The sequence below is a fragment of the Lissotriton vulgaris genome, chromosome 1_1, assembly GCF_964263255.1.
Source record: "Lissotriton vulgaris chromosome 1_1, aLisVul1.2, whole genome shotgun sequence".
NCBI lineage: Eukaryota > Metazoa > Chordata > Amphibia > Caudata > Salamandridae > Lissotriton > Lissotriton vulgaris.
In genome coordinates this window covers 2,051,495,691-2,051,639,869 of record NC_141685.1, presented here as the reverse complement: position 1 = coordinate 2,051,639,869, position 144,179 = coordinate 2,051,495,691, and positions in this window count along the sequence as shown.

Here is a 144,179-nt window from a genome sequence, read left to right as displayed (position 1 = left end):
GCTCTTCAAGTTGGATTTGCAATTCAATTAATTGATGCATAACACTTGAAGCATTTTTTATTCTTGCAAATTAACATAATTTAAGCATAAATGTTTAATTGAAACCTTCTGTGTGTATTGTTTTAAAAACTTGGATGTGGGATTACATTTGCATAAGCCGGGGCTGTGTAGCTCTACAATTTTTAACGCAAAGTAGCATGATAAATTGCATTTTAGCAGACTAGAATTTGAAGTTTTGCTAAAAATTAATTTATTTCCGAGCTTTTATCTATGCATGTGCAGAGAGAATGTTCTTCATTCATTGCAGACCACCCTTCTAAATTTCCACTGGCTGTACAGGGATTTATGATCATACATCGCGTACCATGACACCGGGCTTTAACCCCGCAGTGAATACATCGCAAAGTCCAACACTTTGCCATCTTTCACATCGCACGTATTTACAACAGCAATGCGTTGATTCCTATTGGCAAGAATGAAACATCGCAGGCGCTTAGATCGCACGTCAATACAACGCATGCTTTGCCTTTTTGTTATCCCAATACATGATCCTGCCTCTAACCCTTGGCCCCCTTTGCCCTCCCCAGTACTGCACTATATTTGAGCTCACCTGGTCCTGTAGTTAGAGTACATGTTTTGAGGTTTGAGCCTTGGTAGTGACTACAACATAATAAAAGAGGGGCGCGGTGTCCTTGGGGAAGTGGTATTTATTTGTAGTGCTAGGCTCTTACTTAGCTTGATGCTTTCTTACCTGTTTCCCTCGAGCTGTGTCTCGAAGCATGTGTATCGTCGCTCGCCCCTGTTTTCGATTTCAGTCTTATTTGGTAGGTGGCGCTACAGTTTAGTGCAGCAGGTTGCCGGCTGTGCCATTATCCACCTGTCGACAGTTGAACCGCTTCTTCAGCCTCTGTTCATCTGGCATCGATCTCTACATAGTGGAAACGCCAGGAAACTATTTGAAAATCTTCAAGATTCTACGCTTTTAAACCACACAATTCATTTTCTGTTGTCTTTTTGAGTATGTTATTGTTTTCGATGTAAGATGTTTTTATCAAGCTATGTGAAAACCTGTGTTTTATAAAACACTAGCTTACCCGTTGCTCGTTGCTGCGATCTCAGAAGAAAGGAAATTTAAGGAAACTTGTTATGATAACATTCAATTTACATTGTGTCATTTTTGTTGAAACGTATTCATTTTAATATGGAAACATTTCTAAAGTGTTGTTTTAAAGCTGTTTATTTATTCGAGTGCTTGTGGATACACAGTATTTTTTGTTTTTCCGACTGGTGCGTACACGAATAAATCAGAATGTTTTCCGACGCGTGAGATGGCCACATACAGTTGTCCATGTTAGAAGCATGGATTCTCCAAATCTAGTCCACACACTTGCAGCGATTGTCCTTGTACTTTGTTGATGGTTATTGCAAAAGCGAGCCGCACAGGAAACAGTAAACGTTCAGTATTGGAAAGATTATGAGGGCCCTGGGGGGCCGGGGGGGTGATATTTAACAAATGTTTCTTTTTTTTTGCCAGAAACCTTTGCGGGAGTGTACTCAACAACTTTTAACAATTTTCTTTTTTTTTGCCAGAAACCTTCGCTGAGTGTACTCAACAACTTCCCAAGTTTCATACCGATTGGATGAATGGTGTATAATGCATAAAAGACAAACATACATACTTTCGTTTTTATATATGTAGATATTGAGTGACTAATACTAGTCAAAAATTAATATAATTTGGAGGTAACTTTGGGAGTTTAGGTTTTGGGAAGCCTAACTCCAGTTGTGTACGAAACACATTTGGCAGCAGCCTTGATGAAAACTGGATCCAATTTAGGATCAACTGTACTGGGATGGGGCCTGGGGGTTGTGTGTGCCAGGGATGGCAGTACTATAAGGAGTGCAGTGATCATGCGCTTCATAGCACGTTGTACATTAGTAGTCAAAAGAGGATAAGATTACTACCAGCCACCCAACCACCCACCCATCCATCCATCCATCCATCCATCCATCCATCCATCCATCCATCCATCCATCCATCCATCCATCCATCCATCCATCCATCCATCCATCCATCCATCCATCCATCCATCCATCCAATCCATCCATCCACCCATCCATCCACCCATCCATCCACCCACCCATCCATCCACCCATCCCTCATGCATCCATCCACCCACCCATCCATCCACCCATCCATCATGCATACACAACCCAGCCACCCATCCCTCATGCATCCGCCACCCAGCCACCCATCCATCCACCCACCCATCCATCCACCCACCCATCCATTCACCCACCCATCCATCATGCACCCACCACCTAGCCACCCATCCATCCATCCATCCACCCACCAATCCATCCACCCACCCATCCATCCATCCATCCACCCACCCATCCATCTATCCACCCATCCAACATGCATCCATCCATCCACAATTTTGGTCATCCATGCTGCGCACTAACAACACCATATGAGCATAAGCAAACACAGGCGTCAGAGGCCATTTGCTGCAAGTCAGCCCAGTGTCAGAGAGAGCCTCTCCTGTGCAGCTTCAGCCAGACACAAATCAACTCCTATGCGTCACAAAATTTAAGAAGATGTCATCGGGGTCAGGCAGGCGATTCTGTGCAGCTTCAGGTCTTTCCTGCATTTTCCACGTGTTGTCATCGCTAGCGATGTAATTGCTAGCGATGTATATGTCATTGCGACGATGTAGCATGCATCCCGATAGCATGCATTGTGAAGCGGCCATGATGTAAAAGTCGCGTTGGATAGCATCGTAAAGCAATACATTACTTGTAATGGGTGTTTCCTGCTGTTCAGCACCTCAAGGAACATCAGCCAGTAGACTTTTCTCCTGCATGCAAAATAATATTCACCTCTCTCTGACCTAAAAGAAGTTAAAAAGAGACCTGCATTTATTGGGGCAAGCCCAAAATGAACAAAGTAGTCTGAAAACACTATAAAAAGTCGTATAAAGCACATCTGTGGGAGAAAAGATGTTCCTCTGAACAGGCATTTTGGACCAAGGATTTCTCAGCAGGAAATCAAACTTTTATGGACTTTTGGAGAATGATAAATGGCCTCAGTAGAGAATCAATAACTCAACCATCTTGGAATCAAACTGGGCACATTATTTAAATACCTTTTTCTGTCCAATTACAGACAATAAAAACAACTGGAGAGTGATAGAACAAACCACACTTACAAGGAAAACTTTTGACGTGATGAAAAAACAGACAGAAAGTGAAGGAGAACCAAAGAAAGCTTAAGTAAGAACCCTCACTCACCACCTAGTGGTGACTTGCTTCATCACTGGGTTCCCACTGGAAAGACCTAGCGTTTTTCCTGTGTGCTACGACGCCTGTTTTGCAGCGGAGCTGCTTGTTGTGAGTGTTAAGGGTGCCAACGGGAAGAAACCAAAAAGTGCTAAGTGAGTGCAAATTAATTAAAAAGTGCATAGTTGTGACAGTAAACTATTTTATTCAAGGTCCAACCAGCACTAGTTAAAAACAATTTTAAGTGGAAACTTAGGGTGGGTCTCAATAATTAAAGACACCTAGTCCACTGAGTGAAAAAAATGGTCGACATGTTTCTGCTATGGGTGAGCCCAAGTCGCTCAGCTTTCGTCAGGACCAAAGGACAGTGATCCTCCGGTGGTATGCACACACTAAGGTGCACCCAACCGTGAGGAATGTTGTGTGAAAAAGGTTTAAAATATCAGGAAAATTGTTCCAAAAATATTAACGGCTTAAAGCCGATTGTGACCCGGGCAGCCAGTTGCTGGGGTCTGTACCTGTAAGAAAAAATTTTATGTACCGTCAACACAACATCATTACAATATATCATTCATAATAGATGAGTAAATCATGATAATCCTTCACCACAAATGACCACCCGGGTGATGGAATTGGTATCAACGGGCAGTGTCAAAACATGTGCTTAGTAAGAAGTCCTGACAAGTCATGTTGTCAACTTATTGTTAAAGGATTCCTGAACAATTATTCACAAATATAAGGATCATGTGAGTTAAATCTTCTTTTTAATCATCATGAACGCCAATCTTTCCCATTACTTTTAATCAAATTCTAAAAGGTAATCGGGGTTTTATTGGAATTAAATGGCTATTTAGCCCAAGGTGCATTCAATTTCTAAAGAAACATAGTGTGTCCATATCTACTCCTACATAAGGAGATGAAAGAGTGGCTAGGGAATTGTTGCCAAGCGGTAGGATCAAATAAGGAGGCTGGGAATTAGACTCTGACTCACTTTCAGAGGATGACAGTCTCTCCTCATGGGCAAAACGCGGTGGAGGGAAAGCTTCACGTCGCGTATCTGAGGAGGGACAATCGTAGTGGTTTACATGATTATGGTAGTAGTTGACATCAAATGGTAGGGTGTCTAATATGTCAGTACCCTGCACATGTTGTTTCAGGTGTCTATAACTATGTGCACGAAATTGAAAGATAGTGAACAACACATAGCCTGATGTGGACAGCAATTTTTAACCGGTAACTCCGGTAATGAACAGCACATCGCCTAATGCCTTCTGCACAACGTTAGTCTTTTTAGAAAATAGAGACGGACGACTTAAATTTAAACTGGCATCGGTAGTTAGTTTTGTAATTATAGCGGTAATTGCCAGATATGTGTCCGTATACAATGTTGGGCTTAGAAACAATATTAAAAAGCACTTACGTTTACGCTGACGACTACCCACTCGGGACCTAAGTTCGTCAACACCGCGGCCCGGAAGAACGCCGAGTCTGCGCAGTGTAGGCTTACATTGTCTATGTCGGGGTCATGTGGTAATCACATGACCTGGTGTAGGCTCTGACAGTCTTTGTCAGTTAAAGGGGCCCCGTCATTGTCGCTTTAAGCTCAAAATGTGCTACAATAATATTTGAATCAATACAACGAATTGAAAACAAAACAAAACCCGAGTTGATACGAATCACTCGGCAGTATTTGCGATCATGTCACAAAAATAGTTGTTTCTCTTGCTGTGTTAGGAAAACGCCTGTTTTTGGCGAAGTGATAAATTATGCTTTTCTAGCAAAAGTATACTCTGTGTAGAAACCTGGCTTATTATTAGGCAGCTCGTCAGTAAACAATAATAATAAGGCGGTGTACTGCCTCATCTGAAATATACGCCGTGGAGGCTACGGCTGGTAGTGTGTCAAGCGGAGGAAAGCAATGGCAGGCTATTCTATTAGTGCAGGAGGTCATGCACATGACGTGACTAAGCACTGTCACTAGGTGTTCGCTATAAAGTGTTCACACTCAGTGTTAGATCAAAGACCTTTATCCTACTGTGAGTTGTATTATGTCCCTGTGCGGATGTTTCATGAATGTAAAAGAACAAGATTATGCATTTTGGGGGGTATTGATATGCAGATTGTTAACACATTTAGCTCCTCAGTACAGAACCCCATGGGATATTGTCGTTTAATCCATGTTTGTGACTTGATAAGCGGTGAATCCACCGTTGTTCTTTTTCAAACAGAAGTCTTTCATCACCCTGGATATGCTCCACCACCGTCCACCGCATATCATTCGGTGTGTGATTACTAGCGATGAAGTGGTTAGTGAGTTTCGTTGCATTGTGTTTGCACCGAATACTACTGCGGTGTTCGCAGATCCTTAACTTTACTCTTCTGGTCGTCATACCAACATACTTTAAACAACAAGTACAGATGATCAAGTATACCACATTACTGGTATTGCAGTTGGTATGACCACGTTGTTCCCATTGCTTGCCTGGTTCAAGATTCAGGAATTTCGAATGGGTGGTAAGATGACAAATACTGCAATCTCCACAAGGGAAATGTCCCTTCACTGCTGGGAGCCCCCAGGATGATAGGACAGTAGAAACAGAGTTGTTTTGTTTGTTGGCCGGGCGTGTATGGACTAGAGCGTCCTTCAAACTGCTCGCTCTTCTATAAGAAAAGAGCAGTTTTTCCCACTTCAATTTGTTGCTTGTTAGAATTTTCCAATTTTTCTGGATGTATCGGCTCACCTTGTTGGACATCGTGTTGTAAGTTGTTACACATGTTAGTGGGATTTCTTGCGCTTCATTTCTCGGGATGTTATCCAGCAGAGCATCTCTGTTTTGATTTTGGGCTCTCTTCCGACTCCTGTTAAGAATCCTTTTTGGGTAATTGCGTGCTGTCAGTTTCTCTGTCAGTTCGTCTGCTTGTTCTCTGAAATCAGACTGTTCACTGCAATTTCTTCTAATACGAAGATATTGTCCATAGGGGAGATTCTCCCGTAAGGGACGGGGATGAAAACTATTAAACAGCAACAAGTTGTTTTTCGTCGTCGGTTTATAATACGTCTTCGTATGAAGCAGATGCTCTTTCTTATTGATGGTGATGTCAAGAAAGGTGATGCTATCCCTGGCATACTCATGCGTGAACCTCAGATGGGGGTCGCAGGTATTGATCCATGTGAAAAAAGGAGTCAGAGAGGCTTCATCTCCCTTCCATACCAACAGGACATCGTCAATATAACGTTGCCATAAGATCATGTTGGAATTGAAAGGGTTCGTATGACTCAGAATGAACTTCTTTTCAAAACTGTACATATACAATCCGGCCACCGAAGGGGCAAAGGTGCTGCCCATAGAGGTCCCACAGGACGATACCATTAAGGTAGTGACAGAGATCCTAGAGCAAACAGATTGGAATTGCTCACTACCAAAAGGTTTTGTGGTGGATTGCGCCACTTTAGCACTCAAGAGAAATTATTTTGAGTACGAGAATCAAATCTATCTCCAAACTACAGGGACCTCTATGGGCAGCACCTTGACCCCCATCTGAGGTTCACGCATGAGTATGCCAGGGATAGCATCACCTTTCTTGACATCACCATCAATAAGAAAGAGCATCTGCTTCATACAAAGACGTATTATAAACCGACGACGAAAAACAACTTGTTGCTGTTTAATAGTTTTCATCCCTGTCCCTTACGGGAGAATCTCCCCTATGGACAATATCTTCGTATTAGAAGAAATTGCAGTGAACAGTCTGATTTCAGAGAACAAGCAGACGAACTGACAGAGAAACTGACAGCACGCAATTACCCAAAAAGGATTCTTAACAGGAGTCGGAAGAGAGCCCAAAATCAAAACAGAGATGCTCTGCTGGATAACATCCCGAGAAATGAAGCGCAAGAAATCCCACTAACGTGTGTAACAACTTAAAACACGATGTCCAACAAGGTGAGCCGATGCATCCAGAAAAATTGGAAAATTCTAACAAGCAACAAATTGAAGAGGGAAAAACCGCTCTTTTCTTATAGAAGAGCGAGCAGTTTGAAGGACGCTCTAGTCCATACATGCCCGGCCAAAAAACAAAACAACTCTGTTTCTACTGTCCTATCATCCTGGGGGCTCCCAGCAGTGAAGGGACATTTCCCTTGTGGAGATTGCAGTATTTGTCATCTTACCACCCATTCGAAATTCCTGAATCTTGAACCAGGCAAGCAATGGGAACAACGTGGTCATACAAACTGCAATACCAGTAATGTGGTATACTTGATCATCTGTACTTGTGGTTTAAAGTATGTTGGTATGACGACCAGAAGAGTAAAGTTAAGGATCTGCGAGCACCGCAGTAGTATTCGGTGCAAACGCAATGCAACAAAACTCACTAACCACATCTTTGCTAGTAATCACACACCGAATGATATGCGGTGGACGGTGGTGGAGCATATCCAGGGTGATGAAAGACTTCTGTTTGAAAAAGAACAACGGTGGATTCACCGTTTATCAAGTCACAAACATGGATTAAACGACAATATCCCATGGGGTTCTGTACTGAGGCGCTAAATGTGTTAACAATCTGCATATCAATACCCCCCAAAATGCATAATCTTGTTCTTTTACATTCATGAAACATCCGCACAGGGACATAATACAACTCACAGTAGGATAAAGGTCTTTGATCTAACACTGAGTGTGAACACTTGATAGCGAACACCTAGTGACAGTGCTTAGTCACGTCATGTGCATGACCTCCTGCACTAATAGAATAGCCTGCCATTGCTTTCCTCCGCTTGACACACTACCAGCCGTAGCCTCCACGGCGTATATTTCAGATGAGGCAGTACACCACCTTATTATTATTGTTTACTGACGAGCTGCCTAATAATAAGCCAGGTTTCTACACAGAGTATACTTTTGCTAGAAAAGCATAATTTATCACTTCGCCAAAAACGAGCGCTTTCCTAACACAGCAAGAGAAACAAATATTTTTGTGACATGATCGCAAATACTGCAGAGAGATTCGTATCAACTCGGGTTTTGTTTTGTTTTCAATTCGTTGTATTGATTCAAATATTATTGTAGCACATTTTGAGCTTAAAGCGACAATGACGGGGCCCCTTTAACTGACAAAGACTGTCAGAGCCTACACCAGGTCACGTGATTACCACGTGACCCCGACATAGACACTGTAAGCCTACACTGCGCAGACTCGGCGTTCTTCCGGGCCGCGGTGTTGACGAACTTAGGTCCCGAGTGCGTAGTCATCAGCGTAAACGTAAGTGCTTTTTAATATTGTTTCTAAGCCCAACATTGTATACGGACACATATCTGGCAATTACCGCTATAATTACAAAACTAACTACCGATGCCAGTTTAAATTTAAGTCGTCCGTCTCTATTTTCTAAAAAGACTAACGCTGTGCAGAAGGCATTAGGCGATGTGCTGTTCATTACCGGAGTTACCGGTTAAAAATTGCTGTCCACATCAGGCTATGTGTTGTTCACTATCGTTCAAATTCGTGCACATAGTTATAGACACCTGAAACAACGTGTGCAGGGTACTGACATATTAGACACCCTACCATTTGATGTCAACTACTACCATAATCATGTAAACCACTACGATTGTCTCTCCTCAGATACGCGACGTGAAGCTTTCCCTCCACTGCGTTTTGCCCATGAGGAGAGACTGTCATCCTCTGAAAGTGAGTCAGAGTCTAATTCCCAGCCTCCTTATTTGATCCTACCGCTTGGCAAAAATTCCCTAGCCACTCTTTCATCTCCTTATGTAGGAGTAGATATGGACACACTATGTTTCTTTAGAAATTGAATGCACCTTGGGCTAAATAGCCATTTAATTCCAATAAAACCCTGATTACCTTTTAGAATTTGATTAAAAGTAATGGGAAAGATTGGCGTCCATGATGATTTAAAAGAAGATTTAACTCACATGATCCTTATATTTGTGAATAATTGTTCAGGAATCCTTTAACAATAAGTTGACAACATGACTTGTCAGGACTCCTTACTAAGCACATGTTTTGACACTGCCCGTTGATACCAATTCCATCACCCGGGTGGTCATTTGTGGTGAAGGATTATCATGATTTACTCATCTATTATGAATGATATATTGTAATGATGTTGTGTTGACGGTACATAAAATTTTTTCTTACAGGTACAGACCCCAGCAACTGGCTGCCCGGGTCACAATCGGCTTTAAGCCGTTAATATTTTTGGAACAATTTTCCTAATATTTTAAACCTTTTTCACACAACATTCCTCACGGTTGGGTGCACCTTAGTGTGTGCATACCACCAGAGGATCACTGTCCTTTGGTCCTGACGAAAGCTGAGCGACTTGGGCTCACCCATAGCAGAAACATGTCGACCATTTTTTTCACTCAGTGGACTAGGTGTCTTTAATTATTGAGACCCACCCTAAGTTTCCACTTAAAATTGTTTTTAACTAGTGCTGGTTGGACCTTGAATAAAATAGTTTACTGTCACAACTACGCACTTTTTAATTAATTTGCACTCACTTAGCACTTTTTGGTTTCTTCCCGTTGGCACCCTCAACACTCACAACAACCAGCTCCGCTGCAAAACAAGCGTCGTAGCACACTGGAAAAACGCTAGGTCTTTCCAGTGGGAACCCAGTGATGAAGCATGTCACCACTAGGTGGTGAGTGAGGGTTCTTACTTAACCTTTCTTTGGTTCTCCTTCACTTTCTGTCTGTTTTTTCATCACGTCAAAAGTTTTCCTTGTAAGTGTGGTTTGTTCTATCACTCTCCAGTTGTTTTTGTAGTCATTCCTTTGGGGTAGGAGAGTGATCTGTTATACCCTTACTCTCTTTTTGTTTAGTAGCAATTACAGACAATAACCTATTGTTAAAAACTGGAAGACATGTAACTGGTGGGCTTTACCCGCAGTTTTTTCAACCTTTCAGCAACAGAACTATCCATCCTTTAATATTCGAAGTAGTAACCCAAAATGTAACTTATTAAGAAAAGTATGAACAAACAATATGCTTACAAGAACAGGAACTAACATTGATTGAGATATGTATAGGGGAAAAAAGCGAAAGAAATGAAGCAATTGTTTTAGAAAAATAGACTTGAGATTAAGGGATAAATACATATAATAAAAAAGAGGGGAAAGTGTAGAGGGAACCATGTGAGAAAAAAACGATAAAGAGAAAAGATGAAGAACAAAGAAAAAGTCAAAGTCACCGAAAAGATGGCTGAAAAACATACCTACAAATACAAAATGAAACAGGGAGTGACTCACCAGAAGATGACAGCGACAGTACCAGAGCTCCACCGAACTCCACAGAGACTACAATCAAAACCTCTATGTAAAAGTGAGACCTAATAGGTAACAAAGTTGTAGATATAAAACACCTGCATACGAAAGGAAGAAAAAACAACATTGTAAAGAGCAATAACATTAGAAAAAGATATAAAAGAGAAATATTAGAAACAAATAAATATTAGAACTTTACAAAAATAAAATACTAGCAAGATAGCATTCAATGTATATCCTGGACAAGAAAACATTTACACATGGTGAAACAGAAGTAACAATTCTGCAGGCTTTGAAGTGTCCAAGATATCAGCTCAACAGTGACAAAGGAATTCCTATAATGCCGCTGTATCCTCAAAAGTTGCAATATTCTCTTATAGATAGCCTTGAAGAGACAAGGATGAAGAAGTCCAAACCTAGCATTAATAGAATGGAAAATTCTTGTACAGCTTCCAACTTATACAAATCATTACAACATTCCCCTGATAGACACAAAACAAAGATTGAACTGGCATGGGAAAATGATCTATCACAATATCTCCCTATTACTATATGGGATAAATTATGGTCTAAACTCCACAAAACCTCTGAGGCTGCTAATATCACACAAATCCTTTTTTCATTTATCATCGAGTATTATTTTCCCCAATGACCCTAGCACTCTTTTTATCAGAAGTATCATCTACTTGCTGGTCCTGTCCTTGCCCTGCTGCAGATTTAAAACACGTGTTGTTTGAGTGTTCTCCAATCCACCTATTTTGGTAATTAGTCAAGTCCCAAATTAAGAAAATGTTAAAGTTCACATCCCTTTTTCTTTCACAAATATATTTCTATGCACTCTATCTCCCCAAAGGCCTATATCACGATTGAGTTTTAAACTTTTAGATGTATTACTAGCTATTGTATTTCATTTAATAAATTCAAACTGGAAACAAGCTGATAAAAAGTCACCTTCAGATCCTGGTGGAATGCTGGTTATTTTAATCATCAACTTGATACTAATTATGTATCTCCCATATCTCTAGCAATCAAAAGGGATAATTTATGGCTTCCTTTAACCACTTGTTTATCTTTAACTGCCTCCTCAATTGTTACATCTGAAAATGTATCAGATGATGTACAGAAACCACCTTTATTTCTCCCTTTGCCTCTCCTCTTCCAGATGAGTTGTTAGTTTTTTATTATCGAATGTTCATTATCCTTTTTTTCAACCTCATTTATTGTTGTGCTTACAAGCTAAATAATCTACATAGTATGTTTCTTACCTTCAATTGTTATACATTAATTACACTTAGATTCAATTCCCCTCCCCTTTTTTCTTTATTGTTTTATATGATGTTTTTTTTTCTTATGTATACAGCTTGATGGTCTTATCATTTTATATTCTCATTTATTTACTCATCTTTATCTCAAATAGGTTTTGTTATGCCATTTTATTGCTGTTCTCTTTCTTGTTATTCTTTAATAAAATCAAACTTTAAAAAAAGAGATGGTTGTCACTGTAGTATAAAGAGCAGGCCAAGTATCACGGATAATGGTTGCTGTAGTGCGAAGATCTTGTCAAGCAACGCAGACATTTATTGCAAGAGCTTCACCTTGGCAGTCACTGAAGACTGTTGATGCTGTAGCACGAAGGAGACATCTCACTCTGTCAGTTGTCTCTGGCAGTTGCTGAGATTCTGGGTCACTGGAGTTTCTTGTTGGCAGGCAGAGTGGGAGGTAAGATCTTTGTGTGAACAGGCCTGTTCGGGGTCCCAAAAACAAAAAACGTAATGATTTCTCCTTATCTTCCAGAACTAGCTCAACTGATGACACACAAAGTGTCTAAGAGCTGGGAGGCATCTCTTAGGGACCAGTAACTCACCTCAACAGAGGCCAGGAGGGCTCAAACAGGTAAAGGTGCAGGTACAGGCAACTCAATTGCAACAGGTCAGCTAGGCAGTTGCAGGGAGGCCTCTGGAGCTTGTTATGTCCCTGTGGATCTGAAAAGGAGGTCAGTCAGCTGACCCTTGGAGGTAATTAAGATGGCTGGAATGAAGGGAGCAGATCCAGTCTTCCTTCTCTGACAACAGGGTAGACCTCTGGCAGCAGTTCAGTCCTTCTGTAGTATCCACTGATACAGGAGTCTATAGAAGAGTGGGTCTGAGGGACCTAATTTTGTACTTGGTGACAGCTTTATAATAGAGGAATTTCTGGAGTTTTCCACCTACAGAGGTATCTGGAATTTCCTGCCTCCCTGCCGTGGTCTCATGATGTCTGGAGTCACAAAAGGCAACTTTTGTAAAACAAACAACTGCTTGAATTTGGGCTGTAAATTACGTTTGGGGCAGACAGGGGCACAAGCTTCCTCTACACCACTTCCCCTTTGAGCCTTGGTCTAGTGGTTGGGAGGGCAGTCAGCTGGGCTGATTGACGAGGTGGGGCGAGACACGCAAGGCGCACAAAAATGCACGCTTTAGTGGTCGTGCAGCCCTGAGAAGTGCTACAGTACTCCGGTGCACTGCGCTCGCTATTTACTTTTAAAACCTTTTAAACTGTGATGATTTTAGTATGTGTAAAAATTGTATGATGCTGCGACTTTTTAAAAACAAATAACAGCTTGAATTTGGGCTGTAACTTACGTTTGGGGCAGATGGGGGGGCACAAGCTTCCTCTACACCACTTCCGGTTTGAGCCTCAGTTTAGTGGTTGCGAGGGCAGTCAGCTGGGCTGAATGACGGGGTGAGGCGAGACACGTAAGGCACACAAAAATGCACGCTGGAGCGATTGTGCAGCCCTGAGAAGTGCTACAGTACTCCGGTGCACTGCGCTCGCTATTCACTTTTAAAACCTTTTAAAGTATGATGATTTTAGAATGTGTAAAAATTGTGTGCTGCTGCGACTTTTTTAAAACAAACAACAGCTTGAATTTGGGATTTAACTTACGTATGGGGCAGATGGGGGGGCCAGAGCTTCCTCTACGCCACTTCCGGTTTGAGCCTCAGTCTAGTGGTTGCGAGGGCAGTCATCTGGGCTGATTGACGGGGTGAGGCAAGACACGCAAGGCGCACAACACTGCCCGCTGGAGCCGCAAATAAAGAACCATACCTTAGCAGAGGGTATCCTCACCACACACCTGAGTGAGGACTCGAGGGCCTTAGCCCACCATACTTGTAAAGACAATAACTCCAACCGGAATAAGCCTTTGAACGTCATGATGTTGAATACGCTGTCACTTCAGAAGCACTGCCTCGAAATATTCACCTGTAAGATGACTCGCCCGATATTGTGGCAGTTACTGAAACTTGGCTGGACTATAATTCTGATATAAATATAGCTGCAGCATTGCCTGCAGGATATGATGCCTTATGGCCTAATAGGCCTGCTGGGAAAAGAGGTGGGGGAGGTGCAATTCTTTATAAAAAACAGATAAAAATGGTGAAATTAACAAGGGAAAACCTTGAAGGAGCTGAGATACTAATTGCTAAAGCTTACACCGAGACTATGAGTGTGGCAATAGTGGTGGTGTACCAACCCCCTAGAGTGCCCCCCAAGTTTATTGACCATCTTACTGAAATCATCACCAATTTTCGCACATGGTTCCAACAGCTTTTGGTGGTATGGGGATTTCAACTATCACTGGGACCAGCTACCCGGTGAAGCACGAGTCCAACAGCTGGATGAAATCATGGTCACATTGGGACTGTATCATTGGGTTGACACCCCCACCCATGAAAAAGGTCATATATTAAACCTAGTATGGTCAACCCAGTCACTATTTAACCTAGTAGAGACATCTCGCTGTGTATGGTCTGATCATTATTTGATCAGTTTCCAAGTGACCCGAACTAATTGGTCTCCCCGTCCTCGGCCCAGATGGAAAATGGTGCGGAGTTAGAATAAAATCGAGGCCACATGTTTGGGAGAGACTTTACGAGCCATGGCTCCCGGGAAAACATGGTCTGAGGACCATGAAATCAGGTGCGAATCCGTTTGCAATCAAGTGACTATGGCCATTAATATATTGGCACCTACTCACAGAATAAAAATAGAAAACAAGGGAAAGGGCTCCCCTTGGTTCACTGAGACGCTTAGGGGGTTGAAGCGGATCCTCCGCCACTATGAAAGACACCGGCGACAAACCTATGAGTCACAGACACACTTGGAATATAGGCTTAAACTTCATAGCTATAACAAAGCTGTACTTAAAAGGAAGGCCAAATGTTATGAGTCCAGGATTCTGGCCGCTGACAACAAACAAATAGAGACTTTTAAAATTTTAAAAGAGCTCAGCCAAAAGCAGATGCAAGAACCTCCCACCAGTGTGGAACTTTTTAATAGGTACCTGGCTTTCTTTTCAGATAAAGTCAAAAATATTCTTATTGACATTCACGAAACCCCCACCAATCCACAGGTCCATGCTGCGGCAAAACCGTACAAGGATATAATGGAACCTTTACTAAATTGGACCAAGACACCTTGCTCAACATTGCATCGAAGATTAAGTCAGTCTCACCTGCAGATCCCTGCCCCCCCCCAAAGATTTTTTAATTAACCCTGCCAGCGATCAAGGTAGAAGTCCTCTCACTGCTTAACATCTCTCTGGAAACAGGAATAGTCCCCAGAAAACTTAAGGAAGATAGAGTCACTCCATTACTCAAAAAAAGTGGGAGCAGACACCACCATAATGAAAAACTTCAGGCCCATCTCACAACTTCCTTTCATAGCTAAAATCCTGGAACAACATGTTCTTAATACCCTATCTGGGATTATGGAAGATCATCACCTATTTGGGAATAGGGAGGCTGGCTTCCGAGCCCACCACAGCACGGAGATGGTGATGCTGTCCATACTGGACGAAATCAGGCTCACGGCAGACAAGAAAAAGCTGTGTGCCCTGGTCCTCTTAGACCTGTTGGTGGCATCAACCACGCTCAACTTTTGACAGGAATGCAGGACATGGGTATTAATGGGACAATACACCAATAGATCAAGGGCCCATAATCTGTGGAGTTCCCCAGGGGTGTGCCCTATCACCACTGCTGTTTAATATTTATTTGCGCGCTTTGGTGATGGACTTGGCCTGGAGGGATTTTCAAGTGTTCTATTACGCCGACGAGACCCAAATCATCCTACAAATTGAAAATACTCCTCAGGACCATGCATGGGTACAAGACATTCTGAGATTTGTAGTAAGCTGGATGACTCCCAATTCATTAAAGGTCAACCCGGATAAAACTGAGGTGTTGGCCATTACTACGGATAATAATCCATGGTCTTATCAATTCTGGCCACAAGAGCTGGGAGACACTCCGTCTCCGGCACCAGTGATAAAATCCCTGGGTAGAAAAATTGATGCCAATCTCTCTTTGTCTAACCAAGTTTCCACTTTCTTTGGGACATGTGTGGGTCTACTAAGGCAACCGAGGAAACTCTCACCCATCCTCTCTCTTCCCACCGTGCGAACGATCGTGCCAGCAATGATCTTGTCTCGTTTAGATTATGGCAATGCGCTTTACATTGGGTTGCAGGAGAATTTGTTAAATAAACTTCAGGTGGTAATGAAAGATGCCGCTAGGCTGATTTCTAAACTCCCCAGACATACAAGAGCTGCCCCCCTATTGAAAAAACTCCACTGGCTTCCTATTAAACAAAAGACCAAGTTTAAGGGACTCTGTATTACCCATAAGGCCCTATATGGACATGCCCCAAGTTACATCAAAGAGCGCCTTGCGAAATATATTCCAAGGTCCTCGGCAAAGAACCAACTATCCTACCCGCGGTTTAACCTCACAAAAAAAGGAGGACGGGCCTTTTCCATCTACATTCCACAATTATGGAATAAGCTCCCATCTCATCTTCATCCGAGAATGCCCTCCTACCATTCAGAAAGTATCTGAAAACCCTCCTCTTCATTGAAGCCTGGGCTTAGTGCCATGTCGCTTTAGGGCCATATTCAACTGAAGGTACTGTAGTTCTCTTCTCATAGCGCTTAGAGACCTGTCGGTATTAAGCGCTTTATAAATTTCAATGAACATTAACATTAATGTGAAGCTCTTTGTGTGTGTGCTAAGACAGTTTCTTTAAAGTGCAAGAGCACAGCTTCGCCATTCCCATCTTGCTAGGGTGACCCAACCTACCCAGTCCCTCGATTGTGTGGCTGTCTGGGAGGAATACACAAAAGTCCAACTGCCAACTATACCTGGTCATGGGACCCAGGGAACAGGCGGCAGGCACCAAAGGGTGAGGACAAGAAAACAGCAGTTTTCTAAAAGTTTAATTTTCTGAATTGTGACTGTTAGAAATAGGGGTCTCTAGTTGGCAGGTTGTTACCCTGTCCAAGTAGGGACCCTTCTTCCTAGTCAGGATAAGGGGATACACTTCTAAAATAATCCCTGTCACTCCCTTGGTAGATTGGCATGAGCAGTCAGGCTTATCTCAGAGGCATTGTGTAAAGTATTTGCATATAACCAGCAGTAATACAGTGAAAATACTACAAAAGGACACCACACCAGTTTTAGAAAAATATCCAATATTTTATCTGTGCATAACAAGACTAAAAATGAAATAAATCTACCATACCGTTCTCAGAATTATCACTAAGCAAAAATAGAGTTAAAACACAGTTCCTTGAAATCAATTGCTCCATCTGCGGCTATCACAGCATCATGAACAACAAATCCAAATAGTTCTGGCTGACTGCGGCGTCGCAGGCCAGCTACGGTGTCAGAAGACCACAAACAAACTGTACCTGTAGAAATGCAGGACATTGGTGACCTCAGAATGAGCCTCGAAGAGCCAGCATCAGCAGGTGTCAGTTCTGGAGGTCGGTGCATGAGTTTTCGGGCTCTTGAAGTCACACCCCTAGTAGATCAAACTTTGTGCGATTGAAATCAGATGTTCTGGCATTGGTGGGCACTGAGACTTCGATGTGAAGTGCAGCATAGCAGTGTGTATTGCCCCAAGGTCACGGTGCAGGCAGCTGCTTGGTAACGGTCATCCAGAGGCATCAGTGAAACCAGGGCTGCGGTGCAAAGTGGTGCAGTGCTTGACACGGTGCTGGCAGGTCACGGTAAAAGCAACAGCATCATTGGCTGACCAACCGGAGTCGATGGCACTGGTGTCGGTAGGCCAAGGTTGTGGTGTGGGCCCCTAGATTCTTTCAAAAGGTTGCAGCATTGGTATCTAACCTCCTATGGGGAAACCTCCCCGCACGCATCGCACAATCCAAATTGCATAGAGGTTGGTTTGACGGTGGTATTGCATTACCTAATCTAAAACTGTATTACTGGGCGGCACACCTTAAACCCATCAACCAATGGATACACACTTCACAAACCGAGCCAGCATTCCAGGCCGACAGGGCGCATCTAGGCACTAATAGCTTACTGGCTCCATTATATGACCAACACAAAATTTGCGCTTTAGTGGGACCCACCAAACTAACGGTGACGCTCTGGCATACAGCGACGGCTGCTCTGGGTTGGAAGGGGAGGATCACCAAGCTGACTCCACTGTGGGACTCTCGAGTCCTAGGCAACATGAGGAACAGCAAGGGGTTCTCTCACTGGGACACTATAGGGATCTCTACGGTGGGCGATCTCTGGGAGAGGGGCGGGGTGATACCCTTCAATAGACTGAGAGAACTATACGAATTCAGCGAAAGAGAGCTCTATAGGTACATCCAGATACAACATGCATTGCTCGCAGCTCTGCCCCCTGACACAGACCTGCCCGAGTCTTCCCCGCTGGAAGACCGCCTCCTCACTGACTTTATGACTGAACGCGCAACATCGCATACCTATCGTAAATTACTCAACAACTTACCAGACCCAACACTGTCCTTAAAGGCGAAATGGGAGGGAGACACTAGTGAAATGGACGAGCATGAATGGAATGAGGCACTAGCGTCGCCTAAGGAAGTGGGCGGCTCTGCACGACTACAACTAGTGCAATTGAAAATACTACATAGGATGTACTACACAAGGAATATGCTACATCGTATTAACAGGATACAACACCCTTACTGCCTTCACGGGTGCGGGGAGGAGGGCACGTTTTTTCAAACCATATGGGAATGTCCCCGGATTCAGGAATATTGGAGACAAATATTGTGAACAATCTCGCAAACACTAGAAATATCACTGTTGCCTGAACCGAAGAGGTGCCTTCTAAACGTGTGGGAGCCTACTGATCTCTCTAGACATGGGCAACTTAGGGTTACAATGGGACTGATGGTAGCAAAACGAGATATCGCACAATGCTGGGGAGCGGCAGAAGTGCCAACCAAGTCACAATGGTGTTTAAACATGGATAAGGTAATGATAACGGAAAGGGCGGTATACTCTAACCGAACCTGCCCGGGGAAGTGGAATAAAATCTGGACCAAATGGAATGTATACAGAAGGGAGATTTGTGATCCCTTGCTGGACGAAGACCAGGATGTATCAGATGAGGAAGAGGAAGAGGGCTAGTATTGCTGGCGATTTGTGAGGGGGTGGAGGCCAGGGACAATGGGAATGGCTTCTTTACTACGTTACCACGCAGGTTTGAAAGGGGGGGGATTACATGGAGCACCAGTTAAGCAGGATATATACTCGAGCACAAACATGGCCCTCAGGGGCTGCTAGTGGGACCGGGAGGGAGACTGCAGTGGGACATTTTAGTAAGGTAATTACATACGATCAGTATTGCTCTACGCACGACCACATTGTTATTCCTAACGTTTACTTTGGTTTGTTGTTGTTCATGAAAAATGGAAAATCAAAAACCACTAATGTCTGGGACACTGATGCATGTACTGCACCTCTTCACCGCAGCAGCTATGTTGCTGTTTACTGTGACAGCTACTCTACCAAGGACTTTGTGATGCTGCAACGTGATTAACAGATTGCTATAGCGGCCAGCCAGATGGGTTGTAGGCATTCCGCTGTGTAACTTGAAGGTGCAATAAAGGTTTTGGGAAAAAAAAATGGGGGGGTTGGGCCTGGAAAGGGTTTTTTTGCCAGGTCAATTCAGCAGTTTAAAACTGCACACAAGCTGCAACAGCAGGCCTGAGACACATCTAACAAGGCAACTTAAGTCACTGGCACAATAAGTGCTGAAGGCCCACTAATAGCATTTAATATTCAGTCCTAATTATCTTCTCAAACATGCTGGTATTAAATTAATGCAGAGGTCTGCTTCCTTTGCAAGCTCCCTGGGGTCAGAGCGCTTGTTGACAATCAGGTGTTGGCGCAACTCAGTGGAACAGTTACTGAGCATGTGCTCTCTCAAAATGAAATTATAGACCCCCTCATGGCTACTTACTTGTCTGCTCTTTAAACAAACTTTCAGTGCCTTACTGGAAAAGTCCAGAAAATCTACCTAAGATGGGTCAGTCAGTTTGTGACTGTCCCTAAAACTTAAGTTATATCCCACTGGATCAAGACCAAACTTTGTGATAAGGGCTGCTTTTATGGGGGTGTAGGAAATCTGGTCATCTACCTCTAAAGCTAACAGGGCATCCCTCTCAATAGCTGGCACATGCCTCCACAAACTAGGCCCCCAAAACTCTTCTGGGACAGTATGCATTCTTAGGCCGAACTCATAGTCTGGGACCCACCTATCAATATCATCCCCACTTGAAAGTTGGGCACCAGGGGCCAGATGTAGGTAATTTGTATTTTCCGATTCTTAAATACCGACTCATACCGAATCGGTATTTCAGAATCGGAAAATGGTATGTAGGTAAAAAATCGGTAAAATTTACCGATTCGGAATGACTCGGTATCTGAATTCGGTATTTTCCGAATCTGTAAATTCCGAATCGGTAAATTCCGAATAGGTAAAACCCATTCATACCTATGGACCAGGAGGCCCATAGGAATGAATGGGTTTTAACAAATCAGAATTTACCGATTCGGAATTTACAGATTCGGAAAATACAGAATCGGAAAATACCGAAACGGCAGTTTGAAATTTGACATGTGAGCCTGCCAACCAATCAGGAACACCCTACACTCCCCACAACCAAAGCCCAGAGAATCCAACCAATCAGAATAAAGCACCCCACCCCAGTACCTGGGAGTGGCCATACCCATGCAGGTGCACAGCAACTGAACAAACAATTGAGTTGAGGTGAGAGGAGCTGAGCTTCCGGAGCCAAGCAGTGCTACAGAATGGAGTCTCAGGAAGGGCAAAAGGATGGTGGGGAGTACAAAAGAAAGATAAAGTTCAGCCCAGCAGAACTGCAGGTGGCTGTAGAAGAAATTGTAAGTCACTACAACCAAATATTTGGAAGACAGTCTCTGCATGTTGCAGAGTCTGTGAAGAGGAACATATGGCTTGGCATACAGGGCAAAGTCAATGCCATTGGTGTGACGCACAGGGAGATCGAGGACATTAAAAAGCGATGGTATGACCTGCGCATCATAACCAAAAAGATGATTGCTGCCCAAAAAAAGGATGCTGGTGGGACAGGAGGTGGCAGGAGCAAAGCACCAAAACTGTCTGAGATGGAGGAGCTTGTTGAAACAACCCTGGAGCCAGAATGCATCCATGGGATTGGAGACCTGGATAGTACAGCCAGAGCATCAAAGAAACAAGGTAAGATGCATGTACCCTAGTCCACAACCATTACCCTGAACCCGTACCCCACTGTGTAGAACAGCTCATACTTGGGGCCAGCAATGCATCATGGTAGACGTAGTCATGAGTACATACATGTAATGCATACACCACAAGACTCAGCAAGGCATGCCACACACATCTCCAAACACACAATGTACACTGGGCAAAGGTGTGTAAAGTATTTATTTAAGAAGTACACACAGGTGAACAACAACATTGACCCTATGTCAATTTCATTCCACAGGAGAGTCCTCATGCAGTTCAGCACCAGCAAGGGAGGAGAGGGCACCAGCAACTAAGAGAAGTGAGAAGGAGAAACAAAGCACAAGGTCACAGCACTGTAGAAGGAGGCAACAACACAACCCAGGAAGCCTCAACACCAGAGCGAGCCTCAACACCTGTCCCTCTATCACCTCCATTGTTTGGATCTCCTGAGTTGGAAAGTACACCGCTTACACCCAAACCAACTTCCAGGTCGTCCATGCAGGGAAGGTTAAGTAGGGCTGATGTGCCCCCTCAGAGGATCTTGCAAACCTCTGATGAGGAGGATGAGGATGTTGTAAATCAGACAATTGCACCTGTGGCTGACAAGGCCATATCACAGACTACTGCTGGCGCTGCGCTCACCAGTGTCCTTGGCAAGAGAGAGCACGTGAGGCTGGCGATGGGCAGGAAGGTGGGAGGGTATTCTGTGGCCTGGAGGCCACAATGGTCAAAGTACAGCACATGCAGGCCAAGGCACTGATGGCCGTGCATAGGCAGGTTTGCAGCATGAACAACAAAATGACAAACATAGACAAGGGAATAGGCCACATGGCCTGTAGTTTGGAGGCAATTTCCAAGGGGATGTCAGAATCACTACCTACATGGGTGTACTGTCTGATAAGTTGGACAGGGATCAACTTGAGTGTCGCAGGGAGTGGCAGTATATGCGGCAGCAGTCCAAGGCACTGAACGGATTTGCAACATCCACATCCCTACTGTGCCGCCGCTCAATATCTATGCAGGATGCAATTGTGCACTCCTGCACAGACTTGACACAGGGCATGGGAAGAGTGACCTCAGCGATAGAGCAGATGCTCACAACTCAAACAGGCAATGCTGGTGACACAGGTGTGGAGGACACAGAGGGGTCCACCAGCAGGAGTGGCTCCAGCACACCTGTACCAGAGGTACGCAGGAGCGTCAGGCGCAGAAATGCTGAGTCAGGCCCCAGCCAAGATTTGGAATCCCTGTCACGTCAATCCCGCAATGTAGTGCGTGGGCATAAGCATTGAACATTGCCTGAAATTCACCGGACTGCTCACTGTCACGGCAACTGAGAACACAAAGTTGTGGACATGGACATTAAAGGACAATGGCTTTTCTGTTTTGATCCTGATGTAGTGATTATTAAACAACACTTGTCAAACACTATACCTGTCTGTGTGTCATACATTACCTAGAAATATCGACGTGTAATCTCTGTCCGTCTCAATCCATCATCTGTCGCTGCTGCTCCTGCTGCTTGGGGGTCTACATGTTCTTGGTCATCATCAATGTCCTCGTGATGTGTCACCTCCACCTCTGTGCCTTCTTTGGTGGCAAGATTGTGCAACATGGCACAGGTCACTATAATCTTGCAACACATGATGGGGGTGTGCTGTCGTGCTCCTCCACTCTTGTGGAGGCAGCGGAACCTGCTGTTGAGGAGTCCAAATGTGCGCTCCACTACGTTGCGAGTTGACCTGTGTGCCACATTGTAACGCCTTTCGCCTCTGTTAGTTGGATTGAGGTATGGTGTGAGCACAAAGGAACGCAGGGCATATGCACTATCGCCTAGGAGAGAATGAGAGGTCCATGAGTTACATACAAATGACACATACATCTGCTATTCCTATCAGGGTGTGTTACACTTATTTACCTAGCAGATATCCATCACCAAAATCTCCAGAAACAAGCTGTGTGTATATTCCGCTGTTCTGGAATATGTAGGAGTTGTGCGTGCTCCCAGGAAATTTGGCCACTATGTCAATGATGATGTTGGCAGCATTGCATATCACCTGCACATTGATGGAGTGTGTCGACTTACGATTTATTTCTGTAGATGTGTTCAGTGGCTGCAGGTGGGCATAGTGGAATGTGGGTGCCATCTATGCAGCCTATCACATGCGGGAAGTGTGCCAGTCCATAGAAATCAGTTTTAGTTTTTGCAAGTTCCGCAGGTGTGTCAGCGAACTGGATGTAATGTTCCATTCTCTGCGTCATGGCATCCAGGAACTTCCTGAAAAACGGGACAGGTAGCTCTGGGATACACCACCAACTGCAGCAATCACACTCTGGTTGCTCCCAGAGGCAAGCAGGTGTAGGCTACACAGATTAGATTGTGAGTTAGATACTGTTCGTATGTAAATACCATTCAACTACTCAAATATTCAGCATGCAACCAAGGTAGGAATTTTTCCCATCAGTTGCCGTTCTGTACCACCACTATCACATCATTACATAAACAATTTATACTGGGATTTTAGTGTTACACAAAATCACTGAATGGCACCACACAAACACAAGAACTGAATACCAGTGTGAGAAATTGGGTTGATGATTGAGGGAGTTTAATCCCTACACAGGCAACAGCCACAGTCCTTGTCAGGGTAAACCAAAATAAGTCACTATACTATCCTGTGTCTAATCCTCTGATTGTTCGGCACAAAAGCAGTCAGGCTTAACTTAGAGACAATATGTAAAGTATTTAGGCAGCATACAAACAATAATAAAGTGAAAACACCACACAAGAAAGTAAAATGTAATAAATATATTTGCCACAAAAATGATAAATATCCAATTAGTAGAACTGGATATATGCAGCATCAAAGATTTAAGGTAGGTATAGCACCTAAAAACCCATAGCTCTACACACCGGTATCAAGTCGTTCGAGACTGGGGAAAGTCACATATTTAGGGCAACCGGGATGGAGGGTGGGTCAGATAGAAGTACCGGGTAAGTCATGCTGAAAAGTTACCTTTTCAAAGGAGGCTATGAGGAGGCTGTGGGGAGCAGGGAGAACATCATGGGTGGTCATTATTATAGCGCAAAGTACAAGCTAAGCATCATGGATGTTATAGCATGAAGATCCTGTTGGGCTTCGCAGACAGATGTTGCTGAAATTTTGCACTGGTGGTTACCATAAGCTGTCAATGATGTAGGGATGTATGGCAAACTGCAGATCTTGCACTGCCAGTCATCTCTGGTGCTCACGGTACAGCAAAGAGTGTAGTTCACCAGAGTTTCACCTTGGTGTGCAGTGCAGGCGGAAAGATTTTGGTGCGAATGGGCCCATTCGAAGTGGCAAAGAGCCCAAAACTTCAGGATTTCTCCTTTTCTTCCAGGAGGAGTTCAACTGATGACAAAGTAAGGGTACTGGACCTGGGAGGCACCCCTTGGGGAACAGGAATTCAATCAAGCAGAAGTCAGCAGGGCTGATGCAGGTCCAGATGCAGATGCAGGTAGGTCCAGTGCGGACTGTAATCTGGGCAGTTGCAGGGAGGCCTCTGTAGCTTAATATGTCCCAGTAGCTTTGAAACAGTGGTCAGTCAGCAAACCCTAGGAGTCACTTCAGGTGGCCTGGGTCTGAGGTTCCTAATTTTATATATGGTGCCAGCTTTGAAGTGGAAGAAACTTCTGGAGTTTCCCCCCCCCCACAGAGGAGTTTGGAATGTCCTGCCTCCCCTGTCCCAGGATGTCTGGTGTCACAAAAGGATAGTGTGAAGTTCCTTGTGTCTGTGGTGAGGCAGTGTCTTTGAAGTGCAAGTACACAGCTCCGCCACATCCATCCTGTCAGGATGGCCCATCCTGCCAAAACTCAGGCCCCCGATTGTGTGGCTGTCTGGGAGGAAAAGACAAAGGCCAACTGACAACTACACCTAGTCATGTGACCCAGGAAACAGGCTGCACGCAACAAATGATTAGGAAATGAAAATGGTGACTTTCTAAAATTGTACAAAAAAAATGGAGGAATGGAATGCTCGAATTAATCTCAGCCATTGGTAATTATTCAGGGCCACTCCTCAATCCATTGCTATTTTGCACACCATATCACCTCAGCTGACTCAGATTAATTCAAGCATTTCATCCATCACCTTGTTGTTTTTGAATTGCTGCCCTAAGTGCACCTGATATGCCCAGATGTGGGTCCAGGGATCACTGTTCCACTGGAACCAACCTCTACCTGGCAGAAGAGCGCTAACTAGGGCAAAACTGGCCCTATGTTGCTTGTGTTCTGGTTCAGGGAGGACGTGGTCTGGCAGTTTGGATTTGACTGTTCCCATGAGGAGCAGGGTCAGGACTGATTTGCATATGGCTGGGTCCAAACTGAGGTGGCATGGTGGGCACAAAATGATGGACTGGGATGCAGTCCGAGTGATTGCACTTGGCTGAGATTAATTCAAACATTCCATCCATCATCTTGTTGTTTTTGCATTTGCTGCCCTGCGTGTGCCAGGTATGCCCAGACAAGGGTCCTTGGCTCACTGTTTCACTGGAACCAAGCTATAGCAAACTGAAGAGCCCTAAGTAGGGCAAAACTGATTCTAGGTTGATTGTGTTCCGATTTAAGGAGGACCTGGCCTGGCAGCTTGGGCACGACTGTTCCTATGAGGAGCAGAGTAAAAACTGATTTGCATATGGCTCGATTCTAACTGAGGTGGCATGGTGGTCAGAAATGTGATGGATTGGGATATGGCCGAGCGATTGCCAGTGGCTGAGATTAATTCAAGCATTCCATCCATCACTTTGTTGGAACTTTCTAAAAGTGGAACTTTCAGAATTGTGGCTATGGGTGGGCAGAGCTCACGATATTTTATTCTGCGGAATTCCGTGGAGTTACACAAAAATTCTGTGTGATTCCACGGAGTTCTGCAACAGGCGGAAATAGGCACATCACACTGTTTGCGGTTGATTTAGCACCGGTAACGTGTTCTGCTCTGTAAAATCTTGGCAAACGAGCTGCACCAGAGGACGCAGCAACTTGAGTTGAGTTTGCTGCCGCTTGTAGATTTCTACTCAAGCCCCAGCCTTCTGAGCGCGACCGCTTGTGAATTTTTTATTTCATGTTTCTAACTGGCAAATTTCGCATAGAATGGAATAAGGCCTCTATTCTGCCACTTCTAAAGAAACCCAACCTGGACGCCATGGATACTCTTAATTACAGGCCAATATCTAGACTCCTGTTTCCGGCAAAGGTCGTTGAAAGGGCTAGGTGATGAATATCAAACTCTCTGGCTTTATCAATAATGACACAATACTTGATTCCTCCTAGTTTGGCTTCCCGGCTGGCCCTTATTCCTGCCATGGAGGAACTCAGAATGATACTTGATGGCGGGGGGGAATGCTGCTCTGATCCTTTTGGACCTGTCAGAAACCTTTGATACGGTTAATCATGGGCTGCTGCAGGAGCATCTCACTTCCATTGGGATCAGGGAAAAGCACGGTCTCTGCTGGGTTCTTTCTTGTAGGAACGTTCCCAAGAGGTAGCCCTGGGTCCCATCGTATCACCTCCCTTCACGCTGCCCTGTTGAGAACCACAGGGCTCTTCTTTGAGCCCTACCCTTTTCAATTTGTATGTCAACCCTTTGGCTAGACTGGTAAGAAGCTATGGATTTATTACGGTTTCATATGCAGACGACACGCAGATTATCGTCTCTCTAATTAGTCCAGACATCCATTAGGTTCCATGATTGTATGAGCCACATTTCCAACTGGATGTCAGATAATTGCCTAAAGCTGAACTCAGCTAAGACCGAGGTTCTGCTGTTAGGGAATAATCCAACTTTTTGGTCAAATAGTTGGTGGCCAGATCAAATTGGCCACCAACTATTTGACCAAAAACCTTGGAGTAATTTTTGACACCAAGTTGTCTTTTGAGGCACAGATCAATGCAACCACCTCAGCATGTTTTTTCATTCTAAAAATGCTGAGGAAAATCTACCCGGTAATACCTTTAGAATTAAGAAAGACCGTGGTAACAGTGCTTATAGCCTAAAAACTGGATTACTGTTCACTAGCACCCCCAAGCACAACATTAACAAGCTACAAACAGTACAGAATGCGGCAGCTAAAGTACTGCTGGGTATCCCTAAATTTGACTCAATTTCCCCTTCCCTGCCCGACTCCATTGGCTACCTGTAGCTAAGAGGATTCAATGTAAATCTCTTTGCTTTGCACATAAATCTCCTAATAACAGGGGGCCAACTCAGCTGGCAACATTTTTAAAGCCCTACACATTGGCCAGAGCCCTCAGGTCCACAAGCCTGGGAAATGTATTTGTTCCTAGAGTCAGTAGGACCAGATGGGGCTGTAAGAACTTTACGGCTACAACTGCTTGCCTATGGAACTCTCTTCCCATCCTTCTGAAAAAAGTCTCCTCAAAATTAGGAAGGGACTTAAAACGTGGCTGTTCTCATATTAATTGTACTTCAGTGTGTGCCCCACACAACCCATACCAAAGGAAGCGCATAGACACCTCCGGGTATATGTCGCGCTATATAAATGATTCATCATCATCGTCAAATTGTAGTAAAAAATGAGTTTTAGACCTGGAAAGGGGTTTACTATGCAAGGTTGATTTGGCAGCTTTAAACTGCACACTAGCTGCACGGACAGGCCTGTGACTTCTTAAGTGGGTGGCATAATAAATGTTGTAGGCCCACTAGCATTTAATTCACAGGACCAGGGCACCTGTAGTACCACTTTACAAAGAAGTAAATGAAATGTGCCAATAGGGTGTAAGCTAATTTTACTGTGTCAGTGATGTCATTTGAAATTTCATCAGTGATGTCACTGACCATTTCATGAGTGATGTAATATGTGACGTCATCGGCAGTGTATTGCGGGGGCGTTAGTTATACTTAGCTGAACTAACTATAACAGGGGAATTTCTCTGGTTTTGCACGAGTGAAACGTCCAACTAACTATAACTTTCCTTAAAACCTATGGTTTTTTCAGTGAATTTCTAAAGTTTTTTAAATGCTAATTTCTACCTATAACGTGCCTGAAACCTATGGTTTTTTCAGTGAATTTCAAAGGTTTTTTAAATGCTAATTTCTAACTATAACGTGCCTGAAACATACGGTTTTTAAGTGAATTTCAAAGGTTTTTCAAATGCTAGTTACTAATTATGCCTACAGAGGTAGGACATGTGAAGAAAGAAGAAAAAACGCACAAAAAGAAGCAAAAGAAAGGCAGAAAGAAGCAACAGAAGTCCACTAAGATGAAGAAAAGTGCAGAAGAAGCAAGACATGTGCAGAAAGAACCAACAGAGGAGCAGAAAGAGGCCTTGTTGCAAAATCATCCTGTGTCCACAACTTTTTCAGATGGGTACTGGTTGTAACTGACTCTGACTAACCAGGCCTAGAGCCAATGCTATGTTAAAAGACACTTAGAATACAGTAAAACACCTACATACACTAGGGAGCATTATGCGTTAGGGTACCCCTGTGATTAGCATGACCTCCTCTGTAAGGCCCTAGCACATAATAGGGCAGGGGGATTAAAACTACCTCTAAGTCAGAGGTGCAGAAATATGTTACTTTAACTAGTAGTCGTGTTTTCAGAGTGGTGGAGAAAGGGTGCTGGGCGTCCAACCAATGCTCAGTAATTCCGCTGTGTAAGACTTATAGGAGGTACCAGGAGGGATTATTTGCCCCCAAACTCCCTCAGAACTAAATTGGACTTCATCCCCCATACCGTAGTCTGCTACGAGGCACGTTTGCAGAGTGGTAGAGAAAGGGGGCCATGGCCTCTGAAGACGTCTTAGCAATCCCACTTGGCCCTCAAGGCCATCCTTGGGGGCCAACTTCCCAAACTATTACCTCCGGTCAGCCCCACACAGCAGCATTGATAAGTACTCGTATCAGGCCATGCCCAATTTGCCCACCACTCTACAAACACGCTCCCTGGCACGCACTTGGATGGTGATTGAAGTCCCCTTCACTCCAGTAAGATTGGTGAGAGGTATACAAAGGCCATGCCCCCTTTCTCCACCGCTCTGCAAACATGCCCCCTGATGCATTTTTAAGTTGAGGGATTAAATCCTGAGGGTCCCTGGGCTCCAACTAGCCCTCCAGGTACCTCCAGTAAGCGCCACAGTGCTGCATTGTACAGAGGTGTAAAAAGGGGCATGTCCTGGGCCACCTCTCTGCAACGCAGACCTGTGGCGCTTACTGGAGGTAACTGGTGGGCTAGTTGCCCCCAGGACCCCTCAGATTTGAAGTGGAATTAATTTCCCAACTTAAAAGGCACCACAGGGTGTATTTGCACATGTCACCTCAGGCCCGCCCCCTCCCATCACCACTGTGTAAGCAAGCCCAGTGGCACGTTTTCAGTTGGGAGATTAAATCCTCTTGAATCCTGAATATTCCTGGGGTCCACCTAGCCAACCAGATACCTCCAGGAAGCGCCACAGAGCTGTGCTGCTTAATGGACGTACTTGGTGGGCTAATTGGCCCCCAGGGGCCCTCAAGATTGGAGGGGAATTAATTCCCCAACTTAAAGCACGCCACGGGCCCTGTTTGCACACATGCACCTCAGGCCCGCTCCCTCCCTTTAACACTGTGCACAAGAAAAAACTGAAAAATACAAGAAAAAATATTTTTCAGTTTTATCATCATATTTCTTCTACATCATTGTTTCTCTCCTCGGTTGTAGAATCTTAACTCTTGGACATTCATTATTGTAACACTTTATTAGTTCTCTTGCGTAGACTAGCACATTACACTTCTGAGATCTGGGACTAAATTCATCGTTTTTGAGGCACAGGGTCAAGGCTGATTTGCATATGGCCATGTCTGAACTGGAGTGGTGTGGTGAGCAAAAAATCGATGGATTTGGACCAGATCTCTGTACTGGGGTGAATGTATGCTATTGTTCTGCATTCTGTCCATCAACTGTTGTTTTTGCTATTGTTATATGGAAGCCAAGCATTGGAACTAACTTTCTTCCACTTATCCAGCAATCTGCCAGTTCCTTGCAAGATTTAAAAAACAAAACTCAAAACCTGGCTTTTCTAATTTTTCTTGCTTCTTCTCACCTTCTCGCGTTAGTCCAGTAATCCTTCAGACCCAGGATACCCTAATCAGAGTGGTGTGTGTGATAAAAAAAATCCCAATAACGTAGTATAACACTCATTAATCCTAGGTGCATGTTACATTTGCTCCATTAACCAGTAACGTGAAAATGTGACCCACACACTCAGCATTCCATAGTGAGTATTTTCATTTGCATCATCATTTATCAATCATCAATGCATTTTCAGATTTGCTCTCCTAAATTTTAAGTGCCAGCCATGATTTGCACTATTACTTAAAAGTTGCGATTGCAAGTCTAAATTTGTACCATCATTCACTGGGAGTTGGTGCACCTTCACATTTGCGTCAGCATTCAGTAATCCTAGGGAAGGCTTCGATGTGTTCTCTTACTATAGATACGATACGATACGATAGAAGACATCAGTGCTTATTTTAGGCTGATGGTTGCAGGTGGGGCCCAATCATTTTGTGGATGGGCACTTATTTTTTCCTTAACAGGCTGATCAAGAGCAAGAGAGTGAAAAGCACGTAAAGGGGAATGAAAGGAGGGAGAGCAGGATGGAAAAACCGTGTCATAGGAATAAAGGAGGGAACAAATGAATCTGCTAGAGTAAAATAAAGAGGAAGGTAGTGTCTGGTGGTGGATTGTAAGAAGCATGAAGTAGAATTAGGACTTCACAACCATGGCATCTATCACCCGACCTTTGCTAGTGCTAGCTGCGGACTTCCGCATTATTCATTTGCAAATTAAGCACTGGAACAGATAACTGCTAGTTCTCACAACTAGCTCAGAGGTTTGGTTCCTGCATGGCGGGCATACGCCCATTATTATGTGAAGTTGGCTGTGGGTACAGTGAAGTGTGGAAACTTCCACCATCCCTGTTGCATCTGAATTGCAAAGTGCATCTTGATAGGTTGCTGTAGGACAAAGTTGTAGCAAATGTCTAACTTATAAACGCCCATGGCAGTTAAATCCTGGCCCTGCTCTCATGCATCATTTTTTACAGAAGCAAAAACAACAAGCATTTGCTATTCAATGGGTCGCGCCTTTGGGACCTTATATGTATTTAGCTATGTAGAACATTAGCCTGGATGCTGAAACCTCTACTGTTCTTTAACATGGAGAGAAATTAAGCATCAAACTTTGTGACGCTCCAGGTATGGGAACCCATGGAGACAAATATTGCCTTTCAGCTGGAAATGGTATAGTCCAAAGCTCTGTTTTTAATATAAAATCAGGGCCTTCGGAGGTCATATCAATGAAAATTCAGGATTTGAAAAAAATATCATTGTCTACGGGTGCTCGTGGAAGACAAGCAACAAGGAAGTGGCTAAGAACCTTGAGATTTCGCTCAGCAGACTCTCCGAATGGTACAGAGACTGGAAGATAATCCTGAACACATGCAAAACCACTGCAACATTATTCACCAGAAAGCTGAACAGGAAGCATCCCCATATCCTCCTCAATGGAGAGGAGATCAAATGTTAAAACAACAGCTCTTACCTTGGGGTGACTCTTGACTCCAAAGTCAGCTTGAGAAACCACATAGTGAAGACTTGGCAGAGAGCAACAACAAAACTGTTTGCATTGTATCCACTTTGAGGACCAAGTCAATGCCTATGCAGAGCAAGGTGCAGCTATCAATACAATAATTCAACTGACAATGACGTACGCTTCACCAGTTTGGAGTGGTTGCCACCCCCAGTATCGGAAGGACCTACAGAGACTACAAAAGAAGGCCGTATGGATTGCAGCGGGTGCTCCTATCTTCGCTATAACAGCAGACCTCCACAGAGACCTAGGCATTGAGATGTTGGATGACCATCTCTGCAAACTGAACAAGACATTCTACAATGGATTGGATCAAAAAGAAAACCAACTGATCAGGAAACTTGCTGACATTTATGTGAACCCATTTGACCACTACCCGTGGCCCATTACAGCGCTGACCTTGTGAAACCGAAACTGCGACTCAGCATGTAAAACTCATCACTGCCAGAAGGTTACTGCCTCAGCATTCAAAATTCATCACTGTCAGAAGGCTACCGCCTCAGTAGGCATCCAAACCTCATCAGTGTCAGAAGTCTAGAGCCTCAGCAGGCATTCAAAACTCATCCCTATCAGAAGGCAACCGCCTCAGCAGGCATCCAGACTTCATCACTGTCAGAAGGCTAGAGCCTAAGCAGGCATCCAAACCTCGTCACTGTCAGAAAGCTACCGCCTCGGCAGGCATCCAAACCTCATCACTGTCAGAAGGCTACCGCCTCTGCAGGCATCCAAACCTCATCACTGTCAGAAGGCATCTGACAGACAAAGACAGACTCTGCGATAAAACTTGCTGACATTTCTGCAAACCTAATCAACCGCTACCTGTGGCCCATCACAGAGCTGATCCTGTGAACCACCTTCAACTGTGACAAAGTGTCACATATCAATAGGAAAACTGAAACAGCAACTAAAAAACTCAAAATGATTGTGGCCAAATGAGGCTACTGCCTCGGTATTCAAAAACTCATCACTGCCAGAAGGCATCAGACAGACAAAGACAATACTCTCTCAATCCCCAGAAAATGAATGTGGTCACGGCCCGGGATGCCAGCACAGATGGAACAGAAGAATGTTCACCAAGGAGATAAGGTCCAATGGAAGAAGTCCTATTTGCGGTGCAGTGAGCCATGATTACACTCAGCGCCTACCAAAGAAGCGCCAACTTCACAGGGTAGTGATCATCAAGAAACAGGAGAACACGGTCAGGACATACCTGCAGCCAGAACAGAAGTCACCGGGTGAAGATGGTGGCAGAGTTCACGGGAACACCTCGAGTCAATATGGCAGTCCTCACAGGTGCAGGTTGATCTGACTGGAAGCTCCCAACTTGAGTGAAGAAGGCCGGCAGGTCAGCTCTCACACCGCGGTGGGTCGGTGTGGGCGGCAGTGCCCCCTGTTATGTCCTACAAGACAAGTTCTAGTGTATTGACAGGCATAGAGTTTAGAGCCACTGAGGAACCGGGCCTTATGGGCATGGCGGCGCAGGGTACGCCTTAAATCTCCGAGTTCACCTGCCTTGTCAGACAGAGACACGAGACACTCTGTTAGGCGTAGAAAACCAGGTTTATTAGCTGCAGCTAAGCACAGTTGTCCCAGAAGTACAGAGTAGGTTCTCAGGAGACTGCCACTTTATTCCGTGGCGCACAATCTTTTGTAGCACACATATTTACAACATATACTCACATACATACAAGGCTAGCCAATAGGAAAAGTTGGAAAACAAGCTATCAAGTGTCCCAAATACGCCCTTCTTTCAGACCCTGTGTTTCACCCCTACCCACAAGTTAATCAGTGCTAGTGCCTACAATCCAATTTGCAGGTTGCAGGACGTATTTGTGTGCCTCAAAGGATAGTTATGTAACAAGAGAATACAAGGAGAGAATAGCGAAGGCCAGTCGGATAACATAAAGTAAGGAAAGAATAGGGGAAGCCAAACAGTCAGTCGAGACAGGGATCAATCAACCTAGACATGGATTAGTGGACTCGGCCAGACCCCAACATCGGTTTCGTAAACAAGGGCAGGGGGTTACTTTTTAGCAGAAGAGACACGCAGCAGCTGGAAAAGGCAAAAACACTCCGTTCGCCGTGCTGCCTGAGTGAGGGCAACACAAAAATGGCGACGGGACACAAAATGGCGGCCAAATACGGGACGAAATCGAAAACCGAAGAACCTCAGACCCTCCTTTTGCCATTACTCAGGCAAAACACAAAGGACTCAAGTTAGTCTGAGTCGATGTCAATGGCCATGAGGTCGTCGAGCTGTTGTTGCAACATCATTTTAATGTTCTCTGTTTTCTGTGACACAGGCCTTGGGACAAACATGGTGGCACAAAGACCGCAGATGGCAGGGCCACACTGTAAACAAAGACAACAAAATAAAATGATGGCCAAAACCATTCCAAGGAAGGTTAATACCTTTCATCCCCATGTGGACAGTAGTCCCCAAAACCATCCCATCACAGACCAATCTCCTGTGTCCTGGTGAATAGACTCGGAAATTACGTGCAATTTAGAGATGGATTGGTATACCGTAGTGGCATTATCAGGAATGTAAATACAGCAACTAGACCCGATCAATTTACAGACTCCTCCACGATCTGCAAGAACAATATCTAAAACCCTCCTGTTCTGCAAACTCATAAGGCGGTCCACCTGAAGTTCGGCTGTTAGATTACTCAAGGCTCCAGAAGTCACATTTATGGTAGCCTCAACAACACGAACTAACTGTCTAATGTTTCTGCTATTGGCCATTGGGCCTCAGAAAGGAAGAAACCCTTTGATAAAGTCCCCTCCTTCCTGTCCTACTGTGTCTTTGGAATCGATAACCCCTCTCCCATATCTTTTTCTGTGATGACCTGAAGGAGCAGTGTATGTCGGAGGGAGAAGAAAAGCCACATAACACGTTCCTGAAAAGTAGGTGGGAAGCCTCGTGTAGGCTCTGTCGTGACAGACAAAATACGTGCCTTGAGCTGGCACTAATGGTGAAGAAATCTGGGGTAAATAGATGTATGTATGGGAACAAACACTCTTTTCCTGTTGGTTTTTAATATTTTGACCATTTATCTGTAGACATAAATCACCTCGATGAGGTACGGTCCAAATTTGTGGGGATCTCCTTCGTCTAGCCTTATCTGTGAGGCTAGTAACATAACGAATCACGTTCCAACCATCATACGCTCATTTTTTCATCCACGGGAATCTTACCAATTTCGGCAATTCTAGCCATTGCCACTATTCCCTTTATCAAAGAACTATGACTAAAATCTACTCCACCACCATATGGACCACCAGGAGGATATCGAAGTTGATTCTGGTATGCATTGGAAAACATGGCCAAATAGGCCCAAGCGGAACCTTCGTAAGAAAACGGAAGGACTAAATATGGCATCCCCCTCTCCGTGTTATGGGGCATGAGTCCACAAACCCAACAGTCAGTAGTATTGACTGCCAGTTGATGCTGATGCAACAGCTAGATGAATGAATTGTTAAAGTATTCTGTTCTCCTAATTTGCTCGTGCTCTGAGGGTGTATGGAACTGATGCGGGGAGGCATTAGTGGAAAAAGGCAAAGAAACAGAAGTAGGAACAGGTGCTTGCTGCATAGTGTGAACAACCCAACCCACACAAGCCAATAAAATACATGAACATATTAAAATACACAAGGTTATGCCACATGGACTAAACAACAGTTGCCAATATTTACTTTTCATTTCTTTCTTTTTATCATTCTTTTCCAATTTAATATCCATTCTCTAAAGCGTTGCTCATGGTAATCTTCCTATATCACTTAGTTGTGGTTATTAGCTGTCCTTTGACACTGCAAGTCCTGCAGACCTACTGTCACTACTCAGGTCACAGCCTAAGACTCCTACCGTGACCCTGCAACTTGATGGATAATGAAAGAATGTCTCTAAAAAGTGTAACCAGAAAAAGAAAAGAGAAAAAGTTCAATTGTTCTTCATCAGTCTAGGTCTCAGGTTGTACCGGGTCTTGTCAGGTACTGTTTGCTCTCGAAACAAAGTCTCTGAGTTTGTTGTGTTCAATCGCAAATGTGATGGTACAGCTTCTTGCAACACGTCGTCGTCTTCTTTTTCAGACCTCGGCCGATCCAGACGTGCACTACTGAAAGGTACCAACCGAGGGACCCTTTCACCCTCACTATCACCTACACCCTTGTGGACCCACTGGTCAAAGGGCAAAGGCAAAGGTACCCTTTTGCAGTGCACACCATGGATCCAATTCTTCTTTCCGACGACCTTTACTGCTGTACGTGTCACTAGACGGGCTCAGGGCATGTTACTCTGCATAACTCTGCTGCGCATGGGGATCCCACTCTGAGATACTCCAGGGAGTCTCTGCTGTCGGTACGTATGTCCAAACATTCCAGCTGCAGCTACTGCTGGGTAGAAGGTACCCCGTTTGCACATTGTAATGTGTGTTGTCCTGCTAGTATCGATAGGGACCGTCCTGTGTTCTCTATGGCTCTGCTTAACTGCAGGTCACTACCTCGCCATGCCACGGAAATTAACTCCCTCCTTTTAGACCACAGCTTGGATGCCTTGTTCCTTACGGAAACCTGGCTGACTTCTTGTTCTGGTCCTGACATCGTTCAAGCCCTCCCTTCAGGATACCTTATGCTTCATAGGGATAGGCCGGATGGGAGGGGGGGAGGAGTGGCCATTGTATACAGAGACACATATGTATGCAAAGCGGTAGACTGCGGCATTAACAACGCTGAAGGCTGTCAGTTTTCCCTATGCATATCTTCTACTGTCTCCATCTCTGGCCTTCTTGTGTATCGGCCTCCGGCAACGCTGGGCAATTTTGTAGACTCCTTCATCGAGGCAATGATTCCACTGGCGGCCGCATCCTCCAACTTTGTAATCCTCGGGGATCTCAACTTACACTTTGACGACCCCGATGATGCAGTAGCGAGAGATCTACTAGCCCCGCTGGGTGCACTTGATTTACATCTTGCTAACGTTGGTGTCACCCATAATAGGGGTCATCAGCTCGATGTTGCTTTCGCTAATTCAAAGAACCTGCAAGCGCTCCAGCCGTTGGCTCTCCCCTGGACGGACCACTACTTAGTCCCGCTTAGATGGCTGCTAGTGAAGTGGAGAAATCCTGTACCCAGACAGTATACAGTAGAGCGACTTTGGTTGAAGCTGCCAGTGGACAGTTGGGCGGCAGAGTTAGCAAGAACCTGTCCTCCCCTGGCCGCTGATCCCATTATTGCTGACCAACATATTGGAATTTGGCTGACTAATGCTTTGGACTCGTTGATTCCAAAGAAAAGAAGGCCTGTCAGGGAAAGGAGAATTGGCTCCGCTCCCTGGTATACTCCCGAACTTAGGGGCCTCAGAACCTCATGCAAAAGATTGGAACGTGCATGGAGGAGAGAGCGGTCGAAAGATAGTCGAGAAGATTACAAGAGAGAGATGAGGAAGTATAAAAACGCGCTGAAGGATGCCAAAAGGAACTTCTTCAACGATAGGATCGAGAGTGCTAGCAATTCACCAGGGGAATCCTTTAAAATTTTTAAGGAACTTCTAAAGGCCCCGGTCCCGCCGGTCGTATATGACAATCCTAAAGAAAAATGTGAAGAACTGGCTTACTTCTTTCATTCTAAAATAGAGAAGATCCTGTCCTCACTGCCTGCGACCCCTCAGATCCCGGAATCAGATGCTAGCCCTGTAATTTGTCCTGTGGAGCTCTCCTCCTTCGGCCCTTTTTCTGAGGAGGAGGTCACAAAAGCTCTGAAAGATATGAAGAGTGGATCTCCTAGTGACCCAGTCCTCATGAAATACCTTAAACTAGTTGCAGACACTCTGTCCACTCCGCTCACTGACCTTATCAATCTTTCACTCTCTCAGGGCATAGTGCCCCAGAGATGGAAAAAGGCAGTGGTGAAAGCACTTTTGAAAAAACCAGAATTGGATTCTTCGAATCTGGCCAACTTTAGGCCGATCTCACTGCTACCCGGCTTTTCAAAAGTCGCAGAGAAGTTGGTTAACCGTCAGCTCTCTTGTCTTCTAGAGTCACATCATCTGTTGGGAGACTCCCAGACTGGCTTCCGTCCCGGTCAAGGGACAGACACAGCCCTGCTGGCAGTAGTGAAGGAAGCTAGGAGCATTCTTGATACAGGAGGGTCAGTGGCAGTGATCCTCCTGGACTTGAGTGCTGCCTTTGAAACCGTAAGTCATCAGGTGCTCCTCCATCGCCTGTCAAAGGTGGGTGTGTCAGGGACGGCCCTAAAATGGCTGGAATCCTTTCTCTCTAATCGGTCATACCAAATCTGGGAAGTGGCAGAGCAGTCGACCCCGTTCCCTCTTCAATGTGGAGTCCCGCAGGGCTCATCTTTGAGCCCTACCTTATTTAATATATACATGACTCCGCTTAAAGGAGTGGTCGCCCCTTCGGGAGTGAAGATTATCAGCTATGCGGATGATACTCAGCTGGTGGTAGGTCTCACCCAGCTGGTGGAACAACCTGAAGTTCTGCACGACTGCCTGGCAAATGTCCATCGTTGGATGTCCCACTCTGCTCTAAAGCTCAATGGGGATAAAACTGAGCTGATGCTCCTAGGCAAATCCAGTCCTTCCAGTATGGCTAGCTGTTGGCCCCGGTCCCTGGGTGATCCACCATCTCCCAAGAAGGAGATCAAGACCTTGGGAGTTTGGTTGGAGGAAGACCTGTCCTTTAGGACCCACGCCAGGAAGACCGCTGGGATTTGTTTTGGTCTGCTGCGGTCAGCCCGCAAGGTGCTGCCACTGCTTCCTGATCCAGCAAGGAAGCTGCTGGTTCGCGGCTTAATCTTGTCGATCCTCGACTACGGGAACGCGTTGTTTCTCGGTGCTCCCGAAGCGACTTTTAAAACTCTCCAACAAGTACAAAATGCAGCCGCCAGACTGTTGTTGGATGTTCCTAGGAGGCATTCAGCTGCCCCAGCTTTGAAAACGCTGCACTGGCTCCTTGTTAAGGAGCGGGTGAAATTTAAGGCGTTATGCACTGCCCACAAAATTCTGCATGGTAAGGGCCCTCCCATTCTCTCCACTATGGCACGTCCTTATAAGCCCACACGTCCTCTGCGCTCGGATCAAGGACATCGTCTGCAGTCAACCAGAGTAAGGAAGGCTCGCTCTGGGGGCAGGCGTTTCTCAGTGCAAGTGGCGACTTTATGGAATTCCCTGCCCCTTAAGATCCGCTCAGAGCCCAGGATCTTACTCTTTAGGAAACTTCTGAAGACTCACTTGTTTCCAGTGTAGCGTGTGAACTCAGCTTTCCTCCTTGGTCTGTCTCGCGCCGGGATGCTCATGGGTAACTGAGCGCATTATAAATTTTGTATAATAATAATAATAATACTAAAAGAACTTGCTGAGGTGGCCCCCAACAAGGTTCCAGATTCTTCTTTCTCTTAAAATTCTTCAGGCAAACCCAGTCTCCGGGTTGGATGGAGTGACCTGGATCTGTGGAGACCTCCGGCAAAGCGTTTTGAACCTGTTGGTGAAGAACACGCAATTTAGTGGTGAGGTCATGTAAGTAGTCAATCAACATAGGATACGGAATATCGGAGTACTTTTTAGGTCAAGGGACTCCCCAGACCTTAGCTGGGCGCCCAAAAACGACCTTGTATGGGCTGAGTCCTAAACGGGAATGTACAGCTGTTCCCGGGGATAAGAGTGCCAAAGGTAAAGGATCGGGCCAGGCAAGACCTGTGCTGGCCTGAATTTTTGCCAGTTTGAGCTTGAGAGTGCCATTATAGCATTCTACCAAACCTGCTGACTGAGGGTGGTTTGCCACATGGAGTTTCTGCCTAATACCAAGCATAATTTGGCCTACAAATTCACTTCCATTGTCACTCCAGACAATTTGCGGCAAACCAAACCTCGGGAAGAATTCCTTCAAAAGGACTTTGGCAGTGGACAAAGCAGTATTATCCTTTAGGGGTTAAGCCTCTATCCATCTGGAAAAGGTAGACACCACCACCAGAACATACGTAAGGTTGTTAGAACGTTCCATATGAATGTAATTGATTTGTAATACCTCAAAAGGATACGTAGGGGGAGCAAAATGACCTGCTGAAGTTGGGGGTCCCTTTCCTGGATTATGCATCAAACAAACAATACAATGTTTCACCACATTTTCCTCACATTTAGGGATCCCTTCATTCTGCCATACTGGAGCCAGAAGTTTGCATATCCCTTTTGCACTGATGTGGGCTGGATCATGCGCCATAGTAACTACAGGCAGTACACAGGAGTCTGGTAACAGCCAACACTGGTGTTCTGACAATTCCGTCCAACACCCTGTCGCATCCAACATTCCCGTACTTTCTGTCCACTTACTCAATTCCTTCTCTGTAGCCTCTTCTTGAATCATTCTCACACTTTCTATTGTGTCCTCACACATTCCTCCTTGTCTGACCCATCTTGCAGGGCCTGCAACATGCAAGCGACTTGTAGCATCTCTCGCCGTTTCTTTCGCTACCTCATCTGCAAAAGCATTCCCGCGATCCACAGCATCAGTGATCCTTTTATGTGCACTACACTTCACTATTGCTATCTGGGTAGGCAAAGCAAGTGATTCAAGAAGGTCAGTTACCAACTGACCATGCTGTATCTTAGTCCCATGGGAAGTAAAGAATCCTCTTTCCTTCCACAAATGACCAAAACTATGAGCCACGCCAAAGGCGTATTGGCTATCGGTGCAAACATTCACTCTCTTTCCCTTAGCCAACACACATGCTCTTGTCAGGGCAATCAACTCAGCTGCTTGGGCTGAATTCTGTCTAATGTGTGCTCTCTCCACTACTGTATACAAGGTGGTAACAGCATAGGCTGAAGTCGTCTCGCCATTTGGAAGCTTGAAACAAGACCCATCCACCCATAGGATCCCATCCGGGTCCATGAGTGGTGTATCTTTTAAGTCTATTCTGCCTTTCATTTCCTCCTCTGTAAGGAGAAAACACTCATGTTGTTCTTGGGTGTCTTTCTCTTCTGGAATGGGTAACAGTGTTGCTGGATTTAAAGTATTACACCGCTTGATGTGTATATGACAAGCCAAGAGCGTCAGCTCGTACCCAGACAAGCGGGCACTCATGAGATGTTGTGTTTTCGTTCTGTTCAAGAGAGTATCCACTGCATGTGGTACCATACCAACAAGAGTCCAGAACCAATCCAGCAGATTGACGAATGGAGATCGCTGCTGCTGCTGTAGCTTTGAGACAACTAGGCAATGCCTTGGCTACTGGATCCAATGTAGCCAAAAAATAGGCACATGGCCACTGTTTGTCTCCAAATTGTTGCGTTAAAACTGACTACGCACAACCTTCTCTTTCATGAACCTAGAGTGTGAAAGGCTTACTGTAATCCGGAGTACCTAACACAGGGGCAGAACACAAGGCAGTACGTAAGTCAGAAAAACTCTTCGGACATTCGTTAGTCCAAGGAAGAGGTTGGGGTGTGTCTTTCAGAGTAAGTGCCAGCAGAGGTTTAGCCAACAAAGAAAAATTTGGAATCCACTGTCTACAATTAGAGGTACTGCCCAGAAAGGCACGCACCTCCCTTTGTGTGGATGGTACAGACATTTGTGCGATTGCTTGAATACGTTCTGGGGTCAATCGCCTTCCCTCCTTCGACAAGAGATGACCTAAGTAGGTAACCTCTTGTCGACAATATTGTAGTTTAGAGGGTGACACCTTGTGATGCGGGTCAGACAAATGATGCAACAACGAAACTGTCACATTCTTACAAACATCCTCTAAATCAGCAGCAACTAACAAATCGTCCATGTACTGAATAAGTGGGGCACCTGGGGGCAAAGTGAAAGCATCGAGCTGAGATTTCAAAGCCTGACTATAAATGGAGGGACTCTCACAATAGCCTTGAGGTGCACGTTTGAATCGGAAACTTTGGCCTCTGAGAGAGAAGCCAAAAATATCCCTACTCTCCTCAGCAATTGGAATGCTGAAAAAAGCATTTTTGAGGTCAATAACTGTGAACCAGGCAGCTGAAGCAGGTATCATTGTGAGCAAGGCAGTGATATCTGGGACGACAGGAAACTGGGGGACAACAATTTTGTTGACCTCCCGAAGATCGATCACAAAACGATATACAGGAGGCTAAGAAGGATCAGTGCGTTTAAGAACAGGTAGAACAGGACTATTGCAAACATTTCCTCTTGTTTCTTCAACCACACCCTTCTGAACTAGATCATAGATGATAACCAACAAAGCTCTTTCACCATCGCTAGAAATCTTATACTGAGGAATGCGTGGTAATTTAACATTAGGCTTGACAGTAACCACGTAAGGTGGAATTTGGAGCAGACCAACATCATTCGGACCCGTAGCCCAAAGCGTAGCAGGAAGGGAATGCAATTCGGGTGGGAGTTGGTCCTTAGACAAATACATAGGAGAAATTAATTTCTCACCTAGAGTAAGATGTACACCAGAGGGGGAACAATACAATGTTGCATGAAGACGTTTCAACAAGTCCAAACCCAACAAATTCTCGCCGCAACCAGTCATTAAAATGAGCGGGGCTTCCAAATCATAAGGACCAATGGAGATAGGCAAAGGGCAAGAAACCGGGTTACTAACTGGGGCGCCAGAGAATCCGACAGAAACGTTTGTTAAGCCAGACAAAGATGCCCCAGGGAGTTTGGAGTGAATGATAGAACTTCTCATTGCACCAGTATCCAAAAGAAATGGCTCTGAAACACCTATTGCAACAACCTCAACATAAGGCCCATTCTGATCCATTGGAACTGATACAACTCCCTTGCTTTGTTCATGGCTGTCCTAGCTAGTGTGAAAATCCTGATTCTCACTTTCAACACAATAGTTGTCATTGTAATATTGTGCAGACTGAGTATTTTGCTGGTCAAAACAATTCATAGAATTTTGAGAGGGAAAGGGACGCTGTCCTTGAGACAACGCACCTCGCCCTCTACCCCTAGGTGCTGATTGAAAACCACCACGGCCTCGCGGCCCTTGCAATCCACCATTACGCTGCAATAAAACCGGACAGTTGTTCTTAAAATGACCTTCCTCTTTACAATAGGCACATTGATTTGGACCAAGCAAAGGTCGCGGAACAAAGGGTTCAGGTTTCTGTAACAACCTCTGAAACTGGGGAGGCTGTTGAAATTGGTGCTGAGCAGAACGAGGGGGATAAGCCTGTTGCAAAAGAACCTTTGTTTTTAATTCTTTAGTATTTTTCTCGAGTTTATCCTTTTCCTCCTTATCCCTATTCTCGGAATACTGAGCAGTGGCTAATATCTGGGCAGACGGAGAAACAGTCCACGAACTTTCGGAGTCTTTCAATTTATGCAATCATTCTGGAAGTTAATTAAATACAAATGTATCCACGAATAATCGCTGTCCACTCTCAGTACTCATATCTTGACCACTGTGGTCGATGAACGTCTCCTCAAAACGGGTAAAGAAATCAGAGACACTCTCATCTTTCTTCTGTTTACACGCAGCTAACTTATTAACACGTAAGGCTTGCATCATCGTTTTCATTAAAGTGAAGATCCTATCAGGCAATTGTGCAAGCAAATCATCAGGTTTAGCACCACCTACTTGTGCTGCATCCGCGGCAGTTATAGCAGCCCAATTACCACCTAAAGCTTGGTCATGGTCCTCCCTACGAATCCGAGCCCATAACGCTTGTGGGACTACATTTCCCATCAGCATATCAATATCGGCCAAATTCATGATACATGCATCAACAGTCTGGGACAGCTCTTTATAATACCCAGCGGGATTTTTACGAGGGTCGGGTAAAGACTGTTTAAGCGCCAAAACTTCACATCGTTTCCAGGGGACATGTACCCATATACGCTGGAAATGATCAGGGACACGCGGAGCAGCGCCTACCTCTGGAACCTCTTCTCTCCATCCTGAAGGAACTTCTCTCATAGGATAATGTTTCACTTTCTGCCTAACTGCAGGATCAGGTTCAAGAAAAGCCTGAGAAGAAAATAAAGACCTGAAAGTGACAAGTGTCCTTACGGCGTCCTCAACTTCAGAACCCACAATAAGTCCTTTATCAAATTTAGCCTGTACGTCTAACAGACCCTGGTGTGGGAAATTAGGAAAAGTGATGTACATAAGCAGTGTTCATTTGCCCTTACCCATTCCCTTCCCTGTACGTTAACCACGCCACTCCGCCAGTAAAAGCCCGTGCCCACATATACCTGATAGCCATTTTAGGCACCATGGCCCTTTTTGCCCGCTCATCGGAATCCCCGACTTCCCTCCTGCGCGTATTTGAACCCCCCCCCGCCCCCTCTCACATGTATAGATCATGAAACCCTCTCCCTCTGCGCGACCCTGCTACGAAAAGCAACCCCCCCCCCCTGCTTGACCCACGCAAAGTTCCCCGTTCCTTCTTGAAGAAGCATCCGTTGCCTCAGCTGGCATAACCCCCCCCCAGCGGTATCTGACTGCCCTCGTTCTCTCATGTGCGGGTCATAAGATCTCTCTCTCTCTATGCGACTCTGTCCCTGTGCGCACCCTGGCTCTCCCCCTCCTCCCTCGCATGGACAAGTCATAACTCTTCTTCTTCTACAAGGCCCTGTCCTTGGGAGTCACGACCGCACCTGACCAGCACCTCCTTTCCTTTCATGAATAACCCCTCTGTTAGTAAACCCTCCCTCCGCGATGGACTGTCCACACATGTCCGAGGCCAACGCCTAAGCCAGAAGAAACTGTTTATTGCCCCTTATGGTATGGAGTCACTCCTCTTCAAAGAACCCACTATTGATCCTGGCTTCCCCACCCCTTGGGATACGATCAGGCGCACATACCCTAGTAATCAGCAGAACACTCAGCTGCGTCATTGCCCCTTCTCTTATCGACAGTTCAAGGGTCTCTATTGTAAGCATATGTGGGGTAGGATTGACACGAGGATTATGGAGATGTCTTTTCTTTGTGTCACAATGTCCTGATTGTAGTGCCAAGTGTTTTGTAAGGTATAAAAGACGATGTCTCAGCTCACTTGTTAGAGCACCTCCCGAAAGACACTGTGTTTCGTGTCCGAAATGACAGGCTCTCCTCATGAGTAATAAATCCTGTTCTTGTGATTCCTGCTTCCAGCGCCCGTCTCTTTATTTGGTAATTATTCAGAATGGGAACTAAGAGGCAACTTGCGCCAGCAGCCCGGGTATCGATAGTAATATGGGCTCACTTTCAACAATTGGCGTCCCAACGCGGGGCCCATCAGTGACATAAGGTCCGGTAAGAGAGATCCAGACGAAGAAGTGAACATCTAAATGATCGGAGTATACCTGCCTTGAGAGGGCCCTCGTCCGGCTGCCGATCGAATGAACTTCACCGATTCTGAACGGACCTCTCTCGAGTGACCTATTGTCCTGACTGGAATCCCACAGGAATGCTGCATGGAGTAAGAGAACGATCGGGCGCTGGAGGAGGAAGATAAAGAACTGTCCATATGGTCCGGTCCGGGTAAGATTAAGTAGGGCGTTTTTACGCCTGATTGGTAGGATGGTTTTATCCATCTGATTGTTTGATTGATTGTATTGGAATCGGTATTTGAATACTGATATTGTTTGGTTATTGGTTCATTTAGCTTTGGATGCTACTTGAAATATTGGTTCTCTTCTCGAGAATGAGACATTCTCTGTTTGCAAACAGCGGCGAATAGGAACGTTCGTCTCTCTTTGCAGATAGAGAAGGGTAGGTAATGCAGACCTTTTGTCCCCGTTGTAATCCGTCATGCCTACCTTTCTCCCCACTGATTGTTTGAAATCGATTAGAATAATCGATTGTTGCTCTTTGAGATCTTCCCTGTCCACAAACAGAGACGAATAGAAATATTCTGTCTCCCTTTGCAGATAGCGAAGGGCAGGTAATGCAGACGTTTGTCCCCGTTGTAATCCGTCATGCCTGTTTTTCTCCCCACTGATTGATTGATTGACTGGACATTGTTGTCCAAGGAATTGTTTGTTTGAGGTATTTTCTGTTTGCAAACAACGTGGAATAGAAATATTCTGTCTAGTCTTTGCAGGTAGAAAAGGGTAGGTGATGCAGACTTTTGTCCCCGTTGTAATCCGTCAGTCCTACCCACTCCCCACTGATTGACTATTATTTGGGGGGTAGCTCACCTGGTCCGCCCAGGAGGCTACCCTTATGGAGGACACATGCCCCCACTTGTTGGCCATTTATTGGAAGTAACCCATCTGGTCCGCCCAGGAGGCTACCCTAGTAAGTGGAGGTACATCACTTGGTCCGACCAGGATGATACCCTAACGAAGGATATGTGTTCCCCTCTGATCGATAATCTAGTTCCAACCCGGACCATTTATTGGAGGTAACTTACCTGGTCCGTCCAGGAGTACCCCTAGTGAAAGGACATATAAAAATGAAGTGATCACCGTACCCTACTAACAGAAAACTTTAGCTCGAAACACGCTAAGGAAAGGAAGGAAAAATAAAAGAAATCGGGCTAAGTCAGTAACCCCCTGATGAGCTTTCGACTTCACTAAAAATAAGAAACATTAGAAACAGTTCGTAATAAGAAATATAAAATGGCGAAAAGTTTGACAGCAGAAATAGCCACGAGGTAGCTAGGCTCCGCTGCCTATTCCTGCTCCCAACATGTCTGCCTCATTGTCTGCCACACCCAAATAACGGTAACATGAAATAGATACAAATCAATAAGACACCTACCCCCATTCCGGAAGCTCCCGAAGTGCAACAGGTCTGCGGTTACGCCCCTCCGGAAGGCGAGGCCTCGATGCGTGCAGGGCTCGGCTGGCCGCGGTCGGAGGGGGAGGCTGTAGGGCGGACGGCCCGAGGAATCATGGAGGTCTCCCCTTTCCCTCTTCTGCTGCCCTGCAGGCCACGGGGGGGGCTGTCTTGCCTCAGCCACCGACCACCCCCCACCCCCCTCTCTTGCCTGATCTGGCCATCGTCGAGGACCGGAGAAAAGGCGAGGTCGGACAACCCTGATAGTTGCAGGTAGTCCCGCCACATGGACAACCCTGATAGTTGCAGGTAGTCCCGCCACATGACCACGCCTGAGAGTTTCAGGTAGTTCCGCCACATGTCAAAAAGGGGGGGATGTCTTGCCTCAGCCACTGACCCCCCCCCCCATCTTCATCAGCCGGCACGGCCAATACCGAAGTTCTGGAGCCGAGGAACGGCGCAGGGTTGCTGGAAGGGGGAGGCGGCGCGAACGACCCTCCCCCACCTCCCTCCAGGTGGAGGCTTCCAGCGACACCCCAACGCTCTTGCTTAAAGAGGGTCAACATCGAAAAGCGGTCTTTTGCCCAGGACGGGCACACGCCCCATGCCTTCTCTCTTCAACTTTGAAGATTTTATGAGAGCCGGGGGGGCACCCCGGTCCCTCCGCATGGGCGCCCCCGTCCCCCTCACTGGGAACCGCGACATCGGCGCACTCCTGCCAGCGCCAGCCTCAGTTTGGAAATGGCTAAAATACAGCCAAGGCACAGACTTGTCCAGTTCCGGAGGAACACCCGAATGACCCGGTAGGAAAAATTGTTACCGCCCTCCCCACTCTTTGACTGATGGTCCATATTGCTAAACTGTTAACCCATTGGGAAAAACTTTTGAAACCACCAACGGAAGGTTCTGGTCCTACTACGAGTCAGTGGAGGCAATCTGACTATGCAGGGACTTGCCTGACCTCGCCCAAAATGGCGCCGACACAAAATGAGACTTTTTAAATAAACCTTGTTGCACCCTGATTGCGCAGCTTTGATGCCCCGAGATATGTATGCAGTTTTTGGACAATGAAAGTAGATAAGAAGGATATTGAGTATGTGCTTGGAAAAGAAAGCGATATAAGATGAACATTGATTATGTGTTGGGATGATGAACTGATTTAGAGTGGGTACTAATTATGTGGTTGCAGCTATGAATCGGTATGAAATAGGCACTGATTGAGCATTTAAACAATGAATTGATGTACATTAGATATTGAGCAAATAGTAGAATAATGAGATGATATTATTGAACGCTTGGCACGCATTATACTTGCCGCTTAAGAAAGTTCAATATGATTTTTCATTGCACTGCTGCACTTTATGAAATAAATGGCCACCGACTTCGCTCCTCATGCCCAGTTCCAGTCTGCTCCGTAGCCGGCCCACTGGGTTGTAGGCCCGTATTTGTGCGCCAACCTTTTCATTAAAGTTTTTGAACACGCAAATATTATTGTAACGTTTGTATTTATGAATGTTATTGAAATATATGGCTACTGTCACCGACATAAAATACGTGCAGTATGGCTAAGGTTGAAGGGTAAAGAGGCCCGGTGCGTAGCAACTACATTCTGCGTCATAGACCGCCGGAAAAGTGTTTCAGACGCCCTTAGATCGATACCGAAGAAATGCCACTTGACCACCACCCTTGCACATGATCTAAAAAGCCACGATCAGGTGATTCATGTAGATACGCAGACCATCAACAAATTATTTATCTAACACTGCTGGTCCCTCTGGGCTTAAACGCCGAAATGGTAGAGAATGCACCCCGTGGAGATAGGTCGAGTATGTGGTAGGTAAAAATATTCTCGGATTTATGCAAGTTGATGTATTTTGAATGCTGCCCCCACCCCCTTCTTCTCCTCCTTTCTGCAGGTCGCGTCGGAACGTCGGCTGAAGAATGGAAGAGCGATGATCGAACGACCGACGATAAAGGAAGGAGGAGCTTTGAGCATAGTACTGATGCTAGACTTAGATATGACTGTTCCTCCATTAGAGCATAGCGACTGGGAGAATGGACTGACATGGAAAATTGACGTGTACTGTATGACAGAAATTGACTCGAAATTAGCACGTTAGGACGACTGGGAGGATGGACTGACATAGAAACTTGACGGGTACTGTATGACGGAAATAAGATTCGAAAATTAGCACACTAGATAACGCGATTATGACGTTTAATTAGATAGGGAAAGGACTAGGAAAAGTTCTGAGGTAAGGGTACCCAGGCACCACCCGTCTGGGAACTTAGAAATATTGTTGATGTTCGAAATGTACCACCTCCTTCTCACCCTCTTATAGATATAACGAAGCTGCCCGACTGTTCTCCTGATCAATACCCTCTGTTGCCTCAGCCTGGAGAACCTCCAACCAAAGGAAGAAACTCAAAAGTGGTTTAAGATCCTCCTATGGGCAATAGCCCGACCAGGTTAATTTCTGACCGGCTGAACGAGGTGTAAGTATCGGCAATTGGGAGCGCTCGCAAAAGTAGGAAACGAGAAGAAGAGGAGGAAAGGTAAAAAGAGCTCAGCCCATGGATAAATAGGATATTAAAAAAAAAAAAAAAAAAAATGCGCAGCATGCGCAAGGAGATTTTTGTTTGGCCAACAACTGTTCTATGTTTTGTCGTGAATCTTTCTTTTTGTGTAAAACACGTACTGTTCTCCTCCCAACCCTTGTTTGAGTTTGTGTATGCGTAGTGTAGGGATTTATGTCTTCCCTCTGTTTTGTGTTTCCATGTTACCTGACCCTGCTGTGCTGTGTTGTGAGCGCACTAAATGACCTATTTTCGTACACGTCTCTCTCTCTCTCTTTCTCCCCCTCCATCTCTCTCTCTCTCTCTCTCTCTCTCTACATGTAGGCATGGGCGGAAAATCCGTTCCGCTCGCGGATTTTGCGGATTTTCGGGAAATCCGCAATCCGCGAGATTCGCGAATCTCCCGCAAAATCCGCAAATCCACGAGCAGCGGATTTTGCTCGCACTGCTCGCACTGTTCGCGTGAGTTCGCGTGAGTTCGCGCCCCGCGAATAAGTGCAAAATTGCAGGAATACGATCTTAGCAAAACTGAAAGTAACTACTTACCAGGTTCAAAAGTTCAGGCTCATCATTTGTAGCCATTTCCTGTAGTGCTTCCTGAGGGGCCCCTCCAGAGTTCAGTTGCCAGTTGAAACTATTATGTGACCCTGCTCTGAACCTCAGAATAGTTACACATATGCCACAAAGGTCCTGAATTACAGCTAAGGGAGACAAGCAGGAGCCAGGCTGGAAGTTAAAATCCATTAATCAGCCCCTAATTCATTATTGTCAGTTGGGGCAGGGCAGGTGTTGTAACTAATTTTGCAACAATGAAAGCACTTAGCAAGTGCAAAAGATCACTAATCAGGGCGCACTAAGGAAGCAGGTGCCAGCTAAAAAAATATTCTGTGACACACTAATCAGCCCCAAATTAATTCAGGTCACTTGAGGCAGGGAAGGTGTGCTTTGCTTTGCCGAAAATAATGTACACTGGACAACCAGAGGGTGTGGTGATGAAACAGAGGGTGGCATGGGTGGGCCAGAGGGTGGCATGAGTAGTCAGAGAGTGGCAGTGGTGACAGAGAGTGGCAGTGATGAAGAAGAGTGTCCCAAACAGGCTGGACACGTAGAAACAACAAGTTCGCGAAACTTGCGACCCGACAGGTAAGTTCGCAATTTGCGAAAGTGTACAAAACCCTCGCGAACTGGCAGAAACACGGGCGAACACAAAAAAAAAAAATCCGCAAATTCGCGGGAATTCGCGGATTTTGCGGATTGCGAATCCGCAAATCCGCAAAATTCGCGAACGCGAGATCCGCAAAATTCGCTCATGCTTATCTACATGTCATACGTGTACTGAATGGCTCGTTTAGGTTGCGGACTACTCTCACTCTCTACGAGAGTCCCCCTGTTCCATCTTCCTTTTTGTGATAAAAAATTGTGCCCCGCTGGCACCAGTCTGATTGGATACTCTGTGAACACAAAGGTGTTCAGTGAAATTGACAGAAAATAAAATGATTGTGATTTGCCATATTACTACCTCTCCTTTCTACAAAACGAATGAACTCGAATTGGCTAAGAAAGAAAGGACAGGTGAGACGACTAAGGTCCCCTAATCTGGCCCTCTTAAAAGGGGAACTATATGCCAATGGCACCCTATCTTTTGTTGTTGTTAGAGACAAGCGTCAATGTCCAGATTGGCCCCCAATGCCCAGATTGCCCCACCCCCTTTGCACCCAAGCGCGAATGCCCGAAGCATCCCCGCCCCACTTGATTGACCCCAGCTACTATCCCCGATACATACCTAGTGACCATGAGTAACCGTCGTCCCTCAGGAAAACGTTGTTTTTACCCTGACCCCCAACGATAGCGCCCCCACCCCAGTTTTGAAAAGGGATAGCCAGCTTTGGAGGGAAATGTTAGACTGTTAAGGCCCGGGTTTGAAAGACCAAAGTCCGCTGGAGGTTCCGGAAGGATGAATGTGACAAAATGCGCAGTTGATAGGAGTCTAATTTCTATCTATTTTAATGTCATGAATAGACGATGAATAAGCTTGGCATAAGCTCAGTAGGAATGCCGACATATGCACTGCTTGATAATAGACTTCTGACTGTGACCAATGAACGTGTCTGCGTAGGATTGAGGGAGGAATTCACATGTATAAATGTCTTCTCCTGCCAGTTCTCTAAAGCTTGTTTTGTACCTATTCAAAGATATACGACCACTGGAGGAGGAGGGTCGGACGTGACACACAGCTTGGCCGCCGATCATGGGATACAGGCGACCTCGACCAAAGATGGAGCCACAGCACAACAGGAATACGGGACGAGACAGCACTCTCCAATGTGGTAAAACGAAAGGATGAAAGGCTGTCCTGAAGCCTTTTGTCCACCTACCCACGCGTGCCTGAAGTCTCCGTCCCCCTTTTTCAAGCCCGATTGATGGGCCTGCTCGCTTGTTACCCTTTGCTCCCTTGGTCCCTTTGGTGTGTCCCAGGAAAATCTGCCCCCACTCCGCCCCCTCACTCCCATCGGCTATCGAAACCACACACCCTCTTTTCCACGTGACTTTTTGTCAAAAGGAAGAACAGCATCCAGGTGGAAATGGGGTATGCTGCAGGAATATGGGTGCCGAGCATAGGGCGCCACTAAAAGGACTGGTTAGGGAACAGGACTGTGGTCTAACAGCAGAGGACTGACCGCACCCTGCAACGCGTAAGGATGGATCCGAGCTGGACCTATAGCTCCACCGCCGGTGCTCAACAGCGCCAACATAAGGACACGGACTAGAGCCTACCAGTGATGGCTCACTGCTAAAAAGACACTGTGACGAAGAGATCTTATTTGAACTGGACTCCTCCCTCGACTATTTGATAAAATATTCATTGGTCACATTATTGAGAAAGTCAGAAGCATTTATGCTATGTAGTGTATTTAAATGTTAGGAACTTAACAAAATGCAATTTCCTATATGCCACATTCTGCCAATCACATCAACTGTCCATGAATATAGGCCATATGTTAGTACTGATAGATGCTAATTCTTTAACAGTGCCTGTTTATATGTACACCCCCCCCCACTAATTAAGAAAATGAACTCTGTTATGTAAAAAGCGGCGACTGTGGGAAATTAGGAAAAGTGATGTACATAAGCAGTGTTCATTTGCCCTTTCCCATTCCCTTCCCTGTACGTTAACCACGCCACTCCGCCAGTAAAAGCCCGTGCCCACATATACCTGATAGCCATTTTAGGCACCATGGCCCTTTTTGCCCGCTCATCGGAATCCCCGACTTCCCTCCTGCGCGTATTTGAACCCCCCCCCTCTCACATGTATAGATCATGAAACCCTCTCCCTCTGCGCGACCCTGCTACGAAAAGCAACCCCCCCCTGCTTGACCCACGCAAAGTTCCCCGTTCCTTCTTGAAGAAGCATCCGTTGCCTCAGCTGGCATAACCCCCCCCAGCGGTATCTGACTGCCCTCGTTCTCTCATGTGCGGGTCATAAGATCTCTCTCTCTCTATGCGACTCTGTCCCTGTGCGCACACTGGCTCTCCCCCTCCTCCCTCGCATGGACAAGTCATAACTCTTCTTCTTCTTCAAGGCCCTGTCCTTGGGAGTCACGACCGCACCTGACCAGCACCTCCTTTCCTTTCATGAATAACCCCTCTGTTAGTAAACCCTCCCTCCGCGATGGACTGTCCACACATGTCCGAGGCCAACGCCAAAGCCGGAAGAAACTGTTTATTGCCCCTTATGGTATGGAGTCACTCCTCTTCAAAGAACCCACTATTGATCCTGGCTTCCCCACCCCTTGGGATACGATCAGGCGCACATACCCTAGTAATCAGCAGAACACTCAGCTGCGTCACTGCCCCTTCTCTTATCGACAGTTCAAGGGTCTCTATTGTAAGCATATGTGGGGTAGGATTGACACGAGGATTATGGAGATGTCTTTTCTTTGTGTCACAATGTCCTGATTGTAGTGCCAAGTGTTTTGTAAGGTATAAAAGACGATGTCTCAGCTCACTTGTTAGAGCACCTCCCGAAAGACACTGTGTTTCGTGTCCGAAATGACAGGCTCTCCTCATGAGTAATAAATCCTGTTCTTGTGATTCCTGCTTCCAGCGCCCGTCTCTTTATTTGGTAATTATTCAGAATGGGAACTAAGAGGCGACTTGCGCCAGCAGCCCGGGTATCGATAGTAATATGGGCTCACTTTCAACACTGGGGAGCTAAACCCAAATCCATATCCTCCCATCCTTTGACAAGATTGTCACACATAACATTAAAAACATATCTCTGTGTGGGCGCATTCCACTGGAGAAAAGTGCTCAGGATACTAATACTGTGGACCACTCATGATCCATTTGTGAGCAAGGGAGTACAACACAATTCGCTCGTCGGAACCTGGGAGTTGACTACGGGATTGCCTTCGAGAAAGAGTAGGAGTCAGGTTAAAAGACCCAAAGAGGGGAGAGAAAAGGCCAGAAACAGTATCGACCAATCGTTTACGAGCTGTGGGAGAACCTGACAGTAGGAAGGGAGACAAAGTATTAAGCAAAGGAGGAGAGGGGCTGATAATTACAAGAGCAATACTGGAAGAGGCAATTGTGGAAGAGCCGGATCAACTGGCTGAACAACAGGTAGCTGGACAAGTGGTAACAATGGGGGTGCATTAGCACCTGGTACATAGGGCGGAGGCAATCTCAACAAATGGGACATTAAGGGATCTTCGTCAAGATCGTTACTCTGTGGGGAAGTAGACAACACAGGGTAACATCTATCTATTGCCATACGATGCTGTATTTCTGAGACTTCAATCGCCTGATCAATCTCATTATCGTGAACCTGCTGGGCAGCCTGTATAATCGTCATACCTTTCGCTTTCTCATCTCTTTTTGCCTGCTTAATTTCTCCCTGTTCGGCTTCCTTATGCCAGAGGTGGAAAGAGTCAAACATTGCCGGCCGGGCTTTTCTTTTGAACAAAATTGCTTCTAGATTATCAAATATGTCAGGCTCAAAGCTACCATTTTGTGGCCACTGCAGAACACCATCTTTCTTTGTGTATCGGATCCATGTCTCGTTAAAGGCAATGGGGCCAACACCATGTTTCGAATAAAGCTCGTAAGTGGGAGTTCCAACCGGAGGAATTGGACAAGAGTCCTCCAGCCGGGAATCCCTATTGCAACCAAAACAACAACACTTCCTAAACTTGCTGAGACCAGGCATCTTTAATGCACTGGTCTGCTTACAAACTTCAAGGGGTTAAAGCAAATAACACAGCACAAACATACTCACCCCTTGGCTTCGGCTATTGCAATGGTCGAATAACAAACCCAAAAACAAAACAAAGAAGTGGGCGCTACCCACGAATACTTAACTAAATGTTTTCTCACGCCAACAGAGGTCCGTCTAACATCTCGCAATACCAGTCATCACCAGAAGGGCTAAGGCAGGGCGGCAGTCAGGGCAGCAGTCGTCAACAGCCGTCGGAAAGGAGTAGCTGCGCTGCAAAAGACCTTCGGTCCACTTCGACATTCAGGGGTCGCTTGACGTGGTTCGCGAATCCTCCGGAATTTTCTTGCGAGGCTCCTCACGACCCTCGGGCAGAACCGCTACCACTGAAGCCGTGCCACGTTGGGCACCAGTTGAAGAACCGGGACTTATGGGCCTGGCGGTGCAGGGTACGCCTTAAATCTCCGAGTTCACCTGCCTTGTCGGACAGAGACGCAAGACACTCTGTTAGGCGTAGAAAACCAGGTTTATTAGCTGCAGCTAAGCACAGTTGTCCCAGAAGTACAGAGTAGGTTCTCAGGAGACTGCCACTTTATTCCGTGGTGCACAATCTTTTATAGCACACATATTTACAATGTATACTCCCAATACATACAAGGCTAGCCAATAGGAAAAGTTGGAAAACAAGCTATCAAGTGTCCCAAATACGCCCTTCTTTCAGACCCAGTGTTTCACCCCTCCCCACAAGTTAATCAGTGCTAGTGCCTACAATCCAATTTGTAGGTGGCAGGACGTATTTGTGTGCCTCAAAGGATAGTTATGTAACAAGAGAATACAAGGGGAAAATAGCGAAGGCCAGTCGGATAAGATAAAGTAAGGAAAGAATAGGGGAAGCCAAACAGTCAGTCGAGACAGGGATCAATCAACCTAGACATGGATTAGTGGACTCGGCCAGACCCTGACATCAGTTTTGTAAACAAGGGCAGGGGGTTACTTTTTAGCAGAAGAGACACGTAGCAGCCTGAGTGAGGGCAACACAAAAATGGCGACGGGACACAAAATGGCAGAAAAATACGGGACGAAGTCGAAAACCGAAGAACCTCACCACTCCCCTAGGAAAGTGGGAACACTGGCACCCCCACACGCATCCCTCACAGGTGTCACAAATGACGTGAGCCTGCTCATAAAAAGGCCCGGGTGCACGTACTCATGGCCAGTTACGAACACACTGGGCATGCCTCTGAGTGTGTTATTTATCTAGCATGTGGGCTGGGGACCCACAACACCACAATGGTAACGAAGCGGGCCTCACCCCGCATGCCCGCTGCAAGGTACTCCATAGTCCCTCGGGGGATGAAATAAGCAAGATGATGCAACATCCCCCACTGTGCTGCACTTCGGTTCCGTCAGAAATAGGAGTGGAGATGCACTCCCCATAAGGCACCAACCATAGCGCAACAACGATCAACTCCGGTGAGAGCGAGAGCCCCCCTGCAATGTGCTCGTTGTGGCGCATGGCTGCTAATGCCGCAATCGAGGAGCCCTACAACCCTCACTGTCGGGAGACAGGCGGAGTCATCCCACTACTTCGGAGCAGGGCGCTGCACAGCCTGCTGAGAACCCCTGCATTACTGGCTCTCACCTGGCTAACCAGAGACGTCAGCCAGATTAGTGAAGTACAGCGGCCCAGCACTACTCTGTCAGACAATGACCTCAAGTCTGCCCCCTGCAGCACCTGTGTGGGTGTGATGAACGGGTCCAACCTACTGAAGCGAATGATGTTGCTGCCCTCCAGGGCACCAAGCAGCGCAACAGAAGAGGCTCTACCACGAGGTGGAAAGCGCCTGAGGGCCTGACTCACCGCTTCGCACCACGTAGAAGAGCAAGGTACTTTGTCACCGCGAAGTAGGAGCGCCCCCTCGCACCGAGCGGAGAGCAAAAGCCTGTAGCAACCGACCAGAAAGTGCGCCGTGATGGCGTCTCAGCTCGAGGACCTACCTCCCTCCCCACCTGGAATGTGTACTGCCCATATCTTCAGCACCCCATGTAATTGGGCTGTACCTACCCTGGTACAGGCACTGAAAGTAGAGCACCCGCATGGCAATAGCTTTCCCCTCATTTGCTCCTGTGAGACCCGTGGGGGTGAAATGACGCATGGCATCCAGAAGGCCGCTCCGACTCCAGAGAACGGCTACACCGGCCTAACAACTTCACACAGCACCACACCTGAGTTCCTTGCGGTATCCTGCGAGGCCTGCAATTTCGAGACAACTGCCTGAGGCTGTGAACGGTGCTTCAGCACCGCCTGGCGGCCTCCTTGCTGTATCGCACCTTGGCTCTGGGGAAATAAAATCAGAAAGAAGGGAAGAACAGGCTACATTGTACCGGGGAAGAAGAGGTAGAGTGACGGTTTTTGTGTCCCTCAGCGAATGAAGCAAGTCATTGCCCAACAAGTTAGAACACTACCTGGCCCTCACAGAGACTGGCAGGTTTGCCCACACTCATCCTGTAGGGCCGGAGCATGTCAGGTGTCAGCGCTCCTCTGGACACTGCCAGGAACTGCCGCAAAGCATCATTCTTCCCCACAAATCCCGGACCATCAGTCGAGATGCAGGCAGAGGATACCGCATGTCTCCCGGCTGCCACTTCAGCTGAGAGCAGAAGTGCTTATGATACATCAGACACTCTGATGAGTGAACTCATCCCAGACAGCAAGCGCTGGGAACGTGAGAACGGCCTGCAACATGTGTTGCATGCTGAACCAGGGTGGTAGCTAAGTGTACCCGTGGCCCCCCTGGTGGCCACCTACCGCCACTACAGCACTGAAGAAGGATTTTGGCTAAGTGAGATGCCAGTTGTCCTGGGCCTTCAAGGAGTGAAGGGCAGAAACCCCTATAGGATAGCCTGCACTTGGGACTGCCAGGGCCTCAACAGAAAAGCACCCACAGCACCACTTAGTGGCCACAGTACCACATCACAGAAAAGCACAGCAAGTCAGAAGATACCCCTAACCTGTAGCAACATGTAACGTGGCATGAACAGTGCAACCACAGAACATGAACAGGCACTTGTGCCCTGTCGAGGCACAACAGTAGAGAGCACTCGAATTGCCACAAAGCTGCCGCAATTAAAAAGGATGGTGCCAAGAACCCCAGGGCTGCCCTAACTATGAGAAGCATCAAGGGCCCAATTAACGTCCAGTCAAGGTGATAGGACCCAAAAGCAATCAAGCCCATGAAGGCACAAGGAGAACATGCACCACTCAGGCAACCCCCAAGTGGCGGTCTGAAGCCACCACGAGCAAAGAGATTGTGCCACCCACCCTCAGTGGTGAATGGACAACACCGCAAGCCACAGAACGGGCACACCAGGTGCCAGAAGAGGGCACCCGGAAGTAGGACCAAGAGCGCGAAGTCCGAGGTATACGATGCACGGCGCCCAGGAGAGAGAGACCTTTCTACAGAGAACTGCACTGCAGAACACAGAAGGGAGATCCTCTACATCTCCACCATCCCAGTGAAGCCCCGCAGTGAGCCGAAGACAGCACAGTGTCCTTCCTCACACTGCCTCAAGCAGGAGTCGTCAGTGACCCGAGGCTGACGAGAGGAGAGTCGTACACTACAGTGCCACCACAACTCACCACTGCCCGTGGATCCATTCCATGGAGAGGGAACTCCCGCAGTAGGGGAGTAAAGAAGCTGCCAGAAGAAGGAGTTCCTGAAGTGAGTGGCTGCTCGTGGCGCAGCAGAGAAGAATGACAGAAGTCTCACTGCATGGTGTAGTGACCAGTAAAGTTCAACGGCCCCATTGGCCTTGTTAGAACATGGTGCATGTCATTGCACCAGGAGAAGAAGCAGAAGAAGAGTGCAAATCGTGTCACCCAAAAGAGCAGGACAAACGCAGGTGTGTCAAAGACAACGAGAGAAGAAGCACAATGTCTTGAAGCACCACAAGCCAAGAACCCCTCCAAAGACACCAGACAGCCACCAAGGCGGACCGACAGCACCAAGGGAGAACCACGTGTTAGCCACAGCAAGCGCAAACTGCATTGCTCCCATCGCTTCACAGTGAGACCGTCCAGCCCCAAGTGTCGGCAGTTGGAGTCAAATGGCATCCCTGCCCTTGACCGCAAATGCCAGAGGTACAAGAGAAGATTCAGTAGAGGCAGTCAAGTGGCTACGAAGTTCATTCAGAAACCTCCTCTCCTAGTTAATCATCGCCACCTGTCATCCAGGCCCACGGCCAGCTATGTCATCAGTACCAGGTGCATGACACCGCACTCAACTAGAGACGTGGAAGTGTAACCGGAGAGTCTAAACCAAGAATCGGACAACCAACTGAGGTCAAAAGGGGAAGTCGTGAGTGGCAGGGCCGGATGATGAAGAAAACCCAAGCTACACCAGGAGTGATTCCTGGCACAGCAACAGCAAGGGAAGAGGGGGATAACCCAAGAAGGAAATGGCAACCGCACAGCGGGAGTCTGAGAGTAAGCCGCAGAGCCTGCACAAACCGAGTCTCAAGTCTCCCGTTTCTCAGCATGTTCATCACTCCTCCGTCATCAAAGTCCCACCGGCCCAAGAAGTCTATATACACAAATCCAAGTACTTCCCAGAGAACATGGAGGTACCTGGACAATCGCTACCTCAGGTGATCGACTCTAGACTAGATACCTGCATCCATCAAGGCAAGTCGTCACCCGCCGTCATTCCGATTCACTACACAGCTGGCAATGCTCCCACACCAGTCCTCAATCACGTGCGTCTATTGATACTATCTTGAATACACATGGAGTGGAGTCCTGCACTATTGCCAAACTAGCCAACAAGAAAACTCAGAGGCTACCTGCTAACCTGGTCTGCACCTGAACTGCAGAAGCGAGAGCATGTCCTGACCAAGACCCATACACCCTTGAGGTTTGTGCGGGAGACTGGCTACTGGCTCCTTGGTGGTTTGCAGCTGCCGCCAGCCGGCACACACGGAGCCCCATCGCGGCCTACCAGCAGTCCTGTGGAAACCCAATGAATGGCCTCCCCAGGCGGGAGAGTGGGAAGAGACATTGCCCCACCGACAGGTCACTGGACACAGCAAGACAGCCTAATAGAAATTCAGGCAATACAGAAATAATCCAGTGAACTTTCAACATCGACTCCCACCATGATCTTGACGCACCCAGTTAATGAACTATTGTTATATGCCACATACCATCATCCAGGTCAGCGGACAGAAGTTATGTGGGGCTAAAGGACATGCTTACACTTGGGCGTTCCTAGTGCGCAGATGACATCTTCAAGCAAGGGTTCGTATCCTGAACTGATCAGGTTAAATGATGAATATCTGCTAAGAGTGTCCTTCCACAGTTGAACTCACCAGCCCTTTTCTGCAGTCTTCCTGATGCAGAACCTGAGAAACTGATGGACCCTGTGGTGTATACTTTCTTACTGTTTATCCCTGTTGGACTTTGGCCCTTAGGGCAGGTTCACCCCTAGACTTTTTGCGTGAAATGGTGACCTGGCAATGATGATTTTAGGGATTCTGCGCACTTTCACTGTGTCCCAGTGGAAAGTGCGTGCGCACTCTGAGTGCATGTGCGGAGCTAGGCCTGCCCGCCCATAGGAATGCATGGGGAATGTATGTGTCCCTGGTAGTTCCTGATGCGTGGGGTGTACAGGCTTGAGTCTGGTATGTGTGAACTCGTGAGAGTGAATGCTGCGAGATGGTGTATGCAGCATGGATGTGTCTAGTAGGGAAGCGCCATTTCTAGACATGGCTGTACGTGTGCTGTGAGGGTGCTGGCGTGTGATTGGCTGGAGCTGGCTGGCATGCCAGGCTCCAGGAAGTCTGGATGGGTCTGCCCGGTGGTGAGTGGGAGATTAGCATGAGTGATGTGTGGGAGGAGTGTACCTGTGTCCTGGAGGGGCTGGGTTTTCCCCACACAATGCTGGCTCCGCCCCCCTGTGGTGCGTCTAATGACCCAAGCCCTGCCAGTGAATAGAGAGGGTGGTTGAGGTAAACAGAGTACTCAAGAACCAGCTGCGACTGGTTCCGCCCCCACTCTGCACCCTCAGACAAAGGGAAATACTGTATAAAAATGGGGCTGTGTCCCCACTGAGGTTGTTCTTGTTCCAGGATCCTGAGGGGGGCTGCTGCTGCTGTTGCTGGGCCAGAGGACCGCCACTTGGACTGTCTCCCTGCCTGGAGACCCAGTGAGCTGGCTCTGGGCCCAGCCTTGCCCCCCCTGCCTTGCTGAAGTACTTTCTCTGGACTTGTGCTGTCTCGAGCGCTGAGATTGCCTCCTAGCGCTTGGAAGTGCTTCATTTCCTGCCCTAGCGCCTGGAAGCGCTTTTATTTGACTGACAGTGCTTGGGAGCGCTGTATCTCTCTGCCGGTGCCCACCCGGCATTTGGCTGTTTATTGCAGCCTCGAGGGATTCCCCGGCGTGGGGATCCCCCTGTTTTGCCCATTTGCGGCGCGGGAGCTCACCCCGCTTATTTGCCGCTTATTGCCGATTTTATTTGTCCCCTGGCAGGTGCCCACCCTGCCCGGGACATAGCCGCTGTTTTTGCCCAGGATCGAGTGCCCACCTCGACTTCGTGCCTGGGAGAATCACCGCCGCAGCCCAGGAGGGTTTGTACCGTTGCCGGGCCGCTGCCTAGTGCGACCCGGAAGTGTCCGCCTCCGTATCCCCCAGGCCGCGCTGCGATTGGGTCCTGCAGCCGCGACCCGGAAGTCAGGCAAGCTGTGGCGGGACAACAGGAAGCTGACGGGAGGCCACCCCGCGCTCCTGCAGGAGAAGAAGCCGGCGTCTGTCCTTTCCCCCCCCTGGGCTCCCAAAGCGAGGGAGAGCCCAGGAGAGAGGGGAGAAGTGTGCATAGAGCCCCGAGGAGCGGGAGCTCTCCTCCGACTGCCGCCGCCCAGGAGAAAGGACCGGAGTCCCCCACGAACCGCCCGGTAAGTGAAGGAGGGCTGGTGGGGGCTCCGTGACTCTGGGGGCAGTTCCTATTTGTTCGCCGAGCGGCCCCAGTTGGCAGAGGGCCGCTCCAACGCTTCAGGGGGCATTTGTTTAGAGCCAGTGAGGCTCTACCTTGTCGGGGCACATTGTCGGTGCCCGCGCCCCCCCCTCCGGTGTTCAGAGCCTGCGAGGCTCAGGGGCATTACCTGGTCTCGAGCCACGAGAGGCTCTTGAGGGCATTTTTGTATTTAGAGCCCTGAGAGGCTCGAAGTGCCATTTGTTCACTGGAAGCCCACGAGGGGCTCCTGGGGGGCTGGCTGGTTGCTTTAGAGCCTGCAAGGCTCCCCCCATCATTTTGGCGCTATTGTTCCTTTTAGGAGCCCAGAGGAGACCCAGTTGCCCAGCACTTTGTGGGCAACTGCCACGTTTAGGCTGGTGTACATTTGGCTTATTACAGCCTGCCCTAACTTTGGACACAGGGTGTCCTCGCCCCAACAAGGCCAGTTGGCCTAGGGACAGTCACAGGTGGTGACTTACGTGAGTTTGGCGCAATTGTTTATTTTACTTACACCTCTGAATGTATTGCGATGCATCATGTGTTTTCCCTCCTTACACCTCTGAATGAATGTTATGCATTGCATCATGTGTTATGTTCTTACACCCCTACAGGTAGTGTGATATGTAGGTGGTTGTTTTCTCCCTAGTACAGGTGGTGCTAGTGAGGTCCTGGTTACCAGTGATTACTGGTTGTGTGCTATTTTGTGCTAATGTAATTTTACATTCTAAGTGCTATTTCTGAAAGTGTTACTTCTGATTCCTGACAGTGGTCCAGGTGGCCCTGTCTTGTGAATATCCCCTGTAAATTCTGCCCGTGCCCCTGGCACATCGTAAAGTGTGTGTTTTATCTAATGTATGTTTATTGGAATACAAAGGCTATTTTTATATATAACCTTGTGTGGAGTTTCCTTTGTGGTGGGCCTTGGGTGTTGTTGCTGGGGTGCGTGCGCAAATACTTAACTTACATCGCCTCCAAGTTTAGCCTAGACTGCTCGTGCCACGTTACCTAGAGGGCGAGTAGGGGTTATCTTGGCGTGTAACTCCCTTGCCCTGACCTTAGGAATGGTGATCCCTGACTGACCTTGACGCGAGTCTTGGCCAGCCAGGATCCCATTTCTAACAATCCCTATAGGTTGAACTATAGATCTTTTGTTTCATTAAAATTTGGGAGGAATGTTATGTCCTACGAGACACGTAACAAGTGACGTGAGCCTGCTAATAAAAAGGCCCGGGTGCACATGCTTGTGGCCAGATACGAACACACTAATCATGCTCTGTGTGTTATTTATCTAGCATATGGGCCGGGGGTCCACAACACCACACCCCCATGTAACCGTTGATGATCAAGGAGTGAGGTGAGCACAGGTCAGAATCAGAAGGCTCCGGCTAAGCAAAGACGGACCGAGGGATGGGGGCGCAATGTAGCCTCAGGTTATTGCAGTTTTATACAGAGCATAGTTAGTCTCATTCGGGTGAATCCAGCATGGAGCAGTTTATGCCTCAATACGGCCCAGGGTGGTTACCTCGGCCGCGCTCCCTGGTTGTAATTAATGCCTGTGCATTATTCTAGGCCGAACTGCAGTGTACAAAGGAGGGCTAGGTTCCTAGATAATGCCAAACTTTCATGGGTCGTGCAGACCAGCCTACCTAAAAATATTGATCTACGTATGCAAGTATAGAGTAAAGAGGGCTTGGCCTCGTTGGAGGGCTGGGGCCATTGTAACTGGGGCTTTGGGACTCCCTGGCAAAGCCACCCTGGCACTGTTTAAGACCTCAATGCGGCCAGGGTGTTTACCTCGTCTGCACTCTCTGGTTTGCCAGTGGTAGAAGCCGGTCGTTTCAGAAGAAAATCATGCCCTCCAAACCACAGAGTTATCAGTTTCAGGGATCGCTGTACACTGCAGTATAAAGCACGGCAGTTCCGGGTGTTTGAGGGCAGGGATCTGTTGTGCACTACCAGTTTTGGGCACGGGTCCCGCTTGCGTTTATCCCTCATGGTGACAGCGCCGCCTTTTATCTTTCAGGGTCGCTACACACTGCGGTATAAGGAAAGTCCTATTAGTAGGGCTGGGCGTAGTTTGCGAAGTAGCGCTATGCGAAGCTAAGCAAAGTGCACTTTGCACTACGCGAGCTACGCGTAGCACTACGGGAACTGTGTAGTACCCTGTTCGTACTGTGCAAGATGCCGTTTTAAATGACTGCACAGTGCGGACAAGCATCCAGCACTGTGCAATCATTGAAAATGACATCTTGCACAGTGCGAGCTGTAGTTTTCTGCTGCTCGAGTAGATTTTTACTCGAGCGGCAGCTTTCTCAACGCGGACTGGTAGTTTCTCATCGCGAGCAGTCGCGAGCATACGCGACCGCTCGCAGTGAGAAACTTGACCTCCCAACGTTGGGAATCTCGCCGGGAGATTTATTTTCCACGCTCACGATCAGCAACTTGATGTTGATGATCGCGAAATAGGAAAAAGTCTCGCCTGGATGTCATTCTGCTTGCTTGCGGTCGCCAATTTATCGTTGAGGACCGTGAGCAAGCAAAAAATTACCGCTGCACTATGCTACAGTATGCATTTTTGCCCTTTGCTATGTGCAGTTCGCGTAGTGTGAAGTAGCGCAAACTTCGCAAACTACGCGTTTGTGGGGGAATCTGTTGCACGCTCCTAAGTTAGTAACATCACCTGCTTGTGTTTGCCTGCTGATGCTAGCTATGCAGCTCAGCCTTTCACCCTTCAGGGTCGCTATATTTTGCTGCAAGGCAAGCGATGTTAGGTGTGTATGGGCATAGGCTGGGTGCACGATCATAGGTTAGTAAACACCTGCCTGGGTTTGTGCGCGGAGGTTACCAGTGAGGCTCAGCCTTTCATTACCCCCTCATGGGTCCTCCCCGTCCCAGTCCTAACAACGTGAGGCAGTCCTGCCTCCACCCAGCCAATCACAACGCCAGTATTCAAAAGCTACATAAGCCCCTCCCACCTACCGCCATGCCTGTTTTTTTTCTGCTCCGACGGCTGTCGGAACGCTGGTGCTCCCGGTTCCTGTTTCTGTTTCTGGCTTTCTTCAGGACGGTGCCGTGAGTGTTTCATTTGCAGTTTTATGCTTCTGCGCTATTTTACTGTGTGAATTTCACAGGAGTGTTTCATTTGCAGTTTTTTACTTCTGCATTGTTTCCTGTGGGTTTTTCTCTCTGTGCGGCTGCTCCGGTCCCCCGGTCAGCTGCGCTCCTGTTCTGGGGTCAGGGACTCTCCCCGTTCATGTGCTGGGCTGGGGCGGGGAGTTTTCGTGCTGTCCTGGCCCCGGGTCGTTCCGGCGCTGTGGTTCTAGTGCAGCGTCCGGCCCCCACGGTCATGGTCTTTTGACCTGGGGCTGTGGGTGGAGACTACAGGGCTGCCCATTGTAATTTTTACCGGTCTCACATTGTGTGATTTGGTGATTGGGGGCAGTGTTGCTTGGAGGTTGCTGGGCACTTCCTTTGTTGTGTGGCGAGTTCCTGTTTGGTTCGATTGCTCGGGTTCACTCACCATGTGTGAAGGGTCGTCTTCACCTGTGCCTGCCTGGCTGTTTCCATGCGGCATAGTTTCCAGGTTCTGCAGGTGGATGACATTTTGCAGATTCTGGGGCTGCGCTGAATACTGTGAAGGGCTACTGGTGGTCACGAGATCTTCCTGCCTATGCTGTCCAATTACCTGGGTTGATATAGTTTCAATCTGTGCTTTTCCACAGTTGTTGGTGTTGGCTGTCCTTATGCGCTGCCAGGGCCTACTTTGCGTTGTCCTGAGGATAGGTCTTTATTAGGGCGATGCTGGGTTGTGGCCCTAGATCCCTGGATGCTGTGGGGTTTTCCGCACAGTTTGTTTACTCTGTGGTGGTTAACCTTTTCCTGCCATGTTGTCCTGTTGGATATCCTGTCTGATGCATGGCTTGCGGCAGATACGCAGGGTTTTCCTCGTTTTCTGGGATGATGGTTTCGCCTGGCGGACTTTGTCTCTCTTTCCTGCATTTCCATGTGTTGCTTCTTCTTTTGGGGTGCGTGCTGGCTCTTGTACGGCCTGTACTTCACTTTTCCTTCTCATGGGTTGTGTGGAGTTTGGCTGTTTGCGGGCCTTCCTTCCTGTCTTGGCTTGATGGGTTGAGTCTTCTCCTCGGCTGACCTGGTCCTGGCGTCTTGGTCCACTGTCTGTTTTTCTGTGGCTCCTTGGGTTTTTGGCTCCCTCTACTGACAGTCTGTGTGGTGGTGCTCTGTCTTCCTCTCGGCCCTTTCGTGGTCGGGGGTGGGGGAGGCTGTGTTCCGTTTGGTTCCCGGCCTCTGTTGCGCCTACGGCTGCCCCTGGGTGTTGGTCGTCCAGGGTTTTGGGTATTGTTGTACCCTGGGAGGGGGGTCTCTGTGACCTGGTGGTTGCAGTTACGTCTCTTTTTCGTTGGGTCTGTGTCCCACTCCTGGTGTTCATCTGGCAGTAGGTTCCCTGTCTCCGTTGCTGTTTTTGTTACGGTTTTGGGGGCTCGGATCCGTTGTTCCTGGCTTGTTGGTCCGGTCTGCTTTCCGACTGGTGGGTCCTGTCGGGCTTCGCTCTTGGTTTCCGGATTCCTTTCCGGGCTGTCCCCTTTTTTGGGCTGTTTTCACAGTTGCTCCGTTGTCCTTTGACCCGTGTTGCATTTACCTTCTTCTTTGGGCGTCGGTCTCTTTTTGTCTCTGGGCGCTGTTGTGCTGGTTCCGGTGGCGGAGCGGGCCAAGGTTCCTCTTCCTCTTTGCTCTTGGTCCTGGCGCCCGTTGGTTCCTTTCTGCGCGGTTCTGTGTCCCGGGGCTTTATACCATTTGGTGCCGCTGGTCGGTTGTTCCCCTTGCGGTCTGTCATTCGCCTCTTCCTGGTGCTTCCCTGGATTTGGGTGTTGTCTGTTTTTCGCGTTCCATCCGTCTGGCTGGTCCGCGGTTCCTGCGGTTTGCTGTGGATGGGTTCCTTTCTCTGGTTCGGAAGTTGCCTTTCGGCCTCTCTCCTGTTCCCCTGGTTTTTTCCGCGGTGCTGGCTCCTGCTGTGCAGGTTTTTTGCTGGTTGGCGGTTCCGCTTTCCTTGCACCTGTTGTTCTTTGTACTGCAGGGTCAGGTCTGGTCCATACCTGGGTGGGTGACCGCCTGGGGGGTGCTGTTGGCTTTTCCCTATGTGGCTTTTGTCCGGTTTCTGCTTCCACCCTCCTTGTGACTGTTCTGGCGATGGTGGCGTTGTGGCCTTGCTACGGTTCCTGGGGTTCGTTGTGGTTCTGGCCATTTTTCTTCTGGTTCCTGTTCGGGGCCTGTTCGTCACTTTGCAGGGGGTTGTTTTCACCCTCCGGCTCGGTTCTCTTCCCTGTTGGCTCTTTTGTGGGTCCTGCTGGGTCGCCCTTCTGCCCTTTGAGGTTGGTTGCGGTTCCAGGAGGTGGTGGCTGCGTCCACGGCTGTGGTTCCTTGGGTTTGCCTGTTCCTCCTGTCCTTGGTGTTTCTTCCGATTGGCTCTTTGGGTCCTTTCCCGTGCAGGTTACATGGCTCTGGTTCCTCTCTCCCCTGTTCTGGTTCCTACTTTGGCCTGGTGGCTTTGCTCTCCCGACCTGGTGTTTGGGGTGCGTTTTCAGCTCCCTTCTCTCCTCTTGTTGTCCTTGGACGCCTGTCCTTGGGGTTGGGCGCCACGTTGGGGTACTTGGTGGTGGCCGAGTTTTTTGATTCGTGCTGGCCTTCCCGTGGCTATTTGCTGCTTGGGCCTTCTTGGGGGGACCTGTTGCATGTCTCTGTTCCTGCTGGCTTCCATGTGTTGTTCCCACGACACTATGGCTCATTGGTGTGTCTTCTGCCTCTGGTGGTTCGGGCTCCCGCAGCTCTCTCTGGGCAGAGTCTCCTCTGTGGGCTTTGAGTTTGTGTTCAGGACTGTCTGCGTTTTCGTTCATGGGCGCTGCTTGGGCCGTTTCCTCCTGTCCTCTGTTTTGTGCCCTCTGTGCTCGCTTCGGCGGCGCATTTTCTTTGTTTCGTTCAATTTGGTGCGGATTTGCATGGCCCCTGCACATTTCCTTGGCCTTCGGCTTTCTGTGTGCCTTTCCTCCTATTTCTCCTCCTGCGTAGTCTGGGGATGTGAGGGGGTTTGTGTAGGTGTCTGTATCGTTAACCTCTCTGTCTTTGATTTCTGCTCCTACTGCTGCTGGCGGGGGTCGGGTTTGGCCGGACTTCATTGACTCCGGCTCCGCTTTTTGGTCCACAGCTGGTTTTTGCCCTGATGTCACTTGCTTCTGACGGCCTGGCTCTTGTGCGGCTGTGGTTGGCGTCTTTGGGCTGTTCCTCTGTGGTGGCTCGTGGCGTCCCGTTGTCACGTCGGCCTTCAGCCCTTGGGTGCTGTGGTCGTCTTTGGGGTTCTTTTTTCTCTTTGTGTTCTTCCCATTGGGTCGTTCCTGTGCTGGGGGATCCTACCTCTGTGTTGGATTTTCTCAGGACATTTTTTTTGCAGGGCCTTGGCCCTTCCGCTTTGTCTTCTCAGTGGGCGGCGGTTCGTGCTTGTCGGGGTCCTGGAGCCTCCTTGGTGGTTTTTGCCCCTTTGGAGAGTCGGTTTCTTCTAGGCTTTCGGCTTAGTCGGCCGGTCTCTCCTGTACTCGTGCCTTCTTGGGTTTTTGCCTGCTGTTTGGGGGGGGGGGTCTGATGTTGCCCCCTTTTGAGCTCTTGCTGGTGGCTGTCTTGTTCTGGTTGTCAGCTACTGTGGCTTTTTTGCTGGCCATCACCTCTGCTCGTCGGTTGGGTGCTTTGGGTGCTCTGCTCATTTCTTTTCCCTGTTGGGAGTTCCTGCCGGATTGGGTTGGTTTGTGGCTTGTTCCGGTCTTTCTGCCTGGGGGTTCTTCCCGTTTCCTTTGGCAGCTGGAGGTGTTTTTCCTGTTTTACCTGCTGCGGGGGTCCCTTGTTCCCCCTTCCTTGGTGGTTCGCTGGACTCTCCGGTTTTTCCCACCTTTGTTCCCTGGTGTTTTTCCATTTTCTCCTGCCCTGTTTGTCTCCTGTGGAGGTGTGGCTTGGGGGATATGGTTTTCCGGTTCTGAGGTTGGTCAGTGGGTGCGTTTGGCGGTCTGCCTGCCTTTTCGGTCCTTTGGGTCTGCCTCCTCAGTCTCTGGTGCTGGGTCGTTAGACACGTTCTGTGCCTGCTTCCTGGGCTGGGGCGGCGGGAGTTTTCTATCCGGGAATTTGTTGGGTGGCCACCCGCTGTCCCGTCTCGTATTTGTGCTACCTTCTTGGCTTGTTGTTTTGCATGCCTCTGCTGGCTGTTTTTCTGTTGGCGTCTTGGACTTTGCTGTTCATTGATCTTTACTGATTTGTACTCAGCATGGATCCCTGGTGTCCTGTGTTTTTTGTTGGTTCTCTGCTTGTGAGTTCCTCACGTTGTTAGGACTGGGACGGGGAGGACCCATGAGGGGGTAATGTCTTATTACTTACCGGTAATCTTCATTACCCCGATTAGGGTCCTCCCCGTCCCAGTCCTGTACCCTCCCGCCCTCCCGCTGTGTTTGTGTCGGAGTCTTGTTGATAACAGGCATGGCGGTAGGTGGGAGGGGCTTATGTAGCTTTTGAATACTGGCGTTGTGATTGGCTGGGTGGAGGCAGGACTGCCTCACGTTGTTAGGACTGGGACGGGGAGGACCCTAATCGGGGTAATGAAGATTACCGGTAAGTAATAAGATATCATTCAGGGTCGCTATACGTTGCAATATAAAACAAATTATCAGGTGTGTTTGGGCTGGTGAGTGAACAGTTCCGGCCTGTGTCTCCCTGCTGTTGCTAGCAGTGCAGCGCAGCCGTTCATCCTTCAAGGGTCGCTAAACGTTGCTGTATAAGCAAGTTCATAGCATATGCGGGTGGGCAGATGTCCGTGGCACGCTCCAACACTAGGACACAGTACCTACTTGCGGTAATAAGAGGTGGGAAAACAAATAGAGCTGACGACGGGAGACCGGTGTGAATCGCTGGGTCCACTCAACTTTCAAAATGCTGACCAAATCATGTAATTACCTCGTGCTGATGAAGAACACAAAAATGCCCTAGTCTTCCAGCAGGGGTGTCTACACTCTGCCGTATGCAACAATTTCTGTGTATTTGCGACCATGCTTCCAAAGTGGGGCACAAGGCCTGCTGGCATTGTCCAATTCCGTGCCAGTGCAGCTCAACGAGGAGATGCATTTCGGAGGGAATGTCTTCAGCCTACGGGTACCTTTAAGGCAAGGGTTCAAGCCCCAGCAGTGGTGGAAGGCCACCTTTATCCGGGTGTGGTGGATTAGTGGACTAAAGCTTCCAATGGTGAGGGCGGTTTTAGCCTTTTATCCTTCAGGGGACCAATACATTCTGTCACATGAGACAAGTTATTATTAGGGGTTGGTGAGCAGGTATATCTACATGCATTTACATGCCGGCAGCACAGGGAGTATGTCAGCTGTGAACTGACACGTTGCAGAAGGCATCTTTTCTGAAAAGTATCCGTACTGTAAGGAAGGCAGGGTCAACCAAAGTCACATTGAAAAGTTGAAGGCTTGGACCACTGAGCTCAAGTTAATGCGTAAGCTTTCGCCCTGAATATTTGCAGAGCAGAGAGGGGCAGGACACCAAATTACCATTTTAGGATTCCATTGAGAGGCCCAGCATCTCTGTTGCTAGGTTGTACTCTGCATGCCACGGGTAGGGAAATGATGTTTAGAAACTCTCAGTCCATATTAAGACATACACGTCACCGCATTGCATAGGATTTCGAACTTGACAGACTTAATAGATGGATTTTGTATTACTTGGTTGCATGTTCCCCAAATGGAAGCGAGGGAATGGAAGCCCACTAGGGTAAAGGTGGGTAGCGGTCTGAGCTGCTGACTTAGTCACCCTTGGCCACCAGTACCAGGGTCAGGGTTCGGTGTTAACACTCTGTGATTCCGGGCAATCCACCAAATCACATCTGCCTACAATTCAGCACCTCGTTTTTCCACAGCAAAAGTGGGCACACAAAGTGCAATGCCTATCGGCCGTCGGTCATGGGCTGAGCATGAATCGGGCCAGGAGGCTAGAATCCGGGATGCAGCCAGATGCCAACAGAGACAGCAGCCAGGTCAAACGTAAATGCAATGCAGGCACACTTTGAACAAACTTTGGGGGAGCGGCCTTAAGGGTTAACAAGGGTTTAAAAGACCCTGCTGCAAAGTTTCTTGTTTGAATCGGTAGCCCCGGGCGCCAACAGCGAGGTCAGATAACGCTGGGGGGTAACGCACCTACTGGAGAGGGACTGGAGCTTCCTCCGAACATAATATGGGCACTAAAATTGATTGTCCTAAAGTCTGAGGGGGAGCTGTCAGTGGTCAGTAAACCACCTCCCGCCTGGCTGAGAGTCACGAGGTTTTACCAGTAAAGATATTCACTGAAGGAGATAGAAGGGGAATTGCCCAAACAAGTTCCTTGGGACGCCTTAACGGCAGGGACTCTTGACACAAGGGCAATTGCCCCAAAAAGGTCTGTGGGATGCCTTATAGAAGGGACTCTTGAGACAAGTGCCCGGACAAGGTATTTGAGATGCCTCACAGCAGAGATACTTGAGGGCAAGCAAGAAAGTAAGAAATGGTCAGCGCTAGGCGGACACGGCACTTGCAGCCCCGGCATGGACACAGGGTCACGAACGCCACACATTCGGTAGCAAGTTGAAGACTGGAAGCCGCAACATGCTGTACCAAGTGACAAGTAGAGCTGTCACAGCAATGGGAAGCGATTTGTGACAACTGTGAAGAGACAGCGTGGCTGTAAGGTTTTGTGCATGGAAGGGTTAGGCAAATAAGGGTTACCAACATGCAATAGAATGCAAGAGGTATAGAGTATAACCTGCTATGAAATGCCTTATGGGGAAATCCAAGATAAGTAAGGAATGAACATGTTGATGACCAATGCCATCATGACAAGTGTGTAACAACTTAAGATGTGAATAAACTGGGGCCGTTCTGACACCATAAATGTCTTGGAATGGCGGGAGGGCTGGTGGGATGCTCACACAGCTCGGTGGGGAGTTATGTTTGTCCTGACGGCAGGCGATGTGTAATTATAGAGGCACGGTGCAGGCCCGTCTATGCCCTCTCCATTTATAGCAGGCAGCTTTGATGTCGAGAGCAGGATTCCTCTTGGCTCCCCGCCTACCACTCGCTGAGCTGTAGGGAATCTACAGAACTTTTGATTTTATCAGCTTTGTGTCACTAAGTGGTGAGGTTTAATTGGTGCTTTTGAAGTTTTGTCAGTCGTCATTCAGTGTATCCTAGCCACTTGGTCTTTTGTCTCTTTGGTAGGTATTAATGTCATTCTTAACTACGAACCGGGCTGCACAAGGGTACCTCACCACCGTACAGTTACAAAATCAGTGTTTTCTCTTTCTATGAGACAGGTTCCTGCTGAGCTGCAGTCCGAGGACCTATTCTCTGATCCAAAAAACAAAAGTATGCAAAGCTAATGAGAGGCTGGCCATGCTCAGTTTCCTGCCCCGTGTCTCTTCATGAAAACGACCATAATTAATATTATTGAGAAACAAAACTGTAATGTCGCAGCTCTTTATTGCAAAATAATTATAAAGGGTAAAATATAGGCATCTACATTTCTTGCTTGAATGGGTGAAAAGTGTATTTGGCGACGGCACTAATATTACAACACAGGATATCTCCAGCAGTCTATAGGCGCAGTGCGCACCAGTTCAAGTTAGCAGTGACATCACACTATATGGGCATTTGTTATAGGTACTAGGCAATTACTCGATTTTCCTAGAATCACGGGATGTTGAGCTGGCGCCAAGACTAGAACCTATCCACCTTTCCACATCTTCTCCCGATCTGCTTTGTACCCCTGACCCCCTCCCTCACCCTCACTTGAACTTTATATTTACATTTCTGCCGCACCAATTTTTCAAAGCGACAGCCGCTGCCGGGTAGTGCATGCTTAAATGCGTAGTTCCTCAATCCCTTAATATTTAATTCTTGTTGTAGGGAAGATTTGCCAGAGCCAATGGCTGTAAGAACTCCTATGTGAAGACAGATTTTGAAAGTTGCGTGTCGATCGTGCAGAAGAGCTCTGATCGAGTCCCTGCTAGCCATCAATTGCAGACTAGCTGCTCGCTTTCTTAAATTCTTAACTCGTGCAGCAAAGAAATGTAACCCTCAATCGGTAGTGCCTCCCTAAAAACCTTTGAGAAGAGATGACAGCCATACTAATCCGGCTACCGGCCCCCCGATCTAGTGTGCTCCTCTTCAGCCCAGTCCGTTTGCATTTGTACTCATAAATGTAAATCCTTGTGATTTGATTTTATGAATTATTGGTAATATATGCAGCTCTATCAGAGTAGCACTTATGCAAATCATTGCACTGTTTTAACGCGTTTTGTATTCAATGGTTTTTAATAACTGTGCATGTAATAAAACTATTAATTTTGAAAAAAAGATATACAAGATACGACATATGCACAGGTGAAGATACCGCGGGTACCATTAAAGTACAGGAAGTGTCGTCTACTTTCTATCCCGATCTAGAATAGTATGCTCTTTGGTTGAATAACAACATTAACTGTTTATAATTATTCTGGAGGAGGTAAAAGTGCTGCAGGTGAGTCAGAAGCAACAGTGAACAAAATGAGATGAAAATAGCATGTCAAATGCTTTCTGGAATGGCAAGCAATATCTCAGACTCAAAAAAGAACTTGAAAACTGCATCTGCAGTGAACCAGTTCATAAAATACAGCCCTTCTGGTCGGAAAAAAAATGTTCACCACTGGTGACTTCTACCCACTGACTCCACGGACCTTCTAAATTACCGTTGTGACATACACTTGTTTGTAAAACACAAATGAATGTTTAACCATAGCCATCAATAGTAAGACATCACTTTCATATTGACTTGGACTTCGTATATACGACATGGAACCCATTCACTACTGCAGTCGATTTCATCTGGCCCAACAATGCAACCATATGGTTAGGGCACGCCATCAAGCTGTGCAGACAGGACTACCGGGCAGTGATCAAAGTGATACCAAAGGGGATGATGGACGGAGTGTTTGAGCAAATCAAACACTCACTCTCAGTCAACTGATCTGGGTTTAATCCATCATCATTGTTTAGCTCACTCCACCACCCCAGTTCAGACATGGCCATATGCAAATAAGTCTGATCCTGTGCCTCGTGGGAAAAGTCCAGCCCGAACTACCAAGCCTTATCCTCCGTGGCCCAGAAACAAGCATCCTGGGGCCGGTTTCTGGCTATTCAGCCGTCATCAGCCAGGCTAGCTTGAATCCAGTGGCAAAGTGAGTAAGGGACCCACGTCTGGGCATACCCTGCCAATTTAGGGCAAACAAAGCGATACCAAAGGGGATTATGGATGGAGTGTTTGAGCAAATCAAACACTAACCCCCAGTCAACTGATCTGGGATTCATCCATCATCATTCTTTAGATCACTCCACCAACCCAGTTTAGACATGGCCATATGCAAATCAGTCTGAACATGTGCCTCATGGGAACAGTCCAGCCCGAACTGCCAACCCATGTTTTACCTGGACTCCATAATTGGAATAGGCACCGAGGCGAGAATTATCAGGTCTGTGGAATTTTGAGCCCAAGACCCGCCTCGGCGGGGAATTGAACTCTGGTCCCGAGCTAGACCTCTGCATCAGGGTCTGCCACTCTAACCATTGAGCCACACTTCTCCTGCAAGGTACCCACTTCTGGGCATACCCTGCCAATTTAGGGTGAACAAAGCGATACCAAAGGGGATAATGGACAGAGCCTTTGAGCAAATCAAAAACTCACCCCCAGTCAACTGATCTGGGTTTAATCCATCATCGTTATTTAGCTCACTCCACCACCCCAGTTCAGACATCGTCATATGCAAATCAGTCTGACCATGTGCCTCATGGGAACAGTCCAGCCCGAACTGCCAAGCCATATCTTCCCTGGACCAGAAACAAGCATCCTGGTACCGTTTTTTTGCTATTCAGCCGTCATCAGCCAGGCTAGCTTGAATCTAGTGGCAAAGTGAGCAAGGGACCTACGTCTGGGCATACCCTGCCAACTTAGGGTGAACAAAGCGATACCAAAGGGGATGATGGACGGAGCGTTTGGGCATATTAAACACTCGTCCCCAGTCAACTGGCAGGGATGGCTTGTTCAGGAATGGACTGCATTACAAGGTGTTGACTGTATAAGCTGACCTCAGAAGTCACCAGTCACATGGGCTTAATTCAGCATCCTTGAGCAAAGCTGTTCCTAAATAAACTGAAGATCTATAAATACAAATACAATTTTTGATATAGAGGTTCATTTTGCAATGTTTCTGTTTTCAACTGCAGTAAATAACGTGTTACTATACAAAGTGTGCATACTACGTGCGAATCACCCCCACCTCATATCCGCTGAGCACACTTGCCCCACCAACTGTTTACCTCAGGCATAAAGAAGCTGGACGCCGACCAGAGTTGGTGTTCCACAGCGTAGTACTTTATTACATAACAGATTTTGCTCAATAGATATTTGACCAAATATAACATAAAAAACATGCAAATCAGTCTGACCCTGTGCCTGATGGGAACAGTCCAGCCCAAACTGCCAAGCCATGGCTTCCCTGGACCGGAAACAAGCATCCTGAGACCAATTTCTGGCTATTCAGCCATCATCAGCCAGGCTAGCTTGAATCCAGTGGCAAAGTGAGCAAGGGACACACGTCTGGGCATACCATGCCAATTTACGGCGAACAAGCGATATCAATGGGGATGATGGACGGAGCGTTTGAGCAAATCAAACACTCCAGTCAACTGATCTGGGTTTAATCCATCATCATTCTTTAGCTCAATCCACCACCCCAGTTCAGACATGGCCTTATGCAAATCAGTCTGACACTGTGCCTCATGGGAACAGTCCAGCCCGAACTGCCAAGCCATGCCTTCCATGGGCCATAAACAAGCTTCCTGGGACCGGGTTCTGGCTATTTAGCCGTCATCAGCCAGGCTAGCTTGAATCCAGTGGCAAAGTAAGAAGGGACCCACGTCTGGGCAAAACCTGCCAACTTAGGGCGAATAAAGGGATACCAAAGGGGATGATGGGCGGAGTGTTTGAGCAAATCAAACGCTCACCCCAGTCAACTACTCTGGGATTAACCCATCATCATTCTTTAGCTCACTCCACCACCCCAGTTCAGACATGGCCATATGCAAATCAGTCTGACCCTGTGCCTCATGGGAACAGTCCAGCATGAACTGCCAAGCCATGTCTTCCCTGGACCGGAAACAAGCATCCTGCGACCAGTGTCTTGCTATTCAGCCGTCATCAGCCAGGCTAGCTTGACTCCAGTGGGAAAGTGAGCAAGGAACCCACGTCTGGGCATACCCTGCAAATTTAGGGTGAACAAAGCAATATCAAAGGGGATGATGGATGGAGCGTTTCAGCAAATCAAACACTCACCCCCAGTCAACTGATCTGGGTTTAATCCATCACCGTTCTTTAGCCCACTCTGCCACCCCAGTTCAGACATGGCTATATGCAAATCTGGGTTTAATCCATCACCGTTCTTTTGACTGGGTGTGAGTGTTTGATTGATTCAGATGCTCTGTCCATCACCACCCCCTTTTGTACCACTTTTGGCCACCATAAGTGTGGCAGGGTATGCTCAGACGTGAGTCCCTTGCTCACTTTGTCACTGGATTCAAGCAAGCCGGGCTGAGACGGCTGGAATGAGAGAAACCGGTCCTTGGAAGCGTGTTTCCGGTCCAGGGAAGACATGGCTTGGCAGTTCGGGCTGGACTGTTCCCATGAGGCACAGGGTCAGACTGATTTGCATACAGCCATGTCTGAACTGGGGTGGCAGAGTGGGCTAAAGTACGGTGATGGATTAAACCCAGATCTTTTGACTGGGTGTGAGTGTTTGATTGATTCAGATGCTCCGTCCATCACCACCCCCTTTTGTACCGCTTTTGACCGCCATAAGTGTGGCTGGGTATGCTCAGACGTGAGTCCCGTGCTCACTTTGCCACTGGATTCAAGCAAGCCAGGCTGAAGACAGCTGGAATGCCAAAAACCAGTCCTCGGAAGCTTGTTTCCGGTCCAGGGAAGACGTGGCTTGGCAGTTCGGGCTGGACTGTTCCCATGAGGCACAGGATCAGACTGATTTGCATATAGCCATGTCTGAACTGGGGTGGCAGAGTCGGCAAAAGAACGGTGATGGATTAAACCCAGATCTTTTGACTGGGTGTGAGTGTTTGATTGATTCAGATGCTCCGTCCTTCACCACCCCCTTTTGTACCGCTTTTGGCCACCATAAGTGTGGCAGGGTATGCTCAGACGTGAGTCCCTTGCTCACTTTGCCACTAGATTCAAGCAAGCTGGGCTGGAATGCCAGAAACCGGTCCTCGGAAGCTTGTTTACGGTCCAGGGAAGACATGGCTTGGCAGTTCGGGCTGGACTGTTCCCATGAGGCACAGGGTCAGACTGATTTGCATATAGCCATGTCTGAACTGGGGTGGCAGAGTGGGCTAAAGAACGGTGATGGATTAAACCCAGATCTTTTGACTGGGTGTGAGTGTTTGATTGATTCAGATGCTCCGTCCATCACCATCCCCTTTTGTACCGCTTTTGGCCGCCATAAGCGTGGCAGGGTATGCTCAGACGTGAGTCCCTTGCCCACTTTGCCAGTGGATTCAAGCAAGCCGGGCTGAAGACAGCTGGAATGCCGGAAACCGGTCCTCGGAAGCTTGTTTCCGGTCCAGGGAAGACGTGGCTTGGCAGTTCGGGCTGGACTGTTCCCATGAGGCACAGGATCAGACTGATTTGCATATAGCCATGTCTGAACTGGGGTGGCAGAGTCGGCAAAAGAACGGTGATGGATGAAACCCAGATCTTTTGACTGGGTGTGAGTGTTTGATTGATTCAGATGCTCCGTCCTTCACCACCCCCTTTTGTACCGCTTTTGGCCGCCATAAGTGTGGCAGGGTATGCTCAGACATGAGTCCCTTGCTCACTTTACCACTAGATTCAAGCAAGCTGGGCTGGAAAGCCAGAAACCGGTCCTCGGAAGCTTGTTTACGGTCCAGTGAAGACATGGCTTGGCAGTTCGGGCTGGACTGTTCCCACGAGGCACAGGGTCAGACTGATTTGCATATAGCCATGTCTGAACTGGGGTGGCAGAGTGGGCTAAAGAACGGTGATGGATTAAACCCAGATCTTTGGACTGGGTGTGAGTGTTTGATAGATTCAGATGCTCCGTCCATCACCACCCATTTTTGTACCGCTTTTGGCCGCCATATGTGTGGCAGGGTATGCTCAGACATGAGTCCCTTGCTCACTTTGCCACTGGATTCAAGCAAGCCGGGCTGAAGACGGCTGGAATGCCAGAAACCGGTCCGCGGAAGCTTGTTTCCGGTCCAGGGAAGACATGGCTTGGCAGTTCGGGGTGGACTGTTCCCATGAGGCACAGGGTCAAAATGATTTGCATATAGCCATGTCTGAACTGGGGTGGCAGAGGGGGCTAAAGAACGGTGATGGATTAAACCCAGATCTTTTGACTGGGTGTGAGTGTTTGATTGATTCAGATGCTCCGTCCATCACCACCCCCTTTTGTACCGCTTTTGACCGCCATAAGTGTGGCAGGGTATGCTCAGACGTGAGTCCCTTGCTCACTTTGCCACTGGATTCAAGCAAGCCGTGCTGAAGACGGCTGGAATGCCAGAAACCGGTCCTCGGAAGCTTGTTTCTGCTCCAGGGAAGACATGGCTTGGCAGTTCGGGCTGGACTGTTCCCATGAGGCACAGGGTCAGACTGATTTGCATATAGCCATGTCTGAACTGGGGTGGCAGAGTGGGCTAAAGAACGGTGATGGATTAAACCCTGATTGTAGGACTTGGCCCTTTCCCCAGAATTTTTCGCTTTTTATTCCCTTAATTTAGGAGTTCCCCCATTGTAACAAAAGTGTATAGGCCTTGTGTAATGGAGAAAGCCCTGTGTAATGTTAAACTAATGTTAAGTTGCAGGTGCTTTCTTCCCCTAACATGGCTGCCACTGACCCCTGCTACTGCAGAGCGGTCTTTGTGGGCGCATTCTAGTGGCCAGGAGCTGGCTGGAACCCTCAAACAATGTATCCATACTAGCCTGCCAGCCTGCCCATAGCCAGAATGGTGGAACCTCCTAGAACCACCTGGAACCTTCTGGAACAGGTGAGGTGACACCAACTGCCACTGCCAACTGTCAACTGGCACTATAAAAGGAAAGGGAGGGAAACTTTCCTGTCAGACTGAGGGAGCACAGACCTGGGGAAGAACCTACTTAGGAGTTTAGATGGTGGGGGCCTGGACAGGGACCTATGACACTGGTGGAGACAGAGCCTAGGTGCTGCCTATCAAGTGTAGAGGGATCTTGAACTTGCCCCCCTGATTTTGCCCGGCGGAAGGGGAACCCAGGGGCTACTTGAGTAGACTGGCAGAGGAGATCTGATACCAGCCATCAACTCCAACCCCCCCCTTCAAGGAACCAAGAGACTGAAACTTACAAGGGCGCAAGAAACATAAAGCGCTAAGAAGAAACCAGGCGCAAGAATAATAAAGCGCCGAGAAGAAACCAAAACACCACAGAACTATTAAGAAATCAACCAGGTATTGGCGCTGTGTCGCTCCCCGCGCCCCCTGACGCCACCTGGGATCCCTTTGGTTGGTTTGACACGGATGTGCGTCCTGTCCTGTTGGTCCTGCTGACCTGCTTCCAACTTAAGTAAACTGTCTGCTGGCTAAGCGCTATAGTGCCCTTCAAGCGCTTATCTACTGTAACCCTGTGAGAAGCACTGAGCCTGCTGATTGCCGAGTGCTGCTCTGCTTTGTGCCCTGGTATAGTGGACCTGAAGCGCTATTAAAGAAGCTGCCCCAGCGATTACTGCCTGAGACTGCTGTCCGAGGCGCTGTGGAAATTGCCCCTGCCTGCACTGTCTGAACTGCACTAATGGCAAAAATCTACCTGTGAAGCGCTATTGTTGAAACTACCAAGCGCTGGCACCCTGTGCTGATTGTGCTGACAGCCCTGCTTACCCAGCGCTCTCCTGCTGTTCCTGTGAGGAGCGCTGAGGTGCTGGAGGAGGTTGCTGCCTCGAGTAGTGCTGAGATTGCTGAGTGCTGCTCTGCTTTGTGTCCTGCCTAGCCTGTCGGGGCTCCCCAAGTGCTGTGGACTACTTTCCCGCGCTGTGCCCTGAGCTGACTGAGCTATCCATGACTCAAGCGCTGTAGCCCTCTGTGAAGCGCTAGAATCCTGAGGTGCGCTTCTCTTCAAGCACCTTCCTGCCTGCAAGGCGCTGCACTCTGCCCAAGCGCTCACCTTCTGTCTCTGGCGAAGCGCTAACATCGACGTCCTGTGTGGTGCTGCCGAGCTCCCTAGTGTCCCTGAGGCGCTGTATCTGCGAGGTGCTGTCTGACGCCATCGCGGAGACCGGCTGCGGCCCTCATCACGGCCCGGGTCCGGCGACTAGGTTAAGGAGGCTCCCCCGTGGGGTACGTCGTTGCGGCGGCCCCCGGTGCTAGAAGAGGGCCGCCGGAATTTCTCTCAGGCCGCGCTAGGCCTGACAGGCCCCGAAGCCCTTGCCCGCATCATGTGACGGGGGTGCGTCAGAGACCCCGCCCCCTGCGCTTCCATTGGCCTAGGAGATTATACCCCTAGCCGGCCGCACTGCCATTGGTGGCCGGCTCCAAACCCCCACGGGGCCGCGACCTGACTGGTCCTGGGCCCCGGAGGATACTGAAGCCCCGGACCAGCCCGGGAACCGGCAACAACACCGGCTGAGGGCTCTGGAAGAGCCTGGAAGCCCCCCCTCCAGCCGGCGCGGGGCCCCGTCTGGACTGTCTGTGCCCTGCAACCGGCCCCACCGAATCACTGGGCCGAGTAGGGCCTAACGGAGGGTTGAAGCCCTCAACTGCAGCCCAACCTACGTAAGGGCCCCGAGCGGCCGAAGAAGGAAAGGTAACCCCTGGGGAGGAGGGCGGAAGGCCGGAGAAGGCCCAAGTTCGCCCCTCCCCCGGGGCAGACTGTTGTTAGGCTCCATTGGCCCAGATTAATGGCGAAGAGTAAGCAAACCCCCAGGGAGGAGGGCGGAAGGCCCCAGGAGGCCCCGAGTTTGCCCCTCCCTGGGGAAACCTGGTGACTGGTCCACGTTGGCCCTAATTAGCCCCAGAGAGTCCTGTGACCAAGGCCAGGGTCCCTAAACACACCGTGAGGGTATTATTTGGTGAGAGTTAACCCCTGCCTGGGGTACTGTTAAATGCCAATTACTGTAGCCTTATGCATGGCTTGTTTGGGATTATTAAAATGTTGGGCACTGAATAAGGAATTGTTACCCTTACTCGCTGAAATGTCATTCCTGGTTAAGGAAGGGGTTGCTTCTGCAAATTGAATGGTTTACCCTCATTCGAGGCACTGTTTATTCCTGCGTTTTTGGAAATGTTATTGCTGAGAAATGCAGTGTTTGTGCTCCTAATGGAATGCATAAGGAGTTAAGGCTGTAGTAACTTTGGAATTGCCCTAAGGAAATGCACATATTACAATAGGCCTATTTATTACTGCCTTATTTAGGGGAATGCTCTGCATAGGCCCAGTTAAAGGTGCAGGTCTGAGTCATGAAATGGTTGACCTATTATTAAATGTTTATTTCTGCTCAGAGAAAGGCTACCCTGATTTAAGTGGAAATGATTATTCAAGTGAATGACCCGTTTATGCCTATTAGATGACATGATACTCCAGCCTAATGCAGTGGTTTCTGTAGGCCTCTAGATGTATAAGGAGATAGTTACTCCCATTAGAGGAGAGGTTTATTCCTGAATAAGAAAATGCAGTACCTGTATCTAGGAGGTGGGTCTTCCTAATTAACCGTTGAAGGGGTTATCTCAACCTACTGAGTTTAAGGATCTGTTTCTTTTTCACTCCTGCCGTATGAGATGCTAAAGGAAGCCTACAGTTAACCCCTGATTAGGGGAAGGGTATATACTAAGGTGATCCCACTTTAGGGAGTTGCTTAGGCCCTGTTTTGACGTATGTACTGAGGTCCCCAGCTATGTTTGAGACCTGTTAAACAAAATGGTGATTTCCTCATGCCTCATGAAATGTTTTATCATCACTCAATGCACTGCTTACTCCTTCAGCGGAGAGATGTTACTGTTATGGAGATGCTCTTTGCTTACCTGAAGAAAAGAAGATTAGTACTTGAGGCAGTGTTGTATTCATGTCCTTGTAATGTATTTCTTACAGGTGATGATAAGAAGCAAGGCCAAAGTCAGGCCTGTGGTTATTTATTATTTAATATTTAATATTTATTCATCCAGTATTTATTGCCAAGTGTTGTCACACATGGAATTTAAAAGAAAGCTAATAAGCTAACCATACCGTGAATTCTTGATTACCCTGACTCTGCTCTAAGTATAAAAGTTATCTAATTTTTACACATACTCACTGGAGTGGGGTCACTTATTGCGTGCCCATTTTTCTGTCTCAGTGGTTGCGTGTGCTGTATGGTCGCTTTACACATAAGCTTTCGGATGCCTACCCGCTCGTGCCATGCTACCCTTGGGGAGCTGGTGACCCAAGTTCCAAAACTGATCTTTTGACTGGGTGTGAGTGTTTGATTGATTCAGATGCTCCGTCCATCACCACCCCCTTTTGTACCGCTTTTGGCCGCCATAAGTGTGGCGGGGTATGCTCAGACGTGAGTCCCTTGCTCACTTTGCCTCTGGATTTAAGCAAGCCGGGCTTAAGACGGCTGGAATGCCAGAAACCGGTCCTCTGAAGGTTGTTTCGGGTCCAGGGAAGATATGGCTTGGCAGTTCTGGCTGGACTGTTCCCATGAGGCACAGGGTCTGACTGATTTGCATATAGCCATGTCTGAACTGGGGTGGCAGAGGGGGCTAAAGAACGGAGATGGATTAAACCCAGATCTTTGACTGGGTGTGAGTGTTTGTTTGATTCAGATGCTCCGTCCATCACCACCCCCTTTTGTACCGCTTTTGACCGCCATAAGTGTGGCAGGGTATGCTCAGACGTGAGTCCCTTGCTCACTTTGCCACTGGATTCAAGCAAGCCGGGCTGAAGACAGCTGGAATGCCAGAAACCGGTCCTCGGAAGCTTGTTTTCGGTCCAGGGAAGACGTGGCTTGGCAGTTCGGGCTGGACTGTTCCCATGAGGCAAAGGGTCAGACTGATTTGCATATAGCCATGTCTGAACTGGGGTGGCAGAGTGGGCTATAGAACGGTGATGGATTAAACCCATATCTTTTGACTGGGTGTGAGTGTTTGATTGATTCAGATGCTCCGTTCATAACCACCCCCTTTTGTACCGCTTTTGGCCGCCATAAGTGTGGCAGGGTATGCTCAGACGTGAGTCCCTTGCTCACTTTGCCACTGGCTTCAAGCAAGCTGGGCTGGAAAGCCAGAAACCGGTCCTCGGAAGCTTGTTTCCGGTCCAGGGAAGACATGGCTTAGCAGTTCGTGCTGGACTGTTCCCATGAGGCACAGGGTCAGACTGATTTGCATATAGCCATGTCTGAACTGGGGTGGCAGAGTGGGCTAAAGAATGGTGATGGATTAAACCCAGATCTTTTGACTGGGTGTGAGTGTTTGATTGATTCAGATGCTCCGTCCATCACCACCCCCTTTTGTACCGCTTTTGGCCGTTATAAGTGTGGCAGGGTATGCTCAGACGTGAGTCCCTTGCTCACTTTGCCACTGGATTCAAGCAAGCCGGGCTGAAGACGGCTGGAATGCCAGAAACCGGTCCTCGGAAGCTTGTTTCCGGTCCAGGGAAGACATTGCTTGGCAGTTCGGGCTGGACTGTTCCCATGAGGCACAGGGTCAGACTGATTTGCATATAGCCATGTCTAAACTGGGGGTGGCAGAGTGGGCTAAAGAACGGTGATGGATTAAACCCAGATCCTTTGACTGGGTGTGAGTGTTTGATAGATTCAGATGCTCCATCCATCACCACTCATTTTTGTACCGCTTTTGGCCGCCATATGTGTGGCAGGGTATGCTCAGACATGAGTCCCTTGCTCACTTTGCCATTGGATTCAAGCAAGCCGGGCTGAAGACGGCTGGAATGCCAGAAACCGGTCCTCGGAAGCTTGTTTCCGGTCCAGGGAAGACATTGCTTGGCAGTTCGGGCTGGACTGTACCCATGAGGCACAGGGTCAGACTGATTTGCATATAGCCATGTCTGAACTGGGGTGGCAGAGGGGGCTAAAGAACGGTGATGGATTAAACCCAGATCTTTTGACTGGGTGTGAGTGTTTGATTGATTCAGATGCTCCGTCCATCACCACCCCCTTTTGTACCGCTTTTGACCGCCATAAGTGTGGCAGGGTATGCTCAGACGTGAGTCCCTTGCTCACTTTGCCACTGGATTCAAGCAAGCCGGGCTGAAGACGGCTGGAATGCCAGAAACCGGTCCTCGGAAGCTTGTTTTTGCTCCAGGGAAGACATGGCTTGGCAGTTCGGGCTGGACTGTTCCCATGAGGCACAGGGTCAGACTGATTTGCATATAGCCATGTCTGAACTGGGGTGGCAGAGGGGGCTAAAGAACGGTGATGGATTAAACCCAGATCTTTTGACTGGGTGTGAGTGTTTGATTGATTCAGATGCTCCGTCCATCACCACCCCCTTTTGTACCGCTTTTGACCGCCATAAGTGTGGCAGGGTATGCTCAGACGTGAGTCCCTTGCTCACTTTGCCACTGGATTCAAGCAAGCCAGGCTGAAGACAGCTGGAATGCCAGAAACCAGTCCTCGGAAGCTTGTTTCCGGTCCAGGGAAGACGTGGCTTGGCAGTTCGGGCTGGACTGTTCCCATGAGGCACAGGATCAGACTGATTTGCATATAGCCATGTCTGAACTGGGGTGGCAGAGTCGGCAAAAGAACGGTGATGGATTAAACCCAGATCTTTTGACTGGGTGTGAGTGTTTGATTGATTCAGATGCTCCGTCCTTCACCACCCCCTTTTGTACCGCTTTTGGCCACCATAAGTGTGGCAGGGTATGCTCAGACGTGAGTCCCTTGCTCACTTTGCCACTAGATTCAAGCAAGCTGGGCTGGAATGCCAGAAACCGGTCCTCGGAAGCTTGTTTACGGTCCAGGGAAGACATGGCTTGGCAGTTCGGGCTGGACTGTTCCCATGAGGCACAGGGTCAGACTGATTTGCATATAGCCATGTCTGAACTGGGGTGGCAGAGTGGGCTAGAGAACGGTGATGGATTAAACCCAGATCTTTTGACTGGGTGTGAGTGTTTGATTGATTCAGATGCTCCGTCCATCACCATCCCCTTTTGTACCGCTTTTGGCCGCCATAAGTGTGTCAGGGTATGCTCAGACGTGAGTCCCTTGCCCACTTTGCCAGTGGATTCAAGCAAGCCGGGCTGAAGACAGCTGGAATGCCGGAAACCGGTCCTCGGAAGCTTGTTTCCGGTCCAGGGAAGACGTGGCTTGGCAGTTCGGGCTGGACTGTTCCCATGAGGCACAGGATCAGACTGATTTGCATATAGCCATGTCTGAACTGGGGTGGCAGAGTCGGCAAAAGAACGGTGATGGATGAAACCCAGATCTTTTGACTGGGTGTGAGTGTTTGATTGATTCAGATGCTCCGTCCTTCACCACCCCCTTTTGTACCGCTTTTGGCCGCCATAAGTGTGGCAGGGTATGCTCAGACATGAGTCCCTTGCTCACTTTGCCACTAGATTCAAGCAAGCTGGGCTGGAATGCCAGAAACCGGTCCTCGGAAGCTTGTTTACGGTCCAGTGAAGACATGGCTTGGCATTTCGGGCTGGACTGTTCCCATGAGGCACAGGGTCAGACTGATTTGCATATAGCCATGTCTGAACTGGGGTGGCAGAGTGGGCTAAAGAACGGTGATGGATTAAACCCAGATCTTTGGACTGGGTGGGTGTGAGTGTTTGATAGATTCAGATGCTCCGTCCATCACCACCCATTTTTGTACCGCTTTTGGCCGCCATATGTGTGGCAGGGTATGCTCAGACATGAGTCCCTTGCTCACTTTGCCACTGGATTCAAGCAAGCCGGGCTGAAGACGGCTGGAATGCCAGAAACCGGTCCGCGGAAGCTTGTTTCCGGTCCAGGGAAGACATGACTTGGCAGTTCGGCTGGACTGTTCCCATGAGGCACAGGGTCAGACTGATTTGCATATAGCCATGTCTGAACTGGGGTGGCAGAGTTGGCTAAAGAACGGTGATGGATTAAACCCAGATCTTTTGACTGGGTGTGAGTGTTTGATTGATTCAGATGCTCCGTCCATCACCACCCCCTTTTGTACTGCGTAAGCACAAGGAAGGCAGTATAAGGTCAATGATCGATTTGAGCAGTACCTTGGGGTTTATAGAAGAACCAGTTGCAGAGTGTAAGACAGTCTACCTAATGCCTGCACTGGTATTTGGAGAAGGAGGGGAAGGGGGATCTTCCATGATTAAACCAGTTATTAGTGGCAAAGTGTTGGGCCTTTTAAAGGAGTATATAGACTATGAAATATGTACGGGGAGAAGGCTACAAGTATCCCCATTTTTTAGGACTAAAGTACTATTCACAATCCTAGCAGGGTGAAAGGTGCATTGGGAGGAGACTGTGGAAATTGGTCCGGGTCTAACATGCAGAAATATGTACTGTGGAACTGAAGGTATATAAGCACATTTTACTATCAGATTTTACATCCAGGGTGAAGTGAGAGGGTGAAGAGGGAACAAAGCCTAGAGGAAATGATATGAGAGATTGAATAGGCATGGTGCCTTGAATAAAGGAAAACAGATTATGTCCAAAACATGTTGTACCAAGTGATGGTCACATCGAAGAGAGTAGAGAAGCAAAGACCAAACCTTGAGGTTCCCGAATCCAAGGACACCGAGCATGACACTAAATAGAATATTTCAACTTTGTAAGAGGAGGGAGGGACATGGCATGGCATGACTAATCAAGATGGCCAAGCTCCTGCTGCTCTGATGGAATCCTGAGCAATCCTTTGGCCCTGGGCCAGTTTACAGACAGAAACCTGTACTCACTGGACCCCTGGAGTCACCCTGTAGCCCTTGGGCTGAGCCAATGAAGATGGAAGCCTGAGCAGTGCTCTATGTAGGGGCTGCTTCGATACTGGGCCTGTACTGCTGCCGGAGGTGCCAGCTAGGCCACTGGCTGCGGTTGGAGGTAGCATGCCTAGGCTCTGTGGGCCCATCAGTGATGAATGTTGTGTGGCTTTGTAGGCCATCCGAGCCAGCAGTGGCTGACAGCTGTGATGATGCAGTAGCGGTGCTGTAGACAAAGCGGTGTTGAACACCGAGGCCGGGGATCGGCTTTGAGTCAAGAGCTTTGGGCCCTTCCACTCTGGATGATAAGCTGGCCACTCAGGACCTATCTCCTGAGAGCTAGTGCTCCCCAGTACTGTGGATGGGGGGTCAGGATAATATAAGATGAGCCCCGGGCTAATCTCTTGCTGATCTGGCTGTACTCAAGTCAAGTCAAAAAGGCTTTATTTCGATAAAAGAATTATCATAAAAGCAGCACATAAATCACAGTACAACAATTTGTAAAATCCGAAAAGCATATGAAAAACATTCTCACAGATTTACAGAGCAGTTCATTAAGAGACAACTATGTTTTAAAAAGGAATTAAACAGTCAATTTAAGCCTTTTGGTGCGGATGGACCAAACCCATGATAAAAATTTGGCTAAAACACAAGCATAGGTGGCACGGCTATCAGACATTAATATCCTGATTGCAGTCACATGACTCCTAGTACCCAACTGCCGACAAAGATTTTTGAGCCAAACCCTTCTTGGAATTGCATACTCACTGCACTCGAACATAAAATGCGCCAATGTCTCTGGTTTGATTAAGCACGTTGGGCAAAGCTCTGAGGTTTGTTCACGTGATTTCCAACTCGATATAAAAGACTGAAGGGGAAGGGTTCCTGCTCTGAATTTAAAATATAAAGCCCTATCAAAGGGTTTTTCAATAATGTCAAGATAACTTCCCGCTTGGGTTGGCCTTTAAACTTCAAGAAATCCTCCGTGAGTCTCCCCATAGTAGTACTAGTGTTTCTTTTTGTGGAGATCCAGTCCCAATATAATTTCTTGAGCGTTAGCTTCGGGGGTGAAGTTCTATTTGACCATGCTTCATTAAGGCCCAATTTGGATAGCAGCAACTTCATGTCTCTTAACCATTTAATTTTGTGCCACCCTGGTAGTGACATATTTTTTTCAGGGCCTTGAGCATATTTGCTGAGTTCCTCCACACGCCAAAGCCGCGCCCAGAGCAAGAGTGGACGAAATTTTGCGAGGTCATCAATTGGGCGACATCCCAGGTCCAAAATTAATGGGACCGTGGGAGTTCCCTGCGGTAAAGACATAATCGCTCTGCAAAATTTCATCTCTGATCTTGGTAGAGCATCGGAAATGGATGACCCCCAGAGTTCGGCCCCATAGAGAGCAGAGCTGACACCCTTAGCCGAATATATTTCTAGGACTGTAGCTATAGGTCTTATTTTACAGGAGCGTTGTTCTTTCAAGAGAGCTCCTGTTATTCTCTTATGGGTTAAAAGCATTTTGTCCAAGTGTGGTGTCCAATCCATTTTATGTGAAAGGCGTATCCCAAGATAGTCAAAAACTTCTACCCTCTCCAGTGGTTCAGCATTCAGGATAGGAGAGCGGACTGGTTTTTTGGGAGGGTTCAGAACAAGATATTTAGTCTTGCTTGTGTTGATTACCAGGCCGCGATTAGCACAGAAAGATTGAATGTTATTTAGGAGTCTTTGGAGGCCTATTGGGGTCTTGGATATTAAGAGCGTATCATCCTCGAAGAGGAGGGTTGGTATGCGTTCGCCAGCCAGAGATGGTTCATCTGAGGGATGTTTCCGAAGGTGCTCTACCACCCCATTGATGTAGAGGGAGAAAAGGGTGGGAGCTAACACACATCCCTGGCGGACACCTCTCTCTACCGGGATACTATTAGTTTTTTCCCCCCCTGGGCCCCACCTAATCTGGGCAAAACTATTTTCGTGCAGCCTAACAAGCAACACAAGCAGGTAATGTGGTAACCCCATATCGGCCAGTACGCTCCATAGGGTCTCTCTAGGTACAAGGTCAAAGGCAGTCTTTAAATCGATAAACGCGAGATAAAGACTGCCCTTGCCTATGACCACAACTTTCCAGTAGACCATCATAAGCCTAAAAGCTTGCTCGATTGTCCCAGTTCCTACTCTAAAGCCCGCCTGGTAGTCAGTAAGGATTTTATTTTCATCTACCCAATTAAGAATTCTTAGCAGTAGAACCTTGCCAACTACTTTTTGGCTGATGTCTAACAGGCTAATGGGCCTATAATTTGCCGGATCATCCCTGGGGCCTTTTTTGTAAATAGGGACCACCTCCGCCCCCTTCCACGAGGAAGGGACAGGGGCGCCCCTACAGATAGGAACGAGTAGGGAATGGATCAGTTTTCCCCACTTTGAAGTATCTGATCTTAAAAGGTCACCGGGGATACCATCCGGACCAGCCGCTTTTTGGGGAATAATAGTGCCTATTGCGTATTCGACCTCCTTGATGGTAAAATCAAAGTCGCTAGGCTGGATGTTCCAAATTGGAGGGAGCATGGATGAGCCCCCAACCCCCCCTTTTGTGTCGCTCGTCTGCAATTGATCAGCTTGGCGGGTGTAGAGCTTGGAGAAGTGTTTGACCCACGCCTGACTAGGGATATTACAAGTTATTAAATCACTATCAGGCCTATTCCGAGCTCTAATAGTATCCCAAAAACTTTTTGGATTCCTCTTGGAGCTAGCTTCTTTAAGAGTAGACCAGTAAGCCTCCTCCCACTCCTTTTTTGCTAGACCTAATATTCTCTTATGTTCTTTCCTGGCTAACTGTATTTGGGGTTGAGATTTGCCTTTAACGGCCTCAATTAGCCGGGACTTATCTTTCCTGCAAGCTGCTGTATACCAGACGTGCATACCCTTGGATTTATTCTGGGACGTGAACCTCCCAGCATTGCCCTTTTCCCAAAAGACTTCCCCTATAGTCTTAACATCAGCTTCAAAAATGGGTGTTGCCCTGTCCGCTGCCGTGGCTAAGTCAATAGTATCAAATTCTATTTGTGAGGCCGCAAGAACCACCTCTATGATAGCAAGTTTGTCAGGATTACTGGCAACTTTGTCCCACTTTAAACGCCTTCCACAGGAGGAGACAGCGACCTTTTGTGAGCATTTGGAAGGTGCTGACAGTACTACGTTAGACCAGGGATTCGTGATAGTTAGGGAAAGCGAGTTATGGTCGCTCTCGACAGTCGGTATGACTGACATGTCTTCGACCCTGCTCCAAAGCCCCAGGTCCAACAGGATATAGTCAATCCTTGAGGTATGACCAACCCTGTTGAACGTCGGGGCGCCCTTCCGGTCAGAAGGTGTACGGCCATTAGCGGCTCTTAGCCCAAACTCAAGAGTCAGTGCATTTAGCTGTACTGCACTACTGGTCCAGCGCCTAATCGGAGGGATGGAAAGTGAAGGGATGCCCCATCTACTGTCTTCTTTGCCCAAATCAGGGATGCCATCTAGGGGGAGTGGCTCAAAGGTGCAATTGAAATCACCTGCTACTAGGGTATGGTCAGCTTCTTTGCAATCCCTGAGCTGCACCTCCAGATCTGATATTACGGGTGAGGTGTGCCCATTTTTTGTGCCTCTAGCATAAACATTGTAAAGAGCTAGAGTCAGACCTCTACATGGAATACCTAGTAGGATGCCTAAAATGTCTGGATTATTTATCTGCTTGGATATTATTCTACAGTTCAGGGAGATGCTTACCCAAGTAATAAGACCCCCCGAAGGGCGCCCCTTCCCATTCGTGGGTTTCTCTGCTGGAATAAAAAAGGTGACAAACCCAACCCGGTGGAGTGGTTCTGTACTCCAAGTCTCTTGAAACATACAGATCTTATGTGCTTCAACCAGATCACTCCACTCAGGCAGATCCAGTTTCCTATGAATGCCCGCAAGGTTCCAGCTAAGGATTTTTATTTTATCCTTGGTGGTTTTCCCTCTAGTACCATCAATATCTCTAAAACTAGGGGATTCTGCACATTCCCTCTCTAAGGCAGGGGATGGTGACTTGGTCAGGCTAGCGGCTGTCTCAGTTGGGGAATTAGAACATAGTGGGTAAGACATGACTGGTGAACCCTTCTCCTCGCCCCTATTAATGACAAAATGCATGGGGAGAGCTTCAACAGAATTAAGTCAGTCCACCTCTTCTAGCGCGCTGAATCTATTCCAGTGGGCAAACTGAGATACAAAGGGGTCAAAAGGAGGGGGTGGACCTTGCCATGGTTGCTGCCACTGATGGATAGTATGATGTGGAGCATGTATATACCCTCTATTTATTGGAAAGCTGAATTGGGGGGGATATTGTCTGGGGGGCATGGGTAGAAAGTAAGACAAGGGAAGTGGGTGAATTTGAGTAGCCGGCCCACTATTAGGTGAATTGCAAATATAATTCACTACCCCTACATCCCTAAAGTTAATAGTTATAACATCACCTGCTATGGTCTTGGTGTTTCTACCCACCCAATCCCCTCTTCTAACTGCGTGTATTTCGCCACACATGTTATTGGGCAGTGGTTTATGCAGGTGGAGCCACTGGGCACATTTATTCTTTAATTCGACAAGGGTTTCTCTACTACCCTCCTTCAGTGGTGGCACCCCCGTCAGCACAACCACAAAGGGTGAGACTTCCGGCGGCAAGATGATTGACTTAAAGCGAGCCGGCCTTGTTTTAGAATCATAGGGCTTATTAAGGGAGGTAGTTGCTGACAAAGTGGTGACTGAGCTTTTGGGACCCTTTGCAGATTGATTAGGTACTTTTTTAGAGCCGGAAGGTGTTTGAGGCTTTGCAATAGGGTCTATACCGCTAGGAGTTGGCAAGGGCGCAGGAACTTTTTCCCCCCTTTGAGCCTGATGGAGCGGTACTGCTCCTAGTTTATCAGATATAACTTTGGCTTTTGCGGTGGGGTCTTTAGGTAAGTTGCTATTGATGTTATTCACCAAGGTCGCTTCTTTGGTTTTCCCTTGTAACTGAGTGGTCACATTTCCACTTGACTTATTAGTCCATTTAGTGTTGAGTAAAGATGTTAGTCTGTCAATTTTTGACATTAAGGGCTTGATTTGAGCCGATATCGTAGATTCAAGATCTGATTTTAAGTCTGCTACCATATTTTCGACCCAACAAGGAATGCCTGAAGTTAAAGTTGGGGCTGGTGACACAAGATTATGATTCCTGATGTTGGTTTTAGGTTTTTTCTTGGTCTTAGGCATATTCCTTGGTCCTGACGACACAGGAATGCCTCCTTCCCCTGATGCTTGAGGACATTTGTCTTTGGTGGGCTCTGGCCTTTCAAGTGATTGGCAAGCTTCAAGGTCTGGAGTGGCCTCTAGGTCAACAAATGAGGAATCAGACTCTAATTGAGAGACGGATAAGTCAACTAAGTTTGGTACTGTAAGTGGATCAACAGCAGGTTCAGGTAATGGAAGAGATTGAATGGATACAATTTGCTGGGGAGGTGAGCTTGCAGTTGATAAAGGGCCCAAGGACGAGCGTTTAGCGTTCGTAAGGTCCAAGGATACTCTTCGTTCCAGTAAAGAGATACTGTGATCGATTGTCTCGTTAACCCGGGATATAAATTGGTCTATTGGCCCAGTAATTTGGGCTACGGCCATCGCTGTTTTGGTTTTACTTCTTGTTCTTCCGGGCATGACAGACATATGTAGAGGCTTGCGAGTAGAATATTAGGACGGTGTGAAGAGCCAAGAGAGGTGGCTCGGTCCGGTCACTGCCGGGCACTAACGGGCAACAACGGGCCCGCCCTTGGCCCGGGCTTCGCGCCGGGCTGCGGCCCGCGCGCGTCCCGCGTTGCGCGGTAATGCACTCACTTAAATTCCTGTTTGATGAGGAGGGCGTGGCACTGGGAGGGGGCGCCGCTCGCACGGGAAGAGGACACAGCTGGTGTTGCTTGCTGGTTCTCGCAGTCCCTGTGCCGCGCCTCTCACCTCCGCTGCGGCCTCGATGGATGACTCCTCCTCACGCTGGGCTCTGGAAAGCTGGAGATCAGGTAGGCTACTCCTGTAGCTCTGGTCCGAGTTCAAGTGGCGAAAAACCTCTATGCGAGCGGCTCCCGCGAAGCGGGGGCCGCGAGAGGTAAAGAGCGCTGATTGAGGGGGCGTGGCACTGGGAGGGGGCGCGGCTCGCACGGGAAGAGGACACAGCTGGTGTTGCTTGCTGGTCCTCGCAGTCCCTGTGCCGCGCCTCTCACCTCCACTGCGGCCTCGATGGATGACTCCTCCTCACGCTGGGCTCTGGAAAGCTGGAGATCAGGTAGGCTACTCCTGTAGCTCTGGTCCGAGTTCAAGTGGCGAAAAACCTCTATGCGAGCGGCACCCCGGCTGTACTCTGGGTGAGGACAGCTGACTGCCGGTCAGTTGTGCAGGGGCCTAGGAAGGGGTCCTGAGCTTCACTGGGGCGGTCAAGACAGAGTGGTAGTTTTACATGTCCTACCGTTACCACAACTTTACCACTGGACCACCGGGGAGAGGCTGGGCCACTATCTTTGTAGATAAATAGATCATTATATCTATTCTACGCTCAAATCACGCTGTAATCCTTGACAAAGGGACCCTACAATTAAAACTTTATTTTCTGTTTGGATCCCTTTAGTCATTTTTAACAAACTTCTCCTTTACCCATTCAACTCACACTTCACTACTTACCCATGCAACATTCTCTACTAAAAAGAGAAGATCTCCAGCAAAGAGCCCCCTCGTTAGGTGTTGCCCCACCAGCCCACCGAGAAGCTGCCTGATGATGAAGCCTGATGCCTTTTGGGGTGTGTGAGGGCCCTTGCTCCTAAAAGGAGCACTCCCCTCCACCTGCTAGACCTGGCTTCTTATTTAGGAACAGTACACTCTGGGTTTTCATTACTACAGAGGTCCATGTTACGGACATTACAAAATCCCCAGTCACTCCTCTCTTGTTTTGGTGACTTATATAATGTATACATATGTCAAATACCTGTGTCGTATAGGCTCTGATCATAACCCTCTTTTGTTAGCACTGTCACTGGGTAAGACGTTGATAGCTGTGCAAACATGGCAGATTCAGACGAAATTGGGACAGCAATCAATGATTATTTTAGGGAAAATTAGGGTTCCGCCTCCGACTTCAACTTGGAGTGGGACGTTTTTTAAGTGGCCATCCGTGTTCTCTCCATAAAGACATCTTACCGGGTCAAGCAGACAATGAGGCAAGAGGTGTGTGAAATGGAGAGTCAGCTACATGTGCTAGAAATAACAGCAGCAGAGGATTTAACTGCTAGACGGCGAATACTGGAAGTGAACAAACCATTTTTGACACTGATGGAAAGCCTTAGATGCATGTACTACAGGGAATACATGACACAACAACAAGGAGAGGGGGACAGGACAGGTCATCATTTGACTTGGCTGTTAAAGTCAAACACACCCCAGAAACTCATTGGCACTATTATACTGCAGGTCAGTTGCACAGCTACAACACATGGGAAAATTAACGCAGACTTTGTGAAGCATTATCAAACTCTGTACATGGCTCCACAGATATCCCACAGCACCTGCGTAGCTCAACTCTTGGCCACCATACAGATACTGATTCACACGGCCCCCCAAACAGCTGTGCTGAATGCTGAGCTGTAGGTGCAGCAGGTGAAAATTTCCACTGACCAATTGGCTAGAGTGAAGACGGTGGAGATGGGCAGGCTACCCCCAAAGGTTTTCATTCCCTTCTGGTCCCAAGTGGCGTCCCTGGTGCATGCATGGGAGTATTTCAGTAAGGGCTGTACCCAGACTCAGTTAGGGAGGGCGCTACAGTGGTGTTGCCAAAGCAGGCCCAAGACCCACTGGATGCCAAATCCTATCATCTAATTAAACATAAGGAGAGGAAAAACCCAGTTTCCATGGAGTGCATGTCTGATGTTTGTGTCCGAGATAAGTGAGTGAAGGGCACCCAGGTAAATTAGTGCTTCAATCACAATTTTTCAGATATGTAGGCTGTATGTTTAGTACTCTTTCTATTGAATGATGTGCATATGTATATAAATATAAATATATATTGATATGTATAAAGGGTCCTCACACACAGGTACCACCCATGGCTAACTTCGTCACTGGACCTCCACCATAACACTGAATGTGATGGGTGGGTTCAAGCGTTTGTAAGCGGAGCTCTTTTGTTGACAAAAGGTAAGTGTAGGCAGGGAGTATGAGTGAATTAAAATAGCCTCTGAATTATCTTTTGCTTATTTTAATTTTGTAGGATCTTGGACTAGATTAAAAAAAGTGTGATGCTCTTAGGATATAATACTCACCAGCATCTAGAAGGTTGACATGTTTCCACCATTGTCCTGCCGTATAGGGTCATTTGGCTTTGCTCAGGACCTCAATATAACCCTGCTTTTGTAGGTTTTTACTTTTAGTTGTGCAATCAAATTATAAGAAACATGGGCGCAAGCATACAGACCATACTTGTAGGACCTTTTCCTGGTATGATCATAGATGATTTGTTTCTTCAACAGACATCATAGGGTATGCCAGGGAAGGGCGGTCCCTGTAGTCAAACATTCATCAAGGGTACCTGTCCACTCGCATCCATCGTGTGTCCCTGTATCCCTGAATAATGTGCCCTTTCTCTATTAACACAGATAAAAAATACTAGGTAAGATCATAGCAAACTTCTTCCTCCCCCATATACCAGGCCTTATACACCCAGATAAATGTGGTTTTGTCCCGGTACATAATACTCATGTGAATATTCACAGATTGCTACACATTATAGACTAACTGGTGAATCAGTCTGGATACCCTTTGGTGTTGGCTCTTTCATCAAAAGGCCTTTGATACTCTATTGTGACCATACCTGTTAGAAGTGGTCAAAGTCATTGGAATTAGAGGTAATCTGCTAAAGTGGATCCATCTACTATATACGGAACCCCTCGCCCGGGTTTGCACGTCAAGGTGGCTGCTATGTAGAGGCACCCAACAGGGTTTCCCCATGCCCCCATTATTGTTTGTTTTAGATTTTGAACCTCTGTCCTGTATGATACATGCTAGAGACCCCATGTGGGGAATAACAATAGGAGAAACATATCACGCAGCAGCATGGTATGTAGATGATGCACTGCTGTTTCTCAAAGACCATGAATGTAAGATCTCCCAGATGGACTGGCTTGCTAGTCAATTTTGGGGAACTGTCTGGACTCAGTTTTACTTGGGAGAAATTACGCTTATTCCCAAATATGATAGCACATACCTCTGCATGTCCCCCTTACCTCAGAGATTCCCTGAGGTGGGAGCCCTCCATGTTCTGCTATCTTGGGGTTCATGTTTACCACTCAGGCGTTAACCTCAGACAGGGCAACTCAGATAAAGGTGTTGCCAGAATTCGGCCCACTCTTGCATTCTGGCAACGTCTCCCACTTTCGCCTCTTTATCAAAATGGTAATTTTCCCTCATCTTTAATATTTCTTTATGGTCCAAGCCCTGCAGCTTCTAGGCTCTTTTTTATGGGAGCTGCATTCATTCTTATCCGAACTGATGTGAGGAATTCAGTGTCACTGCATAGCTATGGACAAGGCGATGTGCCCTCTGATTCCCGTTATTGAATTACAATGGAATGGTAAAAGTGAATGTAGCCCATTTTTGTGTTCAACACCTCCTCCTAATGGTTTAGATTGAAGTGGGAATAGTCAATGGCGCCCATTTAGTGTCCCAAAACTTTCCACTAAATGGTTTAGATTGGAGTATGAAAAGTAAATGTCACCCCTTTAGTGCCCAACCAACACCTTCCCCTAAATAGTTTAGATTGGAGTGGGAATAGTATATGTGACCACTTTAGGGTTCAACAACTTCCTCCAAGGTTGGAGTGGGAAGAGTAAATTGCACACCTTTAGTATCCAGAATGAATATATGACGTTACGGAAAACAATTACAACGTATGCTTTTACAAAATGGTTTTTACATCGCAACTTTCATTACATCGCATGATTTTACAACGCATGCCATTACCACGCATTTTTAAAAACTACCACTATAACTCATTCCATGACAACGCATACCACTACAATGCATAATACTTTTAGGGCAACAGTAGGGTAAGTGTTGGATAGTGTAGGGGTAAAAATGACTATTCCCACTCCAGCGAATGCAACAGTAGGGTAAGTATTGGATAGCGTAGAGGTACGAATTACTATTCCCACTCCAGTGAGCGCCACAGTAGGGAAAGTGTTGGATAGTGTAGGGGTAAACATTACTATTCTCACTCCAGTGAGTGCAACATTAGGGAAAGTTTTGGATAGCTTAGGGGTAAAAATTACTATTCCTATCTACCCCAAAACCCATACCCACCCTAAAACAAAAAAATCTCCCTTCCTTACCATAAAATGCATCGTAATGGGTATACACCTGTTACAACGCATTCGTTACTCCGCACTACCATTACAACGCGACTTTTACAACACATACCATTACAACGCATTGCGCTGGGGGGCGCTCTTGGATAGGGAATAAGTATAATTTACTATCCAACACCTTCCCTAGGGTCCACGGGGACTGGAGTTAGAATAGTAAATTATACTTACCACTATCCAGCACCTCAAAGCGCTATGCGTTGTAATGGTATGCGTTGTAATGGTCGCGTTGTAACGGTAGGTAGTTGTAATAGTATGCGTTGTAACATGGTACATCCATCGTAATGGCATGCGTTGTAATGGTATGCATTGTAATGGCATGCATTGCAGTGACGTGTTGTAAAGGCAGTTGCGTTGTAATAGTTGCATTGTAAAAGCGATGCGATGTAATGACTGCGTTGTAATGTATGTTTCCCTCCAGAACCTTCCTTATAATGGCTTAGATTGGAGTGGGAATAGTAACTGTGATAACTTTAGTGTCCCACATGTTCTCCTAAATGGTTTAGGTTGGAGTCTGAATGGCAAATATGACCCCTTTGGTGTCCAACACCTTCCCTTAAATGGCTTAGATTATAGTGGGAATAGTAAATGTCACAATGTTAGTGTCCAAAAGGTTCCCATAAATTGCTTAGATTGGAGTGGGAAGAGTAAATGTGACCACTTTAGTATTCAAAACATTCTCCAAAATGGCTTATATTGGAGTGGGAATAGAAATTGTGATTCCTCTAGTGTACTACAGAATCCCATAAATGGTGTCACCAGTAGTGAAAGTAGTAAACTTAACTATTTTAGTGTATACCATGTTTAATATAATATGTCATACAACACTGTGAGTATTAGATGTAAAACTTTAAGTATCAGGTGCCTTTTTGGTGTTGTTCCCTGCCTCCTGCCACAGCTACAATCACCTGACCTGTACCCCTGAAGGGTCATGCGTCCCAGGGGCAATGATCCATCGCCCATCGCTGTTTCACGCTTGTTCTCACACTCTGGTGTGGACTTCAACCCCCAGCGTGCATCACTGCGTTACGCCGCTCCTCCGGGCTGCCGCGAGTGAGGGGGAGGCGGGGCCAACGCGCTCATAGTGCAGCCTCTCCCCCACGGCGCGGGAGTCTATGTGCCTTTTGGTGTTGTTCCCTGCCGCCTGTCACAGCTACAATCACCTGACCAGTACCCCTGGTGGAGAAGTGTGGCTCACTGGTTAGAGCAGGCAGACCCTGAAGCAGAGGTCAGACCCGGGACCAGGGTTCAATTCCCGACGCGGCAGGGTCTTGAGCTCAAATGTCCACGGACTCGATAATTCTCGCTTCGGTGCCTGACCTAATCATGGGTTCACACTCTGCAACTCTGGGCATTAAGCTTGCTTAATCTCCACAACGGCCCCCCGCGGCGGGATGCCTGGCTTTCACCTTGGGGATGCCCTATAGGGGCTATCTCACAGGGAAAAGCCAGGACGGGTTCCCAAGGCAAGCGCTTAGAGACCCCTGGGTTATAAGCGCTATATAAATCCAACATACAATACAATACAATACAGGGGTCCCAGGGGTAATGTTCCATCGCCCATCGCTGCTTCGCACTGGTTCTCAACCCCCAGAGTGCATCACTGATTTTCGCCGATTCCCGCAGCTGCCGTGAGTGAGGGGGAGGTGGGGACAACGCGCTCATTGCGCATCCTCTCCCACTGCGGCGTGGGACGCAGCCCAGACGAAGCCTGGACCAAGGGCAGGCTCGACTGTGCCAGTCAGGGATCGACAAAGGCCGGGCCTCCCATCTGACCTCTTTAATCAGCCGAACCCCGCTGTGGTGAGTTGGCTATTATATCATATTATATTAGCTCGATGCTTGGGGCAGCAAACATCATGGGCAAACGTAATATTGCCCCAGCACTGCGTAACACCACATCGGTAGACAGCATGATGGAGGGAGCAGTTAGCATCGTCAGTACCAAAGCTGAATTAACCGAGTAGCATTTGTCCTTGGGTCTAACTAAGTCACATCCGCTTATACAAACTGAAAACATTTATACCAGCGACCCCCAACCAACACTGCTCATACCAGTTGATCAAAACTTAGACCCACCTGGTTGGGAAAGCACACTGGGAACCTGGAGGACAATATCTCTACGGGTTGCTTGAGGGACATCCCTGTGCCTGTTATTGTAAATGTATCCCCAATTGCAGAAGTCTGTGGAGCAAAAAGGAAAAGGAAAACAACTAAACTGGTTGGCTCCAAACGGAAACATCCTCCACGTTTGAACTCTCAACACACTACTTTAACAACGTGGATTCAGGGCCCGACAACTCTAGCCGACCCTGTGCCTGTTAGTGCCCCGGTGAACTTACCATCTTCAGAGTCACTAAACCACTCTGCATGTACACAGACTGGATCTACATTGACACCTTTTTCTAATTTTACACTTGGGGATACTACTATCGATATCATTATAGATACAATGTTTGAGCGTGTTAGGTTACTCGTTGACAAGAATTTTGCTAGCCTTTGAAAGCGTTTAGACCGTTTAGAAACCTTAACTAACAAATTAAACTCGCCCAGCAAGGTAACTAAGCAGGTATCTGCACAGGATAGCACTAATAAAAAACAGACACTGTGTGACCCAAAAGAGCAAAAGGGGATCAAAATTTCCTCTCATACCCGGCCCTTTGTGTCACCTGTAGCAAAGTCAAAGATCGCATCCCTCCTAAACCCCATTCTGAGTCAGTCAATACCCAAAATGTAAATCCTATTGCTACACTCCATCCACCGAGTTGTATTGGAGATCAAGCTGCCCCCACAGCTTCTGTCAACATTGTCAGCAATAGCGGTAGTGGGCATGCTGTGCCAAATAAAGATGTTTTAACTTTACCTCCAGCAGCCTGCCCGTATGTCATGGTCCTCACAGAAGTGCCATCGTTAGAGAAGAATAAGCCTGAGTCTTGGGACCAATTATGGAACAAAAGTATTGATTGGTTGGCCAAACATAAAGGGTATAGGAGGTTCAACATAAATCACATCATAATGGTACATAGGGTTGGATGGGTTTGACCATCAGAAAAGACTATTAGGGTGACTTCATTGTAATGAATTTTCGGCAACCAATGCTTGTTAGAACAATACTGAGGGCAAAGGGGATTAATTGCTCTGTATCTACAAATATTTGGGCACTACCTCTTGGTTTCTTCTTTAATAGACCAAACTCCCAGCAGCAATTCTCACCTACTCCCTCATATCTATCTATAAACAGGTTTGCTACCCTATCGGATCTTGATACCTTAGATTGACCATCAACGATACCAAAATACACTGTAATCGCCCCATTAACATCCTTGTTAGCCATCCCAGTAAATGATTGCTCTGAGTTTGACCCCGATGCTGACATAGAAAATGATGGTCTTGAGCCTAATGACCATACAATATATGTGCTTAGCTGGAACGTCGCCGGTTTGGCATCAAACTTAAATATTGATGAATGGGTCAAGATGGTAAATAAATATGTTATTCTCATGTTCCAATAGACATGGGCCACATCTGAGTTATATCTCGAAGGGTATGAATGTCTTAATATTACCTCACCCCACCCCAAACAAGGCAGGCCCTCGGGTGGCTTATCCATCTGGGTCAGCATTGCGTCAGGTGGTAGTATAAAAAAATCCCCACCAAAAACGCACATTTTCAAGCCCTGATTTACACACGGGGGAGTCTAGTTATGTTTTATTAACTTCTATAATAACGATATTTTTAACTACGCCTAACATGAATTTTGTGAATTTTTTAACATTATTTCGGACATATCTAATTTTATAGGAAAACAAAAAATTGCAGGGATTTGTCTGGGAGGTGACTTTAATGCAAAGATAGCGGGAGGAAACACCCTAATTCCCCATCATCACCTTATGGACAATATATGTAAAAGGGGGTCTGAGTTATTGGACCATTTATTACAAAGTAACCTCTCTAATGTAATGGACATCGCAGCCACAAACAACGCGGATAGCCCAATACAACTTATAGTGATCATGGCTGCGCTTCTACAATAGATTATGTCTTTATAACGGCCACACTAGAAGATTACTTGGTCAAAGCAGAGGTTATGTCATCTGCGTTTGGGGATCACAATCCAATCTCAGTTTTATTTAAGGTTGTTTCAAGACCTGTTCTTAGAAAGGAGATGGGGGCTGGAAACCTTGAACTATCAATAGATAATCAAAGGGTCAAATGGAAAGGAATGGATAGCAGTAGTGTGTTCGAAAAAAAATTAAAAACCCACTCATCACTCTGTGAGACTTGTCTTTCACCCATCAACGCTAATCAAGTGGTAGTCCCTGCTTTTGTTGACTTATGTGAAGGCATAAAAGAATTTATCTCAAGACCAGCATTTGTATCCAATACCAACCTTAGGTGGTTTAATTGTGCCTGTTCCCGGGCAAACAGACAGCGTACAGTCACTCTCTCAGCTTCTCCCAGGGACCCCAACTTCATTAGTTCTTTGAAGCATGCCTACAAAAGAGTAACTAAGCAGAGGAAAGACGAGATCATAAAAGAACAATGGAATAACTTGGCCTGTGCCGCTAGATTTAACAATGCATACTGTTTTTGGACAGCTGCCAAGTCATTGAGATCATTGGGTAATACACTCACTCTTTTTTCTAAAATATATGCTGCTAGTCCCCAGCGCAAAAATACCACTGACAATCACGTCGTCAGCCAAAATCAAATATCAATATCAGAGGTTGAGAATGCTATTAATCAAAGTCTGGGTAACAAGGCCCCTGGCCCAGATGGGCTCCCTATTGATCTTATAAAAATTAGGCCAGAGTTTTGGGCCCCTCTTTTACTTAAGGATTTTAAGAACCTGACCTTAACTAAAATCCCCAACACCTGGTCCACATCTGTCATTGTCCTAATTTTTAAAAAAGGAGACAGATTAAACCCGAGTTTTTACAGACCAATTTCTTTAATTGATAATACCCTTAAAATATTGGGGAGGGTATTATTTAACAAAATCAGAACTTGGGCCGAGGAGGATAATATTTTACATAGATGTCAGCTAGGTTTTAGAAGTAAACTTGGAATGGTGGAACAGTGTTTTAACCTTAACTTGATTATAGGCAAATACACTATAGCTCGACACAGCCCCATTTACATACCATTCATGGTCCTTACCTCGGCCTTTGATTTTGTTAATAGATATCGGCTCTAGAAATGCCTTTTAGACTACCGGAATGATGAGGACATGGTGCACTTTTTAGCATGCTTACATGGGGATCTAAGGGCATGGGTGAGAATAAGCGTGGACGGGGCAGTTTCAGGGGACATAGTGGTCGGAAGAGGCGTAAGGCAAGGGTGCGTTCTAGCCCCTCTTTTTTTATTTTGTATAGTAATGAGTTACATAATGTACTGTCTAACCTGACCACAGATGTCCCTAGGATTGGTGGCAACAAGCTGCCTGCCCTTTTATACGCAGACAATGCTGTTTTAATGGGCAGAACACCCAACGCTCTGGCACATTTGTTATGGGGTTTGTTGATTTTATGAATAGTCTGAATTTGTGCACAAATTTTAAGAAATCTTTTTTAATGTGTTGTGGTCCTAAACAATGTGTTATTAATGGTATTACCTCAGGTTCTGAAACCTTGTTACTCACACTCACTTTACCATATCTAGGCCAGCAATTTTCACTGGATCCTGGGCACCCCATTTGGTATACGGTCGGAGAACATTTTTAAAGGCAGTTAACTCAGTTTTAAGTCTCCCCCACCCAAACAAATCGAGGTAGTGTTGTCCCCACTCAAAATCTACCGAACTCGATGTATACCCACTATAACATACGGGGCTGAAATCTGGGGCTATATAAACATCAAAGCCGCCCAGGTCGAAGAACATAGATTTCGTAGGAGAATATTGTGGACACATATCTCTTCTTCATCCTTTGTCTGTCATAATGAACTAAAACTCCTTTACCTACAGGACTATATCAGGTCTCGCCCTGACATGTTTTGGTTGAAGAATTGGCAAAACCCTGCAGCCTCTTTGACTAGGGAAATTATAGTTGATTGTTTAAAATGCGACAAGGGCAGTGACATACCTTGGCTCGCAGAAGTGAAGGCTAGTCTAACTAGAGTGAACCTGGGGTATATTTTTCATAACAGAGACCAGCTAGATGGCATCAATAAAAAGACTATCCAAGATGCCATATATAAATATTATGGGGACATAAATACGCACAAAGGCTTTCTAAAACCTCAGTCGCACGTTATATATCATTGGTAGATGACGGGGGCCCTCCCAATTATTTACCAGCTGGTTATCTTCTAAGGGACATTACTCGCTGTGAACGTAGTTTGCTCTTTCGCCTTAAGTCTGGAACATTAAAATATTTGTTGTGTTTTTCCCTAGGCTACCAACCCAGTATTGAAGAATTGCTTTGCCCTTGTGGCAATTCACATTTCCTGTTCTTTTGTAATATTTATCAAAGGTACAGTAAACATCTCTTGATGCCAATTTTTAGGGCCAATGACACAACGGATTTCAAGGTTGCCTATGGGACTATCCTTCAACTTAATAGGGAAGACTTAACATTTCGAGTTAGTACTTTCTTGAAAATGGCCATTCGTTCGCGGGTCTCAATGAACCCCTGATAATTGTATCAGATTGGATGTTTTTATTTAATAGTCTATTCCCTTCTGCTGCTATTTCTAGCTGCACTTTGCACTTCATCACTTTATTATACAATGCTGCTATATATACAACTTGAAACATCCCTGCTGCTATTTTTTCTTAAAACTACCTGTATTCTGCACTTTGGCATTTTATCATTCGATGCTGCTATATTTATAATTTGCTACATCTGTGACAATTCTGTGTTAATTTATTGAATTGTTCTAACAAAGCCAAAGCTTGATGTACGTTTTCAATCCCAGACGATGTTCTTGTGTAAATGTGTGAAATGATAAATTTTGTGAGAATTGTTTGTGCTTTTATGGATCTTGTATGTCCGAATAAAGATTATTGAATTTATTGAATTTTAAGTCTCGTATTTTTCACATACATAGTATTGACTTTTTTAAACAGTAAATGACATAGCTTTTGACTTTCATAATTTTCTTTGTTTAGTTGTTTATATATTATTTATTGTACGTTTACATTTTTATAAACACATATTTTTTAAAACATAACATAAAAAGATGTACTAATAATATTTTAACAAAATGTCTTATAATTTTTCAAAATACACGCCGTTATATATTTTTTTAAACATTGTTTCACATATTAGAATTTTTCAACATATGGTACATTTGTTATACAAACATTTTTTTATAACAGGTCTGATACACTTCGTAAAGTATATTATAAATAGTACTATATTATATTATTTGTTATTTTATAATACTGTTTATTTTATACATAATTATTTATATTTTCATGATACATTTATTGACATTTTTTATAACAGTGTTACAGATTTTTAAAATAATTTTAACAGTTTTTAGTTAAAGCATCGTTGTTTTCTATTGGGAGATAGTCTTATTTTTGTTTTCATTTAGTGGCCATTTTCTTTTACCGCCAAGTGAAAGAATGAATGAATTACATTTAAAAAAGCACATGGCTGCTTCTGCATGGCGTGTTGCGCTTGAGCTCCGAGGCGAGTTCGTCCCGTCGAGCGATTTTCTCCACTTCTTGCTGCCCTTCTTCGCGGAAAAGGCAACCCTCATCAGCGGAACATGCGGAGAGCTGATTGATGCCGTTTTCCTGATGGTTTGCTCAGCGGCTACATGATTTCTGCCTCACCCTTCAAAGGCGCTCGCATTCCTCAAGAGCGGCCGCCATTTTCCCGCTCTTGACGTTCCTGACATTTTACTTCAGAGGCGCTGCCATGGATACAAATTTGCAGTGCCGCTTGACTTCCTAGTGCGTTTCTTCCATGAGGCCTACTATTGGTAACATTTTTGCCTTTTTTATGTTATTTCATTGTTGCTTGGCTGGTTTTTAAGCTGCTCGCGCGCTGGTTTTTTTCTCAGAGCGCTTCTTTCATAGAGGTGTCGACATTTTTTCCTAAGAACTCAATACTGTGCTCCCCTGCTCTGCACATACTTTCGCCGCTAGTAATATCTTTGCGCACATTGGACTTCGTTTCCTATATCTATTTTTGCGTGTCATTCTGCGCAACTTCTGTGTTCCTATTTCCCTCAAGTGGTACTCTTGCAGTCTACTACTTCAACACTGCAACTATGAATCGTTCTACGACCACCAAAGACTCAAAAGATGTTGGCACGTCACTGAAAAGGCTTAAGTCAGTCTCTCCGATGCCCGAGTCTCCTCAAACAGACACTGCTTCCACGTTGGACACGATTTTAGCGCGCCTTAATGAAGTACATGATATTGCGCAGTTAACCAAAACTAACACAGACTTGTTACAAGTGGAGGTGTCTGCTATCAGAAATGACTTTAAAGCCCTTTCTCTTCATGTATCAGCTACAGAATCGCGTATCAGTTCTGCAGAAGATGGTATGCAAAAACAGTCCAGATCTCTCACCCACTTGGAGCGCTCAATGGCGGCATTGCGCAGAGATCTCACTGAGCAGGAGAACCGTAATCGTAGATCTAATCTGCGTATTTTTGGTGTACCGGAAGATTCAGAGAAATCATCTTCCTTTATGATAGAGTTCTTATCTCATTGGATTCCGGACACATTACAAATCTCATTCCACAGAGAGTTTGAGATTGAAAGAGCACACCGTGTTCCAACGTTTCGACCCAAAGCAGCAACCCAGGCAAGAGCAATCATTTTTAAGCCTTTGCGGCATCAACATACTGAGTTGATTCTCTCTCATATGCGGAAAGTTAAACAAGTCAGCTGGGATGGCCATCGCATCTCCATTTCCCAGGACTTTGCCAGAGACACGGTTATAAGAAGGAAAGGCTTCCTGAATCTTCGGAAACGTCTCTCTGAAATGGGCATTCCTTTTTCTTTTTCTGGTCCTTCAAAATTTCGCATCACTCATAAAGGTCGCTCTAGAATCTTCGATGAGCCAGCGGATTTGGCTACATTCTTGGACAACCAGTTGGAGATAGAGATGGAAATCCAAAGAGCGACTTTGCAGTCCCCTGGTTCTTCGGGAACTTGAACTGTTTCTTGTTTGTTTCTGGATGTATTTTTTCTGGGTGCCTGCTCCCTTCCTCTCTCCAGTTAAGCTTATCTGTCGGTCTTTCCTTCTAGCTATGTTCGTGCTAACTCTGTTCTTCTTTTCTCCATGCTAATCTTGATTTTATTTTTCTTCCTCGTATGTTACTTCTCTATCTTATTCATAGTATTTACTCTATGTGACCACTTTTTTGTCTTTCCACTGTTTTCTTCTCTTCTATTCTACTCCTATCCACATTCTCGCTCTTTTATTTCTTATCTGTCGTCCTTCTCTGTTCCTCCTGATTACTTCTTCAAACATTTACTTACCTTTTTCTATTACGGGTCTTTTTCTCTATCTTTTTGTATACCAACTCTCCTCTTTTGCTACATTTCTGTTCCTTTACATCTCTACTTTCTTCCTTCTGTCACTAAGCTTCATACTCTTATCCTATACAGTTATAGCTTGTTCCTTAATAATGATGTTATCTTTTAATATGTGTATATTATATGCCTTGCATTTATCTACTGTTTAGGATTTGCCTTATATACTTACTGTGTTATTACTTATTTTACTAATCTTACTTATTATACATATATCTACTGCTAAGATGTTGGTATATTTTATTTGGTGTAGTTATCTCTTCAGTATTAGTTTTGATATTTCTTTTTCTTGATCTCTTATTTCTATTCTCTCTCTCTTTTATCTACCTAAGGTGCTGTTTTTCGACAGTTCCTTTCTCATACATCTCTATTTTCTTACTTCTGTAATTCAACTTCATAGTATTGTCATATGCAGTTATAGGTTGTTCTTTTAGTATGTTGTTTGCTTTTACAATATGTATTTTATTCTCTTCGATTTTATATACTATTTAGGCTTTATCTCATATAAGTGTTTTGTTGTTATTTATTCTACTACTGTGGCGTATTATAGTTATTTCTCTCGCTAGGTTGTTGTTACCCTATATTGCAGTGTAGCAAGCTTTCATTATCAGTTTTATTATTTACATTATAACGATGTCTTCAGGCATTATTTGTTCCTTGTTACCAGTTCCGATTTTCCTGCTATCAGCCGCTATATTTTAGTATTGGGCTACTGTTTTTACCCACTTTTGCTCCTTGTACGGGTCCCTTGCTCGCCTTTTCCACGTTCTCCCTTGCATGATGTGGGTCTTTTTTAGACCTCCCCTCCTGTCTCTTTTCTATCTCCTTTCTATTCTTTTTTCATCTCTTCTTTTCTTTTTTTCTCCTGGTTCTCCCACATGGACGCTCCCTCAGTATTTCTTTTGTTTAATGGTTGGTCCATTGTATTTATGACATGTTTTCTTTTTCTGTTATCAGTGTCGTCTTCTGTTTACCCCTCTTTTTTTATATGCCGGGTTTAAATGTGTTATCCCTTAATGTTAAGGGTTTGAATCATCCGGTGAAGAGGTCGAAAATTTTGGATTATTGTAAGTCTCTCTCTACAGATGTGGTTCTTTTTCAAGAGTCCAAGATCACCAATAGAGAAGCCTTGTTTTTGAAGAAGGATTGGGTTTCGGATGTTTCTTGCTCTGATGCCTCTGGCAAACGGAATGGGGTTGTTACTTTAATCTCGAGGAACTCTGGTTTATCAATAATCTCTTCAAATCATGATTCTGAGGGTCGGTGGCTGTTATCTAAACTGTCGGATGGACAGCACGATTTATATGTTATGAATATTTATGCTCCGAACGTTGATGATCCAACTTTTTGGAAATCCATTACCAAAACATTGAATAACACCCCACATGCTGGTAATCTCATTGTTGGTGGCGATTTTAACTTACCGATGGACCCTCTCTTAGATAGGAATTCTTCATTTCAGTTTCGTCCTCCTAAATCCCACAAACAAATGCTTAACATGTGTTCCATCTCTCATCTTCACGATATCTGGCGCCTCCATAATCCCACTGGTAGTGATTTTTCTTTCTTCTCTTCGCCTCACTCTTCCTTCTCTCGTATTGACTATCTCCTAGTTCATTCTTCTCTTGTTTCATCTTCTTCCTCTCCGGTTATACACCCTATTTTGGTCTCTGATAATGCTGCGGTCAGTTTTACGCTATCATCCTTTGCCCCTAAACCACGTTCTCTTTCATGGAGATTAAATACTGAAGTGTTACATGACTCTTCTCAGGTTGCTGAATTTTCTACAGCTATAGATACTTTTTTCCGTGAAAACGAAGGTTCTGTATCTTCCCCGATCGTTCTCTGGGACTCTTTCAAATGCACTTTCCGGGGTCAGGTCATTAAATGTATGTCCAAGCGTAACTCAGCTATTAAAAAAGAACATACAGATTTATCTTCTGAAATTAAACTCTTGAAGCTTCCTTCCGGCATACTAAAGATCCGGCTTGCTTACAACAAATAAAGCTACTAAAATACAAATATAATACAATTGTTACTAAAAGGGCTCATATTGGTGTCCAAGCACAAAAGTCCAAGAAGCTGCTATTAAAAAATCGGGCTGGGAAACTTCTGGCTGCTACCTTAAAATTTCAAGATTTCTCTTTTAAGTCCTCGCAAATCTCTTCTATTACGGATCACACCGGCGCTAAAAAATTCCAATCAGAGGAAATACTTGAAGTTTTTCGCGACTTCTATAATAAACTATATACCCCTTCTAACCAATCCTCTTTCGACCAATGTCAAGATTTTTTAAAATCGATTCCGATTCAGTCAGTCTCTGAGGAAGATCGCTCTATTCTAAATGAACCTATCTCTCCCGACGAAATAGTGTCTGCGATCAAGGCCACCCATTCTGGTATAGCCCCTGGCCCTGATGGCTATCCAATATTATTTTATAAAACTTTTCTCCCTTCGATTGTCCCTAAGTTACAATCTGTGTTTAATTCTTTTGTTCAGGATGGATCTGTCTCTGGTTCGGCTGCTGAAGCCACCATTGTGGTGATCCCGAAAGAGGGGAAAGATCATTCGGATCCTAAAAACTTCCGTCCTATTTCTCTCCTAAACATGGAAGCAAAGATTTTTGCTAAAATCCTGGCTAAAAGGTTAGAATCCTTTATTCCCCATCTTGTACATCCTTCCCAAACTGGTTTTGTAAAAGGTCGTCTTGCAAGGGACAATATACGCACTTTCTGTCATATTATCGGTGCTGCCAAGCGATCTCAACTCCCTGCTGCGGCCTTGGCCCTTGATGCGGAAAAGGCCTTCGATAAGGTTTCTTGGCCATTCCTTCGAGCTGTCTTATGCGCGCATAACCTTGGAGATTCTTTCATTAATATGGTAATGTCCTTATATTCCCAACCTAAAGCTAACATTAGAGTTAATGGTGCTACGTCTTCGTTTTTTAATCTTCGCCAGGGCACGAGACAGGGATGTCCCTTGTCCCCACTCTTATTTTTATTATCTATTGATCCTCTTCTTCGGTTGATTGACCTACACCCTGATATAAAAGGTTTTTCTTTTGGTTCTCACTGTCTTAAAACTGCCGCATACGCGGACGATGTTCTTATTTTCTCGGATGATATCGCCTTGGCCATCCCTGCTATTTCTGACACCATCTCCTTGTTTTCAACGGTCTCGGGTTATACCCTAAATAAGGATAAGACGGAGATGTTCCCTTTGAATGCCTATTGTTTTCCTGCTCATATGGGTTCGGCTGGCTTTAAGTGGCAATCTAAACATCTGAAATATCTGGGAATTTATTTCTGTTCTACTCTTCATGCCACTGTAGCTTATAATGAATCTCAGACTCTCCTCAAAGTCCGTCGTCTTTTAGATACATGGTCTCCAAAACATATCTCATGGTGGGGTCGCTTACAAACTTTAAAAATGATGATCACACCGATTATTAATTTTGTTTCCTCCATGCTTCCGCTTAAATTGTCTGATTCCTTCTTCCGAGAAATTGATGTTCTAACATCTAAATTTCTATGGAATGGCAAACGAGCTCGTTTGGCATATAAATATTTGCGTCGACCCTGTGACATGGGAGGTTGTAACTTTCCTGATTGGGAGAAATACCAAACTGCCTTCTTGGCCTCTCAGGGTGCTTTGTGGTTCTCTCCTCCAACTCGTCATGTTCCCTCTTGGTTGCTCATAGAACAGGATTTAGCATCACCTTTACCTATTGCCTCTTTCTGTACTACATCTACTTTGCATATTCTGTTTTCCCGTTCTATCATTATTGGTACAATTGCTGCGGTCAAGAAATTAGATAGGAAGGTGGCAATTCCTCTGCATAAAACTAGATGGTCTTCTATTTGGAGAAACTCCAAAATCAAGCTTAATATTTTTCCCACCCTCATGGCATATTGGGCAGCAAAGGGAATCTCTCTTGTTCAACATTTGTATAGTGATTCTGGTGACCCCCTACCTTTCTCTACCTTCGCTCACAAACACTCTTTGACAAATCTCGACTTTTATACCTTTCTTAAAATCAAGGGGGCTGTCTCTAAAGTCTGTCTTCACCCCTCCTCCTCCACCATCTCGCTTTTCCACATTTGGCTCAAAACTGGTCATGTTGCCTCCAAAATCTATAAATTTCTGTCCTCTACTTCGCTTCCTGATCAGACGGTTGCGCAACAAAAATGGTCACGTCATTTTGATCACAACATCACGGACCATATCTCGTCCGAAGCATGGCAATCCATTGGTAAATTAGCTCTCCATAATAAAATAGCTCCTTCCCTAATGCAATCTAAGTTTTTCTCGATCAATCTCCTCCATTGGACGCCTGTGCGTCTTCATTCGCTCAACCTTAAAGACGATGATCTCTGCTGGAGTTGCGGTTTGGTGGCTGGTGATTTTCCCCATATGTTTTATCACTGCTCCTTACTTAAACTTTTTGGGACCTCATTCCGAAACATTTATCTCTTATTTTTAACATTGAGCTCCAACTGTCCTTTCCTTTAGTTTTATTAGGCCCCTTGGCTGCTCCTACCCCTCTCCCTTTAGACCCTTTGGAATTACAGCTCCTAGATCTTCTCTTGACTGTAGCGGTCAAAATCATTCTTATGGAATGGAAATCCTTTTCGTCTGTCTCTTACCATACGTGGTGGGCGTGGATATCCTTTTTACGCAGTGCCCACACCTCGGTGGATCTAGCACACCTTACGCCTTCCATTTCTAAGGGGGTATGGACAGCCTTGGATGATTATATGGAGCTCTCCTCAAAAGGGTTAGTCCCTCAGTTCCCTGTTGATTTGTCTGTCTAATTATTGTCTGTTCTTTGTTCTAGTTTGGGTCAGTCCTGTGGGAATCCTTCTTCTTCTTATTTCTTCTTTCCTGTCCTCTCTTCCCTTTCATCTTCTCTGCTGCTATCTTCTCTTCTTTTCTATTTTCTTTCTTTTCTTCTGTTTCCTCCCTTGTCCCCATCCTCAAATCAGTAAGTGATACGTTTGCTTTTGTTTGCTGATAGCCTATATTGGTTCAGATCCTCTACTTCTCTTCGATTTCTTTTTAATTTTATTTACAGCTATTTTACTCACTTCCCAAGTCGAGCACATGTTTGTATTTTCCGCTTGTGTCCAAATGTATCACTTATATTGTATTTGGTTTTACTATTTGTATCATTATCTTTCTCAATAAAATCTTCTTGAAATAAAAAAAAAGCACATGGCTGCCCAAGGCACCGTTAGAATATCAAATAGACAGGTATTCACCTTTTTCCAAAGAGCTCAATAGAAGTAGCGGTTCTCAACCCTAGAGGAAGTGCATTGCATAATTTAGGTCCTAGGGTGTACAAAGAAACGTCCTCCCGCCTCAGTAATTTCACCCGAGGGATAACAGCGAGGCCCATGCTACATGAGCGTAGGAGATGGCTATGGACAAATGGGGCACCAGCTGTTTAGATAGATAAGTAGGGGTATTTTGAGTGATAGATCTGTAAATATTGTGCAATCCTTTAAACCTGACCCGTTTCTCAATGGTCAGTCAATGAAGCTTATACAAATGGACTGAAACTGAGACATGAAGACGAAAATGACAGAAGAGTCTGGCAGTAGCATTCTGATCAATCTGAAGTCTTTTCAAAAGAGACTTTGAGACTCCCAGGTACAAGGCCTATCCAAAATCCTAGCCTGAAATAATCAATACCTGCACAACAGTTCTATGAGCAGAAACAGGGAGAATCCCAAGACTTTAACACAAACATTTAAGGAGCCCAAAGCAATTAGTGGACACCTTATTCATTTGAGAGTCCATCCTAAATTTGCTTTCCAGATAAAGCCCAAGTATTTTAAAACCACCTTAGGTGCAGGAACAGAGCCCAATCTTCAGGCCATCCTGACACTCCCCAGAGCTGTGGGTGATTTCCCACCACCAAGACATCAGTTGTATTGCCATTTCATTTTACACAATTTAGCCAGGGCAGATAGGCAAGGCCTTATCTCGGTGCAGCAATTGCCCTCGTGGGAGAACAAGGAGAAGCATCACTTTATTTTCTTATTTCAAGGACACCCTTGAAATAAGAAAACACAGTGATGCTGAATGCCTCTACTCTGTCTGCTAATGGGCAGACATAAAAGCTGAAGTGCTTGGAGCTCAGAGCTGTGCCCTGGGGGGCACCAAATGGCGTATGACGAACCGAGGAAGAAAAGGAATTGAAAGTAACCTGGAAGGTGCGATCTGTAGAAAAGAAAAAAAACATTGTGTGGTACATTTGTACAAGGTTAGCTGCTGCTGATTGTTGGTACGGTAAGATCTTTTTTAGTTTTTTTTAACAGGGTTTTGGGGTTGGGGGTGTGCGTAGAAGCTAGTTAATGGTGGTTAAAATGTTTGTTTTTATTATGAGGGTTATTTAGTTGTACTTTGGGTTCTATAGTTTAGTTGTGTTGTACTGTAGGCCTACTTACAGTTTGGTAGTAGTCTAGTGTTATTTTAGATGCTGTCATGTTATATTTTGTGTTTATTACTGTTGGAATGCAATATGTATGTTGTATTTGAAAATATTGCTTTGTGTGGGCGGGTAGACTGTGTTTTTGACAGGTTTACGGATCAGAACCTATAGGTTTTTTTTTAAGGAAATCAATTTAGTTTCCATTAAACCAATATTATTATTTTTAATTTCCTGTGATTATCTGGGTTTCCTGAAGCATTTCTTTTTTTCAATGTTTCATGTTTTTAATGGTTATTTATGACGTTGAATTACTTTGATGTATTTACCTATGAGTTTTTCATTTTTGCATTTTTGGTGGGTTATATTTTGACAGCATGGATGTAGATGGAGATCTACAGCTATATAATTGTAAGTTGACGTTATTTCTTTCTTTATTTTTGGGTGGTAAATGTTATATTCTATTATTTATGTGTATTTGCAGTAATTACAATGTGGTATTTTACATTTCTATGTGATTCATTTACTAGGTTCTACTTTGTGCTTATTTCAAATGTTGTGGTGGTCAAGTGTTGATGTGCTGATTTTTAATGAATTAATAAACATACTACTGCTATTTAACAGCCTTCTTTTCAATGTTATTTGTATGTTTTCAGACTGAAATATGAAAATCAATTGTTTAATAATTACTTACAAATCTTTACGTTATGGTTGTGTGTACCTTTCGTAAGGTTTGTTGGTTAGTGTGTAAGTAGCTAGCTATTTTATAATATGGATTTTATTATTGAATCTAAGTAGTGTAGTCTTTTGTTTATAAAGTATCTATCAGTACATTGTAGCATGTCGTGCAGTGTACTAGTTTTTTTTACATATTTTAGGTTTAATTTAGGTTACTAATTGCTTGATTCTTAGTTGTTAATAGCTTTATTCTTTCTGTAGGGCTTCCATGAATTTGGAGAGATTGGGTTATCCCTAGTGTGGCATGGAAGGCATTGTACCATCCTCCTACTGTATTGTTGGTTTTGACTTCTTGAACAATGGTGCTATTGCCGACATTCCACCATGGTATATGGAATTTGGGTTTGCATATGTGTCCAGAGTGGTGGACTCTACCAACCCAAGCCTCTTCAAAGTAGTCCATTAGGGAACTTTGTTTGTCTTTGTTCTGCTGGTAAAATGGGTTTTCTAGGAACATAGGCTGGTGCAATTAATTTTTTTATTTGAAATGGAAACTGGCTCTCTGTTGCATATTCTACACTTAGGGCCTGATTACGACTTTGGTGGTGCCAGGCCAAGTCTGCCCCACCGCCGCACTGCCAAAACTGTGGTTAGGCCGCCCACCAGATTAGGAGTTTCCTTCTGTCTGACAGGCTGGTTTTTGGTGTACCCTCAGCAGTGCCTCAGAAAATAGGCACTGCAATGGGAACGCCAAAATCATTCCTGCATTGCATAGAGTGAAAAGTCCATGCCGTACACGAACTAGGGGCATGCACACTGTGGGGCACTTGTTTTGCCCAGCAGAGCCCCCTTTGATTCCTCTCCTCCACAGTATTCATTAAGGAGGAACCTCCTTGCAGACCCCCCAGGATATTGCGTCATGGATTAGCAAATTTAGTGGCACAAATATGGAAATTTAGCGGCACTTTATGTTACTCACAATCATTCATTTGCAGCCTGAAATCAATGGAAACTGTTTTAGCAGAGTATTCCACTTTGAATTAGGCATGTTTAAAGTGTCTGTAGCTCAACAGAAGCACAGCTCCAGTCCTAACCTCATTGGAGGGAGCTGTATTTCCCCCTGGGGTGTTCTAGCACCCATGTATGCACCCCTCCGGGGCACAAATGCCTCCTGGATCCATAAGGGAGGACAACTCTTCCACCTGGCCAGGGTCCAGGTGCTTATTATTTTACAAACTAAGCACCAGTACACCATATCCACACTGAACCTGCAGTGGCTTATGATGGAATTCACCTGAGGGATGACTGTCTTGTTATTCCTATGGCCCTAACCAACAACTGATGCAGGGAGTGGTGAACACCAGAACAATATTGACAAACAGTGCTTGTTTTCCAATAGTGGATGGCATGATCAAAGCCATGGTGAGAGAATATGTGGTTTGCCAAGTTGCTGGGCCGCCAGACCCACTGGCCCTTCTCCTCAGAGAAGATATATCATACCATCCATGGTCCAGGAGATTGCAAGTTTTGTCTGTCTTCCAGATGAGAGATATTTCCTAGTTATTGTTGATGGCCACTCCAAATACCCCAAAGTGAAAATGATATCCACCATGTCAAGAGTAGAAGTTACCCCCACATTGGAATGGGGGCACACTGTTGCAGTGCTTTCAAGAATCTGAGCTGCACGTATCTTTTTCCAGAGTCAAGAGGTCACAAATTACCTCAGATCAATGGAAATATGACATATCAGGTTCACTTCTCGATGGCCCCTAGCCATGGCAACGTAAAATACTTGTGCATACTGTTTCCTTCACCTTGTGTATACCGCTGGACCCATATCTGAATGGCACTGTATTCTTTCATGAGGTAGTACAGAAATGCTCCCCTCTAGAACACTGGACACCTCTGCAACAGAAGTGCGGTATATAAAATCAAACCACATCACCTGATCTAGGCTTCCTTGAAAGACTGTTGCAGCAAAAATGTCCACACGATCACCAGTTGTTGTGCTAATGCCGCTGATGCTAACATAGGCACTCCAGTGCTAGTGAAAGACCTGAACATTGGGAGCAAGTTCACACTCCTTTAAACCGCTGGATGATAGGAGGCATCAAAGGAACTCCAGAGACAGCAAGCAAAGCTGAGGACGTTGTTAATTGACAAACTAACATGCTGAGTTCGACTGTGATAACCTCCCTCGAAACTAGCCTCTCCTGCGAAATCCTATATAAACAGGAGTAAGCCTCTTTGCCCTTTTAATTCTGTCCCTGCCAAGAGGCCCTGTTACTTAACTTTGAGAATCTCTAAATGACATGTGCGGGCTAATCCCATTCCAAGAGTCCACTTCCAGTCAGATGGGAATCTACATCCCGAGGTCTTATTTGCTGCTCTCTCAGAGACAGTGGAACTTTGTGTGCTGAAACCAGATATGCCCTCAACGTTCTTCGTTTTTCATCTTTTCCACTATGTTTAAACTAGTGCATTTTTCTGCCATCACTTTCTGGAGTAGTCCAAGGGTAATCAAGGGTTACTAGGCTCAGTTTATGTGCATCTTGTACTATCGGACAAGACAAAGTGAGGCTTCAACAAGATGGCTACAAGAGGTCCTCCGTTTCACAAAACTTGGGAATTGAGATGTCAAAATATCTGTTTTCACAACCCTTCGCAAAAAAATAAAAAGATTCCCAAAATTTCGCGGGCAGTTTTGTAAAAATTGCGGCATTTTTAGAACACTGCCGATTTCGCGATTTCTGGGCAAATCGCAAAATCGCAACATCCTGGAGGTTCTGTCCTTGACACTGCAGGTGAAGAGGAAACTCATATTATGCTTGCAGGATTGCGTCAGTCCCGCAAAGCATATTGTGGCCTCCTGACCTCTGCAACACCACCAGGGAACGACAGTTACCTGGCAGCTGCAGCAAGGCTGTGGCAGTCCCACCACCTGACTCATAATAAGGCAGACGGGAGACCATCACCACCATGCCCCCACGATTCTTACTGTCCGTGGACCGCCAGACTCACATTCGTGGCCTTTGTGCAGGTTGTTGGAGAAGCCTCTGGCTTCTTTGATTAAAGTTGTATTACCATCTCTGAATTGCTGTGTGTGGGTACAATTCAAGTATTCAAGTATTGTTAGTATAATGGCCTGTTCAAAGTTGATTATTATTTTATATGTGGAGAAGTTATTCCTTTTAATCATAATGTGGTATAGTAGTAAGTGCCAAGTTGTTTATTAGGTAGCAAGGCATACGTGAGGGGTTTATTAGTGTTTTGATACTCACCATGCATGATGTATAGCTGAGTTATTGGTTTAGGCTAATTTTGAGGGTCCCACCCATCAGCCACGTTTTAGATTGGCTTAGTCTTAATACATTATCTAGTGTAGCAACAATGAGGATGTGTTTGTGATTATTTAGGTTTTCATGTAGGATGAAGGGTTCTTCCTCATGTGCAGTGTTCAGGAATATGGATGTCTTTGTATCTTCATGGGGCAGTAGAAGTATCACTGGCAGCTTTCTTAGTTTATGCTATTAAGCATTTTGAAGTGGTTTTAGCTGGTAGCTAACTTGTGATGTGTCCAGGTACTTTAGAGAGTGTTTATTGTAGAATTTTAGTAGTATGCTCTTGGGAACTAGTGTTCCCTCTTTAAATCTTGAAATACATGCGTTACTTCGAACTCAGTGACATTTTGAAAGGATGGTTATGTTCTCCCACTTTTGTAACAACATTATTTTTCATAGTAGTTCTCCCGTAACATGCATTATGGTAGTGTTTTGTATATTTACAATTAACATTCTCTGTGTTTGTGCCTTCTTGGCTCTAAGTGTAGCTCATGTGCAAGAGGAATTGTTTGCCTTTCTGTAAGGTGAAAATAGTTTATTAATACAGTTGAAAGTCTACTAATGTGGATCAAGTGATGTATTTTCTGTTGGGGAAAACATTAGTATTAGTTATATTTGAAACATTTATTTATGGGTAGTTTGTAGGGGTCAAGGGCTTTTAGTTTTGTTTTTTATGTTTAAGATTTAGCTGATACCTTTGTACTTTTTTCCAGGTGTTCAACCATCATATAAGAAGTCCGGGCCCAAATCTGGCAAGGTTGCTGGTCCTTGGTCCTGAGGCACCTTATTCTACTCCAGCCAAGAAGGACGTTTGAGGACATGTTGACTCCATGTGTGCCCAGGATGGGACAGGGGTTTTAAAGGCAACAACGTGGCAGCTTTGTAAAAGCTGCACAATGCAACAAGTTACATTAGTTTTTGCATGAGTTACAAGTCAAACTTAATGTAACGAATTGTTTCATACTCGGGAGTACCACATTTTGTAGCACCATTCAGGAGTTAGCACAATTGAGGTGTCAGCATGCTATAATGTACTCACCAATTGGGCGACCAACAGCAAAAATGGTGGCTTTGCATTTTTTTTTTGTCTGGGCATGTAAAATATACGCCCTGCCTGTGTCGTATATTGCACCCTGCCTAAGGACTCAGTGGGCCTGTCAGAGGGGTGACTTACACAGATGCACAGGAGAAGTAGTGTTTTTTCTTTGCTTTTAATGGCAAAGTTGGGCTAGCAGTACAGGGCTGCTCTAACAGTCTGCAATGATGGACTTGGGGACTCATTTTACTTGGGGGAACTCCAGGTTGGCACAACCAGTTCTGCAAGCCCTGGGGTACCCCTCTAGCTTACATTCCCTGGGAGCCAGGGTACCATATACTAGGGACTTACAGATAGGTTAGGTTAGCCATTTCCAATTGGGTGCAGCCAATTCAACATACACTTTATGGTCATTGCTCCAGCACTGGGGTCTGGTTAGCAGGCCTCAGTGCACTCTCAGAGTCGGACAACCATCAGCGTCAGTCGAACATCTTGGGGGCGACCATACAAAACGAGGCATTTCCTTACATTTCAGTAGTGGGGTGTAGGGTATAGAATAGTGTCTGCACCGATTGCAACGGGTGTATCACAATATCCTGCACACCACCACATTGTGCTTACCCACGTTGATGTGGGACAGCATCCTGACTGGACCAGAGTGGTGCCCAAGGTAGACAAGGAGAAGAGCTGTGAACAATCATGCCACAGATTTCAACAAGTCAAGAAACCGCACTTGTCGGTAGGAGACTATGTCTTCATTCGTAACAGGTACCTGGGTTAGAAATTCAGGATCCCTTTTGAAAGAGACCAACTACGGGTTTTCAGTCTGAAGGGCTCGATGGTGATGGCAGAAAGAGGGAAGAATAGACCCTTACCAGAAATGTCTTGTGGTTCAAGCAAGTGAAGGGGGTGGACTCAAGGCCACCGTGGGAAGTAATTGAGGAGACAGCAAATGAACTGTTGGGAGCCGAAGGGACCCCACACAGCCCATGATCTTCTGGGATGGCCGAGGCCTCAGTCACTGAAGAGCTGGGAGATGGAACTCCTGCACCATGGGCGAGACCACCAAGAAGAGCAAAAAAGGAGACGGAAAGTGGTAGATCGACAAGAAGCCAATGGTATCACCAATCACAACTTGCGTGACTGTATGTTGTGAGCTGTGCTTTGTGTTGATTTATTTGTTTTTCTTCTATCTCTTTAATCTTCTTGTATTCACGGTGCCGGATTCCTAAGAGACTGAGTTACAGTGGTCAAACCTTTCCACCAATGTAGGGAGGGATGTAAAGGGCCTCCTGACCACTACCATGAAGACCTGATGTCACCTGGTGGCTGATTGTATAGATAAATGAGAGCTGGGTCACTCGGGCCCACTCTCAGACCTGTAACACCTGCATTATGGTACTGTTTTGTATATTTACAATTAACATTCTCTGTGTTTGTGCCTTCTTGGTTCTAAGTGTAGCTCATGTGCAAGAGGAATCGTTTGCCCTTCTGTAAGGTGAAAATAGTTTATTAATACAGTTGAAAGTCTACTAATGTGGATCAAGTGGTGCATTTTCTGTTGGAGAAAACATTAGTATTAGTTATATTTGAAACATTTATTTATGGGTAGTTTGTAGGGGTCAAGGGCTTTTAGTTTTGTTTTTATGTTTAAGATTTAGCTGATACCTTTGTATTTTTTTCCAGGTGTTCAACCATCATATAAGAAGTCCGGGCCCAGATCATGCAATGTTGCTGGTCCTTGGTCCTGAGGCACCTTATTCTACTCCAGCCAAGAAGGACGTTTGAGGACATGTTGACTCCATGTGTGCCCAGGATGGGACAGGGGTTTTAAAGGCAACAACGTGGCCGCTTTGTAAAAGCTGCACAATGCAACAAGTTACATTCGTTTTTGCATGAGTTACAAGTCAAACTTAATGTAACAAATTGTTTCATACTCGGGAGTACCAAATTTTGTAGCACCATTCAGGAGTTAGAACAATTGAGGTGTCAGCATGCTATAATGTACTCACCAATTGGGCGACCAACAGCAAAAATGGTGGCTTTGCATGTTTTCTGTCTGGGCATGTAAAATACACGCCCTGCCTGTGTCCTATATTGCACCCTGCCTAAGGACTCAGTGGGCCTGTCAAAGGGGTGACTTACACAGATGCACAGGAGAAGTAGTGTTTTTTTCTTTGCTTTTAATGGCAAATTTGGACTAGCAGTACAGGGCTGCTCTAACAGTCTGCAATGATGGACTTGGGGACTCATTTTACTTGGGGGAACTCCAGGTTGGCACAACCAGCTATGCGAGCCCTGGGGTACCCCTTTAGCTTACATGCCCTGGGAGCCAGGGTACCATATACTAGGGACTTACAGATAGGTTAGCCATTTCCAATTGGGTGCAGCCAATTGAACATAAACTTTATGGTCATTGCTCCAGCACTGGGGTCTGGTTAGCAGGCCTCAGTGCACTCTCAGAGTCGGACAATCATCAGCTTCAGTCGAACATCTTGGGGGTGACCATGCAAAAAGAGGCATTTCCTTACATTTCAGTAGTGGGGTGTAGGGTATAGAATAGTGTTTGCACCGATTGCAACAGGTGTATCACAATATCCCGCACACCACCGCAGTGTGCTTACCCATGTTGAAGTGGGACAGCATCCTGACTGGACCAGAGTGGTGCCCAAGGTAGACAAGGAGAAGAGCTTTGAACAATCATGCCACAGATTTCAACAAGTCAAGAAACCTCACTTGTGGGTAGGAGACTGTGTCTTCATTCGTAACAGGTACCTGGGTTAGAAATTCAGGATCCCTTTTGAAAGAGACCAACTACGGGTTTTCAGTCAGAAGGGCTGGATGGTGATGGCAGAAAGAGGGAAGAATAGACCCTTACCAGAAATGTCTTGTGGTTCAAGCAAGGGAACGGGGTGGACTCAAGGCCACCGTGGGAAGTATTAGAGGAGACAGCAAATTAACTGTTGGGAGCCGAAGGGACCCCACACAGCCCATGATCTTCTGGGATGGCCGAGGCCTCAGTCGCTGAAGAACTGGGAGATGGAACTCCTGCACCGGGGGCAAGACCACCAAGAAGAGCAAAACAGGAGACGGAAAGTGGTAGATCGACGAGAAGCCAATGGTATCACCAATCACAACTTGCGTGACTGTATGTTGTGAGCTGTGCTTTGTGTTGATTTATTTGTTTTTCTTCTATCTCTTTAATCTTCTTTTATGTACAGTGCCGGATTCCTAAGAGACTGAGTTACAGTGGTCAAACCTTTCCACCAACTTCGGCCAAACCTGCTCTCAGATCACTCCATTGGCTCCCCATCCGGGAGAGAATCAAATTTATGGCCCTTTCCATCGCCTTTAAGTCTCTCCAGGGAATGGGCCCCCCTATTCTCAGGGACCTTATATGCCCCTACAAGTCCTCGCGTTCCCTCCGCTCTGACGCAAGCAACTTGCTGACCACCCCCAGAGTGAGGAGAGCACGTTCCGGAGGCCGGAGGTTCTCTGTGAATGTTGCCAAGATCTGGAACAATCTTCCTGCCGCTCTTCGCCTGGAACCCTGTCTCCAGAAGTTTCGGAAATCCTTAAAGACCTTCCTTTTCCCGCTGGGAGTCTGAGTCCGTTGTCTGAGGATCATGGAAGCTTGTGGTGTGTACCAGCGCTGGGACGCTCTTGGACAGCCATGCGCTTAAGAAATCAATTTTCATTTCATTTCATTTCAATGTAGGGAGGGATGTAAAGGGCCTCCTGACCACTACTATGAAGACCTGATGTTACCTGGAGGCTGATTGTAAAGATAAATGAGACTTGGGTCACTCGGGCCCATTCTGAGACCTGTACCACCTGTGTGTCTGTGTTGTCATTCTGTGCACTATACCCCCATCTTCATGTTGAGGCCCCTCCTGGCCAGGTCACTGGCCCGTCTCTTGAGCGAATGACTCAGACTAATCATCACCATAATAATTTTCCTTGCCACCAGGAAATGCGACCTGATGTGTCCCTACCCAGAAATTGTCTCACTGCCGAGTGTCTCCATGCATGCAAGGGGGCTACACGTCCAACGTGCCTGGTGAAGTGGTAATGGAACGCCAGCCCCGTACTGGTCTGGCACAGAGATTGGGCGTCCAGACAAATAGCCTGTTGGGATGCTGTGCCCCTCACTCAAGGCCTACATTCAGTCCTTCCCACTTCACCTCGCTGTGCTAGATCCTCGGCATGTGCAGTTTTTTTGGCCTCTCAGTCAGTCCTGTTGGTGCTGATTTTTGTTTCAGAATAGTGTGGTAGTGGTCCTTAAGCAGATGGGTGTGAACATTTTTGCGGTACTTATGGGACGTTTTGTTGTTTTATTGTGCTTTGCGGCGTGTATTCAGCCTTTGCCAGTGTATCGCAAGAACATTATTTATGTTTGCAATTGTTTTTTCCATGTTTTTTTTTTGTGCTGGCTAAGATCACTTTATAATGTGATTGCAAATAAAATCCTTGAATTATCTGCAAAGTGAACCCCAACCTCTTAGATCTATTTGCTGTGTGCAAATGCCATCCATATTCATCAAGTTTCTCTTAACCACATAGCTATCAAAAAGTTCAGTTTCCCTTTTAAGGTTTACAAGTAAAACAGATTTTGAAAAAACTAAATCGATAAGTTTCGTATTGCTATCATATTGGTAATTGTATTGAGTTGTTTTTCATCACAGGTCTGAGGCCTCTAAGGTTCCAACAACCGGTGTTGTGCGAGGCTTTTGTATCGCAAATTAAGCAGCTGGCTGACAATTCTACTTCCGTGAGACCGATTTGCAACCAGAGCCCACATTTCTACTGCGTCTGCCTGAAGGAAAGCGTAATGTCTTCCTGAGCTACGCCAGCCGAGCAATAAACAATATGAGGAGATGCGACATATTTTTAACGACTGTGAAAATGCATTCTGTAATTCTTCCCTTCCCATCAAGTTCCTTCGTTGTGCTTTCATTATACTGCACCCGATTGTCTAAAAAGCTGTCATTTTTCAAACAGGCAGTGAAGGTACCTTAAAAACGTCAATTTGCGAATCTGCTGTTTCTATAAAATCTAAAAATGCTAACATGCTTTCATCAGTGCCTGGTGAGGACCGCGGTATTTTATCATGAAAGTTTGCGGAATATAACAGCTGCTGAAATGATGTCACTAAAGATAGTCTATTTATATAAAGATGGTTCAATTTGCCTGACATGACAATGAAACGCACAGAGAGAAATGCTAACCATGCAATGAAAACTAAAAATTATTTCCTGCAGATATCAAAAACTACTGTTTGGTGAAAAAAAGCGTTGCATAACGGAACCCGTATTCAGTATCTAGCTACAGTATGATGATGCACATCGGACTTGATTAATGCAGGTTTTGTCTTTTGTTCATGGTCTAAATTCTGACAGTCCATACTCTCCACGGCAAATGAAAGGGCGTTTGGAATGCAAATAAAATCTCTTTTCCTTAAATATAAAACAAGCCTTATATGTCAGCGCTCTGTTGCTCGCTAGCAAAATTCAAACCCTCAAATATCTCTACATTCATAGTGTGTTTAGTTTACAGGTACCTAGGTATAATGTAAAAATAATGTTCTTATCTGAGTTGAACATCCTGTTATTGAATTTCTTCCATTTATTTTATCATGTGATATTCAGCCTGAATGAGGTTGGGGGTATTTATCACACCAGGTAAAGGGGCAGATGTATCAAGATTCCGATTTGCGAATTCTTAATAGCGATTTTTTGCGAATCGCTATTTAGAATTCGCAAAATGGAATGTATGTACAAAATCGCTATTTTTTAGCGATTCCTTATTATTCTATACTTGCGAATTCGCATTTTGCAAATTCGCAAATAAGGAATAATTTCCAAGGCATTCACATTGGCCAGGAGGCCCATAGGAATGATAGTGCAATAATTCTCAAATTGCGAATTCGCAATTTGCTAATCGCAATTTGAGAATTATTTCAAGGGTGCAGGGGTGTCTCAAAGACACCCTGATGCACCCCTGAAATGTACATGTGTGTGCATGTGGCGCACATACATGCCCTAAGGGCAAGTATGTGCATCACATGCCACCCTTACAAATGCCAAATAGGGCATTATTAAAAGAAATCGCAAATTACCACCAACTACAAGTTGGTGGTAATTTGCGATTTCTTAACCCAAATTCGCAAATTGAAATTGGTACATACATTGCGATTCCTTAAATGCTATGGCAAAATAAGGAATTGCAATTTTTTGCGATTCCTTAAATTACGATTTTTTTAATACATTCCAAATCATGCTACAAGGCCGTTTGCGAGTCACAAAAGCCTTGATACATCTGGCCCAAAATCCGTTGAGTTTGGGAAAGGGATTTAGCATACATTATATCTTTAGTTACGAATTTCCAGCCTGGAAATGAGGAATGATAACTTGAATGAGGCAAATGTAGCATGTTTGGCATTTTACTGGTTATTTTTCTCAAGGAAAATTTTGGATGGTTTGACCTGCTGAAATTTCGCTGTAGAAAAATGGTAATTTTCGCAAAAAATATAACTCTTATCCCTACACAAAGAGGTGATTGTGCAGAAACGGAATTGACTAGCGACTCATAATGAGGGCCCCTTCTATGGCTAGGCATTTATTTCAGAACAGGAGCAGAGGGCATGACCATCAGGCGGGCCACCACATGGTGGAAAAACGCTATTTCCGCTAGGGTGCCAGATTTTCTTTATATTGCTTCATTCAAAAACACTACATTTTTAAGGTAGTCAACATGGAAAATTGAGTGAGCATGTAATTTAATTACACATACACCATAGATAGAATACATTACTGCATCTACAGCTGATAACACAACACCATGAATTCTGTAGTGTCCTGCCGCACACGTAGCTGTTAACAGCCACTCCCTGAGGGTCTGCCATTACACCCACCCCACACTGAGCAGTTCATGCTATGACGGGAACAGGGGTGCATTCACACAGGGGCACACAACGTGTGCCCTCCTGCAAGCACCTCCAAGCACAGGGACAACAGGGGACCCCGAAGGGTCGCATTTGTTTACCCACTGCCAGCCTTTTCATGGCTGGCTCACCTTCATGAAAATTCTGGCGGTGGCGAAACTCGTAATGTGAATGTTGGTGCCAAAGCGGCACCGGCATGCATATTGCTTCCTCAGACCACTGTGCCACCGGCAGGGATCGCGGATCCCTGGCAGTTGCTGCGATCCCAATGTGCTCTGACAGCCATACTTTTAATACGGCGGTCAGACCACTGGTGTGCGGTCGAGATCTGCACCTGCACGTCCAGCCCGGGTTTGGCAGTCTGATGAACCACCGAAATTGTTATCAAGCCCCAAATATACATTTAATCTGTCCTTCTATCCCATTTCACACAGTTAAAACACGGATATCCTCACTTGTTCATCAGCACACTCGATTTCTGTAATGCCAACTGGAGGTCTACCTCAACACTCTTTTCCCCCTGAGGCAAAGGGCCTCATTAGGATGTCGGTCGCAGTCCCACCGACATCCAGTAGAGAGGTCCGACCGCCGCATTATGATGCGGTCAGTCGGACCACATCAGTTTGAGGGGCCAACTGATGGCTCCTCGGTCCGAGGGAGCGATTGAGGCCCATCAGTCAGATCCTATTCCCTACAATAGGGGCAGGACCTGCTTAGGAACAGACGTAGGGAGTACGATGTCTTTTTCTGACAGCCTTTCCACGGCAGTCCAACTGCCACTGAAAGGCTGTCGGAAAGTGACTTTTGGGGCCACTAGCAGGACCCCCGTCTCTACCCACTAAGATGACTGGCACACGGGGCAAGGGTGTTTAAAAACATCCTTTTTCCATTGCAGCTTGTGCTGTGGTACTTTTTGGGCCAAAGTACAATCCGTAATGGAAAAAGCTATGATTTCGACCACCTACATGGTGGTCGCATCATAATTTGGCAGGTGGGACTGCCAGTTACTTGTTAGTCGGTCCCAATCCCTTTGCGATAGCGGTTGATTGCTCGTCCCACCACCATCGTAATAGGACACAGTGTCTTAAATTTTGCTATAAGGACCTTTACAATCTACATAGGACACACCCAACTCTGACTAGAATAACAAAACAAAGGCACAGTGCTCCTTATAAGCTACTGTTCCTGGTTTTCAAAACAATAATTGACTTTCCCCCAAACTGTATATTTCCAGGCTTGAGATGATATGACTCCGCTTTGAACTTAAGATCAGCCAACCATAATCTACTAATTGAATCCAAATAATGATGTGCAGCATCCACATTTTGCTCATTCTGTCTCCTGAATATACTGCAGTAGAACTCTCTTTGAGTAGTTCAAATACACTCATCTTCTAGTTTCAACTCCTTCAAAATAGATCGCAAAGAACATCTCAGCCTGCAAAATTGTACTAACCATCTACCTCATTTATTTCATACCTCACAATAAACATAACACTTTATACATTTTACATAGATATATATCTATATATTGTGCCTAGATTTGTCCTCATAAAAGGCGCACTACACAACAGACAACTCATTTCAAGATTTTATTTGCAAAGCAATAACTGGCAATTTGTCTTCAGATGTAAATCTTGCCTGACACGTTTCGGGCCTCCTGGCCTTGTTCCCAGGCGTACATGAAAAACAGAGCACCAGCATACCCAGGCAACTTTCTCCATATGCTGATTACTTTTCAGACGCTCACCCATTTACCCGTCTAACGCTGACGCGGCGTATCTTGTATTGTCCCGGTGATTGGCCCGGCTGAGCCGAGCCTCTGGATACTTAGCATCTAGCGGAGGCACCGCGAGCATCCTCAGATGCATCGAGGCAGCAACCTGTGCGGACGGCGGCAACCAGACGCCTACAAGGTATGAATGCGCAAATGATTCTCCATAGGCATTACCTGACTACGCAATCAACACCAACCAAGCAATTGGATACTCTACCATCTATATATATATTGTCTGTCATACATGAGTATTCTACTTCCTTATTTTTAAATGTACCTACCGAAACGCCTGGTGGTGTCGAACACTTTACTTGATGTCTAGACTCATCCTAAACAATGCTACGACCCTGTTATTAATCTTTACCCATGAGTACGTCAGTCAACGGAGCACATCCCGCATGCCAAGTTTTCTACCCCGTCCTTAATGAATGTCACAAGGTTATTAAGCCCGTTGTTATCTCCTACTTAATCCAGCTGAGTTCTGATTAACAATGCACTCATTAGCCCCTGCTAGTCTCATTGAGGAAACTTTATGGATTTTTAGAATGGTGCAGCCACGCACTGAATTTATACAGTGACTACGAAACCACAAATGACAAGTCAGTCCGTGATCATCCAGGAGGAACATTGCCCAAATAAGTCTCCCTCCCACATAACTCACTGTTATACTGCTTCACAGCCTTTTCCGTCCTTTGAGAATTTCGTCCATTTTATTCATTGTAGAATTTCAAGGAGCACGCAGAGGCCCACGCACCAATGACACAGCCGCTGACCGTCAGTCTTATGTAGGTAATTCCTACATCTTTTCTTAAACACAGCAAGTTCACCACCCAGACAACTAATGTTAGCCTTTATATTGTTTCATAGGCTCTCTATCTTTGTCCTGACGAAGACCCCAACATGAGGCGAGAAAAACCCTTTAGCGTACATGGGGGTCGAAACGTAGACTACGCCAACCTAACACACCATAGGATCCAATGAAATGAATGTATCTTACCTATGTGTGATGTGATTTGGGAACATTAATACTACCTTGATTGTAAAGGCGTCTTTGATTTTAATGTGATGTTCTAAATGTCACACCACCTTTACCCAGTCCCTCACAACCTCTTCACTTCTCTTCCTTCTCACACTGAGAGCACTTTTAATGTAATGATTCTATAATTACATTGAATTGATGTTGATTATTCATGACAAATTCATTGTTGATAATTTACATGAGTAAACTTTTGCAAAAATAAATGCAATTTGATTTTGACTATTGCATCTCTAACTTTGCTTAGTTATACCTAATAATATGTGGTGCTTATCTGTATGAAGTAATACTAAATCACGTCCTTATCAAATTGATTCCCAACTCAGACCACTCCTTCTTTGTACTTAGCAGCGGGGGAAGGCACAGACACACAGGGGGTGCTGTGCGGCGTGGGGAGCGGCCTGACCTGCAAGACGGTCGAGGGGAATACCAGGGCCAATCTCCTCTTTAGCTGTCTAGCAGCTCCACCTGGCATCAGCCATGTTACTCAGGTCTCAGCGTTCAAGAATAAAAACCGATTAGACCCTAGGGTATCAGGGCGCTTTACATGAATTCTACAGAGTTCCAAAATTACATCAGTTACAGGTTACATCAGTTGCAGGAAACATATAAAGATATTTGAGTGTAGAAGGGTCAGGGGTAGGGTAACGGGGTAGGGGGAGATGCGACGGAAGGACGAAGGGAAAAATCTGCCCAAGGGCCGGCTGGGTAGAAGATGGCCAAGGGGGAAGTCAACAGCCCATCACCTCAATAGCTATCAGGTAGCTCCACCGGGCATCAGCCAAATAGCTAGTTCTCCACAGAACAACATTTAGAGGTCATAGAGAACAGGGTGAATGGAACATAGAGGGGTAGTGTGAAGGGGAAGTAGGGAGGTACGATAGAGAGACAAAGGAAGGTCTGTTTAAGGACCGGCTGGGTAGGTGACGGTCGAGGGGGAAGTCCACAACCCATCTCCTCTTTAGCTATCCAGTAGCTCCACCGGGCATGAGAGAGAAAGCTGGGTCCCCACAGAGCAATATTTAAAATCAAAGAAGACAGGATGAATGGAGCGTAGAGGGGTAGGGTGAGGGGAAGGAGGGAGGTATGACAGAGATATGAAGGAAGGTCTGTCCAAGGACCGGCTTGGTAGGTGACGGCCGAGAGGAAGACTCAACCCATCTCCTCTTTAGCTATCTAGTAGCTCCACCGGGCATCAGCCAGAAAGCTAGGTGTCTACTGTCGGAGAAGATAACAACAAGGTCTAAATCCTGACGGTTTATCATGATGGGGGATAGGTTTAAGGTCAGATCGAAGTTCAGTTTATGTCCCAGAGTAGAGATACAACATGGTAGGGACTACAGTGAAAGCCGTCTTGAGGTCAGGCAAGGGAATTCTACCAATGGTATTACATTCGGCCAGTCAAAATGATATCTTTCGCTTGAAGGGGAGTGTTTGCTAAGCAAAGGGGCAACTAGAGGCCAGAGCTGGTGACCACCCACCTACCGAGAAGTAGGAGAGTATGGCTGTAATATAGCAATAAGCTATTTTTGCGATCAGGCGGGGCGCCCCCATATCCCTCTTGCTCTTCTCATGAAGATAAATTAGCCTCAGCAAAAATACAGATGAGTCTTGAGGCACTGTTCGTTAAAAGGTAGGTGGATGGATGGTAAGGTATCAGAGGGATATTTAAATGCTGCTAATGGTCCCAGCAGTGGGAGCTTCTTGTTCAGCTTCAGTTCGGGGGCCATCTTGGTACTGTCTGCCTTAATGCTGAGGGTCCATGGTGTTAAATGGACCAACTCTGAGTTGGGCATGCAAGCCTGAGGGTGAAGATACAGTGACTCAGCAGTGCCTGCTGTTTTGGGCCAGCAGTGGATGTTGGATATGTGGCGATCCTCCACCCAGTACTGCCTCACGATATTGAAGTGAGGCAGTGATATTTTCCATTAAGAGGTAAGGCAGCCCAGCCCGGCCCGGCACCCATGCCTGTCTGTGACAGCCACCATTATTGAAGTCAGGTGGCCCGGGTCTGGCAACCCATGTTGTTTACTGCACTTCTGAGGCAAAAACCTTCAACCCCAAAGCTTGCTGTGGTTGCGTCTTGAGACCCCCGGTTCTCAGTGGGGACGATAGCATCACCGCCCGCCACCCCTCTCACAGTCAAGTCGTCTTGGCAAATGAATGGCAGGTGGAGGCTTCACTGCTGCAATGCAGACTCTCTGGACAGGCTGTCCAGTCTCGTAGCTCTCCTCTCGTCGGCCCGCATGCTGTCGCCTCACAGCAAGTTGAAACCAGACCCTGTGGCGGCTTTCAGGACTTCAGAGAAGAAGTGGAGTTGTTGCTTTACTGTCGTCGCTATTGAGGGAGCTTCGGTTGCTTAACTTGCTTCAAATTGTCTTTTGGGCTCATCAGCGATGTCTCTCTGGACCCCGAAGATACGGGGGGATAAGGATGGGGTGAGATGGCAGGGTAGCACAGGGATTTTCACTAGTGGTGATCCTGACCCTCGGGAGCTCAAAGAGAGCCCTCTTGTCTCAACGCCATCTTGGAGAGTCCTATATTTAATGATTATTTGCCGAATGTTTGATTAATACAAGCTTTTTTTATTTCATTGCTCTAGTGTTCTGGGTCCTGGGAATAACCCCACATACCAATATAAAGGGGTTCAAAATGTTTTTTTTTAGAACCACCTATATGGTTAAAGATAGACAAATCTGTATATGTTGTATGAATTAATGCAAGGGTAGTGTCTGAGTCATTGTATGAGTGCATGAGTACTGCCTGAGTGAATGCATGAGTGCAAGGGTAGTGCCTAGGTTATTGAATGAGTCCATAGTTAGTGCCTGAGTGAATGATTGAGTGCAAGAGTAGTGCATGATCAATTGCATGACTGCACAGGTTCTGCCTGAGTGATTGGATCAGTGCATGGGTAGTGCATGAGTGAAAGGATGAGTGCAAGGGTAATACCTGGGTCCATGCAAGAGTGCATAGGTATTGCCTGGAGAATAGTGTATGAGTAGGTTCTGAATGAATGGTTGAGTGCAAGAATAGTGCCTTGACATGTTTTTATGTTTAGTGATTTAGTGAATGAATGACTCCATGGGAACTATGTGACTGACTGGATTAATCCAACTCTAGTGCCTCGGTCAATGGATGATTGCATGGATAGTGCCTTGGAGAATGGATGAGTGCATGGGTAATCTCTGAGTGAATAGTTAAGTGCAAGAGTAGTGCCAGTGTGATAGCATGAGAGCATAGGCAGTACCTAGGTCATTGCATAAGTGTCAGGGTACTATCTGAGTGATTGCATGAGTGCATGGGTAGTGCCTGAGTGACTTCATGATTCCAAGAGTAACGCCTGAGTGATTAGATCAGTGCATGGGTACTGCATGACTAAAAGGATGACTGCAAGAGTAATACCTGGGTCATTTGAAGAGTGCATGGGCAGTGCCTGAAGGAATGGATGTGTGCATGGGTAGTGCTTGGGTGAATGGTTGAGTGCAAGAGTAGTGACTGAGTGATTGCATAACTATATGGGTAGTATTTAAGTAATTGCATAAGTGCAACGGTAGTGTATGAATGATTACATAAGTGTAGGGGTACTGTGTGAGTGAATGGGTGAGTGCATAGGTACTGCCTCTGCAAAAGGTTGAATGCAAAAATAGTGCCTGGGTGATTAGATGACTGTGGGGATAGTGCCTGAGTGATTGCATGAGTGCAAGGGTAGTGCCTTGGAGAATGCATGGGTGCATGAGTAGTGCCTCAGTGAATGGTTGAGTGACAGAGTACTGAATGAGTGATTGCATGAGTGCAGGGGTACTGCCTGGGTGATTGGATCAGTGCATGAGTAGTGCCTGAATAAAACAATGACTGTAAGAATAATCCCTACGTCATTGCATAACTGCCTTGTTAGTGCTTGAGTGAATTGATGAGTGCATATGTAGTGCCTTAGTGAATCAACGAGTGCATAGGTGGTGTTTGAGGGAATGGTTGAGTGCAAGAGTAGTATTTGAGTGATTGCATGAGTGTATCAGTAGTGTCTGGGTGATTGAATGAGTGCCGGGGTAGTATCTGGGTGATTTGATGAGTGTATCAAAAGTTTCTGAGTAAAAATTGTGAATGCAAGGGTAATGCCTAGATCATTGGATGAGTACTTGGGTAGTGACTGAGTGAATGAATGAGTGCATGAGTAGTGCCTGAGTAAATGGTTGAGTAGAAGAGTAGTGCTTAGGTGATTGCATCAATGCATCAGTAGTGCCTAGGTGATTGCATAAGTGCAGCTGTACTGCCTGGGTAATTGAATGAGTGCATGGGTGGTGCCTGTGTAAAGGAAAGAATGTAAGGTTAATGACTGTGTTTTGCTATTAGTGCAAAACGTGTGCTTCAGATAATGCATAAGTGCATGGGTAGGGTCTACATGTAAGGATACCTGCCTACTTGATTACATGAGCAACATAATGACAATGTTCAAGTAGTCTAAAGTATCAACATTATTTATATTAGAAACAAATAACATATAATTAAACTTTAAACATTTATGTACATTATCATCATATTAGATTATGTATTCTTACCTTTTAAATAATTTAGATACATTACTCAGTAGAAATATTTGAAAGTTGTATTGCTGTAAACAGCATTAAAATACTTTTCAAACTTCAGCAGTACTTTATATGAATAAGAAGAAGACAAACTGTTATTTAAAGATAATATATTACTGAAATTGTAAGATTATACATTTAGCAACTCAACATAAATTTAGAATTAAATAACATTTTCAGATTCCCTTTTTTGCTGTCCTCAGATTCCAGGTAACTTCACCAGACACTGTGATTTCAATGAGGTATCATCATTGAACAACAGGGGAAAAAACAATGTAATTGATTGTAGAAAACAAAAATCATCATAAAGCATAATTTTCAATTTGTGTAGCTTTGTGCTTTTCTATCTGCACTTTGTTAAATACGTTCTTCATCATCAACATAAACTTTATTATTTATCTCAAATACATTTGCCAAAATGTAGACTCTCATTTACATCTGGTACAATATAGACAACAAATACATAAACTATTTCCTTTTAAACAGAATTTTCCAAATGCAATATCAATTACTACAAATAATAATCCAAACACTACTAATAACTACTAATAGTTTACATTCCTGTTTAGATTCTGTTCACATATTCCCAATTGGCCAAATGATGTACTCAAATCTTTGGCTTCAAAAATGACAAATATGAATTTGGTAATTCATAAGGCAATCTAGGTTTAAATTCCAAATGGGCATCATTGCAAAATGTCCATCCTTTATTACACGTCTTCAAATACACAGTATAGTGTCCAAATGTTGTAGTAGGTCCATCATGGGAAATAATAGCCACTGCTATAAAAGTTCTTCCTGAAATAGATACTTGACTTGCATTAAAAAATTTAGTTTTGTTTGCAATTTTCTTCCATTTGCTCTACAACGTTGTAACATTAAAATTAGATATTTTCCAAATCTTTCTCTATATAGAAGATCATCCGGAGGTACCGCGTCAACCAGGCCGGAGGAGGCATCGCCATCGCCCACAGAAACACTATCCGCATCACGACCAACAACGACGACACCCTCGCCACCGCAGAGCACCTGCCCTTCCAGATTCACACTGACCTCAAAACCATCCTCAGAGGAACCCTCATCTACAGACCCCCGGGACCACGCTCACACTTCAGCGAGGCCATCGCAGACTTCATCAGCCCACTCGCCCTCACCTCCCCCGACTATATCCTCCTAGGAGACCTCAATTTCCACCTGGAGAACGACCAGGACAACAACACCACCGCCCTACTAGACAACATCGCCAACCTCGGATTCAAGCAACTGGTCAACACCCCGACCCATTACACCGGCCACACGCTCGACCCTGTCTTCTCCTCCAGCAACCACATCTCCTTCAGCCACACCACGAGCTCCACTGGACCGACCACAGCTGCGTGCACTTCAACTTCAGGAAAACAATGACCCACCACCAACCTCAACAAACCCCCTGTAGATGCTGGAGCAAGATCACCACCAACCAACCCACCACCTCCTTGCACCTAAATCCTCCCACCAAAACCACGGACCCCAAAAAAGGAGCCGGCAACCTCATACAGTAGATCACCGACTGCACCAACACCCTTGCTCCACTGAAAATCCCTCCCAGCAACCTCAACAGCAAGAAAGCCGCGTGGTTCACCAACGATCTCAAAGACTCCAAGAAATCCTGCCGTGACCTCGAGAAAGCCTGGTGCCACAACCAGTCAACGGACAACATGACAGTCCTCAAGAACACCACCCACAAACACCACCAGCTGATCCGCACCACCAAAAGGTCATTCTTCAGAGAACGACTGGACAACAACACCCACAACAGCAAGGAACTCTTCAATGTCATGAAAGAGCTCTCCAACCCCAACGTCAGCAATAACGACATCACGCCTTCTCAAGACCTCTGCAACTCTCTGGCCACCTTTTTTCACCGAAGATCGTCAACATACACGACAGCTTCGGCGCTCAGAACACGTACCCCACCACCGAACCTACACCCCCCACCACCACCATGTGCTCCTGGACTCAGGTCAGCATGGAAGATACCTCCCCCACGATGAACACCATCCACTTGGGCTCCCAAGCCGATCCCTGCTCACACCACATCTTCAACAAAGCCAACTCCATCATCGCACCCAAACTTCGGGACATCATCAACAACTCCTTCATATCTGTCACCTTCCCGGAGAGCTGGAAGCATGCAGAGATCAGCGCCCTCCTGAAGAAACCCACGCAGGCCCCTCAGACCTCAAGAACTTCCGCCCCATCTCGCTCCTCCCCTTCCCTGCAAAAGTCATCGAGAAAACTGTCAACAAACAGCTGACAGCCTTCCTGGAGATGAATGGCTCCCTCGACCCATCGCAGTCCGGATTCTGAGCGAACCACAGCACCGAGACGCCCTCATCGCAGCCACCGACGACATCCGGACCCTGCTGGACAATGGAGAAACCGCCGCCCTCATCCTGCTCAACCTTTCGGCTGCGTTCGACATGGTCTGCCACTGCACCCTGATAACCCGCCTCCGCCACGCCGGGATTTAAGGAAAGTACCTGGAATGGATCACCTCCTTCCTCTCCGACAGAACCCAAAGAGTCCGTCTCCCGCCCTTCCTCGCAGAAGCCACCAAGATCATCTTCGGCGTACCTCAAGGCTCCTTGCTCAGCCCTACCCTCTTCAACATCTACATGAGCCCCCTCACAGCCATCGCACGCAAGCACAACCTCAACATCATCTCCTACGCCGACGAATACCCAACTGATCCTCTCCCTCACCAACGACCCCACCTCCACCAGAGCCAGCTTCCAGGACGGAATGAAAGACATTGCAGACTGGATGAAGCTCAGCCGCCTGAAACTGAACTCAGACAAGACGAAAGTCTTCATCCTCAGTCCATCCATCTCCGTCTGGGATGACTCCTGGTGGCCCCCTGTTCTGGGCCCCCCACCCAAGCCCACAGACCACGCACGCAACCTGGGCTTCATCCTTGACTCCTCCCTCAGGATGGCCAATCAAGTTAATGCCGTTACCTCCTCCTGCTTCAAAACTCTCCGCATGCTCCGTAAGATCTTCCGCTGGATCCCCACTGGAACCAGGAAAACAGTCACCCAGGCCCTCGTCACCAGCCGTCTGGACTATGGGAACGCCCTCTATGCTGGGACCACCTCCAAACTACAGAAAAGACTCCAGCGCATCCAGAATGCCACAGCAAGACTCGTCTTGGACATCCCCCAACACAGCCACATCTCCGCCCACCTGAGGGACCTGCACTGGCTCCCCATCAGCAAAAGGATCACGTTCAGACTCCTCACCCACACACACAAGGCTCTCCACGACTTGGGCCCCGAATACCTAAACAACCGCCTCACGTTCTACACCCCAACCCGCCAGCTCCGCTCCGCCAGCCTCGCCCTCGCCACCATCCCACGGATCCGCAGAACCACCACTAGAGGAAGATCCTTCACCTACCTGGCAGCCAAGACCTGGAACACCCTCCCCACCCACCTACGACTCACCCAGGACCATCTCTACTTCAGGAAGCAACTCAAGACCTGGCTTTTTGAGCAGTAGCAGCCCCCCCCAGCGCCTTGAGACCCTAGCGGGTGAGTAGCGTGCTTTACAAATACTCTTGATTGATTGATTGATTGATTGATTGATTGATTGAATGTAGACAACATCTCTGATCTACAATGTGAACATTTCATGTCCTGATTGGCTGTTTTAAACAATTTGTACAAAGGTACTGATTTGCAGTCTGGTATCGTCAAGAAGATGATTCTTTCTGTATGTATTTCAGTGATGGTAGTAAATGAACACTCTTCACATTTCTAACACTCCAAGCGTAAGAATTAGATATCCTTGTGCACCTGGTTGTACATTATGAGTAATTGTCAATGAACCAGTACATATATCCAAAAGATGCCAAACGCCAGAAGCAGTATGGATTTTACTTCTGTCAGTTACCAACTGTTAAAATACATGATGTATTAAAGAACAGAATCTTTTATCATGATTTCATGAAGAAGATCTTCTAGATAAAACACAACATTCAGAATCACATTAGCAAAGCAGTTGATACCTGAACTATTTTCCAACTAGTATCCTACAATCTCATCAACAGTTTCCATTTTCTTATATTTCCATAATCTTCATCACTTGCTTGTCACATATTCTTAATAAGTTCTTTACATTCAAAATGTAACCAAATGTTCACATTTCCAATACTTCCCAAGGATTTCCTAGTGTCTTCGTGTGCAAGTGTTTTAAAAACAGGCTGTCCTTTTACAGGAGTAAGTTGCACTAGATCTCTAAATACAGTTAAATGTTTTCCTCCAAACTGAACATCTTAATCTGTTTTTAAAATCTGTGTACACATTGCAAGCATTAAGTTTGAGACCATGCTTACCCCATCAATGATTAAAAGTTTCATTTCCATCAGTACTCTTGACACCTCATAACAAGCTTCTCCAGATAGCTTCTGATATGCCAATTTATTATCATGTTCAACTGGTAGCATAAGTAATCGATGTAAAGTAATCCCTTTAATGTTGTTTGCTGATAATCCAGTTGGAGCTGTTACAACACGACAAATGTGATTCTGTAGTTTTGTGCAGATAACTGGTCAAAACTTTAATTAAGAAACGTTTTCCTGTTCCAGCATGACCGCTAATGTACATTAAAATAGGTTTAAATGAAGAACATCGGCATTCTTTTTTTACATGTAGCAAACCATGTTGCATCTGTTTTTTCACTTGTAGATATATTTCTTTCTGTTCAATATTTAGTTGTTCTTCTAACTTTTCCAACTGAATAATATCCTGGTGTGCTTGTTGCATTGCAGTTTCTACCTCATTCATGGCTATTGCTGCTCTATGTTCGATAATTGGTTGTCCCAGTGGATCTTGACTCAGTGGACAAGAACTTTGAATATCTTGATAACTGTCTCTAGCTATTTCAGATGCAATAGTATTTTCTTGCTCAATCTCATCATTAAACATCTGTAGATATGTAGGGAAAATTGTGCAAGGAATACTATCTTTACTTGCATTAAAAGAATCTTCATAGCAGTCGAAATCTCCAGTATATTCAGTTTCACTATGCCAAGGCTTGAACAGTTGTAGAAGTGCTAAATAGAAATATCCCTGCATATCTGGAATTTTCACAACTGAGCTTTCTGTGGTTAACAAGTTTTCCTTTGGTATGTTTTACCAAACATCCAACACATCCAATTGCTGCATATTTTTCTTCTTTTATATTTTCTGTAACTTGTCTTTCAAAGTTGTAATGTTGAAGCATTTCAAATAGACATAGGTTTTTGAGATGTTCACTCCTTTTCAGATAGTATGTATCCAACATATTAGTTTTACAATATCAGTACTTTCTGGTTCATTCAGTTCTAAGTATTCTATTTCTTGTAATGTTTTCAACACTCTATTTCATGTGACAGCAAGACCTAGACGTACCCAAATGATTCTTCTTGACTTTGAATATAAACTGGCAGAGCTAAATTGATCAGAACATTCATAGGATCCAATCCAGGTACGGGAAAGCATTTTCAAGCTAGAGCTGTACACTTTCTTGCTAAGACTCTTTTTGTGTGAAATTTCTTCCCACATTTCTTTTATCTCTGCCTTTTCAGATTTGGTTTTATATGATGTAACATAGCAAGCTACAGTAATTGAATTATCTGCAACATATTGAATATCCATGTTTTCATTCCACATTTTCAAAATCACTGGATTATAGTGAATTCAATTTCAAAAGCTTTAATCGTTGTTTTGTAACATCCATAAAAGCATACATGACCAAAAAAGAAAAATGCAGCTTCTATTATTATATACAATTACTGTGCATAAAAGTTTAAAACAAAATTTACAAAAAATACAAGTCTAGAAATGTGCAAAAAAACGCAATAATAGCTTATAATATTATACAAGCAAATTCACAAAAGATAGTTAGTTATCTAGCGCGTGCAAAGTGTGCAAACATGGCAAATATAAAGTGCATACAATTCTCTATTTCATTGAAGTTATTAACAAAATAAATACAAAATTTGAACTCCATAGGTACAACTTTATAAAATAATTGATTTCCTGGCGGCAATACTTTTTAAAATATATGATGCCGTAAAGAAGCAGATATCATGACTTTCCAATGAAAATAGCAACTTCAATGCATTTTTGGTCAATTGAACATTATATTTTAAAAACAGAGGCTTCAGATAGACTTTCCTTAAAAAGTGAAAAAATGTACAAAACAATAAAAAATGACAGGAACTTTGCATAGACTTGTTGTCGCAAGGACATACTACACTCGTACTTCTTTTCAAAACAGGAAAGGCCACTAAATGGTGTACAATCCCCAACCTTAAACGTGTTAAAACAAAATGGTGGGAAGGTATGGTGACAGCATCCAAATAAGACTGAAGGCCTGTTATAAGATTTAGCTCATTATAAAATATAACAGTTGGCTGTGACTTAAATAGTTTTTTTCTTGTCTCGCTTTTATGGGCCAAGAAAGCTTCTTTAATATCTTTTTTGGTAATTGTAACTGCATACTCGGGTTCACTAAAAATATCACAATTAAATAAAAGGCTGTACCAGTGTCGTATATAACTCAGCCACGGGATACAAGAACTGCAGTCGGAGCTTAACCCCTTCAGCGCGGCGCGAATTTTCGCGCTGTGCTGAAGGTTCTAATGAGCCTATCGGCTCATGACGGAACGGTTCCGTCATGAGCACAGCTCAACCGACGCTCATGACAGAACCGTTCCGTCATGAGCATGGAAGGGGTTAATACATACTCTTATTATACTTTGCGTAAATGCAGTTTCTGGTTTTGCTCAAATAGATCGCCACAATAAAAGAGGGCGCAGCCCTGCCAAATCTGAATTATATTTTAATTTCCACTTCTTGATGTGTTATTTCAGTCGAAGCTGACGGAGGTACCCACAGCAGATGTTTAATAAAAGAATTTTCGTCGCGCTGTAATGATTGTTCTAGGTGGTGACCCCATACTCCCGCACCATAAAGTGCGGAAGCTATGCATTTAGCGTTATATATAGTTATCATATCACTAATTCTATGTGCACCAACTTTTACTGCCAAACAGAAAATGCCATTTACATTCCTACTCATTTTGTGTCGAATGTTTTCATATTCCTGTCACCATTTCCCGTTTCCTGCAAAAGTTACCCCCAGGTAACAAAATGATTTGACTGTTTGCATTTTTGATCCTTCTAAATAAAAGGCCTTTCCTGGATTAGTTATTAATTTTCCACATGACATTACAAATGTCTTTGTTTTATTAATTCGAAGTTTCCTGTCAATAATAAATTTAGTAAAATTATCTATAAGGCGTTGCAGGCCAATAGGGGTACGTGAAATTAAAACCGCATCATCTGTGTATAATAAAATAGGGACAACCGTGCCCTCAATAGATGGTGCATCAGCAGGGATCTGTTTTAGGGTACTATCTACCTGGTTAATAAATAATGAAAATAAAAATGGCGCAAGTACACATCCCTGACGGATGCCCCTTTTTTACCTTAAACAAAAGAGTGCACTCACCTGCAGGACCATAACGCACTTTAATGGACAGCTTCTCGTACACCCTAGCCATTCGCAAGGAATACACTACACTCGTACTTCTTGTCAAAACAGGAAAGGCCACTAAGTCTTGCTGAGACTCTTTTTGTGTGAAATTTCTTCCCACATTTCTTTCATCTCTGTCTTTTCAGATTTGGTTATCTATGATGTAACATAGCAAGCTACAGTAATTGAACTATCTGCAACATATTGAATATCCATGTTATCATTCCACATTTTCAAAATCACTGTATTATAGTCAATAATGTACTTTGAAGCTTCTGTTCTTTTCAAGTTCTATATGTTCTTGGGAGATTTCCGAGTTATGGTATGCCTTACTGCTGACATAAAACTATCTACTCTTCCTTTAGAAATTATTGGACATGGGAATCCAAAACAACATTTTGTATAAAATTTCCTTTTAGACTTGTATTTTTGATGACTTCGAAACCGTAAAATTTGTTGTCTCAAGCTTTTTTTTCCTCCTTCTCTTGGACTGGCACATGTAATATGTTGTTCGATGAAAGACAAAACACTTTCATCAGTATCAGTTCCAAATTTTGGAGCATTCTTGATCCATAATAGCATGTGTATATGAGGAGCACCTCAGGCTTGATACTCCCTTCTCTACAAGAAATCTATTACCTCTCCAAGAGGTGGAACATTGTTATTGCAGATAAAGGATATCATAGCTTGAAACCTATTGTTAAAATACCTGCAGACATTTACAGGATCCAACGAACAGAGCTCTCCAGCTGTCTTTAATTCAATGTTTTTACCATTTGAATTTGCTTCTCATAGACATTCAAGTAAATCGTCCTATGCATATTAAGTACAGCTAAGTGTTACAAACCATGTAGGAGTACCTAAGTTTCCTAACATACATTTACGTTCTGCGTGACAATGATAGCGATACTCATTGGTACCTCGGCGACACGCCATCAAATTAATTCACTGAAATTCTAAATGTTCATCTCTTTGTTTAACTTTGTCCATGAATTCCTTTGCAGAAACATGTGAAAGATGAACTCCTGTTTCTGATATGTGGTTCACTGCATATGAATGTGCAGACAAATCACTTTTAAACAGAAGATGAAATATATATGGAATACACTTTCTTCTTGGATCTTCAGAGTACAATCTTGTTGAGCTGTATTCTGAAGCTAGAATCTGCATAGCTTGCTCATCAAATTGTCCAGTTTCTCCAGTGGGGAATAAATGTGGAAAACAAGGAGCTTCTAAACTCTTCTCCCGTACACTCTTGGGAGTTCCCGTTTCTTTCTTCATTTGAAATAATTCAATACTGTTTCCTATCACTTCTTTTGAATGTAGAGGATGTATGGTGTAATGTTCATAAATCTCTTTTCTCCTGGACTTGTCCACTTTTTCTAATTGGCCACTTGAAATTTCTGTTTTATTATCTAAGCATATTACCTGTCCGTCAACATTGACATTCTTATATTAAATATTATTCTGTACTAGATGTAATTTAGCCTTTTGAAATGTATACATCTACAAACTCTTGCCATATTTTTCGAACTCTTTGTTGGAACACCATTCACTAGAATAACTACTGCCTCATTTTCCTCCCTGTCTACACCAAGATTTTCAATTTTTTTCTTAAAATGTAAAGTACAAAACTCTTTCTTTGAGACCTCTTTGGAAATATGTTGGTGGCTGCTTACCAGTTTTAGGCTCCATACAAACTATATCCTGAAAAGGGTTCACAGATTCAATAAGAATGGACTCATATGCATTTAAATCTGCCAGTTCCTGAGGAATAGCTACCAACTCTAAGTTATGTACTGCTATAGCTGGCATTATGTTCTCTTCTAATTTGTTGTGACAATATTTACATATACGTTGATCAGTAGCCAACTCAAACTGACCTTCTATCATCAATGAAGCACCAAATTGCTGCCACTTATCATTGTTTTCATTTTCAATTTTTAAATATAAATCAACGTTCCTAGTTTGTATTCTATAGTGAGTATGTCGTCAACAAATACAAGCATAGTTTGGTTTTTCAGATAAAGGTGTCTTAAACTTTGTAATTTCTTCTGAAAACTCATTAATACTAATATTTCCACCACTTCTTCAACACCTACACGTATCAAGCTCTCACTTTCTTTACACTCCTCTTGTGAACCAAAAAAACAAAACTGTATATCATCACAAACTTTTTTTACTTCTGACACTGATTTGTTCAAAAGAGCTGTGTACATTTCACTTAAACATAATGCAGGACTCTTTACATAGTAGAGTCTCCTTAGTAATGTCCGCAGTGCTGAGTGCTGTACTGCTAACATTCTTTAATGATGAAAAGTACTTTGACAGACTTTTCTTGAAAGACAAGCCAGAGAATGACCCGCAAGTCAGTATATTTTCTTACTTTACATGGATTGAGTGCTTGTAACATTTTAATCTTCTGTTTAAGAGGTTTTTTGGCATATCCTCATTAAAAAAATGTAATATGTCAATAGATTCCTGTTGACTACTTCAATTACTACTACAATCCCACTTATATACCGGACCTTATGTAGGCCTCCCTTTAACTTCTTCACCTATTACTTTTTCTACCTTCCTAGGAACCATCTTTTCTTTTGGAATGGGGCAACCATCTTTCATCTCAAAGCATCAACCACTAGTATCAACTGCATGAACTAATGTGTTCTGTTGAAAATAGCTTTCTTCATTAAAGAAAGGCTCAGTAATAGAAGTGTGTTTCCATTCACCAGTGAAAGTTTTATAAAAATTGCTTCTATTAATCTGTCTTTTTCTTTTGCCATTGTCCTTCATAAACAGCATTGTTTTATCCAAAGTTCTCATTTGCTTTAATACTAATATAACACATTTTCGTTTCAATTTAACAGCAGTATCTACTATACTTTCAATGTGTTGCTTCTTCTTATAAGCTGCTGATCTTCTTTTATACTTTTTACAATCTTTTAATACATTTTGAATTGCTCTACTTTGAAACATTTGTATACGTATTTGTATAAACTATTTTAGTTTTTTTGTGACATGTCGTCTTTTTCCAAAAATGAATGTTTTTTTCACTACATCTCTTTATTTGCTTGTGCTTTGTTTTAAAATGTTCCTTTTTGCTTTTATTTTTATTGTCTTTCTTTAATCTCTCTACAAGTGTTTTAATAATTTATTTAGTATTCTTACCAGAACAGACTTTAACCCTAGTAACATTTTGGCCTTTTTCAAGTGCACTCTTTTTATTTTTATTTAAGTAATTCTTTCTTCTTTGTTTTCTTCTCTTTTCATATTTTCTAGCCATCTTCAATTTGTAATCCAAACAAAATATTTTTTTTAAAACAAAGAATAGTTTGTTACATCAATAAACAATTTTAAATTAATTACATGTCAATGTTTATAAAAACTAGTAAGCATTTAATTACAATTATATTCCTATTCTATTTATAACGGATAAAAAAGAAAAGTGTAGAACCAAGCAAGAAAACTGAAAAAAGAGAAGAAAGGGTGCTGACAGGGAAAGAAAGGTACTTAAAAAAAGAAACGTTTAGAAATAGCAAAAGAAAATACACAAACAACACAGCTACTGAAAAATGTGAGAAATGCAGAAAGAGACAACAGAGGAAGACGCAAGAAAAAAACGAAAAGAGGCAACAAAATTGCAAAAACATACTACACAAGTGCAGAAAGACAGAAGAGAACAGTTAAAAAAGACGAGAGGTGAAAACAATTAGTAAAAAAGTGCAAAAAGGGGCAAAAGGAATGCAGAAAGAGGCAAGAGAGGTGCAGAAACAAGCAATAGAAGTGCACAAAGAGAACAATAGTGAAAAAGGCACAACTAATTCTAAAAGAAGTAACAGAGATGCACAAAAAGGCAAGACAGGTAGACATACAGGCAAAGAAGCATTAGACTCATATGAGGTAGCCGAATCACTAATCCCTCTGCCTATATATCTAAAGCTCCACTTTTGTGCTACAGAATCACTATTTAGCGACTAATGAGAGTGATGCTCCTAAGCCAAATATAAAGCTGCAATCCTTTGCTTGTGTGTGTTGTAGCTCTCACTATATTCCAGAAACCATGCATGAATATTTGTTTATTTATTTTGAAAGTTTTATATAGCGCGAACAAGATCTTTGCAGATATCAGAGCGCTTCACAAAAACAAGGGGTAAGAAAAACAAGAGAGTGTTTAACGGACTTTTTGAGCACAGAATAGCTGTAGGTAATAAATGGGTAGCAAAATAGGGTAGGTAAATCAAGTAGCATAGTCGATCAGACAAAACAATTAGTACAAGTAGGTGCAGAGTCTCAAATAAATCCAAAGTAAACGTTCAGGTGAATTTAGGCATGAGGATAGCTTTTACTTCCTTCTTAAAAAATGCAGTGGAGGAGATAAGTCTGGTTTCTGGCGGGAGTGCATTCCATATCCTGGGTGCAATTCCTGAAAAGGAGCGTTTCTAAGTTTTTTCCTTCCGGAATCTTCGAGGTTTCAGAAGAAGATTTTT